Source organism: Hyperolius riggenbachi, chromosome 1 (genome assembly GCF_040937935.1).
Source record: "Hyperolius riggenbachi isolate aHypRig1 chromosome 1, aHypRig1.pri, whole genome shotgun sequence".
NCBI lineage: Eukaryota > Metazoa > Chordata > Amphibia > Anura > Hyperoliidae > Hyperolius > Hyperolius riggenbachi.
This window is the reverse complement of record NC_090646.1, coordinates 338004100-338148278: the sequence shown is the minus strand read 5'-3', so window position 1 is coordinate 338148278 and position 144179 is coordinate 338004100. Positions and strand designations below refer to the sequence as shown.

At 43.7% G+C, this 144179-nt stretch overlaps 3 protein-coding genes across 4 annotated transcripts in view; 2 read left to right on the top strand and 1 right to left on the bottom strand.

Moving 5' to 3' along the window:
- Positions 1-21970, top strand: part of DOT1L (DOT1 like histone lysine methyltransferase) — a 229520-nt gene extending 207550 nt beyond the window's left edge. Inside the window, exons 26-30 of one of the 2 annotated variants that reach the window (XM_068233967.1) lie at positions 5085-5152; positions 5263-5901; positions 12585-13364; positions 17841-20951; positions 21142-21970. In XM_068233967.1, the coding sequence (XP_068090068.1) occupies positions 5085-5152; positions 5263-5901; positions 12585-12592 (715 nt within the window). In that variant the 3' untranslated portion in view covers positions 12593-13364; positions 17841-20951; positions 21142-21970. The remainder of the gene's footprint in view (positions 1-5084; positions 5153-5262; positions 5902-12584; positions 13365-17840; positions 20952-21141) is intronic. The other variant, XM_068233968.1, reaches the window with a different exon arrangement.
- Positions 21971-61806: 39836 nt separating this feature from the next.
- On the bottom strand, positions 61807-94261 carry PLEKHJ1 (pleckstrin homology domain containing J1). The gene is made up of 6 exons (XM_068233966.1): positions 93968-94261; positions 77638-77705; positions 70227-70293; positions 64738-64828; positions 61972-62035; positions 61807-61889 (listed from the first exon to the last, which is right to left on the bottom strand). Exons 1-6 carry the CDS (start codon positions 94059-94061, stop codon positions 61824-61826), a joined length of 450 nt encoding a protein of 149 aa, XP_068090067.1. The 5' UTR covers positions 94062-94261; the 3' UTR covers positions 61807-61823.
- SF3A2 (splicing factor 3a subunit 2) lies at positions 94233-136168 on the top strand. Its single transcript, XM_068233965.1, has 9 exons — positions 94233-94330; positions 103067-103229; positions 110265-110336; positions 111839-111885; positions 118775-118884; positions 128930-128979; positions 129172-129312; positions 129472-129540; positions 135468-136168. Exons 2-9 carry the CDS (start codon positions 103104-103106, stop codon positions 136023-136025), a joined length of 1173 nt encoding a protein of 390 aa, XP_068090066.1. The 5' UTR covers positions 94233-94330; positions 103067-103103; the 3' UTR covers positions 136026-136168.
- Positions 136169-144179: the final 8011 nt, after the last annotated feature.

Genomic DNA, 144179 nt, shown 5'->3' with positions numbered 1-144179 from the left:
GACGTAAAAACACCGCTCAGATCGGTAATCCCATGCCTGAGTGAGGTATATGCAGGAGCTTCTCCAGATCTCTGTGGCATTTTTTTTTCCTTCTAGTTTTTAGGGTCTAGAAGCTTGTGAAAATTTGCACGGCTTTTAGATCCTAAGTCTGGAAATAATCATAACACCAGGGCCCTGATTTTCATATGTTGACAGTTCATTGCCTACTGGCTGCAGCCAGAGAGGGAGAGAATAACGGTTGAGTAGTTTGGCAGTCGTATTTAGCCCATAAACAAATATTTCATCCTCCCCTTTCTTTTTATATATTATTTATATTCACTTAACAACCTGACTGCTATTACAAACTGCCTTGTTTTTAACATTACATGGCACGGTGAAGCAAATTGGGCTGTGGCTTCTGCCGAAGCAGAAACTGCTATTGCACCTAGTGGAAATCAACCCTTAAGCCTATTATCAGAAAAAAACCAGGTAGCAGAACCACATTCCAACAGTTAAACACAGCACTTTCTTTTTCTACAAGGCTGTGTTCCCACTTGTAGCCGGATCACGTGCGGCAAGCGGGAGCTGACAGTGTAGTGTCCACTGTGGTCCAGCTGTAGCCTGGAGCAGATGCGTTACCCCCATAGGCTATATGGGGCAACACATCCATCTACTTGGGATTACCGTGGACTGGACAGAAGTGCGGTCTGCTTACTGCAATGAATTTCACGGATTTGTTGGAGTGACAAGTGTCACTGTCAGTTTTACGATGAACAGCAAACAGACAAAAAAAAGTCAATTTTCAGCTCAAGTAGGAACACAGCCTAAGGTTGTGTACACACTCGGGATCAGGAGCTGATTGCTGGGCCGGGCAGCACACACACGTCAGCCGTAGCTGACGACACAGTGTTCATGTGGTGGTGGGGTTGATTGACGTGCTATTGATTTGGCTTGGTGGAGTTGGGTGGTTCGGTCGGGGGTCGGTGGCTGCTATACACACGCCCGATTATCGTCTTGAGGTGTGATTTTTTTTTTTTTTTTTCAAATTAGTTCATCCTGAATTTTCCCCTCCCTACTGTCTCAGCTAACTGTCCCACCCGTATCAAGCATTGCCTTGACCACAGTCCTACATTACGATTTATACTCTTCATAAGGGGGGGGGGTAATTTACTTTCTTCTGGTCATAGTTTCCTTATCATTCAGACGCTTTCTGTTATTTGCATGTTTACATAAGCCTGATACTGTATCTAAGAAAAAAAAAACTTCCCACAATCCCACTGACACTGCACAGTTCCTGCAGTTAGTCAAAGGCGCCCAGACCAGGTAAAATTAAAATTGGTGGACATATAGGGGACCTAGTTTAGAAAAAAAAGAAATAGTTTACATATGTTTTTAGGGAAACAATTTTTGCCAGTGTTTTATTTGTGGATGTTACAACCACCTTTAAAACAGGCTGAAGGCAAACATCCTAATTGTCATTCATTGTATTTGTACCTGGAAGTAGTGTAATTATCACTTTTGTGGTGAGGTTTGTTTTAAGAGCTGTAGCTGTGTCACGCTTTGTTAATGAACATTTTAGCTACCTGATTTTATTTAGCAGTTATAACTACTGTATATAAACAGAGATAAGCTGACCCCGCCACTCTAACGTTTCCTGAAAAATGGCATGACCCTCTGGTAAGTAGAACCCCAAACATTCCTAAACCCTCTATGCAGTGCTTGTTACAAGCATGCTTGAGGTGCAGAGCATGCTTTGGAAGTATTGTGTAGGTCAGCAGTTCTCAACCTTTGTAGCACTTGTACCCCTTTGTGTGTCATCCCTAGGCAAATGTAACCCCTACCGAAAAAGTGGGTGTGGCAATTAAATGATGTGGGTGGAGCCAAATACTAGCAAAATACAGGTAGTCCCTGGTTAACAAATGAGATCAGGACCATGTCCATTTTTAACCCAAATCCATTCTCTTTTTGTTTTCCCCCCCTCGGTTCTCCCTATGCCTCTTTTGTTCCCCTCTGTGTCACCTCAGTTTGTGCCTCATTTGTCTCTGTGTCACCTCATCTCCCTGCATTATCTCAGTTCTCCCTGTGCCTCTTTTGACCTCCTCTGTGTCACCTCTCTTCCCCCTGTGCCTATGTCCTCCCCCTCTGTTCTCCCTGTGCCTCTTTTGTCCCCCTCTGTTCTCCCTATGCCTCTTTTGTCCCCCTCTGTGTCACCTCAGTTTGTGCCTCATTTGTCTCTGTGTCACCTCATCTCCCTGTATTATCTTGGTTCTCCCTGTGCCTCTTTTGACCTTCTCTGTGTCACCTCTCTTCCCCCTGTGCCTCTTTTGCCCCCCTCTGTTCCCCCTGTGCCTCTTTTGCCCCCCCTCTGTTCTCCCTATGCCTCTTTTGTCCCCCTCTGTGTCACCTCAGTTTGTGCCTCATTTGTCTCTGTGTCACCTCATCGCCCTGTATTATCTCAGTTCTCCCTGTGCCTATTTTGACCTTCCCTGTGTCACCTCTCTTCCCCCTGTGCCTATGTTCTCCCCCTCTGTTACCCCTGTGCCTCTTTTGTCCCCCTCTGTTACCCCTGTGCCTCTTTTGTCCCCCTCTGTTCCCCCTGTGCCTCTTTTGTCCCCCTCTGTTCCCCCTGTGCCTCTTTTGTCCCCCTCTGTTCCCCCTGTGCCTCTTTTGTCCCCCTCTAGGTCCCCCTCTGACACATCTTGACCCCCTGTCCTAGCTAGGTATAGGTGCCCCCCATATAGGTATCCAGGTATAGGTTCCCCAAAATAGGTATCAAGGCATAGGTGCCCCCAGAATAGGTATTCAGCCTTAGGTGCCCACAGTATAGGTTAGCAAGGTACAGGTGCCCCTAGTATAGGTAGCGAGGTATATGTGCCCCAGTATAGGTAGCCAGGTACAGATGCCATAGTGTATGCAGAGAGCTATAGGTGCTCCAGTATAGATAGCCAGGTGCAGGTGGTGCCCCAGAATAGATAAGCCAGGTGCAGGTGGTGCCCCAGATAGATAAGCCAGGTGCAGGTGGTGCCCCAGAATAGATAAGCCAGGTGCAGGTGGTGCCCCAGATAGATAAGCCGGGTGCAGGTGGTGCCCCAGAATAGGTTAGCCGGGTGCAGGTGGTGCCCCAGAATAGGTTAGCCGGGTGCAGGTGGTGCCCCAGAATAGGTTAGCCGGGTGCAGGTGGTGCCCCAGAATAGGTTAGCCGGGTGCAGGTGGTGCCCCAGAATAGGTTAGCCGGGTGCAGGTGGTGCCCCAGAATAGGTTAGCCGGGTGCAGGTGGTGCCCCAGAATAGGTTAGCCGGGTGCAGGTGGTGCCCCAGAATAGGTTAGCCGGGTGCAGGTGGTGCCCCAGAATAGGTTAGCCGGGTGCAGGTGGTGCCCCAGAATAGGTTAGCCAGGTGCAAGTGGTGCGCCCGAATAGATTAGCCAGGTACAGGTGATGCCCCAGGATAGGTTAGCCAAGTGCAGGTGGTGCGCCAGAATAGATAAACCAGGTGCAGGTGGTGCCCCAGATTAGATTAGCCAGGTACAGGTGGTGCGCCCGAATAGATTAGCCAGGTACAGGTGATGCCCCAGAATAGAGTAGCCAGGTACAGGTGATGCCGCAGTGTAGTTAGCGAGCTATAGGTGCTGCAGTATAGATAGCCAGGTATTGCCCCAGTATAATCTTACATAGCCCCGTTCCCGTGCAGTCTCCTCTCACTGGGCTCTCCTCCTGTCGCCGGACTCTCATCCTCTTGCCGCGTCCTCCCGCTATGGTTACTTCCAGGAGCAACTCTGACGTCATGAGAGGCTGCTGGGTAACCATGGCGACAGGAGGAGAGCCCGGCCACAGGATTCCATGTGGGATCGGGGCTAAGTAAGTTGCTGCACCCCTTGCCATGGACACTGCCTGCCCTGCCTGACACTTCTTTCCTGCAGGCGAAATCCGCCGTTTTGTCCCTCTGCTCCTGGGGGACCTCCTGACAGCTGCCGATGTACTCCCAGGGGTCCATGGACCCCTGGTTGAGAAACTGTGGTGTAGGTTATTCCTGCAAACTATTTTTTTTTTTGTTTGTTTGCTATACTTGTGGAGGAGGATGATTTCGGCTGTTTGCTTGCTCCCACCGGCATTTTAACCTGAGTGCTGCTGGCCCTTGACTCAGCATTGTGTAGGTTATAGCTATGTCTCTGAGGACTGACATCTCGACTGAATCTTCTAACTCCTGGAGAGCTCACATGACCTTAGATCTCAAAGCTCGCATGAGTAGTCGGACAATGGGGAAATTTGCTGCCAGCACCTGGAAAGACACCTCTAACTAAAGCTCTTTACACACGACAGCAGTCATCAGAAATGGACAGGTTGGCCAATAATTAAAAAAAAAAAAAAAAAAGTCCTAAAGCCTCATCTACACGCGTAGATGAGGCTCCGATGTTCCTTATCAATCGAGCCGCTGATGCGGCTCGATTGATAAGATTCAACAGGTCTGATCTTGCCACAGCCGATTCCCTGCTAGTTCCCTGCGAGGGGACAATGGCAGGGAATCGAGCGGAAGATAAGCGGTGACGAGCGGGGAATCGAATCCGGTGCGGGCAAGCAGGGACGCGGTAGGTACGCGCGGGAATGCGGAAGAGACGATCCGGCGGCTAATTGAGCCGCCGGATCGGAGCCTCATCTACACGTGTGAATTAAAATGTGCGCTTACATTGTTTGCTCGCCGCTAGCCATCGGGTATTGCTCATTTTCCATCTGCCACATGTGTATACTGAGCTTTTACAGTTGTGCTTCCAATATGACACTCTGCATAAGGTGGAAGAGGAGCCATCATTAGCCAAACATTCCACTTGAACTGTGGAAAAGTCACTTGTTTGTCTACCTGGGTCACAACTGACCCTTGTATGGCTAATTCAGTTGGAATTAGGAACCCACAAGTTGAAAGATTTTAGTCCATTTTCTGGTATAAAAACGTCAGCTCATTTTACAGGTATATATGGTGTCATTTTTGCTTAAACTGTAGGTTGGATCCAACCTAAAAGAGAAAAGTTCCAAGCAAATATTTTTTCTGTTTTGGGCAGTATATTCTTTGTTGTAAGTTACTGACTTTCATATGTTCATTCTCTACAAACAGGACTGAAAGGAAGAACTCTTTATGTTTTGAGAACAAAAATTCTCCACAGCGGAGTGAAGGAGAAAGAGGTGAGTCTGAAATAGATTTTTCTTTCATCCTCCTTTTCCTCTGACTATACTGAAATCCATGTTCCTCCTCCTCCCATTATTGATCCTTGCTTTCCCCTCCACCATTTTAGGTCTACCGTATCCCAGCAGAAAATCTTCTTGCGAAAGTGTAGGCAAATGGAAATCCACCTTTTCCCCGATCTCTGATGCAGCTCCCAGTCGCACACCTGACAGCCCTGCTTCATCCCCTCTCTGCAGTACTCATTACCCATCTGGTGATGGGGCTCGTCGTGTTTCTGGGGGTATGAGCCCAGGGTCAACTAGCAGTCTTGGCGAACACACCAGACCAGAAGTGGGAAAGACGCCTGAGGGCAACTTGTTCCTGAGTAAAAAGTTGACATCTGATGGAAAGAGAGAGGACAGGGGTTCAAGTTCGAAAAATGATCGCTCCAAAGCTCCCCGCAGTCGGGAGAGGGACGGGGAGGGACGAGCAGGGAGCAACTTATTCATGCCACAGGGAATGGGGGCCCTACTGAATGGGAAGGGGCCTGGCTCAACACCCCTCCAGACACATCATTTTTTGAGCAGCTTGACGGCTGGTTCCCAGCTAACACTGCAGGGTGGCCTTACATCAGTGGCCAGCAATTCTGTACTGCAGTCCCTCTTCGGCTCCATGCCTGTACATGTGACTGGGCCAGCTGGCCGTTTAGGTAATTCCCATGGCATTGCCAGTTTCACATCGCCTGGAGTGACTGGTGGAACAGTAGGAGGTGAGTAACACCACATCTCCCAATCTGGCAGCAATATGCTTTCATTTTTTTTGTCTAAAAGCTAGAAAACAAGGCTGTGCATAAAAGTTGCTTGAAATTTCCACTTGATGACATTACTTGGGCCAAAGGCAGAGGTTGGACTACAATTTATTTGGAGCGAGTTGAGCGACATGTTTCCAATTGTATGTTACACCAGTCTGTAGTAGACAGCTTTTGTATAAATAGAATAACAAGCATGAGAGAAAGATGCCACATGCTGCCTTGCACAGGTAGTTTGACTTTGCATGTACAGCTTTCAACTTATATTTTACAGACGCTCTACCCAAATCTAGTGCTTTTTAACCAGTGAGGTCATGAAAGTGTTTTTATTGGTCACAGAATAATCGGTTGTAAAATTGTTCTGCAAAACTTTATTGCACACCCACAAAAAACTGAAGTTCATTATTTTAAGCGACTCTGTGAAAACAAAAATATGGTAGCTGTCATTTCTTATTTGTTAAAGGGAACCTAAACTAGAGGTATATGGAGACTGCCATATTTATTTCCTTTTAAACAATACCAGTTGGCTAGCAATCCTGCTTATCTCCTTGGCCGCAGTAGTGTCTGAATCGCACACCTGAAACAAACATGTGGCTAATCTTGTCAGATCTTTGTCTGAAATATCTTTGTTTAGGTCTGTGGCCAAAAGTATTTTAGGCAGTGGATCAACAGGATTGCCAGGCAACTGGTATTGTTTTAAAGTAAATGACAGCCTTCACATATCTCTCACTTCAGGTACGTGCTGCCGTGCTGTGACCTTGGGGCCCATTCACACTAGGGCAATTAGCAGGGGATTCCCGCTAACTGCTGAAGTGCTACGCTTGTTAAAGCACTAGCGCAATTGTAACCCTATGGCAGTGATCTCACTGCTGCGATTGCCGCAGATCACGGGCGTTTTGCAATTAACGGCAATTACAAAACTCGTTGCCTGCAGCATTTAATCACGATACAGTGCTTATAAAATTGATGAGCGGTATCGCTCTGAATCACGAGTGTACAGTGATTTTACCACGCTAATCGTGGTAAAATCACCCACACAAAACAGTTTTGCGCTTTTAAGTGTGAATGGGCCTTTAGAGTGACTATCTACTTGTGGACCTGTAAGCAATATGCAACTGTTGAAGAGTAAGTGCCTCCTAACCTACAGACTTATTCTTCTACCCACACACACACATCACCTTGTCCACCTGTTAATTTCAGAACCATTATCAAGGAATCCAGTCTTTCAGTTGATATCAGATGAGGCAGAAGCCAACTATGTCCTTAAAGTGGATTCGAGATGAAAAACTAACTATAACAAGTAACTTGTCTATATATCTTATCTAAAGTTTAGATAGTTTACACAGCATATCGAGCTGCAAACAGCTTCAAAAGTTTGATTATTCCTGTGATCCAATGAGGGCAGCCATGTTCTGTTTGTCACAGGCTGAAGGCTGGAGATGCTATCAGCTTGCCTGTGTGTAAATTCAGTCCCCTCGCCTCCTCCCCTCTGCCTCTGAAATCAATGGCTAGTAACCTCCTCCTCATGCCCAGACTGAGCTCCCATAAGCCCTTGCTACATGGGACTGAGTGCCAAGGCTGTCTGAAAAAAGCTATGGGCGAGGCTTGGTTAGTTTATAGGGAATTCGAGTATTAAAACAAAACAAAAGTATTTGGCTTGAGGAATGCCATATAAACTACATGAAAGGAACACAATTATGCAATGAGTAAAAGTTTATCTCGGATCCACTTTAAGAGAGTTACTTGATGTTAAGCTCCGTACACATGCCTGATGAATCTCTGCCAATAACTATAGCCTCTGCTGAGAATCCAGCGTGTGAACAGCAGTGCCTAAACCCAGCGATCTGTCCTGGTGGATCATTTTGGCGCTGCAACGGGCGAGAGCATTGTTCTCACAGTGTACGCCACCTGCTACATAACTCCTTTCCCATGCCACTATGCATACAAACCACCAACAACCCCCCACCCCTCCCAACACCGGCATAGAACAGAACACGTGAGTTACACCTGTTGCCACAGCAAATGCTGTAAGGTCAGTGTTTGCCCATACTTTGTTTACCTTTCAGTGATTGGTTTCCCTATGTTGCCATGATCGTGGCTTACAGCACACAGGGGAACAGGCACTGAATAAATGAATATATACAAAAACGATCCACAAGGGATTTTAAAGGAACAGCATCAGTCTTTAATTCTTCGTGAATATTATATCATTTGATTGTAGTTGTATAGACAGGATATCCAATCCCAACACCAACAATGCCTGACACGTGTTTCACGGCCCAGGGCCGCTTCCTCAGAGGCAAACAAGTACGTTCAGTCTGTTAAAAATACACAATACATACAAACAATTGTCAATACACCTACCCTCCATCAGATGTCTGCGTAAAGTGAAATCAGGGTAAAATCCCCATCTACTCAGTTATCTTACCACAGTGAGTCGGGCAATTCATAAGGAACAAGCAAATGGATCTCAATCTAGAAAAACATATAAAGATGGAGATCACCCTACTGCACAACCACAAAAAACACATTCCATCACTTACTACATGGAATGTGTTTTTTGTGGTTGTGCAGTAGGGTGATCTCCATCTTTATATGTTTTTCTAGATTGAGATCCATTCGCTTGTTCCTTATGAATTGCCCGACTCACTGTGGTAAGATAACTGAGTAGATGGGGATTTTACCCTGATTTCACTTTACGCAGACATCTGATGGAGGGTAGGTGTATTGACAATTGTTTGTATGTATTGTGTATTTTTAACAGACTGAACGTACTTGTTTGCCTCTGAGGAAGCGTCCCTGGGCCGTGAAGCACGTGTTGGGATTGGATATTCTGTCTGTACGACTACAATCAAATGGTATAATACTCATGAAGAATTAAAGACTGATGCTGTTCCTTTAAAACCCCTTGTGGATCGTTTTTTGTATATGTTATGGACAGAACTCGTAGTGTGGGCACTTCGCGTTCTGGCCAGCCACTTCAGGTTCTGGCCGGCCAATGTGCGAAGTGGCCGCAGCGCAGCGGCCAATGTTAGAAATGTTATGTTTACGCCGTCTCGCTGCGGCCAAATTTGACAACCTTGCTTAATTTAATTAAATATAGCCGGCGGCAATGTAATAGATGAAGCCGCCGGCTTTCGCACTGCCTCTCTCCGTACCCCCCCCTCCCGCCTCTCTCCTCTCCCCGCCTCCCATACAATAAGTAGCAGCCGGCGGGGACATGCAGCCGGAGAGTCGTTCGTCGCGGCAGGGGCAGCAGAGCGGAGAGGCTGCAGACATTGCTTCTGCCAGCACCCACTCTGCAGGAACGGCAGGATTCCCCTGTCGCGACGAACGACTCTCGGACGCGTGTCCCCGCCGGCTGCTACTTATTGTATGGGAGGCGGGGAGAGGAGAGAGGCGGGGGGGGGGGGGGGAGGAGAGAGGCAGTGAGAAAGCCGGCGGCTTCATCTATTACATTGCCGCCGGCTATATTTAATTCAATTAAGCAAGTTGTCATAAATTTGGCCGCAGTGAGACGGCATAAACATAACGTTTCTAACATTGGCCGCTGCGCTGCGGCCACTTCGCACATTGGCCGGCCAGAACCTGAAGTGGCTGGCCAGAACGCGAAGTGGCCACACTTCGGGTTCTGGCCGTAACATATATATCAATGTAAAGTGGGGTGGAACTGACTGGACAATATTTTATTCGTTTTAGATGACACTGTATAAATGAAGCCACACAGCTTCATAAAGTGGCTTCCCTTGTGTGCATCCAAGTGTGATCCCCAAGGCATGCAGCCAATCACATAGTCTTCCATCCAGTGGTGACAGTGCGCCTACTCTCCGTGACTCTGTCAACTCCCCTTTTCCCAATCCTACCAATAGTGGCCAATAGGTGGGGATCTGCAAGTAAAAAAAACCTCTTCGGCAATAAACTTCCAAGACGCAGCTCATGCTGCCAGTCAAAGACCTTTACCATAGTGCTGCAAATTGTGATAGGTCATCCTGCAGCGAAACTTCGAAAATATGGCAAAATCTGAAAAAATAGTAAAGATAGAATATTGACATAGGGAATGATGCGATTGGCTAGCAGGAACTATAAATAACCAACCCATACTGGATCTAGGGTACTGTAACTAGCACCGGCAATTTTAGGATCTAAAAATCTATTATCTAAATACAAAATGTTAATTCATAGTCCAAGTACTTTCTATGCATGGGTGCTTCTAACACTGTGTTTTGTCTCCTAATTAATATTTGGCTTTGTTGGAAAAGCTATCTTGATAGTTGTCCTTTTAAGGCTTCTTTCACATTGGTAGCTTGAACAGTGATGCATCCCATGGTTCTGCCAGGTGCTTGCAGGCAGTTGCAAGCATTCTGCATTAGCAGAGGGTTGTTGTCCATCCCATGCTTGCAGATCCAGGTGGGCAGTGGTCACCCACTAGACGTAAGATGCTGAAGATTTCTGCTGCAGAGTAACAGGACCCTCTGTCAGCAGCTGACTCTTCTGTGATAGCAAACACTGCCATTCAGTTGCATTACATAGCAACCAAATTGTGCTAATCTGTGTGAAAGGGGCCTTACTTTTCCTTTGCAATTATCTGAAAATGTGAAGCGGTTTGGCTAACTGAGATACAAATACATTTCTGTAGAGACCAACATAGATGGGAAATGCTATGCAAATAGTTGTGGCTTGCATGCATACACACCTTGTTTAACAGACATTCATCTGCAGATCCGATCCACCAGGAAGTATCTTTGGATCTGCAGATGATTGTCAGATCTGCAGATGAATGTCAGATCTGCAGATGAATGTCTGTTAAACAAGGTGTGTATGAGGATCTGCAGATATCATAGACTATGAATGCATTTTGCAGGAACGGATCTTTTGCAGGAACAGATCGTTTGCAGATACTGATCTTTTGAATGTGTACAGCATCTGTGTGCAACATCTTGCAAAGATTTTTATCTGATGGGGAGTTCAGCTCCATAGAATAGACCGTGTAGGCAGGGGTCCCCAACCCCCGGGCCGCGGCCCACTACCTGGTCGCAGGCTGCTCTGAGCTGGGCCGTGCAGTCTGTCATCACAGTGCAGAGAGACGTGTCACTGAAGTTTGCCGGAAGCTATAGAAAAGAGCCGTCTGCAGCCATTGTTACTGCTGCCACCTAGTGTCTATTATTTGTAATGCAGCATGCTTTCTGTCTGTATGGACACCAGGTGGCAGCAGTGAGAATGACTGGTATGCTCTGGTCTCTTGCCAGCCACAGAGTTCAGTCTGCACAGAGGTGAGCAGCTGATGCTGGAATCTAGTGTGGGCAGAAGAATGGAAGGGTAAAAGTGTGTGTGGGGAGGAGGGAAGGGTGAAGTGAGTGTGGGGAGGAGGGTAAAGGGGCTGTGGAGAGGAGGGAAGGGTAAAAGTGAGGGAAGGCAGATGAGGGTAGGAAATGACTGTTCCAGTAGATAAGGAAATCCAGGCAGTACTCCCATTCACACCAAATGTACCTTGTGCTGGTGGCTTATGCAGCAGCCCCAGTGCAGTGCAAAGACATATTTTCCAAAGTGCTGAGGTTGATGAAGAAAGTGGTTAGGTAGGGCTGGTGTTGCCAGGACTGCTTTATGTAATGACCCTGTCTGTAGAGCATGCCTGTCCCCCGGCAATAACACCACCGCCACCGCATATGCTTGCATACGCCCGGTCCTTGGAAAAATTGCCTCATGCTGAAGCAGTCCTTGGGTTAAAAAAGGTTGGGGACCACTGGTGTAGAGTATGGCTCTCATACTACATGGAAGATGGTAAAATTGGTCTAAGATCTTTAAGGTTCGTATACACGTCCGATAAAGATCGTTCGTTACGAACGATTCGTGACGTTTACACGATATTCAAATTAGACTGAAAAGATCGTTCGTAATGAACGATTGTGTACACACGTGAACGATATAAGTATAAAGTACTGAACGACGAACGATAAAAAAATGCGTGCGCAAACGGAAGTGACGTTATGACAGGCAATAAGAACATGCGTTATCGGACGATCTTTGTACACACTGCAACGATTGAACGATTATCTTTCGAAAAAATCCGCCGGGTTGGATCGGTCCGATTGAACGATAACGATCGTTATCGTTCACAAAAACGATCGTTCACACTTTTTGAACGCACGATTATCGTTCCGATTGTCGTTATCGTTCGTTTTTGAACGATCGTTATCGTACGTGTGTACTCAGCTTTAGTGTGTACACACCATTAGAATTTGACCTATCAAAAGCAATTTGAATTCTGATTGGCCAATTTCCAAGCTGCACCAATTTACATGAAAGCTGCATGCAAGCTGGAGTTATTTGCATCTAATTGATCATCTCTAGAAACCAGTAGGGATAGTCAATGAGATGCAAATAATTTTAAGGTGATGCAGTATTGTTAATTTTCTATGCAAATGTATGCAGCTTGAACATGGGCCATTCATATCCTGCTGAGGTAAAATTGAATTGGTCCATTTCAAACTACATAAAGCTGCATACAAAATTTGCATAATCCTGTATCAACTCAAAATTTGCATCTCATTGACCATCCCTAAAGACCTGTTGAAAAAAAAGTTGAAAAAGAATGTGTGGCTCATGAAATTGGAAATATTACTAATCTATGTTTCTGTTTTCTGCAGGTATTTAATTATCTACCTCATTGAATTCACCTATGCAAATACAGACCTGCTATTTTATCTTCTTCTTTTTTTTTTACTTTTTAACATGTTTTTTTATGTTCTGTCCACCTTCCATCAACAAGGTGCTCAAGTCTGAGGCAGTACCGTCCCTCAGTCTTTCTTTTGTAGCTACCACTGGCTCAAAAATAAAATCGCTTCATCTTTTACCAGTCTGCGCTAAGACACACCTATCCTTATTCCACTGTGAATGAGATCCGGAGAATTACAACTGTACACCTTATTTATATTAGAAATGTGTAAAAAAAAAATTGTATTTCTTTTATGTTTGTATTTTTTTTTTCTGGGTTTTTTTTTTTTTTTTTTTCCTGGAGGACGTAGCTCAAAGGATGAGCAGAAGTGGAATGGCACTTGGATTTGAGTCACATGAGGGATTTGACAGGATTTCTGTCATGCCTCAATGAAAATTCAGATGGTGCTACTACATGTAAAAGATTGTGCCTCAGTCAATTGGTGCTGTTAAGTTGCGGTGCTTTTTGAACAGTACACACTGGAACAGATCCATTGTGTCAATGAAATGTGTGCTTAATTTATTAATGACTTCTGTACCTATGTAACCAAAGTACATTTTGTTCTGTTCCTATTAAGATGGCAGATATGTCTGCTCAGAGAATTGAACTTCTCCTCCTTGTTTATGTTGTGGGTCTCCTGTCCTCCCCCAGATGATGATGACATGGCAGCTAATTTTGTGTGATTGCATAAGCAGGAACAGATCTTTACCAGGTTATTAAGGCACAGTAACTGTTTGGCCTATAGTTTTTTTTGCAGATGTAAAATGTTGATGTAATTTATGAATTTAAACATTACATTTTTCAGAATACTTGATTTTTTTTTAAGCATAATTTAAGCTAAAATGTATACATTTTGCTTATTATTGTAAATGTGTTTATATTACATTTGTGTATAGATGCATATTTATATGTATATAGACTTTAGAATATATTAAAGTATGGATATACAGTTATGCGTCTGAAACCTTTTCAGTAAGCACCACTGTCGGGGGCCAAAAGGTTCTTGTAATTTGCCTAACTGAGAAGTAGCTTAACTACATATGAATGCAAAAAACTTATTTGTTTTAAGCGGAAATGTAGATAAAAAAATAAACAGATTGTTCCACTTACCTGGGGCTTCCCCAAGCCCCCAGCAGCTGTCCTGTCCCGCGCCGAATCTCCTCGAGTCTCCGTTCCCCCGCCGCCGCTCGGTCCCGTACCTCGACTTGTAAGTCAAGGCACAGTGGCCCGGCGGTGAAACCGAAAGTAGCTGGACGCGGGAGAACGGAGGCTCATTGAGGAGCGGGACAGGACGGCTACTGGGGATTTGGGGAAGCCCCAGGTGTGTGAAACCATGTGTTTATTTTATATCTACAGTTCCGCTTTAAGGGTTGATTTCCAGACCTCAGACTCACTGCAGACCTTGAATTTGAAACCTGTATATTTAATAGGCTCTTGATCTTGTGGTAAACTTCCCTACCCACCCTAAAATCTGATAGTTCTCAACTTCTGAAGTAGTTCTTTTAAAGTAGCTCTTCTCTTTATCATTGTTCTTTCCTAAATAATCTTTGTTGAAGGATGCTGTAACACACTTAAATCACACATGAAGTGTGTTGGCACATTGTAAACTAGGTGGCAATACCCATATGCCATGGAATGTTTACACCATCGGTAAGCAAACAGTGCTTCCCTGTTTGATATTTTATAATACTGCTGTGTGCCACTTGCTATTCTGTAAGAATTTTGTATAAACCTGATTTTACAGTGATTGTAACACTGCTACCATTGGCTTTGTGCTGCGTTAAAGAGGAGCTGTCAGCCAAACCTCCTTAGCATTTCCCATTTTATGTGTGGATATTTTGAAGCCAATGCTAATGTAATTTCCTCCCTTACTCTCCTCTGCCTGATTTGCCCGCCCTTCACTATAGAAAGTGCATTGTCACAGCATGAGAAATATTGGCCAATCAGAGAGGAACAGAGGTATGGGAGGGGAAAACAGGAGTAAAAGAGGCTTCAGCTAATCAGGCTGCATTAGTTAAGTTTGAGGGGAAGTAGAGAAGCAAAAAAGGACAACCCAGCATGCCCTGCAACTTTTTTTTTTTTTTTTGTGTGTACCAAATAAGTCAGGTAAACTGAGTGATCATTTTTCAACAGGAAAAGTGATTTTAACTTTTGGATTGCCTGGTTAGCATCCTTATTACGCCCAACAGTTACACTTTAATGTAGTATAAAATTATGTGGATAGCAGTTGTGCATTGCTTGCACCCTCACAACCGCTTAGTTGATAAAAGAACAGCATTTCCAACTCAGGCTTGAATTCACTAAGCATTACAGTATTCATTAATGCAGAAAACATCTGGTTTTACCGAATAGTTTAAAAAAAAAGCTAATTCACTAAAGCTGTTACCACGTTAAAATATATAATTACTGACTAGTGAGGTAAATTACCAAGTTGTGTGGTAAATACTTCAATATATGTCAAGAAATGTAAATTCTTAAAGATTAGCGCATTTAGTAAAACGAGTAAAAATGTTTGGTATTTAACAGCAGCCTGAACCTGTCGGTAACTAGCAATCAGCATGCAGTAAAATTGACAGACTAATGCAAACAGCCAATAGGAAGAGGAGGAGACATTCAGAGGCTTGTCTGTATACCTTTAAATGTGCAGACCTATATACTAATACACAGAAGAGGGCCCTCTAGTCATCTAAAGGGATGCAGAAAGCATTTTACTCTAGTAAACTGTCAGACAGAACTGGCTCATGCAGACCACTTGTAGGAGAAGAATCACAGCTTGGTGCAGAGACCTACTCCACAGCTGGTGAGACTTCTACATTACTGGAAAAGTCTAAAATACTGAATGCTGGACACAGCCTCAGAGGAAGTGCCGCCCCGCACGAAAATGGCTCACCCACTGAATTCTCTCCCCGGTAACAGTATGCACGTTCTGTACTTGTGCTCTTGACTCAATGCACTTGTCACAGCTACAATTTTTTGATGAATAAATTACAGTGATTTTTGCCGCAGTGCCAGGAGTTGCCTCCATCTTTGTTTTTACAAAATACTCTGTGCGGTATTTTACAGACCAAATTTGTTAGTATTTTTTTTTTATTACCAAACAGCCCTCAGTAAATTAAAACTTAACCTGTTGCCAACCGCGTCACGCCGATGGGCATGGCCACGGCGGCAGCCCCAGGACCGCCTAACGCCGGTTGGCGTAAAGTCCTGGGGCTCTGTTTTGCAGGAGATCGCACGCAAGATGCGCGCGCATCTCCTGCTTGGTGGGCGGAGCTAAGCTCTGCCTTCAGTCTCCGAGTGGCAATGGGAGACTGTTAGACGGCGTAATCGCCGTCTAATTACCCGTACAGCGCTGTGATCAGCAGCAGCGCTGTACTGGGGACAGCCGTGTGGCGCGGCTGTCCCCTCCTGAGCCACAGAGGTGATCGGCTGTCATAGGCTGAAGCCTATGACAGCTGATCACAGGGATTGGCCGGCGGAGGGAGAAAGGGGAGTATACAACGGGAAAAAAAACACCATTTTTATTTTTAAAAAAACCCAAATAAACAAACGCAAATAAATAAACAAACACTGGGGGGGGGGGGGGGGGGGGGAATCAGACCCCACCAACAGAGAGCTCTGTTGGTGGGGAGAAAAGGGGGGAAGAATCACTTGTGTGCTGTATCGTGTGGTCCTGCAGCTTGGCCTTAAAGCTGCAGTGGCCAATTTATTGAAAATGTGCCTGGTCTTTAGGGGGGTTTAACACAGCAGTCCTCAAGAGGTTAAAGCAAAGCTTAACCCTGGCACAAGTTTCACTTACCCGAGGCTTCCCCAAGTCCCCTGCAGCCGTCCTGTGCCCTCGCCGCTCCAAGAGTGTCCTCCGGTCCCCGCTGCGCAGTAGTTTCATTTTCGTCCGGCCACACGTACTCTACTTTTTGTACTTTTTTTTTTTTTTTTGCCTTTCCACCGTCAAGCGTGTGCTGCGCAGGTGTACTGCACCAGCACAGGACGTTCTTGATGGCGGCAAGGCCGAGAAGACTACGAGTGGCCGGGGGCTTGACTCCCTAAAATGAAACAAACGCACAGCAGGGACCGGAGGACACTGGAGGAGCGCCGAGGAAACAGGACAGATGCAAGTGGGCTTGGGGAAGTCCTGGGTAAGTGAAACTTTTTTTAGGTGGCAGGGTTAAGATTCTCTTTAAGTGTTTAACCAGCTGAGCGGTCTGGACGAGCTCAGCTCGTCCAACACCGCCAGCGGCTGCCGCTCAGGCCCTGCTGGGCCGATTTTAATGAAATAAAAAGCAGCACACGCAGCCGGCACTTTGCCAGCCGCGTGTGCTGCCTGATCGCCGCCGCTCTGCGGCGATTCGCCGCGAGCAGCGGCGAAAGAGGGTCCCCCCAGCCGCCTGAGCCCAGCGTAGCCGGAACAAAAAGTTCCGGCCAGCGCTAAGGGCTGGATCGGAGGCGGCTGACGTCACGACGTCGGCTGACGTCGATGACGTCACTCCGCTCGTCGCTATGGCGACGATATAAGCAAAACAAGGAAGGCCGCTCATTGCGGCCTTCCTTGTTTATTCTGGGCGCCGGAGGCGATCGGAAGATCGCCTCCGGAGCGCCCTCTAGTGGGCTTTCATGCAGCCAACTTTCAGTTGGCTGCATGAAATAGTTTTTTTTTTATTTAAAAAATACCCTCCCGCAGCCACCCTGGCGATTTAATCAGAACGCCAGGGTGGTTAATTCATATTTTGGCTAAAATAAATCCATGTAGGTACTATTTTTAAAAACTTTTTGTTCCATCCAATGTTTTAATTCCAATTTAATTTTTTATTGGAAACATCAGTTCGTGTATAGGTGCTTTAAGGCTATGCAATATTGAGCCTTACATATCATGTCTTCCACATCTGATTTAAGGTACCATACACTAAAGTGTTTACCCCATTGGGTAAGCATGCTTTACTTGATCAGTTTCTACAGACTAAGTTTCCATGTTTTGGTTTTTATTTGTTTTTCAACACAAGATTTTATTAAGTAAATAAGATTTGCCAGTGGACAATGCGCATATTGGGGCTAATGGTGATCCTACCTGAAGTAGAGCAAATGTTCCCTGGTTTTGATATGTGCCTGGTGCATTTCCTCTTACTGTTCCTGTACCTCTCATGTAGAGTATCTTAATACAATTCAATAAAATTTGTCATGTGCTTTTTTTCCATAGAATTTAAAGCATATGACTGTCTGATATTTTAAAGATATGCAGCGCAGGAACAGTGATGGAGCATGCCAGACACTTTTGACACCACCCAGTAACTTAAAACGCCAAGAAGCTGTGAAAGCCTTTGATGAAGTAAGAATTTAACATACTGCTGCATTGCCTACCCTCCTCCCCACCCCCACTCTCGCAAGTGGAGGTTTCAAGACCCTACTTTCTAACTAGGAAAGATGCAAAGTGCTCTGCATCTGTATGGACAGGTATACATCTGCAGGCAAATATAAAACACATTTTTGTAAAATGCGGTGCTAAAAATGCCTATAATTTACCAAAATAAGGTGTGCTTTCACAAGTTAAGTTGTAGGTTTAGCTAGGCTTGTATGCGTATCCTTTGCCCTGTGCTATTTACAATGTGTTAACATGCTGCAAGTGTGCTTTAAAATACAGCTCCTCTCTATTCCTTGTACTGGAACTGAAATTTTGGAAAGTAGACTTATGATAAAGACCACTTATAAACTAGAGTTTGTCTATAAAAATCAAAATATTATGCCTGTGTTCAGATTTCGTTTAGGACCTTACCTTCCATTCATTTTGAAAGTTGCTGTTCTCTATAACACACCACTGCATCATCTTACACAATTCACTTTGGTATCAACATTAAACATCTAGTCTGTCTACAAGAATGTGAAACTTACACTTATTTTTATGTGAATAAGGCACTTAGATACCTAAAAACAAGTATCAATTTTTCCTTGCTTCTCAATTTGTGACATGATTCGTTATTTTCAAAGGAAAAATAAGAGAAGCACCTTTTATTTGTTTGTGTATGTCTAGTATTTTGAAGAGCAAGCCTTTTTAGCCTTTCCCCTCCCATGCATTTTTAAATATTTTACCTTGTGTATATTTTTATACTGTTTTGTATTTACAGCGGTTTACTTCAGAATTTTATAAATGACATTGAGAGAGGATTTTCACTCAAAAGGCAGAGATCTGTGTCTGTAATGTGACACTCATTTTTCTGCACAATAATTTATAGATGTGGGATCTCTAATCCCCCTACCTCAAGACAAAACCTAAAACTGGGTCTTTTTGTTTTGTTTTTAGAATTGGTGCTTCTCAGAGTGACGGGATAATTTTTATGCTATTAGGGCTAAAAGCTTGAACAGAAATTTCTAGATCCCAGCCCAGTAATGGGCAGCACTATAGACCTGGGATTTTAAAAGGCAACTGTAGAATAACGAGGTACTAGTAAAACTCTTTAATAGTCCTAGCACATTTGGAAAAGGTCTTATTCTGTAGTTGTGATCTTCTGTCTAAACAGATACCAGTGTAGTTGTATGTAACTCATAAGTGATGTGGCATAGAGAACTCAAGCGATGTGCTACCAGCTTTGCTGGCGGTTACCATAACTGCACCCAATCTGTAAGTGTTTGAACCCTAAACCTTACCCAGCCCCACATTGTCTACTAGCATGCACACTGAAAATTTAATGGGAAACCTGAAAATAAATGTTAATCAAGGGGTTTCCTAACATAGAGCATAGGACGCATCCTGCAGCCCTGGAAGCCTATATAAATGCTAGGCAAGAAGTTTGTAACCTGGTGTATATAGTGCAGTTACTGGTATGAGGGGAAAAGACTGGTTGAACAAAACACTGCTATACAACCAGAACCTTAATCCATATTCCATTTCAAAATGAGCTCCAATTTACAGATTGATGCATGAGACTTGCATATATACCTCTCATGTGCTGAGGAGCTCACTGTCCTCAGCCTGTAATATGGATATAGTTCCCCCATATAACTCCAGACACAGGAGTAATCAAACCACCTCAGCCACGACACATGCAAGGTTCATATGTATAGAAGCTAAATAAAGTAGTGTAGCAAATGAGTCAGCATGTTACCATGTCACGTGACTTAGTTTCTATAGTCCTCACCCTTTTGGCACTGACCCACGTGACACAAGTACTAGAACTGCATCCCACCCTCAGTCAGCAAGCACAGTGCATGCTATAGTTATCACCTCACGGCGATATATCGGATGCTCCGCAGTGACAGCTTAAGTGGAGGGCAGCTAGTAATATAAGGCCACCCGTGTTGTCTCAGATGCTCAGTGCAGGGTCCAGTGAGTACTACATATTATTGCGGGCGCATTTATGGTGCCATATGACCGGTTACCCATTAATGGACTTTCAGGGCTGCAGGATGTCTTTTTCTGTGTTGAGAGAGACTACATCGATTTTTAGACATTGAACATATAGTTCTACTATGGTTTAATAAAGCATTGTGTGCAACAGACACGGTTCTCCCCAGGCTCTTTTAGCCAGCTGCTCCTCCCGGCTAGTTTTGGTCAGCACCCCGCTGACATCAGCTCACCATCTCTTATTCTGTAAGCAGAGTTGCTCGCAGAAGCACTGGCCCTGCATTCTCTCATTTCGCCCCAATTGGCTACTATTTCATGCCACCCGGCTGGAAAAATAATTCTGGGGAGAACACTGCAAGAGCCAGTATCCTTTATTGTATGTTTTACTTTTTTGGTTTGGTGCTGGCACACACAAATCTTCATCAAGATTTGTAGCTTTATTTACTTCATACACTTATAACTGTGGAAGTGTTTTTACTTTTGACAGCAAAACCGATATACAGTATATAGAATAGGGCTTGTTCACACTATGTGCTGTGCAGTAGAATGACATGCATATAGTTATTGAAATTGCTTTCTATGTGGAGATTGCATAGAAAAGAATTTGACATTTCCACTGTTCTGCCACACAATGCGTTACTACTTTGCAGGACACATTTGTGCAAAACATAGTGGTTACCTAAGTGGATGTGCATTGTAATGGTATTGCCACAACATATCTCTTGAGTGTGAATAAGCCTCCTTAAGGAAAGAACAGGATGCTGAAAGAATAGTGATAATAGGATTTTGAATGAAACGTACATTTATGAGAGCAAATAGTTTTATAGTAGTGCCACTGGTTGGTATCCTACATAGTTAAGCATTTGTTCTTTGGGTTTTTTTTACACATCAGTTGTTATATTTGACCTAAAATGGTGTTAAAATTGTGCAGACCATTTTGTAGACTTTCACTGCTCCTGTTCAGGGTTTTAGGCCAGAAACCCACTGGGAGCGCTTTGTAAGCGTGAGTGATTTGAAAAAGCTCTTGGTAATGCAATGCTACGGGGGATTTTTATAAAATCACGTCACTCAAGTGGGATCACACCCATAGCATTACATTAGCTAGAGCTTTTCAAATCACAAAACGCTCAGAAAAGCTCTCCTAGTGGGTTTCTAGCCTTAGGGGGGATTCAGAGAAAAAAAAAACAGAAGACAGAGGTGCATAGAAAGTGCATCTTTTTTTTTTTATACTGTATTATCTCATATATTCAAAAATCACAAAGATTGTTCAAAATATAGTTGGTTATGGGTCATATTCTATCTTGTTATATAGCCTTGTGTAGCACGTGGGTTCAGCCCTCATAAGCTAGTAAGATTTTTGCATTCCACAGTTGGCTGTGCTAAGAGTACAGCTACGTTACTGGCCTTAATAACCTGATTAAAATACCATTCGTTAACTGTTCCTCAACTGAGTGCGTGAGTTGAATATAAATCTATATACATATATATAAATATATATATAAATATGGGTGCTCGGCAGTTTGTACAATAAAACTCAACTTGGTCTATTTTTCGTCTTGCCTTAGGAGGATATTAGAATAAAAGAGATGTTTGTACAAACACTTTAAATTCTTTCTTGCTTAGTAATTATTTTGATACTTTCCCTTGAAGAGAACCAGTTGGGACTGTATGTCTGCCATAGACAGGGTTCCCTTCCAGCACTAGAGGCTTTCATTCCCAGCTTTTGACAGCAGTGTTAGTTCTAGTAATAAGCATGTCTTACAGCATCATGCCCAGTAATGTGCACTGGAACTAGCACCTTATTAGGCAGTGACAACCTCCAGCAGTGAATGAAAGCCTCAGTTCTGCTAGGTTCTGTCTGTCTTGACAAGTTCCCTTTAAGACTTGTAAAATGTTCCAATCTTCTATCAACGCTGTTTTACCCTAATTTTGTAGATGGTTGCTTTGGACACTTTGAAATATGGTATTAAAAGTAAAACAAAAAACTTCAATAGATGTCTAATTTTTTTTGTGGGTTTAAACTTATTTGAACTGCAAACTTTATGGTGAACCTAACATGTACAATCCAGCTGTTTACTTAGTTAGACACAGTTGGGGGCCAGTGAAGAATGTTTCTCTCAACAGAGATAAGTTATAGCTTGGTACAGAGTCTAAACTGTCCTGTTGGGCATACACGGTGCAATTGTGCACCGGAATAGAGCCGCTGGCTCGATGCCGGCGCGTCTCTGCTCATCCACGCAGGCGCGTGGATCGATTCCTGCTCGTCCCCGCGGGCATTTTCTTATCTCCGCTTCGTTTCTTCCATTGTCCGCCCGCGGGGATCGAGCGTGGTATCGATCCGGTGCGGTGATCGGACACGTCGGATATTATCAATCGAGCAATCAGCGGCTCGATTGATAAAAAACGAGCCGTGTATGCCCAGCAAACAAAAACAAGTAGTAGTAGTAGTAGTAGTCTTGGCTGCAGTTTGACTTTAAATTGTTGCTCTACTTCCGAGGATAAAATAAAAGCAAATTATTTCAGGGCAGGCATACCCATTGTAATGTTTCTACAACCATGTCCTTTTTTTCTCGTATTCAAATGAGTTTTTCTATAAAATGGTTGTTAAACATTGTGTACACAATCAATCGATTCCGGACTCAACCCTTGCGCGAATAATCTTCAGAATTTATTGTAATAATGCATGCGGTTATACAGCAGACAAAAAAGCACAACGTTTCGGGCTACATGCCCTTTCTCAAGTGCTTAACCATCTGAACAAACTTAGACCTTCATATAAAACACACACATATTGACACACCCCTCCAAAAGCATTAAGGGGCGGGCACAAAAATTTTCCAGAACATTAACCCTTACTCCTGAAAAGACAACCATTTATCATAAGAAGCACTTTAAACTGAAGTCCTCGTTAAGGCCACTGGGGGACTGCGGCCCCAACCTGTCCATCCACCAAGCCTCACGCCGCAACAGCGCACTCCTAAATTCTCTACCTTCTTGGCGCTGAACCACTTCGAGTACCTGCCATCGAAGCTGGCTCACGCCATGATTAAATTCCGCAAAATGGCGTGCGAGGGGATATTCCCGTTTTTTCTCCTCATCCTTATTCTTTTTACACGCTTCGGGGTGGCGAATGTTGCTCTTATGCTCGTTGAGTCTAGTTTTAATGTCCCTTGAGGTCTGGCCAACATAGGACAGACCGCAAGGGCATTTGATTAAGTACACAACACCCGTCGAATCGCAAGTAGCGAAATCTCTAATAGGAACCGGCTTAACCGATCTAGTACTTTGTACGTTGGGCCCCCTTATGATGCCATTGCAATGCTGGCAATTGAGACATGGGAAGGTCCCTTTCCTAGGGGTACCCAAAAACACCTGGCGGGGTAATTTAGATCTCCCAATGTCCGCCCTTACCAATTGGTCTTTAATGGACTTACCCTTGCGGTAGACGAACCTAGGGGCTGCTCGGCAGATCTGGGCAAGCAGAGGATCCGCCTCCACCAGTGGCCAAAACTGGAGGACATTGTCCCGCAGAATCGAGGACTCCCTGCAAAATGTCGTAATAAAATTTACATTAGTGTCATTATCATCCTTCTGTACACCATAAGTTCTCAGTGCTTCCCTATTCATAGCTCCCACCTCTACTGCTAACTCCTCACATCTTCTCTGATCATACCCTCTTATTACAAAATCCTGAGTGAGGAGCTCAGCCTGCCTCCAATATAACGTATCATCAGACGTGATACGCTTTAACCGAATGTACTGGATCTGCTTGCCCAGATCTGCCGAGCACCCCCTAGGTTCGTCTACCGCAAGGGTAAGTCCATTAAAGACCAATTGGTAAGGGCGGACATTGGGAGATCTAAATTACCCCGCCAGGTGTTTTTAGGTACCCCTAGGAAAGGGACCTTTCCATGTCTCAATTGCCAGCATTGCAATGGCATTATAAGGGGGCCCAACGTACAAAGTACTAGATCGGTTATGCCGGTTCCTATTAGAGATTTCGCTACTTGCGATTTGACGGGTGTTGTGTACTTAATCAAATGCCCTTGCGGTCTGTCCTATGTTGGCCAGACCTCAAGGGACATTAAAACTAGACTCAACGAGCATAATAGCAACATTCGCCACCCCGAAGCGTGTAAAAAGAAAAAGGATGAGGATAAAAAACGGGAATATCCCCTCGCACGCCATTTTGCGGAATTTAATCATGGCGTGAGCCAGCTTCGATGGCAGGTACTCGAAGTGGTTCAGCGCCAAGAAGGTAGAGAATTTAGGAGTGCGCTGTTGCGGCGTGAGGCTTGGTGGATGGACAGGTTGGGGACGCAGTCCCCCAGTGGCCTTAACGAGGACTTCAGTTTAAAGTGCTTCTTATGATAAATGGTTGTCTTTTCAGGAGTAAGGGTTAATGTTCTGGAAAAGTTTTGTGCCCGCCCCTTAATGCTTTGGAGGGGTGTGTCAATATGTGTGTGTTTTATATGAAGGTCTAAGTTTGTTCAGATGGTTAAGCACTTGAGAAAGGGCATGTAGCCCGAAACGTTGTGCTTTTTTGTCTGCTGTATAACCGCATGCATTATTACAATAAATTCTGAAGATTATTCGCGCAAGGGTTGAGTCTGGAATCGATTGTGTATGGACTGGATTATGATTGGAGGCTTGATGGACCTCCTACGATGATCTGTGACTCCCCGAGATTAACAGAGTGATTCCTGAGGTCTGTGGACAACCCCCGTTGTGTTTGTTAAACATTGTGCCCATTAAAGTACAATGCACCTTTTTGAGACTCGACTCGCACATATTTCACTGTTTGATAAATTAAATCTGTTTCCATTTATATAATACAACAACAAAAAAGATATATAAAGAAAAGAAGAAACCATGGCATGGGAATAAGATTACACTCACATAGAGCAAATATACAGTATTGTTCAGTTAACTGTACTACAAACTATATGGGGTTTTATAGGGTCCCCACTCCTGGGCATCACCTTAGAAGCTTTTGTAGGTACATTACCAGTACTGGTATTAAGCTATTATCCTTCAAACTGGTTTGTGATATTCCTACAAAAATTGATAAGGCAGCTGGGTATGCCCTAATTAGATGCCATAATGGCACTGTACTCAATCCAAGTAGCCCACTTAGTATAGTACTTTTCAAATTCCCATTTGGAATTATACATTATTGTATCATACTTATGTAAAATATTAATGTGTGTGATAATATCTAGGGAGTAGAGATTTTCCAGCTATTCAGAAGAGGGAATGGGGTCTGTTTGCATTTCCCTGGAGACAGGTTTTATGGAAGAGATTCTGCCATGGATCAAGTTGGAGTTTTGTGTTATTGGACATATATGCAATTCCCATCCAGTAGGGGAAAATTGGTGGACTCTGCCACCAAATATGGTAATGTGTTTAACTTACTACAGCTCCGCACCCTCTCCTGCTGAAATCTGTGTATTCTGGTCAAAATTTGGTAATAGTAGAGGAAGTTTTATGTTATCAACAACTTAATATTGACTTCCTGCAGTTTGTAACTAATGGTTGCTGGCTGAATAAGAGTCATGAGTTTTTCCTCTTGGGAACGTTCAGGTCTACGTTATATCCTCCTCCCAAACTTCCCAGTACTTTAGTGTCCCCGAGTCAAGTTTGGATAGCATTTTGTAAATCTTGGTAAGCAGAGGTTTTTCTGGGAGGTGGCAGAGTGTAACCCTTCAAATTGATTAGTATCCTCTCTATTAGTGTCCTTTCTAATTGACTTGGGATGTTTGTCTACATAATGCATTTGACTCCAAAAACAGAAATCCATGGGGGAATCTACCATATTGTTCCCTCGGTATCTCCAGTGCAGTGTTTTTCAGACCTCTCCAAGAGCCACTACAAGTTCATGTTTTGTGGAAATCCATATAGCTGAGGCACTAATTACCCCCTTGTGCATATGTAAGGGTGCCTGCAAGACATGCTCTGTTGGTGGGTTGTAAGAACAGGTTTGGGAAATCCTGCTTTACTGGTTTGAGCTTAATAGTGTCCTGTTTTAAGGGACCTGTGAGTAGTTATCCATCCTCTGCAACTCCTCCTCTGTTATCTGCACCTGAAGAAAAGTCCAGTGACAGCAAGAGAGATAAATCACCTTCTGTACCCTGGTCCATATATCCAGGGTATCCCTAGTGACTAACTTAGTTGCGCCTCTCATTTCCTTTATCCCTACCCATGGTAACACTAGTTCAGTGGTGTCAAACTTAATCACGTAAGGGGCCAAAATCTAAAACTGGCTTAGCTACGGGCCAAATTGCTTATTAAGATCAACATTTATTGAATGGTCTCCAATAAAGTGGAGTAATTGCAGTAGCCGTGGAAGGGCTAGGATCCTTGAATCTACAACCTGCAGAGTTTATTTTTCTCCTCCAGTCCTGCTTCAGGTCTAGTCTAATCTTTCTGACGGACATATGCTCTATGCTGTATACTCCTGGCTCTCTCTGTGGGGAGAGGGTGCTGGGTAAAGGTGTGTGTTTTGTTTTATCAGCCTTATGTGGGGATTTGGATCTGAGAAGGGGTACCATGCTAATTTCACAGAGGGTTCTGTGGGTTGATGTGCCCCCAGGCTCAAACTGACAATGTTTCTATCAGAAACACTGTCCTCCTGGACAGGAAGGCAGTGTTCAGTTCTTCTGTTGCTTACAGTGCTGCACATATGAAACTCTTGAGGGCCATATAAAATGGTAAGAGGACACATTTGGCCTGCAGGTCTTGAGTTTGACACCTGTGCTCTAGCATTTCGTGATTTAACCACTTGAGGACCCACCCTTTACCCCCCCTTAAGGACCAGCGCTGGTTTGATTGATCTGTGCTGGGTGGGCTCTGCAGCCCCCAGCACAGATCAGGGTGCAGGCAGGGAGATCAGATTGCCCCCCCTTTTTCCCCCCTATGGGGATGATGTGCTGGGGGGGTCTGATCTCTCCTGCCTGCTGTGGGTGGCGGGGGGGGCACCTCAAAGCCCCCCTCCGCGGCGAAATTCCCCCCCTCCCTCTCCTACCTGCTCCCCCCCCTGAGATCCGGGCTGCACAGGACGCTATCCGTCCTGTGCAGCCAGTGACAGGACGTCCCCTGTCACATGGCGGCGATCCTCGGCCGCTGATTGGCCGGGGATCGCCGATCTGCCTTACGGCGTTGCTGCGCAGCAGCGCCGTACAAATGTAAACAAAGCGGATTATTTCCGCTTGTGTTTACATCTAGCCTGCGAGCCGCCATCGGCGGCCCGCAGGCTATTCACGGAGCCCCCCGCCGTGATTTGACAGGAAGCAGCCGCTCGTACGAGCGGCTGCTTCCTGATTAATTAGGCTGCAGCTGGCGACGCAGTACTGCGTCGCTGGTCCTGCAGCTGCCACTTTGCCGACGCACGTTATGAGTGTGCGGTCGGCAAGTGGTTAAAGAGGAACTGTAGTGAAAATATCAATGAATAAAATTGCTTATTGTTTATAATCATTTATACAGTAGATTAAGTCAGTTTGCCCATTGTAAAATCTTTCCTCTCCAATTTATATTCTGAAATGTATTACTGGTGATGACCGCTTTAGTTCTGCCAGGTAATCTGTAAGGAATGTTTGTTACTGAGTTCTATGCACAAAATAAGATATTGCTTGCTTGGAAGTTGGAAAAAGCCATTCTTTTCCACAATGCAACAAGGTTCAAAGACCGCAAACTGTCAGGACTTTGGTCATGACATACTGTGGGAGGGGTTTCAAAATTTCAGCTATACAGATTCCCATGATCTATTCGAGCAAAGGTAAAGATTTTTCATAGGAAAAGGGGTATCCACTACTGATTGGAATAAGTTCAATCCTTGGTTAAAGTTCCTCTTTCAGGAATCCTCCTCCAACTAAATTTTTTATTTTTCACATTAGTATGCAATCCTTCGCAAGTGAACTGCTTAATAGCATATTTTAACTATTTAACTAAAGTGAACCTCCGGACTAAAAATCGACTCAGCAGCACTGAAAAGGCCTGGTGTTTCTTAAACAGTTTCACAGCATCAGAACTTTGTTTCTCTTATACATGCCTCATTTTTAGCTGCACAGAAGAAAACTGCCCGGGCTTTTTTCAGCCCCCATGAATCACAAACATTTGCCTGTACTTTTAAAACAGGGTGGGTAAGAGATTATATTACCCATCTATTCTAATTAACATAACTAATGTAACTTAATGACAGTATGTTTGTTTAGGCTGAAGTTCCCCTTTAAGGACCAGAACAATTTTGACCTTACAGCACTCCCATTAATTCATCAATAACTTTTACTACTTATCACAACAAAGTGATCAATGCCTTTTTTTTTCGCCACCTATTAGGCTTTCTTTGGGTGGTACATTATGCCAAGAAGTTATACTAAATGCATTTTAACAGGCTTAATAAAAAAAGGAAAAAAATAATTTCTCTGTTTTCAGCCAACCTAGTTATAAAATAATACATGCTACAGTAATTAAAACCCACTTATTTGTCCTGGTTATTATTCTGTATCACAATTTATGGTAACAATACTTTACTTAGAAATAAAGGTGTATGTTTTCAGTTTTGCATCCGTTACTAATTACAAGCCCTTATTGGAAAAATAAAACCGTAATATACACTCTACACATACATAATAAAAAAAAAAAAAAAAAAAAAAAAAAAAGTTCAGTCCCTAAGGTAACTATTTATGATTTGTTTGTTTTTGAATTTCACTTTTTTGTTTCATTTTGGAAACTATGATCCACAATGATTCACTGCGCTTTCTCAACCCTGAAACAGTTAAAACACGCACATAGTGCAAAATATTGTCTTTTAAAACCACAATCTGCACCCCGTGCATGCACTCCTGGGGGTAGTGCCTCCACGTATATGGGATACTAATCACTCTCCCAATGTGAATGCACTCACCAGAAGTGCGTCTTGAGTGTTGGCATATCACATAGATGTCAGCCAAGGAGGATCTCCATGTGTAAAACCATCACTCCCAAGTTTGCCACAGTTATACAGAGTCGCACGCCATCACACTGTCTCCTGCTTCCTTCTTGGATTCCTGTGACGTCAGCGTGCACACCTCTGACTCCGCCCTACGTGTGTCGTCACATTACGTGACTCATTCAGGGGAAACTATGGGAAGGGAGGTAAGGGATTAATTAATGGGATATTATATGTAATTTTTTATTGGGAAGTTTGTAGGTGTAATTTTACTGTTTTGGCCACTAGATGTCTCCCACACTTTATTCTGTGTTACTTTTTACTGCATACACGAGTGTATGCTATACTTTCATTTTTGTTAATGAATATGGTATCTCATTGAGCCCAGGCACTTAGATCGGTGAATGGGAACTGTGTTCCTATTCACTGATCTGTGCACTAATGATTGGCGGTGAGAATTGAGAATGGGAGTGCGCACAGCAGCAATTGTGGCAATAGACTAACATCTACGTCCCTAGGACTTCAGATGCAAGGCATAGATATACTGCTTGTGGTGCGGTAACTAGTTAAAATTTGTGAGCCACGGGCCTCCTCTGTTCTTGGGCTAAATACATTCATCCTGTCAATCCTGGATCATTTACCTACCTAGACATATTGATACAAAGATGCTAACTGGAAAAAAAAAGTGGAATCCTGATAGGGAGCATTTACATTACAAACAGAAGTCTCAGGAGTATGATCATTTTCAGAACATACACCCTAACTAGCCTGTTTATATGCGAGTGCCAACATATTCCAAAGCACGGTACAACGTGCAATTGTATAACAATAGAGGGCATAGATGCATGAGCAGTTTAACATACTGTACAATCAGGACAACCAGTTACACAAGTGCCTATAGTTTGAATAACATCACAAATACTGATAGCAGAGCTGGATTTACTATAAGGCACTGTAGGCACGTGCCAACAGGCGCCTGATGAAAAGGCTGCTCAATCCCCTCCCTTAGTGCTATCCTCCCTCCTTCCCTATGCAGAGTCCTAAGCAGAGCGTAAATCAGAGGTTACTCACCCAGCTCTCAACATTCCAGTGATGAGATCTCCATTCGGGGGCACCACTAGCTACTTAATACTGAGGGTATGTCTGGCTACCTAATGCTAAGGGCCTGTAGCTACCTATGATGAAACAGTCACACCAGCACTTCTGGTATTCCTTCCTATGCATTCGTTCAGACCTAGATTAAAGAAAGCAGGCACATACAGTGGATTGCAAAAATATTCGGCCCCGTTGAAGTTTTCCATGTTTTGTAACATTACTGCCACAAACATGAATCCATTTTATTGGAATTCCACGTGAAAGACCAATACAAAGTGGTGTACACGTGAGAAGTGGAATGAAAATCCTACATGATTTCAAACATTTTTTACAAATCAATAACTGCAAAGTGGGGTGTGCGTAATTATTCAGCCCCCCTGAGTCAATACTTTGTAGAACCACCTTTTGCTGCAATTACAGCTGCCAGTCTTTTAGGGTATTATTATTCTTTTTTATTTATATAGCGCCAACATATTCCGCAGCGCTTTACAAAGCACAATAAGACAAGGGGAACATAGATATACTAACAAATTGTAAAACAGAGTTCCAAGCAGCACAAATATTGTGACAAAAACAGTAAACATTAGGAGGAGGACCCTGCCCTTGCGAGCTTACAATCTAGTGGGTAGTGGGGGACACATTAGGTAAGGGAGTGAAAGATGGATGAGGCAGTGACCCTTTGCCTCTGATTACATTGTGTCAAATAAGTAAATAAGGGCTATAGAATGTTATAAGCTTGTCTGAAAAGGTGTGTTTTTAAGAGTGCGTTTGAAGATGTCCAGGTTTGGAGCATGACGTACAGGCTGTGGAAGAGCGTTCCAGATAAGAGATGATGCTCGTGTAAAGTCTTGGATGCGAGCATGAGAGGAGGTGATCGGCTTAGAGGCCAGGAGAATTTTTTGGGAGGAGCGGAGGTTGCGGGAGGGACAATATCTTGAGTTGTGCCCTCCATACATCTCATTACTAATCTCAAGGAGGGCTTTGTATGTTAGAGTCAGGAGTTTGAACTGGATCCTCTGGGTAATAGGTAACCAGTGGAGAGAACGGCATAGTGGGGCTGCATCGGAAGAGCATGTGGAGAGGTGAATGAGGCGGGCCGCTGAATTTAGAAGGGATTGGAGAGGTGCTAGCCTTTTCTGTGGTAGCCCACAGAGCAGGGTGTTGCAGTAGTCTAGGCGGGAGATGATTAAGGCATGTACAAGCATCTTGGTGGCCTCTTGTGTGAGGAAGGGATGGATACGGAATATATTTTTGAGCTGGAAATAGCAGGTGGTGGTTAATGAGGCAATGTGAGGTTTAAAGGAGAGCTCTGGGTCTAGTATAACCCCCAAGCAGCAGGCCTTAGTGGTTGAGGTTATTGGGGTGTTGTCTACCGTTATGGTTGCAATTGGTGGAGGTGTAGATAGCGATGGTGGAAAAATCACAATTTCCGTATTACTCATGTTACGTTTGAGGAAGCGGGAGGACATAAATGCAGAAACGGCACGCAGTCGGGGACTCTAGATAGTAGTGATGCCAGATCAGGAGCTGAGAGATAGATTTGGGTGTCATCCGCATAGAGGTGATACTGGAAGCCAAAAGAGTTAATTAGTTGTCCCAGGCCACGGGTGTAGACTAAGGAAAGAAGTAGCCCAAGAACAGAGCCTTGAGGAACACCAACAGACAGTGGGCGTGGTGAGGAATTTGTGTTAGAGAAGGACACAGTGTAATGGCCCATACTCACGAGGGACTTTTGTCGCCTCAACACGCGGCGCGCGCGTGTTGCGGCGACAGGTCGCCCGTAAGTATGGGCCGCGCGCACCCCGAACTGTCGCCCGTAACGGGCGTGCACCCCGAACTGTCGCTGATGTCGCCAGGCGATTGAAAAGTTCAATCGCCTGGCGACATTCGCCGCCGCAACTCCGCCGCAGCTGTCGCTAGTCCGCGTGAGTACGCGGACTAGCGACAGCAACCTCCATTGAGGTACACAGAGCTTCCGGCGGGGGGAGGAGGAACGTCGGCGACAGCTTCCGTCATGCCGCTGGTCCCTCTTCCGCGTGTGTACGCGGAGGGACCTGGCGAGGAGCTGTCGCCGGCCTGTCGCCCACATGCTCATGTGTGCTGGCGACAGGCAACATTTGCTGCCCGTGAGTATGGGCCATAAGAGCGTCCAGAGAGATAAGAGGAGATCCAGGAATGTGCTTGTCCCTTGATTCCTAAAGATGACAGTGTCTGCAGAAGCAGAGCATGATCAACCGTGTCAAAGGCAGAGGAAAGGTCAAGGAGTATTAGAATGGAGAACTGGCCTTTGGATTTAGCTACCAGTAGGTAATTAGCAACTTTCGTGAGGACAGTTTCAGTGGAATGGTGTTTGCGGAATCCAGATTGAAAGGGGTCAAGTAAGGAATTGGTAGAGAGAAAGGCAGACAATTCTGAATGGATGTGACGTTCCAGCAGTTTAGAACCAAAGGGGAGGAGTGAGACAGGCCGGTAATTGGATAGAGAAGCTGGATCAAGAGAGGGTTTTTTGATAAGTGGTGTTGATAATAGCTTGTTTGAATAAGGAAGGAAAAGTGCCAGTGGAGATAGAAAGATTGAATAGAGTTGTTAGAGCGGGATTAAGGGAGGAGGAAAGCTGGGGGATTAGATGGGAGGGAATGAGGTCCAGGGCACAGGTAGTGAGATGAGCTTTGGAGAGTAGTGAGGAAAGACACTGTTCAGTGAGTGTGGTAAAAGATATTAGAGTGGGAGAGTGGTCTTGTGGATCGGGGGGAAGGCAGTTAGTAGTGGGCGAGGATGCAGGCGGACAAAAGGAATCTATAGGTGATGGTTGAGCTGGTAAAAGTGGTTGCGTGTTGAAGCTATTACGTATTGCATCAATCTTGCTTGTAAAGTATGATGCAAAGTCGTCAGCTGACAGACATGTGGTGGGGGGAGGAGGTGGGGGACGAAGTAGGGAGTTAAAGGTGTTGAACAATTGTTTTGGGTTGTGGGACTGTGAGGAAATGAGCGAGGAGAAAGAAGACTGCTTAGCAAAGGTGAGGGCATCCCTGAGCTCCTGCATAGTTTGTAGTGGTGGAAGTCCTCTATAGCAGTGCTCTTTCTCCAGCACCTTTCTGCCACCCTGGAGCGCCTTTTCAGCTGTTTGATTTGTTCAGTGAGCAAGGGCTGCCTGTTAGTTTGGGGGGGGCGGGTGGTGGTGAGTGGGGCAGCTGAATTCATGGCAGAGGAGACTACACTAAATAAGTAACTGGATGCTGCCTCTGGGTCATTGTAGGATGACAGAGTACTTAGAGGTTGCAAGGCTTCAGTCAGGGTATTCAGATCCAGGTTGCGGTAGTTCCTGAGCATGACCGGATGGTGTAGTGTTGGAGGAGTTGATGGTAGAGAAGAATTGATTGAGAAGGGGCACACCTGATGAGTCACGCCCTTTTCAGTGACGAAACACGTTGGGCGGAGCCTTGGACACGCACACTGTACAATTCAACGGAGAGGACGGATGTTACCAGTGCTACCGCGGGGAAACCTGGAAGGTGTCTATGCCGGTCAGCTGGATATGTGAGATGTGTTTTTGAATTCAATTTTAATTGGTACGCATATTTTTTACGGGGCTTGAGCCATATTAAAGATTTTATGCAATGAGAGGCGGATGTCTGATGTTTCTTTTCAGCTATATAGTTTGCAGTAACTTTGATGTTCCTGATTTAAAGCAGACCTCCGGTGAGCAGGGTATTAAGGGGGGAGCGTGAACCCCTTCTTCTGCATGCGGTGATAGATTCCTCTGCACAGTATGTGTGGTCATACACAAGGTGTACTAGTGTTGGAGGATTACCCGCTATGTGCCTGCTTTCTTTAATCTAGGTCTGTGAACGATTGCACAGGATGGAATACCAGAAGCGCTGCTGTGACTGTTTCAATCTACTTGAAGAGAACGGACTGTTTTTGCTCTTTGGCAGCTAGCTGCACACTGGATGAGTTGTTAGCAGGGGTGGTGAGCGCTGTATCAATTTGGATTTTAGCTACCTATGATGGGCAAGAGAAGTAAGGGAGAAGTGCGGTTCAGCGGAGGTTTATGGAGGGCGAGTTCTAGGGTGCCAGGACATCGATGCCTATAGGCTTCTTTGATGTAAATCTGGGCCTGACTGATAGATCATTTGATAAATTGTACAGAAACCGGAAACAAAAGGGGGAGGTCTCTGCCCTTGCAAGCTTACAATCTAGATCGTAATGGGGTTGAGATACTGGAGGAGTAGACATAGGGGTTAGCAGATGAGGCATGAGCTTTAAGCCCCATCTACATGATACGATTCTTTGTGCAATTTGATTACGACTCTATTTACAATCAGATTAAATCCGACATGTACGATCGGGATTCAATTCGATTTGCCATTGTTTTGCAATGGCAAATCGAATCCCGATCGGACATGTCTGATTTAATTGGATTGTAAATAGAATCTTATTGTGTAGATTGGGCTTAAAATTCTACTTATAGCACATTATAAGGTTGTCTGAAGAGGTGCATCTTGAGGGTACGTTTGGAACTCTTTACCAACACCTGTCATGCTCCAAGCATTAAAATTTTCAAAGGAGAGGTGACACTCGTGAGAAATCCTGTATGCAAGAGTTTAAGATGGTGATCAAGCTGGATAATGAGCCTGGAGGAGCAAAGGTTCTGGAATGGTTATCTGGAGATTAATAAGGAAATGTATGGAGGGGATAGCCTATGTAGAGCTTTGTTTGAACTGGATCCTTAGAGTGATTGGTATCCAATGGAGGGATTGGCAAAAAGGGGCAGCATCAGAGGAGAGGTGAATAAGATGAGCAGAAGTGTTCAGTAGGGACTGAGCCAGTCTTTTTTTTTTTGGTAGGGTATTACAGTAATTCAAATGAAACCTGATTAGAGCATTTACAAGCATTTTAGTAGCCTCTTGAAGGGACGAAATTTGGAGATGTGAAGAGAGTGAGAGAAGGTTGTTAATATTTGGTTGAAATGAGAGCTCAGTGTAGCTCCCTACATCGATCTTTAGGCGTTGAGGTATTCCACTTGCCTCCATGACAGGTCCCCCATGAGATCAACCCGTCCATCCCTGGGACAGGAAGATGAGAACAAGTTTAAATACCACCTCCTACCTGCAGTGTTTTTCCTGTTCCTTGGATAGGACAGATGTGTTTCCTGGTCTGCCAGGAGGCTAGAGGGTAAGTGGCCGGGGCCCTGCTGCTAACCTACGGAGCACCTGAGTTGGGCATCCTAGGCTGCTGGCGTGTACTAGCGTTGTGGCAGGGCCTCAGAATCTGTTACGTCCGGCACCGCTATGTGGCCTGGTTGCAGACGTTTCTCCACCATTAAACATGCAGCGCAGTGTGAAGTGCTAATGTGTGTGCTTCAAGGGGCTGCTGGTGGAAGGAGGAGCCCGGACTTCTGCCGGAGGGAGGATGACCTAGGCCCACGTGGGGATGCTGCGCAGAGCGGCGTCTGTTACAAATAGATAGAGGTGCAGCCTAGCGCTGAAAACTGCATTAGGATCCACTGCTCCCTCTGACTCCATAGAGCATTCCTCCTCTCAGGGCAGGGACCCAGTCCAGTTCTGACCAGGTAAGGTCATTGTTAACTGGCATGGATGTAGCAAGGTAAAATGTCAGTTTCAGGATAAGCTAGATGAAAAGTTTTCTGCTTCAAATAATCCTTCTGCTTTACAATCTACCTCTGCGGTATCCTAGCCTATTCAGGCTATGGTATACCTAGAGTATATCAAGCTCAAGGAGTTTCGTAGTCCTCTTCGGAGGAAGTAGAGCTAGCTGGGGATCCTCTTGTCAGGAAGATGAGACACCCAGAGCCTGTGAGCCTTAAGTGGTAAAAAGCTCTCGTAGTGTGAATCAGCCCTTAGCTGCATAATTCAAGCTGGGAACACACCTATTACATTTCCATGCGTTTTGCTGCATATCAAAAAACACATGCACAATTGCATATGTACATTTTTGAGCTGCACAAAAATCAGTTGTGTACTATTTTCAATGTAATTTTTTAATTTTTTTTTTGCCTGTACACAATGTTTCCAATGTATGCATTTAGATTTGTTTTTTTTTCTCAAATCTTTTGAAAGGGCAAAGTCAAATGCTAAATGCAAACACAGGGAACATTCACATAACAATGAAAGTGGAGACCTCCTTAAAGGGCTTCTGAAGTGACATGATAAAATAAGCTAGTGTGTAAAATACCCAGTCTTACAATGAACTAGGCTGGGCCCTTCGTTTTCTTTTCCTAGCTGTAATGCTACATACACACTTGAGATAAGTCACAGACCAATTTTACCCCACTCCATGTAGTATATGAGCATACTCTACACAGTCTATTCTATTGAGCTGAACTCCCCATCAGATAAAATCTTTGCAAGATGCTGCACACATTCAAAAGATCAGTATCTTCAAAAAGCATTCATAGTCTATGATATCTGCAGATCATCATACACACCTTGTTTAACAGACATTCATCTGCAGATCAGATTATTATTATTATTATTATTTATTGTATTTATAAAGTGCCAACATATTACGCAGCGCTGAACATTAATTCAGGTAATCCACCAGGATGGATCTTCAGATGATTGTCAGATATGCAGCTGAATGTCTTAACCATTTAACTGCAATGTATCTTATTAAAACGTCATGCTTTTGCCTGTTAACCCAGGGCGGCTGCGGGAGGGTTTTTTTTTTTAAATAAAAAAAAAAACTATTCCATGCAGCCAACTGAAAGTTGGCTGCATGAAAGCCCACTAGAGGGCACTCCGGATCCGTAATTCTGATCGCCTCCGGCGACCAGAATAAACAAGGAAGGTCGCAATGAGCAGCCTTCCTTGTTTTGCTTACCTTGTCGCCATGGCGACGAGCGGAGTGACGTCATGGACGTCAGCCGCCTCCAATCCAGCCCTTAGCGCTGGCCGGAACTGTTTGTTACGGCTACGCTGGGCTCGGGCGGCTGGGGGGGACCCTCTTTCGCCGCTGCACGCTGCGGCGGCGATCAGGTAGCACACGTGGCTGGCAAAGTGCCGGCTGCGTGTGTTCCTTTCTATTTGGGGAAAATCGGCCCAGCAGGGCCTGAGCGTCAGCCTCCGGCGGTGATGGACGAGCTGAGCTCGTCCAGACCGCTCAGGAGGTTAATGGCAACATGACGTTTTAATACGTCGCGCGTTCCCGCCGCCTCTCCGCATGTGTGCGCGCCGCTGCCATTACCGTCGGGATCCCGTGCTGAGTGATTGGGGAAGAGGACCGAGCAGTTCCTCTGCCCAATCGCACTGCCTGGAGTGAATGGATGAAAACAGGAACTGTTACAGTTTAATAAAGTGTAAAAAAAAAAAAAAAAAAGTGATCACTTCCTATACGGGAGTGTGTTCACTAGTACCATCTTGTGGCCAAAAAGTGTATTACACATACAAGTACATACACACTATTAATAAAATTACACTTACAACCCCCCCCCCCCCCCCCCAAAAAAAAAAATGTAAATAAAAAACAGCTTAAAATAAATAAATAGTTTCATTAGTGACTCACCTTTTTTTAATCTATATTTTATGGGGGAAAATTAATTTTAATTTATTATATAGGGGCTTGTAATTATGGCCAGAACAAAAAAAAAAAACTGAAAAATAACACCTATATTTCAAAATAATATATTGTCGCCATACATTGTGATAGGGATATAATTTAAACTGTTTAATAATCGGGAGAACTGGGCAAATAAAATGTGTTTGTTTTAACCACACGAGAATGTTTAATTTTAAAACTATAATGGTTGAAAACGGAGAATTATTTTTCATTTTTTTACCATTAAAAACGCATTTAGGATAAAAAAAAAATTCTTAGCAAAATGTACTACCCACAGAAAGCCTAATTGGTGGTGAAAAAAAACGAGGTATAGATCATTTTCTTGTGATAAGTAGTAATAAAGTTATTAGGGAATAAAAAGGAAGAGCACTGACAAGTGAAAATTGCTCTGGTTCGTTAGAGTAAAAACCCTTGGGGGTGAACTGGTTAAACAAGGTATGTATTGAGATCTGCAGATATCATAGACTATGAATGTATTTTGCAGGAACGGATCTTTTGCAGGGACAGATTTTTTTTTTTTTTGCAGATACTGATCTTTTGAATGTATACAGCATCTTGCAAAGATGTTATCTGATGGGGAGTTCAGCTCAATAGAACAGACTGTGTAGCGTATGGCTCTCATACTATATGGAAGGGGGTAAGATTGGTCTGTGATCTTGCCTTTTCCAAAGACTTCTCAAGTGTGTATGTAGCATTAGGGTTAAAAAGTAAAGACTGTACAAGATTGTTTTTGTGCAATTGGACTGCAGTACTTTTTTTGGTAATGAGAATTTTAAACTATAGGTCAAAGAAGCACTGAAAAGACCTCCCATACACTGTAAAGGTATAAATTGATAAGATTATAGATTTGATTGAAATAAAAGTCAAAATTATATAATAGAAAAGGTGGTCCCTGTGGGGATACCCCAGTCACCTGTATGACAAGGAGAGACTAGAGACAAATGGTGCAATATTGTAGGGTATTAGATTGTAGTACAAGGGTATTTATACTCAAAGGTGGGTTGCAGTCCCTGCAACTACCGTATACAGTGTATATCGCTAACGGGGAAATAATCGTCCGCGCTTGGTATTCCAGGTCTAACAGGAACTGGATGGTTGCACTCCTGGTTGGTCCTTCTTGGTTGTAGACCACACCCCGAAGGTGAACATCTCCAATGGAGATGTAATGTATAGTACTGGGGGTGGAGGTACCCAAAGATAGGTAATGTGATGAAACAAAATAAGGGGGAGGGAAGTGTCTTTACCACTCCAGATGGAAGAACCCAAACCACAGGGTTAATGTAGAAAGATTAATTTACTCAGCACGATTAAAATGACAACGCGTTTCAGGGGTCTCAGCCCGCTTCTTTAGGTCAATACAAGTGCCTTTAACCACTTCAGGACTCAGCCTTTACCCCCCCTCTTAAGGACCAGCGCTGATTTCGAACATCTGTGCTGGGTGGGCTCTACAGCCCCCAGCACAGATCAAATAACAGGCAGAGTGACCAGATCGCCCCCCTTTTTTCCCCACTAGGGAGAGGATGTGCTGGGGGGGGTCTGATCGCTCCTGCATGCGTGTGGGTGGTGGGGGGGGGGGCACCTCAAAGCCCCCTCCACGGCAGGATTCCACCCCTCTCCCTCTTCTCCCTCCTTGCCCCGGAGATTGGAGGCTGCACAGGAACGGATCTGTCCTGTGCAGCCTGCCTGTCAGGTGACAGCGATCCTCGGCTGCTGATTGGCCGGGGATTGCTGATCTAGTACAACGCTGCTACTGTTAGCAGCGTTGTAAAAATGTAAACAAAGCGGATATCCGCTTGTGCTTACATTTAGCCTGCGAGCCGCGATCGGCAGCCCGCAGGCTATTCACGGAGCCCCCTGCCGTGAATTGACAGGAAGCAGCCGCTCACGCGAGCGGCTGTTTCCTGATTAGCCTGCAGCTACCACTTTGCCGACGCACGTTATGAGTGCGCGGTCGGCAAGTAGTTAAAATACGGTTGCATGCATGAACGCCAGAAATTCTCAGCCTAGGCCATCTTTATATTGAACAATTTTTATTTTTTTTTAAAAGCCTGGAACAAGAGGGATATGGCGGCTGCAATATATTTGCTTTTAAAAACCTCCCTTGCGGTATGATGATTTCCAGATTTTTCCAAAAGTGGTGCAATTTTTTCCCAAGCTTTCAGACCATAATAATCATACAGATTGATAGATCTGCAGCAGCCTTGCACATTCCACACCTCTGATGGATCCGACTTGGAATTACTGCCCTGATCTGTGGATTTCTCTCCCGAGCCTGACTCGGGGTTACCACTAAAGAGGTTAAACAATACCAGCTGCCTAGCAGTCCTGCTGATAGTTTGGCTACAGCAGTGTTTAAAGCCCCATACACATGCGGTCATTTATGCAGCACAATTATCAAACTTTTGTTGTGAAACAAGTTGAAAACAACCAAAAAAAGTTGCTTACTATTCAGGCAACTGATAAGATGTCAATCCAACAGTTGGATTGACGGTTTATCAGTCTCAACAATAGCAAGCAACTTTTTTTTTAAGTTGTTTGATAATTGTGCTGCATAAAAGACTGCTGATGAGTGTGTGTATTGGGCTTAAATTATACACCAGAAACAAGCATGCACCTAATCTTGTCAATCATTTATGTGCCTGCTTGTTCAAGGTCTATAGCTAAAAGTTTTAGAGGCAGAGGATCAGCAGGACAGCCAGGCAAAATGCATTGTTTAAAAGTAAATGTCAGCCTACATATTCCTCTCACTTCAGGTTCCCTTTAAGGCCCATTCACACATAAAATCGCAAAACTTGTGTGAGTGATTTTACTGCGAGTAGCGTGGTAAAATTCACTGGACACTTCTGTGATTTCAAAGTGATTGCGGTCATCGCTTTACAAGCACTGTACCACGATTGCTCCAGAATCGCCTCAAAACTGCTGCAGGTAATATGTTTACGATTGGTGCTAATCACAAAATGCCCACGATCGGCGCCAATTGTGGCAGTGAGAACGCTGCCATAGGCTAACAAAGCGCTAGTGCTTTAGCGGGAATTTCCCCCCTAATCGCTTAGGTGTGAATGGGCCCTTAAGATCCTCGGAAGTTCAACATGACATCTCAAGGCAGAGAACTATCTAAGGATCAGAATGAGAAAAATAATGCCTAATTTAACACACCTGCCCCTAATACACATTTGAGACCTTGGAACACTGAGTAACATGACCCCAGGGAGGGAAAATGTTTAGTCGGGGAGAATTTTGACATTCTTCACTTAAGGGAAAACTCACTTTTATTGCCAGTGGTTTAGACATTAATGGCTGTGCGAGTTATTTTGATGTAGCAGTAAAGTAGTAGTAAACTCACCACAAAAGCAAAAACCCAGCCATAAGCTGTGCCAACGTCCCAGGTTAACAAAATGACAAATACCAACACCTTTAATGCTTTTATATTATTTTATGCTTGACAATCTAAATTACATTTAACAAAAATTGCACAAATGAAATGTATCTAACAGAAGAGCTAGAGAGCAAATAAGGTTATTTTTCAAATTGGCCTTCAAAACACAATTTTATAAGAAAACAATTTACAATATGATGTACACTGAAAATGTAAAGGACAATTAGTTTTAAAGGGTACTTGAACAGTTAATAAAAATGCAATATTAGGTCTGTCCCCTTATTACCTGTAGCTGAAGATTTCATAGCAGTCTTGAGCTTTCCCATTCCACAAGCCTGTAGCGCACGGACTGAGAACCAGTTGACTGAAAATGTCCACTGCCACAAACTGAGCATAAACTTGAGCTTGTGCAAAGGTTCTTAGCATGCAAAGTTGAGGAGGGAAAATATGGTGCTCTGAAGGTTGGGGAATAGGGGAGCAAGAGACTGCTATGGAATCTAAAGCTATAGGAAAAGGGGAGGCTTAAAAAGCACCTCCGGACAAAACTTCTAAAGAATACATCCGGGCTGAAAAAAAGAAAAAATGAGATCTACTTACCCGTGGGCTTCCTCCAGCCCCTGGCAGCTGATATCACTCGCCACAGCGCTGATGTCCTGCGATGCCCTCCGTTGTAGGTGCTGACCTTGCCAAGGTGGCATCTACTGCGCCTCTTGCAACCACTCTCAGGTGGTTTGGAGTTTTTTGTGCGGTAGTTATGCACCTGCGCAGAACACGTGAACGCAGTCGTAAGCAGCACTCTCACGGGCACAGAAGATGTTGACCTGGCACGGTCGCCATCTGCAATGGAGGGGATCCCAGGACACTGAAGCTGAGGAGAGGGACATATCGGCTGCCAGGGTTTTTTTGCATCACGGATGTATACTTTAAAGCAAACTGTCATTTATAATTTAGGTACTCTTTAATTTTGCATTTTTTAATTAATAGTTCAGGTATCCTTTTAAAAACTATCATATTTTGATTATGTGCTATGGTAAATTTAAAAATTATACATCAACTGCAAAAGATACAAGAAGACGCACAAGCAGGACTGTAAAACTGCACAGGAGAGAAGGAAAATGTAGTGAAATGCATCCTGAATGTATTTAGAGTTTAGCCTAATTCCCCATAATCCATGTCTAATCACAATTTGTAATTAGAGCCTCCCCTGTGTCACATAAATGCCATGGCAGATAAGCCTATTTGAAAGCACAGGCTGTAAATAGGTCTGCTTCCATAAATCGAGGAGTAGAAACTGCAATTTTATTTTAGGATTTGTATCAGCTTCAACAAATGTTTTTTGTTTAAAGATTATGCTGTTGTGTATCTTTTAGAGCAGAGAGGACTTTTGAGTTCCGGTTCACATTAACCACTTGAGGACCCACCCTTTACCCCCCCCCCCTTAAGGACCAGCGCTGTTGTAGCTGATCTTTGCTGGGTGGGCTCTGCAGCCCCCAGCACAGATCAGCGTGCAGGCAGAGCGACCAGATCGCCCCCTTTTTTCCCCACTAGGGGGATGATGTGCTGGGGAGGTCTGATCGCTCCTGCCTGCCGGGTGTTGCGGGGGGGGGGGGGGGGGGGCACCTCAAAGCCCCCCTCCGCGGCGAAATCCTCCCCCTCCCTCTCCTACCTGGCCCCCCCTGGAGATCCGGGCTGCACAGGACGCTATCCGTCCTGTGCAGCCAGTGACGGGACGTCCCGTCACATGGCGGCGATCCCCGGCCGCTGATTGGCCGGGGATCGCCGATCTGCCTTACGGCGCTGCTGCGCAGCAGCGCCGTACAAATGTAAACAAAGCGGATTATTTCCGCTTGTGTTTACATTTAGCCTGCGAGCCGCCATCGGCGGCCCGCAGGCTATTCACGGAGCCCCCTGCCGTGAATTGACAGGAAGCAGCCGCTCACGCGAGCGGCTGTTTCCTGATTAGCCTGCAGCCGGCGACGCAGGTGTGCGTCGCTGGTCCTGCAGCTACCACTTTGCCGACGCACGTTATGAGTGCGCGGTCGGCAAGTAGTTAAAATACGGTTGCATGCATGAACGCCAGAAATTCTCAGCCTAGGCCATCTTTATATTGAACAATTTTTTTTTTTTTTTTTTTTAAAAGCCTGGAACAAGAGGGATATGGCGACGCAATACTGCGTCGCTGGTCCTGCAGCTGCCACTTTGCCGACGCGCGTTATGAGTGCGCGGTTGGCAAGTGGTTAAAGAGAAACCATAATGAGACTCCGAGCAGTGCAGTAACTATGGAAAGATGCATACCATTTTGAAGCTCTCTTTCTCCTCTTTCCAATGATATATAAACCGCCTTTTAGTTTTCGATATTCAGCATTGTATTATGCAGGACGACACTTTACCTAGTGTCGGCAGCTCCATTCAGCGCAATGAAATGCAAGGAACCCAGGGGGATATAATTACAAACATCATGCCGGTAGGTGTGAGGATATAATTAGTTAAAGGCATACCCACAGGCACTGCTCGGAGTCCCTTTAGGCTTCTTGCACACCAAGACGTTGCATTAGGTGGCACGTTAAGGTCGCATAACGTGCACCTAACAACGTATGGTGCTGCAAGAGCCGACGGTAGAGTGAGCCGCGTTAGGCGGCTCGAGTCCTATAATGTCTCCCAGAGTGGCGCTGATTGGCCAGCGGGACCACGTGATGCGGAGCGAGACACTCCGCATCACGTGGTCCCGCCGGCCAATCAGCGCCCGCCAGTGCAGTGAATATTAAGTAGCCATGTGCGTGGCTACTGTAGCTGGCTCTCCCCGCCTCCTCTCCGCCCCCCACTGCGCATGTGCAAACAGTCTAACGCGGCTATAGCCGCTCCAACGCCGTAGCATGCTGCACTTTGCACAGAACGTGCAGCGTTACATGTAACGCAACGTGGGCTGTGTGAACAGCCCACTTGTGTTACATTGCTGTGCGTTGGGGGAGCGTTACAGGCGCACTAACGTGCGCCTGTAACGTCTTGGTGTGTAAGCAGCCTTAAAGTAAAAGTGTAATAAATCATTCAGGAAACCCATTTTTATAGCCTTCAGCCCCAGATCATTCTGTAGTTAGCAGGTACATCATCTGCTCCAAGGGGATAAAAAGTGTAAACAGCAACCTTGTGAGGTAGACTCTTATTAATTCTCTCCCCGGGGGAGGGGGGGGAGTACACTTTATTGCAACAACTCAAAATCATTAAAATAAAAAAAAAACTCACATCGTGGGTCTATGCACACTGGTTCCTTTTGCTTTAAAATGCATCAGTACACTATTGCACAATAACCAGTAAAGTGCCAAGTGCTGAGAAAGTTATAAGACAAATGCAGAGAATGCCCGTTCTCCTTCCTGACCAGGTTTCAGCCTTCTGCTGTCATGTCGCACTTGACACTTTACTGGTTATTGTGCAATAGGCAGCAGAAGGCTGAAACCTGGTCAGGAAAGAGAACGGGTATTCTCTGCACTACAGTCTGCTGACTTTCTCAGCACTTGGCACTTTACTGGTTATTGTGCAATAGTGTATTGATGCGTTTTAAAGCAAAAGTGGACTAGTGTGCATGGACCCATGATGTGAGTTTGTGCTTTATTTTAATGCTTTTGAGTTGTTGCAATAAAGTATACCCCTTGTGTCCACAAGGTGTCTGCAGGCTTCACAGTGTGTGGGAGTCAATAGAGCGCTGAGGATTATAGTTTCTTTGACGCCCCATGTATAGACTTTAAAAGATACAGTATGCAAGCGATCTTTTCCTACCACACACAGCACATCGATTTTCAATTAATTTCAGAAGGAATTAATTGAAAATCGATCAAAGTCCAGCACTACAAGGCTGGATGCATTGCAATGCTTTAGGCCATTGACTTAATGGCGCTCTTGTCTCACCCTTTTATTAGTGGAGATTTTCTGTCCTGTCCAATTGATGGTTCTGACTGATTGTAGCCCAAACATTCTGGAATTCCAGAATTATCGACATGTGCAATAGATGCAGATTAGATCACTCTACATCAAATAGGAAATCCAATGTGTGTATGGCCTGCATAAGTCCCTGTGCTACAGATCATTTTGCTTACTGAAGAGAACGCATTCCTATGTACGGTATATGCTACTACATCTGCACATACAGTGTTTACACACATCAGCCTTTAAAAACAAGCCAAATTTTTCAAGCCAAAGGCAACATTGCTCACCCTAGTGACCCATTTCTTTTGTGCCATTTTGGGTGTACTATTACATTTTCCAAGTTTAATTTATATTTTATTTTATTTTCTATCCAAACAGTGCACAGTCACAATCATTTAGTAAAAATATCCATGAATATGTAACACTACTTGATGCGGAGAATACTTGAGATTTATCAGCAGATTGACTGTCCGATTGTTTTTATCAATTTCCATTAACTTCTATGATAAATCGATCAGAAATCAGATTGGACCTGTTGTAAAGTATCTATCTGCCAAAATATCGCATGGTGTAATCCCAGCATAAGACGTGAGGCCATAAGCAGACCTGAGATAAGACAGCCAGAAGCTATGTTGACTAAAACCAAAAATCAAAATGTCAATTGCAGCGCACCTTCTCAAATTCAAATGAACATGGGCTGCAAGGAGGTAGGTGGATAAGTGCCCCTAATCCCACTTCAAAAGGTTTTAGCATTCCAAATTTAATGATGTGAGAATGGATCTAGTTTGGATCTTTATAAATGGACCGGTATTGACAGAGATCGCAAAATAAAATATGTAGGAGGAGAGTCATTTTTAATAAAGCTGATACATCCAGACAAATTCTGGATTTAAACCAGGCTTGCAGTTAAGCTATCAGAGATGGTCAATAAGATGCAAATAATTATGGGATGCCTGCAAATGTAATGTTTGCATGCAGCTTGCAACTGGGACAGTCAGTATCTACAGGAAGTGCATTTAATTGGCCCAATTCTAAACTGCATAAAATGTGTATGCAAATCAAAATTTACATTAATATTGTAGACCATCTCTAGCAGGGATAAATTCTACTTGTAGAAGTCATGTTTAGCTGAATAGAAAAAACACCAAGGATGTTAATTCCCTTGGATGCTCACTTGAAGTGAATGCTATAAATTACCTACTTTGTAAACCCTGTAATAAAAAATAGGAATGACCTCTCACTCTGGTTGATTTTAAAGACCTACTCTGGCAAAAAAAAGTGACTGGCAATACATATGTGTAGTCTAGGCACTGTATACAGTTAGGTGAACATATAAAGTTTACATCTGGTACGTCAGCGGATAGAACAGACTCACATTTATATCTGTAAGTAGCACTTCCCTATTTCTCCTGAAGCTGAAGCCTTGCTAAAGCATTGTGCCCTCCTCTTCAGCCTGATTAACTCACCTGCCCCTCCCTCCTTCCGGCATGAAAACACAAGCATGCAGCTAATCTTCTCAGATCTCACAATGATGTCAGGAACAATTGATCTGCTGCATGCTTGTTCAGGGTCTATGGCTAAAACCAGGGCTGTGGAGTCGGAGTCGGACAATTTTGGGTGCCTGGAGTCAGGAAAAAATGCTCCGACTCCTAATGAATTTGTAACTGTAATTAAAATAGAAAATATGATAAAATGTTCGATTTCTCAGATAATAGTAATTAAAAATAATGTATATATACAGTAATAGCTGTGCTTAGTCCACAAAAATGAAATAAACCAATCAAAATTAGTTACTTGTGCTGCTTCAATAAAGCAGTCCCCGTATTTTTAAAGTGAACCCGAGGTGAAAATAAACTGATGAGATAAACAATTATATTTATCCTCCTACTCCTAAAAATGACTTTTTAAGACATCCCAGGATTTTATTTTATATTTAAACATTTAGAAAGTCGATTGAATGTATTTTTGTCTCTGCTCAGTTGCACTCTATTAAGTGTCCCTAAATGAAAATACATGAACTATATTGACCCTTTCTCTCTCCATCTGCTCTCAGAAATATGTAGAAAATGTATTTTGTTACAAAAAACTTTTATGGCTGTAATTTGCTTATCAGTGAGGTTTACTATATTCCTGGCAAGCTCCTGACAAGACAGAAGCTGTCATTTCCAGCCTTAAAAATTAACTATTTCAGGCAGCAAAATAAAAAAAGTAAAACTCTGTGGTTATTAATAGGTTTAGTACTGTACATACACATGTTTATCATGTCACATGTCACCTCGGGTACAATTTAAGGTCAGATATACATATCTGACTGTATATATGATGTGTACACAGGAATCTCTTATATATACTAAATAACATCTATGCTGTAAGAATAAAGCCTGATGTGTAGCTATGTCACTAATAGAGATGGTCAATGAGATGGAAATAATTCTGCACTGATGCTGATTTATGCAAATGTATGCACTCCCTTTGCTGATGAAATCAAATAATTTGATATGTTGTTAAAATTTGGTTTGGTGACTACAAATTAAAGGGTACCTGAGACGGATGAAAAGTAAAGTTTTATACATACCTGGGGCTTCCTCCAGCCCCCTTCAGGCTAATCATTCCCTCGCTGTCCTCCACCACCCGGATCTTCTGCTATGAGTCCTGGTAATTCAGCCAGTCAGCGCTGTCCGGCCGCATGCCGCTCCCACAGCCAGGAACATTCTGCACCTGCGCAATAGTGCTGCACAGGTGTAGTATGCTCCTGGCGGCGGAGTGTGTGCATGCGCACTACACCCGACTGGCTCAAGTACCTGGACTCATAGCAGAAGATCCAGGTGGTGGAGGAGGACAACGAGGGACTGATTATCCTGAAGGCGGCTGGAGGAAGCCCCAGGTATGTATAAAACTTTAATTTCATCTGTCTCAGGTTTACTTTGTTACACAGTAGTACTATACTCTACATATGCACTCCCCACAGAGCTGCAGGGAATCCACTGAGAATGCTGTGCACATTGAACACAGAGGTGTTGTCTGTCACCCATAAACCTTGTTCAGATTGTGCATGAAGAATGTGTAATAGAGGAAGAATCTCCTCATTCCCCTGCAGAGTACCTGCACATCATTCTTACATGCACCCACACTTACATTGCCTAGGGCCTGATAGATGTTCTTTGTTCCGGTTTGTACCTTTTACAAGTACTCTTACCAAGGACTAGTTTTAGTCTAAAGGGAATAAATATAGTAGTCTACATATCCTTCTCACTTCAGTTGTCTTGTAAAATTCCTAAGCGTTGGCAGTTAAGAGACGAATTTCATGTTACCTACTTTTAATCAACAAGATTGTAATATGCAAATTAGAGGAGTCGGTGGAATCCTAAACTGAGGAGTCGGTGGATTTTTGGACCGACTCCACAGCCCTGGCTAAAACTATTAGAGACAGGATCAGCAGGATAGCCAGGCAACTGGTATTGCTTAAAAGGAAATAAATATAGCAGCCTCCATATCCCTCTCTTTACAGTTGTCTTTTAAAGCAAATTCTGAAATCCCGTTGCCCATTACCGCTACACAGAGTACAATCCCACCCGAACCCTCAGTGCCCATTGCCACGTGTCACCGATACAATCCTGCTGGAGTTAGACTATAATAGCCGAGCTCGAGTACCCATATCACTGAGCACAAAATAGACAAAACAAGTCACCTAAACTGAGGCAAAAGGTATGCAGACAAGGAATCCACTGCGGGTGCCATATAAACCAGAATACTTGGGACATATTCCTGGATTGCAGCGGTCTCCTCTCCCATACAACAACCTTTACACTGACAGCTGGATTCAGCTTCCGCTATCACCAGAGCCCAAACTATACTCATCTGTTTCTACTGCTGGAGTTCATCTATAAAAACCTAAATCCGGCACCCAAAGCCACTGTGTTCATGTTTTTGTTCCCTGACACCCTGTCAAAATCGGATGCCCAAATTACCTTTAGGCACAGCCATAGCCGATAATTGCATTGTGGGCTATAGCAGTACCCAAATTAACAGGAGCGCTTGTGTGCCCATTTTCATAGTTTCAATGAGGAACTGTGGTTGCTGACACTTGTATAGCTGTGAGCATATTAACTTTAAGAAAAAGGGGGCCATTACACACTGAATGTATTGCGTTACAGTAGCAGAAAAAAAATCTCCCAACAAGTCGCATGAGGAACAACGTGCAGCTGATCAATTTTCAGTGTCTATTTCCCCATTATAAATGCACACGTAACCCTTAAAAAGGTGCAAGCTTCACAAAAGGCATATGCGCACTGAGATTAAAAGTTGCATTATTTCCAGGCAGACTTGCATTGCCATTCGTTATAAGTGCACCTTGACTCATAACCCACAGCAATTGTATGTTGGGTTGCAGTGCACGGTTTTATCTCAACGCAATAGGTGTGGGCTGCAAACAGGGTTGTGGAGTAGGAGTTGAGGAGTCTGAGTTGAAGTCGGAGGTTTCATAAACGGAGTTGGATGATTTTTGTACCTATAGTCCTGGCCAAAAGTTTTGAGACTCAAAAATATTGGAAATTAGAAAAGTTGGTGCTTTTTAAGTTTTAGAATAGCAATTTGCATATACTCCAGAATGTTATGAAGAATGTTCAGATTAATTGCATAGTCCTCCTTTGCAATGAAAATTAACTGAATCCCAAAAACCATTCCACTGCATTTCATTGCTGTCATTAAAGGACCTGCTGAGATCATTTCAGTAATAGTCTTGTTAACTCAGGTGGGAATGTTGACGAGCACAAAGCAGACTTGACATGTTAAAAAGGAGGGTGATGCTTGAAATCATTGACCTTCCATTGTTAACCATGGTGACCAGCAAAGAAACGCATGCAGCCATCATTGCGTCGCATAAAAATGGCTTCACAGGCAAGGATATTGTAGCTACTAAGTTTTCACCTAAATCAACAATTTATAGGATCATCAAGAACTTCTAAGGAAAGAGGTTCAATTCTTGTTAAGAAGGCTTCAGGGTGTCCAAGAAAGTCCAGCAAGCGCCAGGATCTTCTCCTAAAGAGGATTCAGCTGCAGGATTGGAGTACAACCAGTGCAGAGGTTGCTCAGGAATGGCAGCAGGCAGGTGTGAGCACATCTGAATGCACAGTGAGGTGAAGACTTTTGGAAGATGGCCTGGTGTCAAGAAGGGCAAAGAAGCCACTTCTCTCATAAAAAAAAAAAGAGTCAGGGACAGATTGATCTTCTGCAGAAAGTATGGTGAATGGACTGATGAGGACTGGGGCAAAGTCATATTCTCTGATGAAGCCCCTTTCCAATTGTTTGCGGCATCTGGAAAAAAGGCTTGTCAGGGGAAGAAAAGGTGAGCGCTACAATTAGTCCAGTGTCATGCCAACAGTAAAGCATCCCGAGACCATTCATGTGTGGGGTTGCTTCTCATCCAAGGGAGTGGGCTCACTCACAAATTTTGCCAAAAAACACAGCCATGATAAAGAATGGTGCCAAAACACCCTCCAACAGCAACTTCTTCCAACAACAGATTGGTGAAGAACAATGCATTTTCCAGCACGATGGAGCACTGTGTCATAAGGCAAAAGTGATAACTAAGTGGCTGAGGGACCAAAATGTTAAAATTTTGGGTCCATGGCCTAGAAACTCCCCAAATCTTAATTGCTTTGAGAACGTCTGGTCATTTCTCAAGTGGCAGGTGGACAAATAAAAAACTACTAATTCTGAGAAACTCAAAGAAGTGATTATGAAAGAATGGGTTCCTATCAGTCAGGATTTGGCCCATAAGTTGATTGAGAGCATGCCCAGTCGAATTGCAGAGGACCAACACTGGAAATACTGACTCTTTGCATGAAACTCATGTAACTGTTAATAAATCCTTTGAAACGCATGAAGTGCTTATACTTATATTTCAGTACATCACATAAACAACTGAAACAAAGATCTAAAAGCAGTTTAGCAGCAAACTTTGTGAAAACTAATATTTTTGACAGTCTCAAAACTTTTGGCCAGGACTATACTCCATAGCCATGCAAGGGCAGTGGAGACGGAGCAATTTTGGGTACCTAGAGTCGCAGGTTTCATAAACCGAGGAGTCAGATAATTTTTTTGTACCAACTCCACAGCCCTAGCTGCAAACAGAAAACAAGTGGCATTGTGTTAGTTTCTGTTTCAATGCGATTTAACGCTACTTGATGCATTCCATGTGTCCTAAAGGAAACCTGAAAGAGGATCTCTAAGAAAAAAAGTACCCCTAGGGGGATGTCTCTTGATCCGAATGAGGTTTCCCTTATCCTCCTCAGTCCCCCACGCGGATGTCAGCTGCCGAAGATCTGCCGGTGCTCCAGGATCATAACGATCCTGTGTGAGCCAAGTGCAGTAGCGGTTTCTCTTCTGGCTCTGGTGAAAATAGCCAAGCTCGTTGGATCTGCACTGCTGCGCAGGCACAGATACTGTGCCTGTACAGCAGAGCAGATCTGATCGGGCTCTGCTATTTCCCTAGAGCCCGAAGAAAAAGACACTACTGCGCCTGGCTCACACAGGATTGTTATGATCCTGGAACCCCGGCAGATCTTCGGTAGCTGACATATGCGGGACAGAGGAGGATTAGCCCCATTAGGATGCAGAAATGTCCCCCTCCTGAAGTACCCCATAAGGGCCCTTTTCTGTCTTACAGATCCTCTAGAAGTGAGAGGTATATGGAGGCTTCCATATTTATTTCCTTTTAACCTTCCTAGCGGTAAGCCCGAGCTGAGCTCGGGCTATGCCGCGCAGGAAGATATCTCAGCCCCTGGTGGGGCGATTTTCTTCATTTAAAATGCTGTACGCGCAGCTAGCACTTTGCTAGCCGCGCGTACAGCTTGATCGCCGCCGCTCTGCGGCGATCGCCCGCACGCAGCGCCGCAAGAGGGCCCCCCCCCCCCCGCCAGAGCCCTGCGCTGCCCGGACCAATGAGTTCCGGGCAGCGCTATGGGCTGGATCGGAGGCGTCTGACGTCAGGACGTCGGCTGACGTCCATGACGTCATTCCGATCGTCGCCATGGCGACAGGAGAAGCCAAACAGGGGAGCACGTTATATACGCGTTCCCCTGTTTGCCATTGATGCCGGCGACTATCGCACTAGAGGGACACATGCACCCTCTAGTGGTGTTTCATGTAGCTACCACTCTGGTAGCTTTACATGAAACAAAAACAAAAAATGTAAAAAAAAAAAGGATTTTTGCCTTTTTGGCAAAAACAATTAACCGCCAGGAGGGTTAAACAATACCACTTGCCTGGATGTCCTGTATCTAATACCTTTTAGCCATAGACCCTGAACAAACATGCAGATCCTATGTTTCTGACAAAAATATGACTGGATTAGCTGCATGCTTGTTTCCAGATGTGTGATTCAAACACTACTATAGCCAAATAGATCAGTAGAGCTTTCAGGCAACTGGTATTGTTTAAGGCTGCTTACACACTAAGACGTTACAGGCGCACGTTAGTGCGCCTGTAACGCTCCCCCAACGCACAGCAATGTAACACAAGTGGGCTGTTCACACAGCCCACGTTGCGTTACATGTAACGCTGCACGTTCTCCAGGAAGTGCAGCATTCTACGGCGTTACAGCAGCAATAGCCATGTTACACTGTTTGCACATGCACAGTGGGGGGCGGAGAGGAGGCGGGGAGAGCCAGCTACAGTAGCCGCGCACACGGCTACTTAATATTCACTGCACTGGCGGCCGCTGATTGGCCGGCGGGAACACGTGATGCGGAGTGTCTCACTCCGCATCACGTGGTCCCGCTGGCCAATCAGCGCTACTCTGGGAGACATAGGAATCGAGCCGCCTAACGCGGCTCACTCTACCGTCCTCACTTGCAGCACCATACGTTGTGTTAGGTGCACGTTATGCGACCTTAATGTAGCACCTAACGCAACGTCTTGGTGTGCAAGTAGCCTAAAAGGAAATAAATGTTAGCCTCTATACCCCTCTCTCCTCAGTTGTCAATTAACTCCTTAACACACCTTGCTAACAATGGCTTACAGGAGTATCAGGTAAGCTAATAATATACTTTAACAGTACCAGTATGTTAAAATTTATAAAAAAAAACACCAGCACTGCCAGCTGTTTTACTGTATTTTAAAGTTCCAGTTGCTGCTTGTGTTTTTTTTTTTTTTTTTTGAATGCATATGCTGTGGGATATGCATAACTTGCAATGCACAAAGTTTTGAACATTGCATATAAACCATTGCTAAATTATTTTCCTGAGTGAACGTCAGATAACAGCTTGGTTAGAATGAACAGCAGTCTGGACTGTCTGAAAACCTTTCTCATCACCTATGGTAGTCAGGATGAGCTGTCCGCAGTGCTGCATAGTCAGATTAACTCTGTGTCCAGCACTACAGCTCTACAGTTTCATTACCAACTAGGGATGATCAAGGAGATGCAAATAATTTCTCCTCACTCAAATTTATGCAAATTATATGCAGCTTGAAATTGGAGCAGAATAACTCCCTGTAAATTTGTATTGGTCCAAGTTCAAGCTGCATAACCTTTATATGATGTTTGAATGCAAGGAGAAAGGATTTGCATCTTCGCTGTTCAATATGTAATAATGCATTTATGTATTTACCCTTTCCACTGTATTAATCAAAAAGAAATGATGCCTGAAACAGAAATGGCTTTTTGTTTCTGGCAGGGAGATAAGAGGTACATATATTATAAAATTGCAGTGCGGTCCACAAAACAAATCTATCTTGGCATTAAGAAACTAATGGATGCAACTTGCCAAAAATCTAATTGGTACTTTCAATGTACTTGTAACAAAAATTACAAATCTGCAATGCACATAAATGTGTCCACTATTCAGTAATGCAAATCTACTATCCTATACATATACAAAAAATAAAAACAAGTAAGACTGAGCTACGGCTTTAACCACTTGAGGACCGTGGGCTTTACCCCCAGACCCTTTTTTCCCCATTCAGACCACTGCAGCTTTCACGGTTTATTGCTCGCTCATACAACCTACTATCTAAATGAATTTTGGCTCCTTTTCTTGTCACTAATAAAGCTTTCTTTTGGTGCTATTTGATTGCTGCTGCGATTTTTACTTTTTATTATATTCATCAAAAAAGACATGAATTTTGTCAAAGATTTTTTTTAACTTCCTGTACTGACATTTTTCAAATAAAGTAAAATTTCTGTATACATGCAGCATGAAAAATGTGGACAAACATGTTTTTGATTAAAAAAAAAACCCATTCAGCCTATATTCATTGGTTTGGGTAAAAGTTATAGCGTTTACAAACTATGGTGCAAAAAGTGAATTTTCCCATTTTCAAGCATCTATGACTATTCTGACCCCCTGTCATGTTTCATGAGGGGCTAGAATTCCAGGATAGTATAAATACCCCCCAAATGACCCCATTTTGGAAAGAAGACATCCCAAAGTATTCACTGAGAGGCATGGTGAGTTCATAGAAGATTTTATTTTTTGTCACAAGTTAGCGGAAAATGACACTTTGTGACAAAAAAAAAAAGTTTCCATTTCTTCTAACTTGCGACAAAAAAAAAAAAAAATGAAATCTGCCACGGACTCACCATGCCCCTCTCTGAATACCTTGAAGTGTCTACTTCCCGAAATGGGGTCATTTGTGGGGTGTGTTTACTGTCCTGACATTTTGGGGGGGTGCTAAATTGTAAGCAACCCTGTAAAGCCTAAAGGTGCTCATTGGACTTTGGGCCCCTTAGCGCAGTTAGGCTGCAAAAAAGTGCCACACATGTGGTATTGCCGTACTCAGAAGTAGTATAATGTGTTTTGGGGTGTATTTTTTACACATACAGATGCTGGGTGGGAGAAATCTCTGTAAATGACAATTTTTTGATTTTTTTTTTTTTACACACAATTGTCCATTTACAGAGATCTTTCTCCCACTTAGCATGGGTATGTGTAAAAATACACCCCAAAACACATTAACCTCCTTGGCGGTAACCCCGTGTGTGACACGGGGTAAGCCGCCGGAGGGTGCCGCTCAGGCCCTGCTGGGCCGATTTACTTAATTTTTTTTTGCTGGACGCAGCTAGCACTTTGCTAGCTGCGCCAGCACCCCGATCGCCGCCGCCGCGCGCCCGATCGCCGCTATCCGGTGCGGCGCGCGCCCCCCCCCCCCCCCAGACCCCGAGCGCTGCCTGGCCAATCAGTGCCAGGCAGCGCCGAGGGGTGGATCGGGTCTCCCAATGACGTCCCGACGTCGCTGACGTCGGTGACGTCATCCCGCCCCGTCGCCATGGCGACGGGGGAAGCCCTCCAGGAAATCCCGTTCTTTGAACGGGATTTCCTGATCGGTGATCGCCGAAGGCGATCGAAGCGGGCGGGGGGATGCCGCTGAGCAGCGGCTATCATGTAGCTATCATCTACATGATAAAAAAAAAAAAAAATTTTTTTAAAAACTGTTGCGCTTCCCCCTGGCGGTATTTTTCATACTGCCAAGGGGGTTAAACTACTTCTCCCGAGTACGGCGATACCACTTGTGGCACTTTTTTGCACCCCAAACTGCGCTAAGGGGCCCAAAGTCCAATGAGTACCTTTAGTATTTCACAGGTCATTTTGCGGCATTTGATTTCCAGACTACTCCTCACGGTTTAGGGCCCCTAAAATGCCCTAAATGACCCCATTTTAGAAAGAAGACACCCCAAGGTATTCTGTTAGGACTATGGCGAGTTCATAGAAGATTTTATTTTTATGTCACAAGTTAGCGGAAAGTGACACTTTGGTGAGTTCATAGATTTTATTTTGTCACAAGTTAGCGGAAATTGATTTGTATTTTTTTTTTCCCACAAAGTGTCACTTTCCGCTAACTTGTGACAAAAAATAAAATCTATGAACTCACCATAGTCCTAACAGAATACCTTGGGGTGTCTTCTTTCTAAAATGGGGTCATTTGTGGGGTTCCTATACTGCCCTGGCAGTTTAGGGGCCCTAAACCGTGAGGGAGTAGTCTGGAAATCAAATGCCGCAAAATGACCTGTGAAATCCTAAAGGTACTCATTGGACTTTGGGCCCCTTAGCACAGTTAGGGTGCAAAAAAGTGCCACACATGTGGTAACGCCGTACTCGGGAGAAGTAGTATGTGTTTTGTGGTGTATTTTTACACATACCCATGCTGGGTGGGAGAAATACCTCTGTAAATGACAATATTTAGATTTTTTTTTTTTTTTTTTTTTCACACACAATTGTCCATTTACAGAGTTATTTCTCCCACCCGGTATGTGTAAAAATACACCCCAAAACACATTATACTACTTCTCCCGAGTACGGCGATACCACATGTGTGGCACTTTTTTGCACCCTAACTGCGCTAAGGGGCCCAGAGTCCAATGAGTACCTTTAGGCTTTACAGGGGTGCTTAAAATTTAGCAGCCCGCCCACTTACCAGGACAGTTAAACCCCACAAATGACCCCATTTTGGAAAGAATACACAAGGTATTCCATGAGAGAAATGGTGAGGTCATTGAAAAATGTTGAAAAAAGTGAAAATGACACTTTGTAAAAAAAAAAAAATTCTGCTAACTTGTGACAAAAACTAAAATCTTCTATGAACTCACCGTGCACCTCACATAATACTTTAGGGTGTCCTCTTTCCAAAATGGGGTCATTTGTGGAGTCTGTCCTGGCATTTTAGGGTCTCTGTAATCATTACATGTATGGCCAGTATTAGGAGTTTCTGCTATACTCCTTATATTGGGTATACGGGTAATGCACTCTAGGCTGAAAGGAAAAATGAACGGCAAACATACCTTGCTCCACATCAAAGGCAGAGCTTCCTCCACATCAATGGCTGTGATAACCTCAGGAGAGAGACACCCCGTGCCACCCTGCACTCAGGGTGAGCCACCAACTTATGTGACTGGGCTTTAGAACTTTAGTATACAGCATTATGCCTGCCAATAGAGATGACTGTGTGGCATTAAAGTATCATCATAGGCCCAAAGTAAATCACATATAAACCGGGGGTGTCCACACTCAAGGGAAATTCAAACATGTCGTCTTATATCGCCAACCCAGGACAGATCAGCAATATCAAGCATGGAAACCGATCCTTCTTCCGACTTTTATGCTTACCTATTTGTTTGGTTTTCAAGCTTACCTCTCCTCCCCCTGGGACAATGTGCGAAAGACCACTGAGTGTGTGCCTACTCCTGTGTCTGGAGTTCCCTAGGTTCTAATAGTGTACCTGCTCGTGGTACCTCTCAAAGCACTCCCCTAGGCATAGGCCAGGCTGGTCAGGACATTTGGGACAATAAAAAACTGGTGTCAGTCCTTCTTCTAGCACTGCTGCAGACACGACAACGTTTTCTTCGGATGCGTTGACCTGGGGCACTCCGAAGCTGATAGGCGTAATGCCTTCCATGCAGTCGGCTAGTTGCATCTGGGGGGGCGTGGCACCTCCTGGATACAGGAGGTCCAGAATGATCTGTTCCTGAAATTGAAGGAAAGATCAAGTTCTCCCAGCCTTACTGTAGAGAACAAAGCTGTTGTAAACTGCCAACTGAATCAGATAAAAAGACACTTTCTTATACCAGCGTTTTGTTTTCCAGGAAATTAAATAGGGCGCTAACCTCTGGTCATTGAAGTCCACCCCTCCCATGTTGGATGACAAGGGGCTTTTCAATTACCTCAGTTGCCCGTTGAATTTGGACTGTCGTGTGTGTGAATGGTGGACAGAAAGTAAACGTCCCTCTTGTCCCTCCATTTCACCGCGAGCAGGTTGTCAGTACGCAAGGCGGCCCTCTGCCCCCATTCAAGTCTGGTGGTAACGAGCCGTTGGGGGAAGCCCTGGCGACTAGGCCGCGCAGTGCCACAGCATCGGATTCCTTCTAACTTTAAGTGCTGATAGAGGGCCACACTTGTGTAACAGTTGTCCACATAAAGATGGTACCCCTTCTGGAACAAGGGTGACACCAAGTCCCACACAACCTTTCCACTGCTCCCCAGCTAGTCAGGGCATCCGACCGGCTCCAATTTTGAGTTTTTTCCCTCATCGACCCTAAAACGACATGTATAGCCTGTGGCCCTTTCACAGAGCTTATACAGTTTCACCCCATACCAGGCGCGCTTGCTTGGGATGTACGGTTTGATGCCAAGGCGCCCGGTAAAGCGTAAGAGGGACTCGTCTACGCAGATGTTCTGTTCAGGGGTATAAGCATCTGCAAATGTTGATGACAGGTGGTCTATGAGGGGCCGAATTTTGTGGAGCCGGTCATAAGCAGGGTGGCCTTTTTCATGACAGGTTTTGTCATTGTTGAAGTGCAGGAAGCACAGAATGGACTCAAAACGTGTCCTGGACATGGCAGCAGGGTACAAGGGAACATGATGTACTGGGTTCGTAGACCAATACGACCGCAATACATTCTGTTTCATTAGTCCCAAGTGAAGGATAAGGGCCAAAAAGATTTTAATGTCGGAAACTTGGACTGGTTTCCACCAGAAAGGCTGGGCATAACTGCTCTCTGGGTGCTCGGTGATGAATTGTGTGGCGTTACGGTTGGTCTCAACCACAATTAAGTCCAAGAGAACCTGGGTGATGAACAGCTACAAAAAGTCTAGGGCCGTTCCTAGATGAGCTGTCGCCACCTGGATTCCAGACTGGGCGGTGAAAGGGGGCACTACGGGTGCGGCGGAATCAGGGGATTGCCAATCTGGATGTGTCAGCACCTCTGGGAGTCTATGGGTACTACGGGCCCGTCTTCTTGGTGGCTGCGATGGGGGTACTACTGCACGTGCCACCGTACCAGTTTCAACTTCCATGCTGGCGCTCACCACTTCACCAGGGTCTACGGAAGTACTGGTACTAAGTCCAGGAGATGCTGCGCTGCTGGTGCCTGCCTCACCAAGAAAACTCATCAGCGCTAGCACCACCCTGCTGCCCTTGAGGCGGATCCTGCGCCACCTGCGGTCTAACGACATGGGGTCTGGTACGCCTGGCTCTAGCCAGGACCAAAACCTCGTCATCACTTTCGGTCAGAGAACCACTGCTTTCCACAGGTTCAAATTTGGCCCCGGATGATTCGTCGGCTGAGTCTTCCCAAACGCTCTCATCCGACTGGTCCATGTACCTGTATACCTCCTCATCGGAAATCCTCCTTCTTGCCATTGTGGACTGCTAAATTTATGGGGTTTTCCTCCGAGACTACCCAGAAAAAAAGAGCACCTACCTAGCAAAAGGGAGTATTTGAGAGGTATTGGGGGTGGTGGCGAGTAGGGTCTCAGAGGCAATCAAACAATCACAGGACAATCAAAGCCGATCACGGGACAATCAAATCTGATGCACTCGGAAGGTGGTGGTGGTGGTGGTGGGGGGGGGGGGGGGGTTGGTGCGAAGTGGGGTCTCAGAGGCAATCAAACAATCACAGGACAATCGAAGCCGATCACGGGACAATTAAATCTGATGCACTCGGAAGGTGGTGGGGGTGGTGGTGGGGGGGGGGGGGGGGGAGTGGGGTCTCAGAGGCAATCAAACAATCACGGGACAATCAAATACAATTACAGCACAATCGAATCCAATTACAGCACAAGCAAATCTGATGCACTCGGAAGGTGGTGGTTGGAGGTGGTGGCGGGGGAGGGTGGGGTTAAGGGTGGCGGCAGTGGGGTCTCAGAGGCAATCAAACAATCAAATAAAATTACAGCACAATCGAATCCAATCACCGCACAATCAAATCTGATGCACTCGGAAGGTGGTGGGGGTGGGGGTTGGTGGGAAGGTAGGTCTCAGAGGCAATCAAACAATCACAGGACAATCGAAGCAGATCACGGGACAATCAAATACAATTGCAGCACAATCGAATACAATCGCAGCACAATCGAATACAAATCACAGCGCAGTCAAATACAATGCACTCGGACGGTGATTGGGGGGGGGTCTGAGGGCGATTTGAGGGGGTGGGGGGTTGATCAGGAGCCCGCACGGGGCAGACTGAGTCCTGATCTGATGAGAGGCAGACACAGGGGGTTACTGATCGAAGATCAGTTAGTGATTGCTGGGGAGGACAGATGTAAACAATGCGCAGGGGATGTAATCAGGAGGGGGGTCTGAGGGCAATCGAGGGTCTGGGCAGGTGATCGGTTGCCCCCGCGGGGCAGTTAGGGTCTGCTCTGATGGGTGGGGGTGCTGAGGGGTGATGGACAGGTGATCAGAGGGGGATCGGGGGTAAGGTAGCTGTATACAGTATACAGGGGAGTAGTCTGGGATGGGGTCTGGGGGTGATCTAAAAGGTAGGGGCGGGAGGGGAAATCAGGGGTGATTAGGAGGCAGTTAGGGACCTAATCTAAGGGATAGCGTCGATAGTTAGTGGCGGGTGGGGGTTTTAGAGGGGTGCAAGGGTGCTGGCAGGGGTCTGCTGGGGTGATCAGGGGGGTCTGAAGGCTGGTGTGGGAGATCAGGGGGGCTAGGTGCAAAAAAAAAAAAAAATAAATAAATAAAAAGTGTGTTGTGTATACTCACTATGGCTTCCTCCTCGCTGGTGGTCTCTGGAACAATGAGACCATGAGGCGAGGAGGAAGCATGTATAAGGCACTTTGTTTACCTAACAAAGTGCCTTATACGCATTGATAGGCGGATATTTAGATTCCTCCGCTCGCCGGCGCTGCTAATTGGCCGGCGAGCTGGAGGCTAAATGTCTGGCTATCGATCCCCGGTGGAGGATAGTGTCACGGATGACGCGATCGCTCCGCCCATGCAAGGACCGCCGCCATTCATACATGCGGCAGTCCTTGCGGGATCCACTTTTTCGGCCGCCCCTGTGCAGAGGGCGGTCGGGAAGTGGTTAAAGATACAAGGGTCAAGCAGAAACTAAGAGCCGTAATATTTAACCATTATATTAACCTTAACCGATTAACTGATAATTGTTGTTACTTTCCGAATGACCCTCATATTAAAAACTCACAAGCGCCCTGAGAATTCCATAAATACCATATTGTAATATGTCCAAACTTGTCATATGAAAAACTTAAAGTGGTATGGTATTTTACAAATTAGTTCACTGAAAAAAAAAAAAAAAATCTAATGAGAACATACCCTGCTTAGGGGAAAAAAAAAAAAAAAAAAAAAAAAAAAAAAAAAACTACAGTGGAAAACACATATGCGATTCTGCCTAGTGTGTTCCCACCCTATGTGCTATGGAACATATGCGATTCTGCCTAGTGTGTTCCTACCCACACACAAAGACAGTAGAAAATGCATGTGCACACAAATGAATGTGCTTTCCTTGGCTGAAAATGTCGTATCTTCCTTTGCTTACGTGAAAAGACACAAATACAGGTTCTTATGAGGCAAGTTAGTAACAAAAGTGCCAACACAAATACCCTCTGCTTAAGACTACAGTTAGGGGGTGACCAAATAAACTCTTTAGGGTTGCAACAGAATCATATACACTTAAATGTGCGTACACACGTCTGATTTTTCCAAACAACCGGTCGTTTGGACGTCAAATCGGGCGGGTGTACAATCTGTCGTCCAGCTGATAACGCTGGTTTTGACGGATTCGCTTGGCGGATAGGTCAAATCCAGTCATATCAGCTGAACGATAGTTTGTACACACGCCCGATTTGACAGATAAATGACCGGCAAGATCAGAAGTGAAGGAGAAATATGCTAAGAGCAGTAAGCTATGGTTACTGCTGAAGTTGATCATTCCTAATCTCCTTGTAGCAATGCAGGCACCACAGTATGTAGATTACTTCATTTCATGCCTCACCTTTCATAGATTAATTTAACTAAATGCTTGGTATGAGCTACCCTCAGACCTGCACAGAGAAATGTCAGGATACCGTGAAGCAGTTTCTTGGAATCTAGGAGATGGTCAGTTCCCTGGTGAGCAGTGTTCAGAGAAGACTGGCTCAGTCTGATCATGCCCACAACACATCCATTTAAAAAGAACCTTATTCACACAGGAGTGAAGAAAGTACATGTATTATTTGGCTGGAGGCTCTAGCTGGAACCGAGATTCAGCAGATATCCCATATTGCTCCAATGGATCCTTTTAGAGGAAACAAAAAAAGACAGTAAATGGCATGAAAATCCTACTTAGAGTTTTGACTGATCCTTATCACCCGACTCACCTTCCCAGTCATCTTTAGTATTTCGTTCCGATAAAAGAGAAGACTTCTTCTCATGAACTCATAGCTGAAAAACATTGAACCCCGTCAGCAATACTGTATTAATGAAATACACATTATGCAAGACTGCAGGAAAACCACCTTTGTATGGTACTTTCAGTTGGCTGTTCCTTCACACCTACATAGATGATTAGCGCCTTGCTAATTTTTGCTAATCAGCATTTTCTTATTGTTTATTCTTCATTGGTAATGTCTTCAAACTGCAGTAGATACAAAACCAGACCTTCACTTCACAAAAACGCTGCAGCCCATACATACATGGGATCGTCGGAGTGCATTCCTTCTATAGAATTCAGATTGCAGTACCATTGATCGTAGGTCCACAGATGTTTGTATACAGTGTTCCTCTGAGGAGGTGGCTTTTGGCCGTGAAACACGTGTCAGGCAGGCTTTTTTATGTGAAGTGAAGGTCTGGTTTTGTATCTACCGCAGTTTGAAGACATTACCAATGAAGAATAAATAATAAGAAAATACTGATTCCAAGAAAGCCCAGTTTCTCGTTTGTTTGTACTTGTGGTGCTGGACTGTTTGGGGGTGGAATCATACTATTTGTATTCTGTCGATATTAATTTTTGCTAATACTTGAAAATCTAAAAAGCTTTTTCGTTAAATAAATTAAAAAAAAAAAAAAAAAAAAAAACAGTGTTAGGGCTCAAACCCACTAGAAACCTTTTCAAAGCGCTAGTGATTTGGGAAAAAAAAAAAAAAAAAAAAATCTTGCTACTGCAATTCTATAGGGGGATTTTTATAAAATCGCATCGCTGAAGTGGGATCACACCCATATCATTACATTAGCAAGCGTTTCAAATTACAAAGCGCTCAGAAAAGCGCTCCTAGTGGGTTCCAGGCTTCATTCAGGCTGCGGTCGGAGGGTGGTAAGGAAACTCATATTGAGGGTTGGTACACATGTGGATGTACTTGCATATACATTCAGCACAATATAATAGGTCTTTGATTTGCACCCCATTAGCCTATGTGGAGGTGTACCATTCATCAGCACAGCAAAACCACAATGGATAAGTGTGATTTGGTCCATGTGAAAACAGATTCATTCAACAGGTCTATTGTGATTAAAGGACACATCCAAGCTTACCCGGGGCTTCCTCCAGCCCCAGCTTCACTTTCTGCCACTGGCTCTCAGACCCGACGGCGCCTTGCCAGGCAGTCCTATACTGTGCCTGCGCGAATGCCACTGTCAATCAAATCCACGTTGTCCGGAGCGTACTGCGTCTGAACAGTACACTCAGACTACGTGAATTTGATTGACAGAAGCACTCGTGTAGGCGCAGTAGAGGACGACCTTGCGCCGGGAGACAACGGCTGAGAGTGGAGCTGGCAAGTAAACAGTGAGGGCAATCTGGACACACAAAAAGGATTGGGAGAGATGAACAATGATGTTATTAGAATGGGGCAAAGTGTGAATACATGGTGTAGGTAGTGGAGCATTAAAGAAAAGAAGCGCACATAGTGTTAGCAGGACAGTTACAGATGGTATTAGTATAGATTTATATAGTGGCAACATATTCTGTAGTGCTTTACAATGGCAGCAGCACATATAAATTATACATATAATTACATAATACAAGCAAGGGTTCTACAGATAATAGTAATACAAAATGCCAGATAGAAGATATACAGCAGAAAGGCAAGCAACAGTGACATATTTAGGGTCCTTTCAAACCATGCATGTTGCGCTGAGATAAGATTGCAACACAACAGTGGCAAAAAGTTGACAAGCATGTTAGAAGTGCAATGTGACTATACAGTGGTGATGCTAGGTTCACAGCGGTCAGTTGTATAACTCATGTGTTATAATGACAGTGAACTGCAATGGAGACTGGACATAGACTTTAATATAAAGCCTGCATGCCGCCAGTTAGAATAACACAATCAGTTACAGCGCAGCATTGTGAACAGCCCCATAGAATTGTATGGGCAGTAAGTTGACTTGCAGAATTATTCGGCAACTCAGCTGAGCACTGTGAACTACTCCTGAGGCATACAGTACATTGAAAGTGTGCTTCGATGCCACTGAAAACGCGCACATTGTTCGGTAAATGCAACGCATGTGTGCGCGTTATTCTGATAGAACTAGCTATGACTGCCGCATGGTGTGTGAAATCGGTAATGATGCGGTGCAATTGTCCTACAGCGGGCTCACATGCTACAGAACAATTGCACCACACCATGTGTAAAATTAGCCTCAGACTGATACGAGGGTCATCCAGAAAATAACAGCCATTTGCTTTTATCTGCCATGCAAGGTATTGTTTCAGTGTAATTTAACTTTCATCTGTGAGGTTAAAGTCTGTTCTCCCTACATTGCTTCTCATATAACTGCAGAATGTCAGTAATTGTTTGTTCAGCAGAATTAACATAAAACCCCTCCTCCCCACGTCATAGGTGAGGAGTGTAATGCTACAACAAAAGCAAGAAGTTTTGAATCAGGACGACTCAAAACTTCTTGAATTTACTGATGGCTAACAGCACAATACACTATTGCAACAAAGGGATTGAAAACCTTGTAAAAGAGGTATGACAAATGCTTAAATAAAAAAGGAGCTAGCTGATTATGTGGAGAAATAATCAGAAGATACAGTGTGTTCCTTAACTGATTAAATGAAAACGGCTGTTAATTTCCAGATGTCCCTAGTAACTTTACTGAACACTGTGCCACAGTCTGTAATTCCACAAGTGCATCTCACTCACCTTGCATTGGTTAAGGTCTTTATCCATTCCTCACATTCCTCTTGGCTGCTACATTCAAAGAGATACTTTTTTTCTGTCTCATCAAAGAAGTCTGTAGGAACGGAGTTAAGAAAATGCTTTTTTTTTTTTTTTTTTTTTTTAATAAAAAAAATAAATAAATAAAATGGGGCTTCTACCAGCCCCATGCAGCCATCCTGTGCCCTCGTAGTCACTCACTGCTGGTCCATTCCCCCGCCGCCAGCTATTTTAGTTTTTGCCGACCTTGGGGGTCGGCGGGCCGCATTGCGACCATTTTTTCGCATTCCCACTGGTGCAGGAACATTAACACATACATTTTTTCGCGTTAACGGTGCAACGTGGAAAAACTTTCGTGCTAGCATTCTAACATGAAAAATGTTTCGCATTGCACCGCTAACGTGAAAAAAATGTATGTGTTAATGTTCCTGCACCAGTGGGAATGCGAAAAAATGGTTGCAATGTGGCAAAAACGAAACTCGCTGGCGACGGGGGGACTGGAGCAGCAGTGAATGACTACGAGGGCACAGGATGGCTGATTGGGGCTGGTAGAAGGTAAGTGAAACTTTTTTTTTTTGCCTGACAACTTCTTTAAAACAGCAGACAAAAAATGGTCAGTTTTCTGGATCCGAGACCAGTGAAGAAATGGATATGTTGACAGATTACATTATGTCAATTAGTAACAATGATCAGCTTAATGTAAACCATCTTCCGATCCAGCAAGGGACGGTTTTTTAACTCAAGTGTTAACTGGGCCTTTGTCACAGTAGAACCTGCATTTTACAGGACTATTTGCAGTACTAAAACTCTGTTCCTTCCCACAGTACCATCTCCTATTAGTGTGCCTTCCTGTCAGCGCTGCTGGTGCCCAAAGCTTCTGACAGACTCACTGCAGACAGAGCAGCCTATCAGGAACCTCCATGTGCTGCTGTATAGAGGTCTGCTCTAACAAAACTTTACAAGCACAGAAACTGTTCTTTAATGGTACTATTACATATTCCAAGTGCCACTATTAAAAGATTCAAAAGTGCAAAGGTATTCAAAGGTATGTTAGTATATGTGAGCAACCATATTTTCCAATTACACCTTCATTCTGCTTTATAAATATGCTTTAATCTACATACTGTACACACACTAGATTTTCATTAGCCGAGATCCTCATTTATTAAGATATAATGCAAGCACACAAAATCATTAGTGATCCGTATGCTATTCCAATTGATCCATTGCACTGTGGCACCTCCTGCTCACCATTTTCTCTCCACGGAATAGGCTGCTTGCCAGATAGCCCAGCAATGTGACTGTACAGCAATTGTTACTGAATTGTCATAGAAATGGTCCCCAACAGTAAAGGTAGCCATACACTGGTCGATTTGCCATCAGATTCGACCAACAGACAGATCCCTATCTGATCAGAGAGGGATCGTATGGCTACCTTTACTGCAAACAGATTGTGAACAGATTTCAGCCTGAAACCATTCACAATCTGTGGTGGTGGTGCTGCCGCCGCTCCCCCCACCCGCATACATTACCTGCTCCGCCGGCGTGACTCCAGTCCCCAGGTCACCGCTGCTCCGTCTTCGCTCTGGTCTCCGGCCCCGGCATGCTTTACTTCTTCCTGCCCGGCAGGAAGTTTAAACAGTAGAGTGCCCTCTACTGTTTAAACTTCCTGCCGGGCCGGAGGAACTGAAGCATGCCGGAGACCAGCGCGGACACGGAGCAGCGGTGACCGGGCGTAGACGTGTCGGCGGAGCAGGTAATGTATGCGGGCTCTATTGCGTCGGTCGTCGGGTACTCGAACGCCGCTAGTGACGCGCTCCCTACCCGCGGGTGATCGACGCTAATTTTCCGCACGGAGCGATCGGACGAAAAGGATCGAAATTCGGCGATCCCAGTGATCGAATCTGCTGTCGAAACGGCGGCGAATCAGGCCAGTGTATGGCCACCTTAAGAGGCTTTACTATACTTTTTATCTTACTACATGTCTACTATGCATAGAGCAACAATAAAGATATTATTCGGCCTGCACTCTCTGGTGTGAAACACTTTCTCATAGCACATTTACACTAGCAGTACGGAGAAGAAACTATTTTTCATTTGAGAAAACAAAGTAGTTATAATGTGTTCAGTTGCATTAAGTGGGTATTTCTCTCATTCTCTGTCGAGTCTTTTAGGATAATCATCAACTCCACTCTTCACATTAAGAGTAACATCAGCAGGGGAGCGGCAGAGATGCATCCTCTCCTAATCGGCGCCGGGAGACTTGGGTGCAGGATACAGCTGGTATATGGCTGATCCTGCTGCTGCACAAGTCCCGGCCGTATTAAATACTATTCCCCCTCCAGGCCACCATGGATGGTGGGGAATGAAATAATTCGCCTTCCAGCAATTGCTGGAGGCCGAATTATAGTGTTTTATAAGTAACTTCAGCTCCATCTTCTGACGGCGCAGAAGTTACTCACTGCTGCGCCCAAGTCTCCTGTGCTGGAATGAAAGTGTTCGGCAGAGGTAGCGATAACCCTTTAAGGTTCATACACACACTAGATGGTTCTCGCCAATTAGATCAGTTGAGTTTGCCTCTACCGAGAACCTAGCATATATCTATATATGTACAGTTTGCCAAAACACTCAATGTGCTGGCAATCGATCCGGCATTGCTTTTTTTCTTGCCCTGCTTGCTCTGTCATCCACCGTGCCATCGGCACTCCCCCCCGCATTGTAACAAAACCCGTCTTACAGTCTCAGTCCCAAACTGTCACCCAGGTGACACTCCTTGTATGCGAGTATGAGGCTTTCCGGTCTGCAGTAGCTCTCAGCACAGTTAGTAAGTACAGCACGTAGAGAGATGACCAGCACGTCAGCACAGAAAATGAGAAATGCTCTCAGCACCGTGCACTATCAAAATGATGGTATTTAACCACTTCATGACAACACGATAGATCTATCGATAGAGATAGAGAGAGAGAGATATATAGATAGATCGATCTATCTATCTGAGGCACCTTATTTGTGGCTACAAGCACTATTAGGCACTGCTATTTGGCCTGAGGAAGTGGGTATGCACCCACGAAACACGTTGCCGGTGCAATAAAAATCTATTAATACGTGGATTGGTCTTCACTGAGTTAAGCCACGTCACTTTTTTTCCTTTTGTTTGTTTTTAACGCACTTTACCCTTTATCCCATACGTCCAGTATAGTTGTGGAGAGTGCACCAACAGTTTGTTACTAAATGTGGCACATGTGGTATCAATTCAACCGTGATGAGTTGGAGAATACATTTTGGAGTGTCTTAAAGCTTGGATCCACATCACATGTAAAATAGGTAGGAACAAACTCCATCAAAAAAACATAAACAGTCAATTTCAAAATTATGATCACACTTGGGAAAGTTGTAGGAAAACTACAAGAGACATATGTGGTAACATTTTAACCGTCATAGGTAGTAGAATAGATTTGAGAGAGTCTATTCTATGGAGCTGCCCATCAGATAAAAATCTTTGCAGGATGCTCTACACAAAGATGCTGTACACATTCAAAAGATCATTATCTGCAAATGATCTGTTCCTGCAAAAGATCCATTCCTGCAAAATGCATTCATAGTCTGATATCTGCAGATGCTCATACACACCTTGTTTAACAGACATTCATCTGCAGATCATCTGCAGATCAGATCCACCAGAATGGATTTTCAGATCTGCAGATGATTGTCAGATATGCAGATGAAGTCTGTTAAACAAGGTGTGTATGATGATCTGCAGATCTCAGAATATGAATGCATTTTGCAGGAACAGATCTTTTGCAGATAATGATCTTTTGAATGTGTACAGCATCTTTGTGTAGAGCATCCTGCAAAGATTTTTATCTGATGGGGAGTTCAGCTCCATAGAATAGACTGTGTAGGGCCTGGTGCACACCAGAGGAGTTTTTCTGAGCGTTTTAAGTTTTTAAATCTTCTGCTAATGTTATCCTATGTGTCTATGCACACTGGAGCAATGAGGTTTTGTAAAAAAAAAAAAACTCCACAGCATTACATTGGGAAGAGCTTTTGAAACCTCTAGCGTTTGGGGAGCTTTTCTGGTGCGTCTCAGCCCTAGGTGTGGCTCTCATACTACATGGAAGGGGGTAAAATTGGTCGGAGATCTTTCATTTATCTTTCAAGTGTGTACACACCATAACTCTGGTTTGTTTCAAAGTGGACCACTCCCTTCTCCACATAACCACTACTTAAGGTGCATACACACATCAGACTATAGTCTTTTGAAAATGAAAGATCACAGACCAATTTTACCCCCTTCCATGTAGTATGAGAGCCATACCTTCACAGTCTTTTCTTTGGAGCTGAACTGGACACCAGAAAAAAATCTTTGCAAGATGCTGCACACACAGATGCTGTACAGACACAAAAGATCAGTATCTGCAAAAGATCTGTTCCTGCCAAAAATCCATTCCTGCAAATTGCAATGATAGTCTATGAGATCTGCAGATCATCATACACACATGATTTGACTGACATTCATCTGCAGATCAGATCTACCAGGATGGATTTTCAGATCTGCAGATGAATGTTAGTAAAATCATGTGTGTATGATGATCTGCAGATCTCATAGACTATCATTGCAATTTGCAGGAATGGATTTTTGGTAGGAACAGATCTTTTGTGTCTGTACAGCATCTTTGTGTGCAGCATCTTGCAAAGATTTCTATCTGATGGGGAGTTCAGCTCCATAGAAAAGACTGTGAAGGTATGGCTCTCATACTACATGGAAGGTGGTAAGATTGGTCTGTGATCTTTCATTTTCCAAAGACTATGGTCTGATGTGTGTATGCACCCATAGATAGATTGTAAACTACCTGGTTAGTAGAAGAGAGAAATAAATACTGGGGATGATACAATACTGGCATCTGCAGAAGGCATTCCCACAAAGCCTGAAAGCTGCCTTACCCAACCCACTCCTACTGGTCATGGGATCAAAACAGGATTTTTAGCTGCACAAGCTGAACTGTTAGATGGTATATCTAGATTTGTACCTCAAGATAGGCTTTAGGGCCCATTCACACTAGAGCGTTTTGCCAGCGATTTTGGCAAAACACTCAAGCGCTAGCGCTTTTTAAAGCGCTAATACAATAATACCCTATGGGCCTATTCTCATTTGGGAGATTTGCGTTAATCACCGTCGGTTAACGCAAATCACCAAGCGCAAACGTGTAGCCTGAACCATTTTCAGGCGTTTTCCCGGTGATCGCGTTTAGTGCTATAGAAGCGCTAATTGCGATCGCGGAAAAATCGTTGCAGTGTTCAGTGATTTTTCTGCGTTAATCGCAGAAAAATCACTCCCGCAAAACGCCGGTGGTTGCACTTTTACGTGTGAATGGGGCCTCAAACTACCTCCAAAATTTCAGTTTAGTTATCCAGGACAAACTAAGGATACAAACAGTTCACATTTTTAATGGCTACTTATCTGCAATACTCACGTATGGAAAACACTTTCTCTTCCTCTTTTATGACTCTGCAGTGCTCTAACAGTAGTGCTCCGATGGGCTAGGAAACAGAAGCACAAGTCATTAAGGAAAGCTGGAACATGTCAGCTGCATGCCACAAACAAAGGTGCATTCATTTTTGAAGGAAAGCAAGGTTACACGGTGTTATGCATTGTATGTTAATGTTTTTATTGCCTTTGACATGTCCTAAATCTCATATGTAAAAGTAAAGTATTCACCCACTTTGTAGCTTTCATGATTTATTGTCATAGAGCACTGAATCCTAGAGGAATTAGAGGGTAACATAACTAATTGCCATTAACATGGCCCACTTGCATCAACACTTGTGCAGCCAGTTATTTCGCAAAGGGCATGTAGGCGATTGAAAGTTCTATCAGACTACTGGTAGTTTCCAGCATAAGAACATCACTACTACTGTGAAGTGCTATCATGTTGTGTGGATGCTACAATACTGTAGGCTCTGAGGCTCCATACACACTATTAACAGTACGTTGCAATGCTATTATTCTTCACTCGCTCCTAAATGGTCCAGAAAAGTTGCATCGTACCTTAACGGTGCAATGTGATGTGGGCGCATAGGCACTTAGTACACTTAAGCATATAGTACAGCCTTTCTCAACCTTTCTACCCTGGAGGAACCCTGCAAATAACTTTTTGATCTCAAGGAACCCCTGCAAACAATGTTTTGATCTCGAGGAACCCCTGTAATTATTTTGGAGGAAGCATGGTCTTTAAAAGTATGTGTGGCTGTTTATTTCACTACCCCTATTACACTGCCACTCATACTGTCTCCTGACCCCCCCCAATTTAGTGCTTCATCTTACAGTACCACCTATTATAATGTGCTCTATATACTTCTCCCACGATGGGGTAAAATGCCAAGGAACCCCTGCAGAGTACTCAAGGAACCCTGGGGTTCCAGGGAACCCTGGTTGAGAAAGCCTGATATAGTACCATGAAAGTATGCCTCACAGCTAACGTAAATGCCCACATTACCATGTAACACAAAAGTGTATCCACTGCTTTATCTCAATGGAAGCCATCGCACCATATAGCACTCGGTGTGCTAGCCCCATAGGACTACTTGCATTTGCAGTGTTTATTTTGTCTGTTGCGATGCAAAGTGTGAAAGTATTGCCATCTGGAGTCGGGAAGGAATTTTTTACCTTTTGGGGCCAACTGGACCATGCCTTGTGGGCTCGTTTCCACTGTTGCGACGAGATTTCGCCGGCATCCCGACGCTTGTAAAAACGCATGCGGATGCGTTTCCGCATGCGTTTTTACCCGCGATTTCGCATGCGATTTCGCATGAATTAACCATGACACTGCCAGGGCAAAATAACATTGAAAAAGGTGCGAAATCGCACGCGAATCGCGGGTAAAAAACGCATGCGTTTTTCCTATTAAATACATTAGCGGCGATTCGCACTGATTCCCGACGCAGGCGAATTGTGGGTCCCGTCGTGCAGATTTGGCCCGCCGCCAAATCGCACCCGCACGCCGCACATATGGAAACAGCCCTGGCCACTTCAATGTACCAAGCGAATCCGCATGTCGCCGCCGCATGCGGATTCGCTATGGTGGAAACGAGCCCTTAGGGTTTTTCGCCTTCCTCTGGATCAACAGGGATATATGAGGGAGCAGGATGGTGTTCTTCTCGATGGACATATGTCTTTTTTCAACCCAAATAACTATGTAACTAAAACCAATGAACAAAACATTGGCCTCAATTCACTAAGCTTATCTCCTGTCTTAACGTTTCTGAGCTGTTTCTAGTGTTATCACCATGGTGATAAAACATGTAAATACACTCCTGGTGATGTCGTTCCCGCTGACATCACCAGGAGTGTATTGAGCAGCCCAGTACAGTCTGTGCCTGCGCAGTATGCTCCTGGTGACATCAGCGGGAGCTAGGACACGTCAACGCAGGCACAGTGGTTTTCAGACTTTAAAGTCTGAAATTCCAGAAGTGAACCGGAGGTGTGACCGGAGTGGCTGCGTGGGCACAGGACGTCTGCGGGGGACCATTAGAAGCCCCGGATAAGTTCAACTCATTTTCCCCGGACCAAACTACAGTATTTCTTTAACCACATAAGGACCACAGCCTTTTCACCCCTTAAAAGTGGATCCGAGATGAACTTTTACTCATTGCATAATGGTGTTCCTTTCCTATTGTTTGTAGGGCATTCCTTAAAAAGGGAAGGTTCAGAGAGTGGGCTTCCTCCAGCCCGTGGCAGGCAGGAGGTGCCCTCGCCGCCGCTCCGGAGGCTCCCGGTTGTCTCCGGTGGCCGACCCGACCAGGCCCGGCTGCCAGGTCGGGCTCTTCTGCGCTCCAATCTGCGCCTCACCGGGGCGGGCTGACGTCATCGGACGTCCTCCGGGCTGTACTGCGCAGGCGCAGTAGTTCTGCGCCTGCGCAGTACAGCCCGGAGGACGTCAGATGACGTCAGCGCGCCTGCGTGGAACACAGAAGAGCCAGTCGGAGCGCAGAAGAGCCCGACCTGGCACCTGGCCTGGCCGGGTCGGCCACCGGAGACCACCGGGAGCCTGCGGAGCAGCGGCGAGGGCACCTCCTGCCTGCCACGGGCTGGAGGAAGCCCCAGGTAAGTGGATATGGATTTTTATTTTTTTTTACCCACTCCCTGAACCTTCCCTTTAAGCCAAATACTTTTTTGCTTTTGTCTTAATACTCTAATTCCCTATAAAACTAAAGAAGACACGCCCACAGGTTTTCAGAGAGCCAAGGCACTTGCAGACAGTAGCAAGGGCTCATGGGAGCTGTCATTGTACCACAGGAATAATCAATCATATTCTATTAAAGCTGTTTGCAGCTAGATTTGCTGTGTAAACTATCTAAAGATAAGATATATGGACAAGTTACTTGTTATAGTTAGTTTTTTATCTCGGATCCGCTTTAAGGACCAGAGCCTTTTTTTCCCATTCAGACCACTGCAGCTTTCACGGTTTATTACTCGGTCATACAACCTACCACCTAAATGAATTTTACCTCCTTTTCTTGTCACTAATACAGCTTTCTTTTGGTGCCATTTGATTGCTGCTGTGGTTTTTAGTTTTTATTATATTCATCAAAAGATATGAATTTTGCCAAAAAATGATTTTTTTAACTGTCTGTGCTGACATTTTTCAAATAAAGTAAAATTTCTATATACATTTTTGTCCAAATTTATTGTGCTACATGTCTGATTAAAAAAAAATCCAATAAGTGTATATTTATTGGTTTGGGTAAAAGTTATAGCGTTTACAAACTATGGTGCAAAAAGTAAATTTTCCCATTTTGAAGCATCTCTGACTTTTCTGAGTACCTGTCATGTTTCATGAAGTGCTAAAATTCCAGGATAGTATAAATACACCCCCCCCCCCCCCCCCCCCCCCAAATGAACACATTTTGGAAAGAGGACATCCCAAAGTATTCACTGAGAGGCATGGTGAGTTCACAGAAGATTTTTTTTTTTGTCACAAGTTAGTGGAAAATGACACTGACAAAAAAAAATAAAAAGTTTCCATTTCTGCTAACTTGTGACAAAAAAAATGAAATCTGCCACGGACTTACCATGCCCCTCTCTGAATACCTTGAAGCGTCTACTTTCCTAAATGGGGTCATTTGTGGGGTGTGTTTACTGTCCTGGCATTTTGGGTGGTGCCTAATTGTAAGCACCCCTGTAAAGCCTAAAGGTGCTCATTGGACTTTGGGCCCCTTAGCGCAGTTAGGCTGCAAAAAAGTGCCACACATGTGGTATTGCCGTACTCAGGAGAAAAATAGTATAATGTGTTTTGGGGTGTATTTTTACACATACCCATGCTGGGTGGGAAAAATGTCTCTGTAAATGGACAATTGTGTGTAAATAAAAAAAAAATCTAATTTACAGAGTTATTTCTCCCACCCAGCATGGGTGGGTATGCTTACTGAGTGCAGAGTTCAGCCACCTGTGGAAAAGGGCCCTTAAATTGACTTTTACAGTTTTGGTTGATAAACTGTTTGAAATTGTCCTGGCACTTAACAACTTCCAGATTTGAACCTCAATAAACTGTAAAAGATGACAGCTCTCAAATGCTGCACCTTTACAAACGGCTCAGGATTCATTTCTATCCCAACGCATTTCCTTTAGGCCTCTTTTCCACGGACAGTTGACAGGCAGCGAAATGCCTCACAAACGCTCACACCTGCCTGCTGCCTGGTAACTGCTTGCTGAGAACAGAGTTCAACTGTCCGTGGAAAATAGGCCTTTGTGTCTGGTACTCAACATGCAATTTCCTGTCAAATTGACGGGTCCAATCAGGTGTCCTATTGATTTTTAGATAAGTGTTCGAAAAAAAAACAATAGGAAACCTGATTGAACCTATTGGAAATCATCAATTTGACCTGTCGATCTGATGGGAAATTGCATGGTGTGTACCAGGCATAAGACTGTACTATAACTTTGTTCTTCAATAGGATAATGCCTGTAGGCTACACACCTGCCATTCACCCATGTGTAGAACATATGGTAGTAAGTATATAATTTTCCAATTAGTAACCTGCCATAGCATACACATGAAGTCGAGACCCATAAGATGCTAATTTTCCCCCCAAAGTCTAATGTAATCTGCATACACCTTAGAAACTAGCCAAACAAATGCAACTTTGGAATGGCTCATAAGTTTCATTCAGTTTGCAATAAACTCAGAAAAATAACATTTTTTGGTGATCTCCAAGTCCTAAAATCACCAACCAGTGATAAAACGGGAAACTTGTTATGGAACTTTTACATTCAAAGTTCAGAATAAATGTGCCCTCTGCTTTTTCTATTTGCATGCCTGTCTGACTGACTGCCTGATTGAGTTGGAGGTGGCACTGTGCCATTTTGTACTTATTGGGGACTTTTGTGTACCTCACCTTCTATTTGGATACTATCATCAGCTGTTGTTTATTAATTAGCTGCTGACTGATTAAAGGGGAACTTCAGCCTAAACAAACATACTGTCATCAAGTTACATTAGTTATGTTAATTAGAATAGATAGGTAATATAATCTCTTACCCACCCTGTTTTAAAAGAACAAGCAAATGTTTGTGATTCATGGGGGCAGCCATCTTTTTTGGTTGAAAGGAGGTGACAGGGAGCAGGAGACACAGTTCCAACTGGCCTGTGTCCTGATTACCCCTCCCAGCTGCACACGCTAGGCTTCAAATGTCAAATTCAAAATGTTAAAAAAAAATAAAAAAAAAATAAAAAAATAATTTGCACCAAAACAGCAGAACGAGAACAACAACATCAGAAATCCCATCATGCTTTGCACAGCATCAGGGGAAAAATGCCCGGGTAGTTTTCTTCTGTGCAACTAAAAATGAGGCTTGTATAAGAGAAACAAAAGTTTTGATGCTGTGAAACTGTTAAAGAAACACCAAGCCTTTTCAGTGCTGCTGAGTAAAATTTTAGTCCGGAGGTTCACTTTAAGGCCTCTTTTCTACGGACTGTTGATAGGCAGCAAAATGCCTCCCAAACTCTAACAGCAGTTGTGAGAGAATGGGCTCTATTCTCAATGATTTTCCGCATGCGGTAAATTCCCGACTGAAAAAAAACCATCTTGACATTCACAAATGTTTACGCATGAAATTTACCGCATGCATAAAATTTTACGCATTACCCACATGCGTAAAAAAATGCAGTAAAAGTCCGCAAAAGCCGGTAGTTTCCGCCAAAAAAAAAAAAATCAAAAATTCACAAAAAAAAGAGGCGCCTTATTTCTGACTTAACTACCGAATTTTCTTCACCTACTAGTACTTGGTGATATATTTCACTTCCCATTGACTTAAATGGAGTCTGGAACCTTGAGTGCTGCTTTTGCTGGACTTTAATTTTTTTTTTTTTTTTTTTTTTTTTTTGGACAAGTTTCTTCATGCAACTTTTTTTCCGCATGTTTACTATGTAATTACGCATGTTTCCCAAATTTTTTTACGCATTGTTCCCGCATGCGGGAAACATGAGGAACATTTTTAGTGAATGTGGAAAAAATGCAGAATTTATCACATGCGGTATCATAGCGGTAAAAAAATCTCTTACCGCATGTGTGATTGAGAATAGAGCCCTTTGAGAGGCATTTCACTGCCTGTCAACAGTTCGTGGAAAAGAGGCCTTATGTGTAAATAACCTCTTATTTCCCCGCCGCACACCTGAGGCTATTAAGCCTCATTTAAAATCACAAATACTCGTGAGCCCATCATTGGCAGTGAGCAGTTATCAGGTAGCAGTGAGCAGTTGTGAGAGTTTGAAAGGCATTTCACTGCCTATCAACAGTCCATAGAAAAAAAACCTTTGATGCACTCAGCAGGTCCCCACATAGCTGTAAGCAAGACTGCGGCTTAACAGAAAATAGCGCTGCAAATTTTCTTGGGCTACACAGAACAAGACAACTGTTCAGACAAGCATCCTATCATTTCCAGTAGCCACTGAGTTATCACTCATTGTAAAGAGCCATATGCAGCATCAGTTTTGGAATATAATGTATGCAAACAGAGCAGCTGATTGAGTAGAGCTATGCAATAGCATTAGGGCTGGTTCACACTGACAATTGCTATTTGTTAATTTTTGTACAGAGGATTTTGCAGCGATTTCTCAGCACATTGAGCAATTTTATATTCAGTGAAAAGGTGATTTTGGCGCCTTTTGCGGTTCGTGATTGAGCCTGTGATTGATGAACAGTAGTTTTTATTTGAAACTGTATTTTCTTTGGTGCTGAAAGCTCTCACAAAACGCTGCACACTATTTTTCGAAAGCGATTACATACTTTGCATGGGAGCGCAATTGCTCCCAAAATGCTGCTTGCACCAGGTTTGCGATTTACTAAGTCACATCAATGTGAACATTTCCATTGAATTGACATTGCTGTAGCACTTTTGCTGATCGCCAGTGATCAGAATCGCTTGCAAAATCATGTAGAAAGCACCCAGTGTGAACCAGCCCCCACACTTCATGCATGTTGTGGCTTCAGGCTACATTCACAGTGGGATGTTATGGTGCAACGTTATGGAGGTATTGCAACGCGGAACGACGCACTGCAATTAAACTACATTCACAGTGCGATGTTAGCGTTGCGGTGTAACATGTTCCCCTATGGTAACGTACTACTGCAGTGAGTGACTGCTAAACGCACAGGTACAGGGAAGCATTATTTTCACTGTCTGTATGCGTCATTGTACCTCACTGTATGCGATGCAATGCAGCTGTAACTTGTGGTATGACTTTTTTGTTCCATTGCATTGTGTTATGTTAAAACAGGAAAACATTGCAACGTCCCACTGTAAACATAGCATGAATGTTTTTAGTTCAGTTTTAATTTCAGTGGTTGCTGTACAGAAGAAACAAGATGGATGTAGTAGTCTCCTACCTCCTCTTCATCCGCTCGGTAGTAAAACAGAAAGTTCACAACCAACTTCACCATGCGTTTCTTCAGGACTGAACAAAAGAAGAAGAGGATAACCATAAGCAGTGAGAATCGGCACTTATCTCATCACAGAAAAGTTCTGGATAACTGACAGGCAGGAGGACATGGTGGGAGTGATTTACTTAGAGTATCTTGGCATACACAAGGAGAGCAGAAAGACACATGTTACTTACCGGTAACGTCTTTTCCGGGAGTCGGAAGGACAGCACCCATATGAGATAAATTCCCTCCAGATACTATTGGACAGGAGAAGGTTAAAAATTAGCATACCCTGCAGCAGCATACATATATATATATATATATATATCCCCAACTCGAACTCACATTCAGTAACAATAAAGATGAACACAAATTAATGCTCAAAAACTCAAATTTTATTTTAATATATATGTACATATACCAATCAGGGTGGGTAGTCCGGGTGCTGTCCTTCCGACTCCCGGAAAAGACGTTACCGGTAAGTAACATGTGTCTTTCCCAGGGTCGTCTCCAGGACAGCACCCATATGAGACTACCAAGATTACACATATGTAACACATATATCCTAGGGTGGGACAGCTGCCTGCAAGACTCTTCTTCCGAAGATTAAATCTCTACTGGAGTCAAAGTTCAGTTTATAATGTTTTACGAATGTATTATTATTTGACCATGTTGCGGCCCTACAGATCTGTTCTATAGAAACTCCTGCTTTCTCTGCCCAGGAGGTAGACACAGCACGTGTAGAATGTGCCTTGATTAACTGTGGTACTTCCTTTCCCTGAAGCTGATAGGCCATAGTAATTGTCTGCTTTATCCATCTGGCGATGGATGCCTTGGACGCTTGCTTTCCCCTATTAATACCAGAAAATAATACCAGCATTGCTTGTGTCTTTCTCCATGATTTCGTTGTTTCCAGGTACTGAATTACACATCTCCTGACATCAAGACAATGAAAAGGTTTCTCCTTCTCATTAGAAGGGTCCTGACAGAAAGAAGGGAGGAAAATTTCCTGCGACCTATGAAAACCTGTACAAACCTTAGGTAAGAAAGCAGAATCTAATTTCAGTGTGATCTTATCTTCTGATATAATACAGTATGGTTCTGCTATAGAAAAAGCTTGGATCTCTCCCACTCTCCTAGCTGTTGCAATTGCAAGTAAAAAAGCAGTTTTTAGGGTTAACAACTTTTCAGCAATCTCCTGTATAGGCTCAAAAGGTGGGTTCATGAGAGCCTGAAGTACTAAGTTCAGGTCCCAAGGAGGCACATGTGATTTAAATACGGGCTTTATTCTAGACATGGCTCTAAAAAATCTAACAAAAAATTCATTTTCTGCCAATCTCCTTTGTAGAAAGACACTTAAGGCCGCTGTCTGCACCTTTAATGTACTGATACTGAGTCCTTTTTCCAGTCCTGCCTGTAAAAACTCTAATGGAGTATATTCCTGTTTTGAATCCATCTTGTTTTCATCGCACCAATGAAGATAGGTTCTCCATGCTTTCAAGTAGATCTTTCTAGTGACCATCTTCCTACTTTGTAGTAGAGTATTGGATAAATTCCCGGAAAATCCTTTCCTCCTTAAAAGCTTTAATTCATCCTCCAGGCTGACAGATGCAACATCTCCAGTTGCGGATGCATTATTGGACCCTGATGTAACAAATCCTGACGTAGGGATAACATTACTGGTTCCTGTACTGATAACTTCCCTAACAGTGAAAACCAAGCTCTTTTTGGCCAGAAAGGTATTATTAGTATGCCTGATGCTTTCTCCCTGTAAATCTTGTTGAGGGTTTTTGGAATCAACCTGAACAGCGGAAAAGCATAAATCAGATGATCCCTCCAGCTCAGGGCAAATGCATCCACTGCGATCGGATTGTCGGTGGGACAGAGGGAACAAAATTTGTGACATTTTGTATTCTTCCTGGTCGCAAATAAGTCTATTGTCGGAGTCCCCCATTTGCGTGTCAGACTCTGGAAGACCTCCTCGTTTAGTATCCAATCGTCTTGACTCAGTTGTGACCGGCTGAGGTAATCTGCAACAACATTTAAGGTTCCCTTTAGGTGTACTGCCGTCAATGACGCTAGATTCATCTCTGCCCACTGAAGGATCCTGCTCACTCTGTTGCATAAGGCTCTGCTCCTGGTTCCTCCCTGATGATTTATGTGGGCTACCACTGTACTGTTGTCTGATCTGATTACTACATGTAGACCCTGAATGTATACTTGGAATTGTAACAGTGCCATCCTCACTGCTTCCATCTCTCTGATGTTGGAATGAGCCTGGGCAAGATCTTTCTTCCAAGCTCCCTGAATTGGAATGTTGTCCATATGTGCTCCCCAGCCCCAGGAGCTGGCGTCTGTGGTTATCATCCTTTGGTATGGCAAGTCCCATAGTCGGCCCTCCCTTAGGTGAGATGGCTCCAACCACCAATGAAGTGACCTCTTGACATAGTGCGGTATTAGTACCCTCTTGTCTAATGCATTCTGTTTCCTGTTCCAAGATTGTAAAATCCATAGTTGAAGTTGTCTTGAATGCATCTGGCCCCATAGGACCGCCGGGAATGAGGATGTCATAAGACCGAGCAGAGACATGGCTTTTCTTAGAGTGATGGTAGTTGAATCCTGAAAAGAAACAACATTCATTAATAAAAGTTCTCTCTTTTGTGCAGGGAGATAAACTCTTTGATTAACAGTATCTATCTGAAAACCCAGGAAAATCATAATCTGAGATGGAGTAAGGGATGATTTTTTCCAATTGATTAACCACCCCACAGATTCAAGAACCATCACTGAGGTCTGAATCTGGGTGGATACTGACATAGCCGAGTCTCCCCATAAAAACAAATCGTCTAGATATGCTATGATTTGAATCTCCTTAAAGGGAAGGTCCAAGCAAAAAAAAAAAAAAAAATGAGTTTTACTTACCTGGAGCTTCTACCAGCCCCATGTAGCCATCCTGTGCCCTCGTAGTCACTCACTGCTGCTCCAGTCCCCCGCTGGCAGCTTTCTGACCTCGGAGGTCAGGGCCACATTGCATAGATTTTTACGCATTCCAGCTAGTGCAGGAACAAAAATGTACGTGTTGCACCACTAACGTGTAAAAATGTATGCGTTAATGTTCCTGCACTAGCGGTAATGTGTAAAAATGTACGCAATTCGGCCCTGACCTCTGAGGTCAGAAAGCTGCCAGCGGGGGACTGGAGCAGCAGTGAGTGACTACGAGGGCACAGGATGGCTTCATGGGGCTGGTAGAAGCCCCAGGTAAGTGAAGCTCATTTTTTTTTTTTTTGCTTGGACCTTCCCTTTAAGTCTTAAAAAGGCAAGAATTTCAGTCATTACTTTCGTAAACAGCCAAGGGGCTGAAGAGAGGCCAAATGGAAGGGCTGTAAATTGATAGTGTCTTACCTCGCCTGCTTGATGTATTGCAAACCTCATGAATGCTTGCGACTCCGGATGTATTGGAATATGAAGATAAGCGTCTTGTAGATCTAGAGACGCCATGTAAGCTCCGTCTTGAAGTAAGCCTAGTACAGACCGAATGTTGTCCATTTTGAATTTTCTGTAACGAATGAATTTGTTCAAAGTCTTTAGATTGAGAATAAGTCTGAAGTTCCCTTGCGGCTTTTTGACCAGGAACACTGGGGAGTAAAAGCCCTGTCCTCTGACATCCTGGAACTTCTCTTATTACCTGCTTTTCCCAAAGATCTGACACTGCACTTTGTAAGGCTAAACTCTGTTCTGTTATGATGGGGGGGAGGGGTTACCAGAAATCTTGTGCTTGGTCTCTCCACAAATTCCAGTCTATAACACTCTAGAATAATTGTTCTTATCCAAATATTGTTGGTCAACGTATACCAGTTCTCTATGAAGTGAGCCAGTCTGCCCCCTACTGGAATCCTGGCGTCATTGTTTTTTAGGCACATTGGCTGGGGAGAAGGTAAATGAGGATTTTCCTTTCTGATCCTTTTGTGCTCTCCAGTTTCTTCTAAGCCCTGGCCTAGTCTCTGACACCTGCTTTCTTGAACCTCGAAAGGAATGTCTAAACCTGAAAGTTTTCTTTTTATTTGGAAAGTTCTTCTTAAAGTCTGCTGATCTCTCTAATGTTTCATCTAATGTTGTGCCAAATAACAAATTACCTTCACATGGAAACCCACACAGTTTTATCTTGGAGGAAACATCACCTTCCCAGGGTCTCACCCATATTCCTCTTCTTGCTGAATTGGATAAAGCAGAAGCTCGTGCAGTTAGTCTCACAGTCTCATCTGCTGCATCTGTAAGATAATCTACTACATGGAACAGATTAGGAAAAGATTTGAGTATAACATCTCTAGGCGAACCCTCTGCGATATGCATCTCTAATTGTTGTAACCATATTTTTAAACGACCTTGAAAAGGCCGTACTAGCCACTGCGGGTTTGAAAATCAGAGTAGTTGTTTCCCAATTTCTCCTTAATAGATTATCAACCTTTTTATCTAGGGGATCCTTCAGTACCCCAAAGTCCTCAAATTGTAAGTCCGATTTGCGAGACACCTTAGATAGTGCAGGATCCCATCTGGGAACTGGTCCCCAATTTTTTTGGTCCTCGGGTTTAAAGGGGTATTTCCTATTCATAGACTTAGGCCAAAAAGCTCTCTTTTCTGGGTTTTGCCATTCCTTATCAATTAATTCTTTTAAGGTAGAATGAACCGGGATAAAACTTTTTTGATTATCTATCAGACTTTTATACATCCTGTCTAACGTGAAAAGATCCTTTTCCTCTTCCTTAATATCCATAGTAGCAAACATTGCACTTAACAATTGATCCATATTATCCATAGAAAAAGCAAATCTCTGTCCCTTCTTGATTCCTGTGGTTTAATAGTGTCTTCTTCAGCACTAATTTCCTCCAGTGATGAAATTTCACCCTCTGAATGCTCTGAGTCTGAATTCCACTTCCTCTTTTGCCCCTGCTGAGATTCACCAACAGACATTAATGTTTTGGGAGAGGAAGGAATCACATTAGGTAATGATTCAGGTACTGCTGAAGAGGTAGACGGGGCAGACTCCTTATAGGATTGGAAGGTAGCCTTTATCTCTGACTTCATCCATCCCATAAGATCTTTAAACATATTCGGGGTTTCCTCTTTAACCACTTTCTGAGTACAGGAATTGCATAAACTCTTTCCTGATGCAGTTGAAATCTTTGCTGCACACAAAGCACATTTCTTTTCTTTACGCTTTTGCTCAGCTTTTGGCAATTGCGCTGAAGAATGGCTTGATTCAGCTCTTGTTTCCTTTACTTTAACCGGCTTGTCAGCTTTATCCAGTCTGGGCTACAAGCAAGAAAAAGAAAGGACTAAATTACTATCTATAATATCAGAGACCAGAAGCAATAAAGCCCACACTGTGGGATTACATACCAAACCAGCACTGGAGCTCTGCTCAGCAGATCCCTGCGGAGATACGTCTGATCCTTCCATAGTAATTGAGTATAATGGGAAGAACAGACTGAGTTGCTTTAAATGTCTGCCTGGTTCCACCCATAAGGGCTTCCCCCCGCAATCACAACCATGCACATAAGTTCCCTCCTGACCCTTTAGCCTGGACTTACTTTGCCGCCAGCAATGAAAGGGTTAATTTCTGGACGGCGCTCAGCATCCTGCCGCTTACCGCTGCATGCCGCCCCCACGCCAGTCCAGCTTCCGCTCTGCTTCCTAGAGGGGCGTGCCCAGACTTCCTCCCGGTCACCTGACCCGGATGAGCCAATCCGACCTCCGCAACGCCGACCACTGCGCGCGCACTGCACGCACAGAATCTCGCCCCATAAGTCTCAGCATCTTCCTGAGGTCTGTAATTCCGGAGCCGGCGTCCTCTCCCCACATCAATCCCGACTGGCTGGTGTATACACAGGGGGAACAGCCGCTCAGAGCCTGCCATCTGACATGGACTCTCCTGATCGATCCTCCTCCTTCCGTGGACAGGAATTAAACTGAATGTGAGTTTGAGTTGGGGATATATATATATGTATGCTGCTGCAGGGTATGCTAATTTTTAACCTTCTCCTGTCCAATAGTATCTGGAGGGAATTTATCTCATATGGGTGCTGTCCTGGAGACGACCCTGGGAAAATACAGTTAGGCCATGTTCACAGTGATGCATTGCGGTGTAAGGCAGCTTACCAAACTGCAATGCACCGCCTATGCAACGTTCAAAGTGCGTCGGGAATGTTGGCCTAACAGCCGCCACAAAGTCAACAGCACAGTACCATCAGACTTCCACGGCAATGTGGCAGTATAAGTAATGTGAGTCAATGGGTGATGCAGGAAATGTAAACATGTTCGCGCCGGTGGTGTGGCACACATGCACGCAACAACGGGGAATCCCAGTGATATACTTCCTGTCCAGCAGGGGAGTACATCACTGAGGGGCGTGCAGGGGCGAGGCTATGCATATGACCCTGTTGGCATACTCTGCCGCAGGGTTATGTGATGGACATTTTGTGTATTACGGTGCAATGCGATGGGGCATCGCACCAAAAAATGCACTGGCCAGGTGTAATGTTGGGAATACATGATGAGATTTCTCAGCAGATTTACTGTCTGATTTTACGATCATTTTTCTGATCGATTTCCATTCACTTCTATGAGAAATTGATCAGAAAAATGATAAAAAAAAAAAAAAAAATCCGTTCGGACCTGTCGGAAATTATCGAACCATCTATCTGCCAAAAAAATCTCATGGTTTATTCCCAGCATTAAACCGGCCTTATGGTCTGCCCAGCTGAGCATATTTTGATAAAATTTTGCCAACTACAATGTTTTCTGCCGTAGGCCAAGTTCACAAAGATGATTTTGTGGCATATTAATGTTAAATTTTTACGCTTAAAATCCTCTTAGCCTGTGATGCTAAAATTCAATTCAGACTAGCTGCAAGTAACATTTTAATAATTAAAGTAAGGGCTGAATCACACATGCCGATCTCCAGCCCTTGCCGATCTCCAGCAATTAGCAAAGCTATAGTGTAGTGTCACCCTATTAGGGAATACTTACAGCTGCATCAATTTTTACAAAATCAAAATCTTTCTGCACATACCATTGTTCAGAGCAATTCTGCTTAAAGTAATGTACAAAAATGCAAAATTCTTAAAAAAAAAAAAAGTCGATCTGAAAATCATTGTTTGGCAATTTGAACTAAGCCGAAATTCAGCTTGTACCATTATGTGATGCCAAACCACCATAAATTGTGAAAATATATAATACATATTTATTTGCTTTGGCACATTTTTCAATTTTCTTGTAAGTCTTCTATTTCCTGTGATGTTATTTCCAGATAAGACAGCATGCAGCCTTTATGACACAGAAAACAAGAGGTGGAGAGACCTCTTTCAGATGGGCAACTGACAGGAGGTGAATTCACTGCCTGCCAGTTGCTCTCATGCACCAGCAGAGCACTTGTTAGCACTTGTCTTGGTGCTAGACAAGCGGCCCCCCTCCAGAGTCACATCTGAGTGTGGCCACAGCTGTACTCAGACACAGCATGTTGCGGTCCACTGCTGCTGGGCAACACCACCGTGTGTCTTTGCTTGACATGCGTGGTGTTACAACCATTGCAATTCAGCAGCACTTAAATTACACTGGCCCGCAACAAGTACGCAGTTTAGTCGTCCATCTGAAAAGGGCCTAAATGTTGTCAAGCTGAGGCCTATCCGCACTCTTATCTTGCTGTTAGAGCCTGCCAGGAACATTTTTGGGAGAATCTGAATAGTTACAAGTAGTTATAGAGAACACAGGCAAATTAAATGAAACAACATGTCCTGACATACAGATGTTTGCCTAGGATTTTCACTCACAGACCAGGTCATGTTCTACAGTCCTGGCCAAAAATGTTGAGACTGTCAAAAATATTGGAAATTAGAAAAGTTGGTGCTTTTTAAGTTTTTATAATAGCAATTTGCATATACTCCAGAATGTTATGAAGAGTGTTCAGATGAATTGCATAGCCCTTCTTTGCCATGAAAATTAACGGAATCCCAAAAAAAACCTTTCCACTGCATTTCATTGCTGTCATTAAAGCGGAATATAACCCTGCATTTCAACTTTGCTCTAAAACATTATTTACAGTATATTATATGCAACCAGCATTTTTTTTTTAACTAGACCAGCATTGGAAGGGTTACACAGGGCTTTAAAGTCCCTGGAGATTTTTGCAGAGGCATCTGAACTTGAGTTAGATACTTTTTGTTTACACAAATGTATCTAAGTGTTTATTGTGACTCATCTCTCTAATGGAGAAGGAGTTGGAGGACAGCCAAAGAGTGTGTAACATTTCTAAATATATACATATAACTAAATAGAATGTAACTATCTGAACGTCTGCTCGGAACTTAAAACCTCTGTGTTTAACCCTTCCAATGCTGGTCTAGTAAAAAAAAAATGCTTTTTGCATATAATATGCTGTAAATAATGTTTTAGAGCAAAGTTGAAATGCAGGGTTATATTCCGCTTTAAAGGACCTGCTGAGATTATTTCAGTAATCTTGTTAACTCAGGTGAGAATGTTGACAAGCACAAGGCTGGAGATCATTATGTCAGGCTGATTGGGTTAGAATGGCAGACTCAACATGTTGAAAGGAGGATGATGCTTGAAATCATTGATCTTCCATGGTTAACCATGGTGACCAGCAAAGAAACGCATACAGCCATCATTGCATTGCATAAAAATGGCTTCACAGGCAAGGATATTGTGGCTACTAAGATTGTACCTAAATCAACAATTTATAAGATCATCAAGAACTTCAAGGAAAGAGGTTCAATTCTTGTTAAGAAGGCTTCAGAGCGTCCAAGAAAGTCCAGCAAGCGCCAGGATCGTCTCCTAAAGAGGATTCAGCTGCGGGATCGGAGTGCAACCAGTGCAGAGGTTGCTCAGGCATGGCAGCAGGCAGGTGTGAGAGCATCTGCACGCACAGGGAGGCGAAGACTTTTGGAAGATGGCCTGGTGTCAAGAAGGGCAACAAAGATGCCACTTTTGTCCCAAAAAACATCAGGGACAGATTGATCTTTTGCAGAAAGTATGGCGAATGGACTACTGAGGACTGGGGCAAAGTCATATTCTCAGATGAAGCCCCTTTCAGATTGTTTGGGGCATCTGGAAAAAGGCTTGTCATGAGAAGAAAAGGTGAGCGCTACCATTAGTCCAGTGTCATGCCAACAGTAAAGCATCCAGAGACCAAATATGTGTGGGGATGCTTCTCATCCAAGGGAGGGGGCTCACTCACAATTTTGCCAAAAAACACAGCCATGAATAAAGAATGGTACCAAAACACCCTCCAACAGCAACTTCTTCCAACAATCCAACAACAGTTTGATGAAGGACAATGCATTTTCCAGCTCGATGGAGCACCATGTCATAAGGCAAAAGTGATAACTAAGTGGCTCCGGGACAAAAATGTTGACATTTTTGGTCCATTGCCTGGAAACTCCCCAGATCTTAATCTTTTTGAGAACTTGTGGTCATTCCTCAAGAGGCGGGTGGACAAACAAAAACCAACTAATTCTGAGAAACTCAAAGAAGTGATTATGAAAGAATGGGTTGCTATCAGTCAGGATTCGGCCCAGAAGTTGATTGAGAGCATGCCCAGTCGAATTGCAGAGGTAATGAAAAAGAAGGGCCAACACTGCAAATACTGACTCTTTGCATAAATCAAGTAATTGTCAATAAAAGCCTTTAAAACGTATGAAGTGCTTATAATTATATTTCAGTATATCACAAACAAGGATTTGCTGTTATTTAGGCCCTTTTCAGATGGAATACTAAACTGCGTACTGAAACAAAAGATCTAAAAGCAGTTTAGCAGCAAACTGTGAAAACTAATATTTTTGACAGTCTCAAAACTTTTGGCCAGGACTGTATAAAATATTCCTATTCACACTAAACAAATGTGGGTAATTTCTATGAAAAGTAATCTTGGTGGAGATCTTTAACTGTTTGATGTTGGGGATTCGATTTTGCTTTTGCTGCTGGAGAAGCAATCTTGATAATTGTGTAATACTAATCTAGATTCCTTCCAAAAGCAGATGCTTATGCTACATAAACACTAGAGATAAGTCTTTGGAAAAGGCAAGATCACAGACCAATTTTACCCCATTCCATGTAGTATGAAAGCCATATTCTACACAGTCTATTCCATTGAGATGAACTCCCCATCAGACAGAATCTTTGCAAGATACTGTGCACAAAGATGCTGTACACAATCAAAAGATCAGTATCTGCAACAACAAAATCTGTTCCTGCAAAAGATCCATTCCTGCAAAATGCATTCATAGTCTATCAGCAGATCTCAATACACAACTTGTTTAACAGACATTCATCTGCAGATCTGCAGATGATTGTCAGATCTGCAGATGAATGTCTGTTAAGCAAGGTGTGTATTGAGATCTGAAGATATCATAGACTATGAATGCATTTTGCAAGAACAGATCTTTTGCAGATACTGATCTTTCCATGTGTACAGCATCTTTGTGTGCAGCATCTTGCAAAGATTTTTATCTGATGGAGAGTTCAGCTCAATAGAATAGACTGTGTAGAATATGGCTCTCATACTACATGAAAGGGGGCAAAATTGGTCTGTGATCTTGCCTTCTCCAACGACTTATCTCAAGTGTGTATGTAGCATTAGGCTTGTTTTCCGCAGCAAATCGCATCGCAAAGGTTTTTGTGTATTTTTTTTTAAGATTTGTTAGAAAAATTTGACTTGCATTACATCTGAATTGCACATGAAAAAAAGCATCACTGCTGCATATATGAACACAAAATGCACGAAAACAAGAAAAACATGGGTCACATGCAGTGCCACTGAAACATTAGATGTTCATGGAAAGCAAAATTGCAATCCAGTGTGGCGCATGCAAATTCTAATAAGTGTGAACTAAAGTGTCTATATGCAAAAGTGAAGAATAGTGGAGATTTCTTGCAAGTTTAGGGCTACATTTCTGCCAATGGAGTTGGAGATTGTATTAGAATACTAAAAAAATAACAGCAAATCCTTATTATACAGTACTGTCCACCAAATGTACTCTACAGCAGTTAACAAGAACAACCCTAAACATACAGCCAATGTTATTAAAGTAGACCTGAACTCTTGCACAGGACAAAAGGAAAACGTTGAGAAATGCACACTGAACATATTTAGAGAGTTTAGACTGCTTAATTCCCCCCTCATTTGTGTGTAATCACAAGTTGTAATTTGATCCTCCCGTGTCACATGGCCTATGGCAGATAAGCTCATTAGAAAGCATAGGATGTTAACAATATGTCTGCTTCTATGAATCAGGAAGTAGAAACAGTGCAGATCTATTTTAATATTTGTATCAGCTGCAACAAATACATGTTTTGTGTTTAAAGGAAACCTAAACTGAAAGGGATAAGGAATTTTCCTTTTAAACCATACCAGTTGCCTGGCAGTCCTGCTGATATCTTTCACTGCAGTAGTGGTTTAATCACCTGAAACAAGCATGCAGCTAATCCAGTCTGACTTCAGTTAGAGCACCTGATCTGCATGCTTGTTGAGGTGCTGTGGCTAAAAGTATTAGACACACAGGATAAGCAGGAGAGTCAGGCAACTGGTATTACTTTAAAGGGGAACTGAAGTAAGAGGTATACGGAGGCTGCCATATTTATTTCCTTTTAATCAATACCAGTTGCCTGGCAGCCCTGCTGGTCTATTTCTCTGCAGTAGTATGTGAATAACACCAGACACAAGCATGCAGCTAATCTTGTCAGATCTGACTTTAAAGTCTGAAACACCTGATCTGCTGCATGCTTGTTCAGGGGCTATGCTTATGGTATTAGAGGCAGAGGATCAGCAGGGCTGCCAGGCAACTGGTATTGCTTAAAAGGAAATAAACATGGCAGCCTCCATATAACTCTCTCTTCAGTTCCCCTTTAAAAGTAAAAATCCATATCCTTCTCAGTTTAGGTTCCCTTTAAAGGTTAATATGCTGTTGTGTATCTTTTAGAGCAGAGAGGAGTTCTGAGTTCAGGTCCACTTTAAGTACCATATTTGGCATAAGAAAAACAAGGAGCCCTGGAAGTGATGGTATGGCCCTCACAGAACCCTAATCTCAACATGGAGTGCATCTGAGATTAAATTATTTGAAACAATTAATATCCTGTATGCTAGGTACACACTATGCAATTTCTCATCAGATCGACCCGATAATTTTGAACATGTTCAATCTGCTTCTGATCGATAACAGGGTCCATTTTGTGGATAGTAGTGACCTGAAAAGCAATCCTGTTATCAATTGGGAGTGGATCGGAACAGTCAAATTATCAGTTCGGCAGGAAATTGCATGGTGTATACCTACCTAGCATAAAGCCTTGTACACATGCTAGATGAAACTTGGTAGTAGTAGTCGATGCCACCCGACCAGTCAGTCAGCCCAGAGGGCCGATTTGGCTAATAGCCCCCTCCCCCCACGCGTCACTCATGTGCCTCTCCACTGTACGTATGTACGAGGCGTTGAAGGACACCTGCAGAGAGAGGTATGGAGGTGGTCATATTTATTTCCTTTTAAACAATACCAATTGCCAGGCAGTCCTGCTGATCTTTGGCTGCAGAAGTATCTGAATCACACACCTGAAACAAGCATGCAGCTAATCCAGTCAGACTTCAGTGAAACATCTGATCAGCGTGCTTGTTCAAGGTCTATGGCTAAAAGTATTGAAGGCAGATAATCTGGAGCAGTCATTTTCAGCGCAGGAAGATTTGGGCGCAGCCGGCGCCACCATAGACTATAATAAGAATTACTTCTATATCGGCTCTCAGCGAGTAACGTCGGCGCCGTCAGAAGACAGAGCTGAAGTTGCTTTTAAAACACAATAATTCGGCCTCTAGCAATAGCTGGAAGCCGAATTATATCATTCCCCACCATCCATGGCAGCCTGGAGAGAGTATAGTAATTTAAGGGAACCTTAACTGAGAGGGATATGGATGTTTCCTTTTAAAGTGTAACTGTCGGGCATAAAATCAAAAATCAATTATTTATTTTTATCTAGTAAACAAGTAATGAGGATGCTAACCAGGCAATGCAAAAGTTAAAATCACTGTTACTTTTCTGGTTTATAAATTATCATTCCCCATTTTACCTGACTTTTGTTAAGTTGCTGCAAAACAGAAGTTGCAGAGCATGCTGGGTTGTCTTTTGCTTCTTGATTTCCCCTCAGACTTAACTAATGTACAGAAGCAAAAAAGGACAACCCAGCATGCCCTGCAACTTCCTTTTTGTGTACCAATAAGAGTCAGGTAAACTGGGGAATGATCATTTATCAACAAGAAAAGTAATAGAGATTTTAACTTTTGGATTGCCTGATAAGCATCCTTATTACTTGTTTACCAGATAAAAATAAAGAATTGATTTTTTATTTTATCCCCGACAGTTACTTTAAACAATACCAGTTGCTTGGCACTTCTGATGATATCTTTTGCTGCAGTAGTGGCTGAATCGCACACCTGAAACAAGCATGTAGCTAATCCAGTCTGACTTCAGTCAGAGCACCTGATCTGCATGCCTGTTCAGGAGCTGTGGCTAAAAGTATTAGGGCTCGTTTCCACTATCGCGAATCCGCATGCAGATTCGCACATGTAATGCAAGTGGATGGGCCTGTTTCCACTGTAGCGTTGTTGAGGTGCGTTTTTTCCCAGCAGTGAAAACGCACAAAAGAGACGCAGAATTCGCCTGCGAGTGGAATGCATGCGAATCGCATGCAAATTGCATGCAATGTATTTAATAGGGAAATCGCATGCGGTTTCCCCATGCATTTTTTGCTGCGATTTCGCATAGGTACCAATGTAAATTCACACAGGCAGTGACATGGTTAAAATCGCATATACCCTCACCTATGCGAATTTGCGGCAAAAAACGCATGGGGAATCGCATCCGCATGCGATTTCATCAGCGGTGGAATCCAGACGATTCCGCACCGCAATAGTGGAAACGAGCCCTTAGAGACACAGGATCAGCAGGGGAGTTAGGCAACTGGTATTATTTTTAAAGGAAAAATCCATATACTTCTCAGTTTAGGTTCCCTTTAACACGGCCGGGACTTGTGCAGCAGCAGGATCAGTCATATACCGGCTGTATCCTGCGCCCAAGTCTTCCTGCGTCGATTTCAAATGTATGCAGATAATCAGTAGGACTGCCAGGCAATGTGCATTGTTTAAAAGGAAATTAATGTCAGCCTCCATATCCCTCTCACTTCAGGTGTGTTTAATCTGTGGATACCCATACTTCTCCAAGATATTTGGAACCATCTACCCTCAGAGTTCCAGTGTTCAAATGTAATTAGAACTGGTGTTGTTCTGAAAGTGAATGCTTTATGGCAAGGTTTCTGGAGCTAGTATGGTTAATCAGAGCTCCCCAACCCTGTCCTCAAGGCCCCACCAACAGTACATGTTTGGTAGGAAACCACAAACATTCACAGGTGAGGTAATTAGTGTCTCAGCAGAGCTGTTTACCTACCTGTGTGGATTTCCACAAAACATGCACCGTTGGTGGGCCTTGAGGACAGGGTTGGGGAACACTGGTTTAGGTGACCCAGCAAGAGTCCATAGGGAAATTCTACTAACGGGATTGGGTGGACTGCAACCTCTCAAAATTCTAGATTTTAGTAATAATACACCCACACTATTTGGCCAATTAGAATGCTTCAAGTTGTAAACATTACTGTGATTAGACAAACTGTTCCCTATGGACTTTCTTGAATGGTCACCTAAACAATACTAGCTCCGGGCTTCTTTCTATCTGCCAATTATAGGATTTAGGGACAAGAATTTTAGAATTTCCCACCACGGTTTTCTACTGGTCCATTCATCTGACTACTCAGAATACTACACACTGTGTAGTACACAGGAAGGAATGGGTAGATTTGACCAATATGTAACAACACTATTTCACATAAGGATACTTGCCATAAAGCATTCCCTTTCAGAACAACGCCAGTTCTAATTACATTTGAACACTGGAACTCCGAGGGTAGATGGTTCCAAATATCTTGGAGAAGTTTCAACTGATGCAAACATGCTGCTTGAAAATGAATCAGGCCCAGTGCACACCAAAACCGCTAGCAGATCGTCAAAACGCTAGCGGGTTTGGGAGCAGAGAGCCAATTTTTGCCGGGTGCACACCGAGCGGTTTTTGTATGTGATCCGCCGGCCGCATCAGCATCCGCGTGGCTAATGTATCTCTATGGGCTGGTGCACACCGGCGGTTTGAGGTTTTAAGAAAACCGCAAACGTGCAGCAAGAGGCACGTTTGCGGCTTGCTAAAAACCTCAAACCGCCAGTGTGCACCAGCCCATAGAGATACATTAGCCACGCGGATTTTCAAGCGGATGCGGCCGGCGGATCCGCCCAGTGTTCACTGGGCCTCACTCAGACTTCAAACTTGTTAGGTCATATATGTTCTCCAACATTACTAAATCTTCCTCACAAAGACAATCTTGCTTGCTGTGATTATTTATATAGCACGGGCATCTGCTATATAGTCTTGTCACTGACTGTCCCTCAGAGGAGCTCACAATCTAATCCATATGTCCGCCCTAGTCTAGGGCCAATTTAGGGAATGCCAAATAATTTATCTGTAGGTTTTTTGGAAGTGAGAAGAAACTGAAGTGTCCGGAGAAAACCCACACAGGCATATTCCTGCCTATCAATATTTACAGTACTGAATTGCACGTTATCCTTACAGCTTGCCTTTAAATGGGAAGACGAAATAAGCGTGAGGTGCTCTTAAGGGGCCCATACACTCAGCCGATTTTCTGGCCGACCGATCGATCCTGATCGATCGATCGAAAATCGGTTGGCCAATCGACCGATCGATGGCCGATTTCAATCGATTTCGATGGATTTCCATCGAACTGGCAGGGTGGAAAATTTAGGTCGATCTGATGAGATTGCTTATCAGTTTGCATTGGCCTTAATGGAAATCTGATGGCAAAAAAATGCCATCAGATCGAATTTCAATAGATTTCAAACTGAAATCTATTGGAATTCTATCCTGGTAAAAAAATTTCTAAAAACGCATCAGATAGATCATCAGATGCATTTCTTATCTATCTGCTGCCAATCTGACGAGTGTATGGGCACCTTTACTGTGATGATTTTACAGTATTTAGAAGACCATGGTTGTTTACTTACTATCTACTGGGATAGCACCGATAAGGCGAGTTACACTTTAAGTAACAACATGGATGACAGTGAACTGCTACTGTGTTCTACAATCGTGCTTTCTCCGAGTTTCTACTTTGGTCATGAACTTACCACTTCCTTTTTTCGGCCCCCTCATGTGCAGCTCTGCCGCCTTGTCGGCCCTCTGCCTGGAGAGGGAGAGCAGCTCCTTGTCATTGAAGCGCATGGTGACTGCTAGCAGCCAGCATGGCCCGGGGCTGCTACAAAGACAGGGAGATACGAGACACACCGAGATCCCTTCTGTTCTCCCGACAGCAGCACCACCTTCTCTTTATTTACTTTTACTTTACACTCATTGCACTGTTCAACAGGAAGTACATGTTCTGTTCCACTTCCTAGGAGTAAAGTTTGATTGATAAACGTCACTTCCGGCCAGAGGAGATCCGGAAACGTGTGTGTGTGTGTGCGGTCGGTGTTGGAGGAGGCCGTAGGGAGGTGAGTAGAAAGGGAAGACGTAATTTTATGCTGTTGCTTGCTTTGGATGTAGCTAACCTTACGCCCGCTGTTTAGTTCGGAGCCACATGCACCTCTGGACCGCTGTGCGGCTCTTTTGTAGCCACCTATATGTACACAGCGGGATGAAAGGTGACCGCAAAAAGCGTACTGGTGTATTGTGAGATATTTAGGGCTACCTATATAGGATATAATTAGCGACTGAAACAATTAATAGTGATTTTTCTTTTTATAGTTTATGAATGGTCACTCTACATACACAGTTATAGGCTCTGTCTGGAGATGGGAGGATGAGCAGGAACCACCTCAAAGCTCAGGCAACAATAACATGACAATAGCATCAGTTAGTAGGGATTCAGTAGTGCTGAGAAACACCCTGTACTTAGGCCCCGTTTACACTTAATCAGTTGGTATGCGTTAGTGCGCGTTGGTACGCAGTTTTCCATAGCAGTGCATTGGGAAGAAGATTTCAGTTAAAACGCGTTAAGTGTAAAAGGTGCCATAGTAAAACATTGACATTACTTTGAAAATAAGTTTTCTTTCAGGCTAGGTTCACAGTGGGACTTTACAGGCGCACGTTAGAGCAGCCTGTAACGCAGCCCCACCACACAGTAATGAAAAATCAATGGGCTATTCACAGTGCCCACGTTGCGTTACATTGTAACGCTCCATGTCAACAGAAAGTACTGCATGCAGTGCGTTATAGGCGGCTAAGCCGCATTAGACTGTTTGCACATGCTCAGTCATGTTGGGGAGGAGGGGAGAGCGGCCGGGCACATGGCTAATTAATATTCACTGCACGGTGTGACGTGCAGTGTTTACTTCCTGGAGCGGTGATTGGCCGGGCGGGACCACGTGATGCCGCATGCGTTCAAGAGTACGCATCACGGACGCCACAGTGAGCTGCACAACGCGGCTCACTCTGACGTCCATATCAGAGAGCACCAGGCGTTGCGTTAGTGGCACGTTATGTGCCCTATAACGTCCCTTAAATGCAACGCCCCACTGTGAACCTAGCCTCAGTTATAACTGAAAGCAACTGATTAAGTGTAAAGGGTCCCTTAGGGCCTGTGTCGTACCATTTTATGCAACCTGTTGGAATTTGCACCCTATAGGAGTAGGTTAGCATTAGGCACAGACTGGGTGGACGGTAGTTTCAGGCACAGGTTAGTGTTAGGCAGCACAGTTGGAAGGCTCATGTGATGCGGAGGAACGATAGAGGCTGCAAGTTCTGACGAAGTTGCAAATGTTTTTACTAGAGGTATCGTTTTTTGCAACTTGTCAGAATTGTATGTCTTCCCCCTCCTCCCCAAGTATAGGTAATCTGGTGTCTTCCCTTATTCAATATAGGTAACTTAATTCAACCCCACAGTCTAGGTAGCATGTTTTCTCTCCCAGTATAGATAGCCTTTTCCTTTCTCTCCTTCCTTTCAGTATAAGTAGCCTGCTGTCCCCACCTTGGTTCATACACACCTACCAACTATCTACCAAACTTGTCTGTTAAGCCCCATACAACTTTTGTTGTGAAACAAGTTGAAACAACTAAAAAAAAGTATTTTGCTATTGTTCAAACAGCTGATAAGAAGTCAATCCAACTGTTGGATAGACTTCTTATCAGCTTTTTGAACAATAGCAAAATACTTTTTTAGTTGTTTCGACTTGTTTCTCAACAAAAGCTGTTTGACAATTGTGCTGCATAAAAGCCCGCTGTTGAACGTGTGAATGGGGCTTAACAGACTAGTTTGGCAGATAGTTGGAAGGTGTGTATGAACCTTAAGGTAGCCATACACTGGTCGATTTGCCATCAGATTCGACCAACAGATAGATCCCTCTCTGATCGAATCTGATCAGAGAGGGATCATATGGCTGCCTTTACTGCAAATAGATTGCATATCGATTTCAGCCAACCGTTCACAATCTGTGGAGGTGGTGGTGCTGCTAACGCCCCCCCCCCCCCCCCCCGGCATGCTTCACTTCTTCCCGTCTGGGGGAAGTTTAAACAGTAGAGCGCCCTCTACTGTTTAAACTTCCTGCCGGGACAGGACGAAGTGAAGCATGCCGGACCTGGAGACCAGAGCGGAGAAGACAGCGGAGACCTGGGGAGTCGCGCCGGCGGAGCAGGTAATGTATTGCAGCTGTATTGCGTCAGTCGTCGGGCACTCGAACGCCGCTAGTGACACGCTCCCTACCCGCGAGCAATCGGTAATTTCCCGCACGGAGCGATCGACGGGATCGATCTATTTCGGGACGAAATAGATCGAAATTTAGCGTGTAGCGTGAACGATGTGACAGCAGATTCAATCCCAGTGATCGAATCTGCTGTCAATCGGCCTAGTATATGGCCAGCTTTAGTGTTGAACCTCCTCAGTATAAGCAACGCGATTATCATAATCTCCTACTGTGATTTTTTTTGATATGGAAAATCTAGTGTATCTACAAGGCTGTAAAACTGGTGACACACTTGTCTTTCAGTTTTCTGCACATGTTTTTTCTGCATGGGTTTTCTGCACACCATGGGCTTGATTCACTAGGACAAATAGCATGCCTTATCAGAGATAGCATGCCTTATCAGAGTAGCATAGCAAACTTATGCCTGCTAATTGGCAGTGACAAGAGCTCCACTCGTCCTGCCCTGAGCCCCTGCGGGTTCGTAGTGCTCGCTGTGCTACTCTGATAAGGCGTGTTAACTTTGACAAGGCATGCTATTTGTCTTAGTGAATCAAGTCCCATGTGTGTTTGTATGCAGAAAAACCGCACAATGTAATTGATAGAGAAAACTGACAAAATGTGCAGAATTATCCTGCAGGATGTCAGTTTTTCTTCTGCATGCGAAAGATGCATGAAGTGTAAACTATTGATTAACATGAGTTCTCAGTTTTTATGTGCAGAAAATGAACACAAAAACAGTCAAGTATGTCCCCTGTTTAACCACTTCACCACTGAGGGGTTTCCCCCTTGACCACCAGAGCAATTTTCACCTTTCAGCGCTCTTCCCTTTCATACTGATCACAACAAAATTATCTATATTTTGTTTTTTCGCCACCAATTAGGCTTTCTTTGTGTGGTACGATCTGCTTAGAATTATTTTATTCTAAATGCACTTTAATGGTAATAATACGAAAAAATGTAAAAAATAAATCATTATTTCTCACTTTTCGGCAATTTAGTTTTTAATTATAGTTTTTAACTACTTTAAGACCGCCTCATGCCAATGGGCATGACCGCGACGGCAGCCCCAGGACCGCCTAACGCCAATTGGCGTCAAGTCCTGGGGCTGCAGTTTCCCAGGGAATGGCCGTGCGAATGTGCGATCATTCCCTGCCGTTCCGTGATTAGCCTGCTAGCCTAGCCTGTTAGCCGCCGATCGCGGCTAGCAGGCTGCTTGTAAAGGAAAGGGGAAAGAAATTCCCTTTGTTTACATGCGTACATCGCTGCGGTCTCCAGCAGCACTGTATGAGATCGGCGATCCCCGGCCTCTGATTGGCCGGGGATCGCCGTCCTCTTATAGGCTGATGCCTATGAGAGGCGGAGAGCAGGACGGATCACCGTCCTGCTCAGTTCTTCAGGCAGAGGGAAGGAGAGAGAGGGGGACGGCGGCAATGAGAGCCTCTATGAGGCTAAAGAAAAAAAAGTGACAGCGGCGGCATACTCCTTAGCTGGGCTGTGCAGGAGGCTGAAAAGCCTGCACAGCCCATTACAAAAAATAAAAGTGCCTGGTCTTTAGGGGGGTTTAACACTGCGGTCATCAAGTGGTTAAATAATACATGCTACCATAAATTAAAACCCATATATTTTATTTGCCCATTTGTCCCGGTTATTACACCGTTTAAATTATGTCCCTATCACAATGTACCGTATATACTCGGATACAAGTCGACCTCGTGTATAAGTCGACACCAATATTTGACCCTCTTAAGCTGGAATTATTTAATTACTCAAGTATAAGTCTATCTAGCAAAGTTAATGGCTGCACAGTAGACTTGAAGCCTTGCACAGGACATAATGAAAACATAGAGAAATGCACCCTGTATGTATTAAGAGAGTTTAGCCTGTCTAATTCCCCCTCTGTGTCTAATAACAAGTTGTAATTTGATCTCTCCCCTGTGTCACCTGAGAAGGCAGATAAGCTCATTTGAAAGCGCAGGATGTTAACAATATGCCTGCTTTCATGAAAGCAGGAAGTAGACACACTACAGCTGATACAAATCTTTTAATGGTTATTATGCTATTGCATATCTTTTAGAGCAGAGAGAAAGGTCTGAGATCAGGTCCGCTTTAAACAGTACACCCTTCCCAGAGCCCCAGCAGCCAGCGTCTCTCTATCCCTCCCCACAGTGCTAAATCACTGGTGTTCCAACATTTTAGTATACCAAACATAAAAGCATACAAATACCGGCAACACACTGAAAATCCCCCCTCCCTCCCAGCACAACTCTGTAATGTTATAAACTGGGAAGGTGCCTCTTTCTGTCCCCTTCCCCGCCTTGCTTACGTTATTTTGTACTTCCATTCTCTCTCTCTCCCCTCTGTGCGATCTAATGCACAATGAGCACTGCAGCAGAAGTGACACAGTTCCCATTGCCAGCGCTGAATTCATGCTGTAAATTCTTCCCTTCCTCCCCCACATCGCCGTGCAAAGATGGGCTGCCTCTCTCTCCCCTCTCTGTGTAATTAATGTTCGGTGCCGTCTTCACGTGTCATGTGACATCGAGAGTCGCGCTGTACTATTGGACAGAGAGCGGCATGAAGGGAGGATACCGTGCTGGCATTGGCAATGAAACTAAAGTGTCGGCTTCTGCTGCGACGGCACCGAACATGAATTACACAGAGGGGGAGAGAGAGGCAGCCCATCTTTGCACGGAGATGCGGGGGAGGAAGGGAAGGGGAACATTTACAGCATGATAGCTACAACAGAGGGGGAGCGAGAGAGAGACGCCCTCCCCCCACCCTGCTGTAAGTGGGATATTTAGGACTGACTCAAATATAAGGCGACCCCCCCCACTTTTATACTTTGAGTCAGTCCTAAATTTCTCGACTTACAGCCAAGTATATACGGTATGTGCCATACATTGTGGTAGGGAAATAATTGAAACGTTTTATTTTATTTAGAAAAAAAGGTGATTTTTTTTTTCAGTTTTGCATCCATCATTATTTACAAGCCCATAATTTAAAAAAAAAAAAAATAACAGTAATATACCCTCTTGACATACATATTAAAAAAAGTTCAGTCCCTATAGGGTAACTATTTATGTATACTTTTTTAAATGTAACCTTTTTAATGAAAACTTTTGTTTGGGTAACTATGGGAGCAGTAATTTAAAATTAACTCCTTATGTGTAAGTGGTTTTATTAAAAAAAAAAAAAAATGTATGGAGGTGTAATTTTACTATGTCCTCAGTGATTTCTTTTCTAAGCGTCCTGTAAGCGTACTATGTACTCTTCCAGGAAGTAAAGCATAGCCCTGTAACTTCTTTTTTCACAATGACGCGGCTTCTCATTGAAGCCGGCGATCATTGCAACAAGGATTTAGATCAATGAATGGGAGCTGTGTTCCCATTTATTGATCTCCGGGCTAACAGGCAGCGGTAAGTACGCACACGGAGCGAGGTCGTGGCAGGGATGGCTATATCTACACCCCGGGTGTAGTCTGCCGGGGCGTAGCTATACTATCACGGGGTGCACAAGTAGTTAACGGGAACCTAAACTGAGAAGGATATGGATTTATTTTTTTAATACCAGTTGCCTGACTCTCCTGCGGATCCTGTGTCTCTAGTAATTTTAGCCACAGCCCTTCAACAAGCATGCAGATCAGGTGCTCTGACTGAAGTCAGACTGGATTAGCTGCATGCTTGTTCCAGGTGTGTGATTCATCCACTATTGCAGCCAAAGAGATCAGCAGGACTGACAAGCAACTGGTATTGTTTAAAAGGAAACATGCATATCTTTGTCAGTTTTGGTTCCCTTTAAAGCATAGAACAACCTAAATTATCCATCTAGTAATAGGTCTATTAAAGTAGAATGACCAGGTGAGACAGTGACATTAGAGTGGCAAGGTGCTGTGGGAACTTCTTTTGTAGTAACATTAGGCCTTTACTGTGCGAATTGCTTTGATATATCAGTACACACAGACAACTACATAAAACAAACAGAACTGATTGTTTCACCTGAGGAAAATGTAGCTTTAGGCTTGTCAGGTAATAAATGAAACAGCCAGCTAATCAATCACTTTTTTCTCCGAAAATTATTATTATTGTATTGGCAGCAAATCCAGATATTTTTACTTCCTCTTGCTAGTGACACCTCAGAAAATAAAAGAAAATGTTTTTAAAGGACAACTGAAGTGAGGGTATGTGGAGGATGCCATATTTTTTTTTTCAACAATAGCAGTTGCCTGGCAGCCCTGCTGATCTATTTGGCTGCAGTAGTGTCTGAATCACACTAGAAACAAGTATGCAGCTAATCTTGTCAGATCTGACAATAATGTCAGAAACATCTGATCTGATGAATGCTTGTTCAAGTTATATGGCTAAAAGTATTAGAGGCGGAGGATCAGCAGGACAGCCAGGAAACTGGTATTGTGTAAAAGGAAAGAAATATAGCAGCCTCCATGTCCCTCTGATTACAGTCGTCTTTTAACAAGGGAACAAATATTTGGCGTTAGTCTAGTTTTGAGGACTCTACAGGAACCCTCATAGGTAAATTCCACTAATGTGAATGAGTGGGCAGCACTCTCGTGAACTGCTAGCTTTCAGATAGGTTGTAGTATAATCTACACCAGCATAATTCAGCCACTCAAAACGCTTTTTGCTGTGGAGGGTGCTGTGATTGCAGAACTTTTTCCTATGAGATTTCCTGCTGGCGCCAAATACTAATAAAAAAAAAAAAAAGAAGAAAAGATGTTTGCCGTCCACTAAAAAATACTGCTTTTCTCTATGCCCCAAGTGCAGAATAATAATAATCTTCTTGTGGTGAGATATATTGATGATGCAAACAAACCTGCTTGTTGAACTGCAATACTTAAAATGCACTGGATAAAACTCATGATGCACAACCAATCCATATCATTTTGACACCTTGGTGGCTGACAGCGTGATGCCAAGATGAAAAGCTGGATGTAAGACATGAATGGCCTATGGTTAAATTTGCTTGCATCTCTTATAATTGATGTGTCCTGTTGGCTGATTCCTTTTTACCTATCAAAGACTCTCCACACAATCTAGGTTATACTGAGGCTCCCCCTGCCCCCCTCCCCTTTCTACCAAAATTCCCATTTTCCTATCGTTTAATATGCATGGTTTACTCAACACCATGGTCGTTTGCACGTATTTTTCACAGCGGTTCCACTGTATTTAATAGGGTAATGTGCACAGTCTGGGAAAAAAGCAACATGTCGCTTGTCTTTCCCCCACAAGCGAAAACACCAGCCCATTGGCTGTGATATCTAATGTGATTTCACAAACAGGAAAAATGTTGACAGTCAATTGTAGTAGAAACAGGGCCATGCTCCATAATGTATAATTGACACCAGTAATAATTTTCTAGGAAATACACAAGTCAGGCTGTTAAATCTTATATCACTGATTCCTGGGTTTTTCAGATTATCATAGTGCGTTGTTGTGAGAACTAAGTCTGACTCGACTGGACAGCTGGTGTATAATGAAGATTTTCATAAGATGTATGGAGGACATATTGTCTTGGTGCTCTTGGGTGGATTATCCAGAAACTCTTAAGCCCCATACACATGCTAGTTTTAACATGGCCGAGGGGGCCTATGACAACCATCTCTTCCTGGAATTTAGCATGTGTACAGCAGCCCTCGAGGGCATTGTTCTCTCCACTCGCCCGGCTCCTGCGTGACTTCACACCTGAGACCTTGCAACACTAACGAATAATATCCCTGGGAGGGAAAATGTCTAACTGGGAAGAATTTTGACATTCTTCACATGGTGTATATGCATGCTGCCAGTGAATTTGATATTTATGGCTGTGTGTTTAGTTATTTTGATGGCACAGCAAATTTCCTTTGTACTCACTGTTGTGAGATGCTGTATTTGTTCAACCAAACTTTTTATTGAATATTGTGACCTCGCAGATCCTCCCAATCCCACAGTCAAATCATGAGCTCTTTATAATCTCTATCACTAAACTTATAGATAGGAGGTAGACCTTTCCAACAAACAATATAGTACTCTGTCTGATCCTAATGCTAGGTACACACCATGCAGTTTCCTATCAGATCAATTGGGTGGAACCAATCAATTCCAACATGTTCGATCTGCTCCCAATTGATAACAGGATCGATTTTGTGTCGTAGTGACCTTAAAATTGATCCAGTTATTGATCAGTATCAGATATGCCAGTTTGACCAGTTGATCTGACAGGAAATTGCATGGTGTGTGTGTGTACGTTTACATTATACTTACCTTAAGAGTTATAACTGGAAGAAAGGATTATTTTTGATAGTAAATATCCAAATGTTTGTCCTGTGGAGCGCACAGGTTTGCTTTGAGGATAAGACACATGGTATTTCTTCTTTTCTTTCTTTCTTTTTTTTTTTTTTTTGCGCTCATATGGTGAGTTCCGTTTTTTTTGTTTTTTTTGTTTGTTTTTATAATTCACCACAGGTGCCCTTTAATATGCAATATTTAACAAAGGTGTATGTTCATTTTCAGTCATGTAAATGTGAAAAAAAAATTAACTTATTTTCTTTCTCTTCAGATTTCTGCCCTTGCTTGGCCATCTTCACACTTTAATCATGGATTTTCAACACAGAGCCGGTGGCAAGACCGGCAGTGGTGGAGTTGCCTCTGCCTCTGAAAGCAACAGGGATAGACGAGAACGCCTCAGACAGCTGGCCTTGGAGACAATTGATATTAACAAGGTAATATTCAGAAATTACAAATATGGGTTACGCACAGATCTAGAAAGGAAGAAAAAAAAGCCCATCAATTACAGGAACCCAACAGTAAGCAAAGTCGCGGTAGTGACATTTTCAAAATGATTTACCACCCTTAAGTTGCCCATACATGCATCGATTTTTCCATTTGATTCCTGGTAGGATCGGGCACTCTGATTTAATCTGCTTGGAATATATTGCCCAAAATGTTCGATCGACCAAATTGCTGATGATGATCAGAGAGTGATCAATTGGATAGGTGCAATGGCTCCTAATCCAGCAGTGTATGGCTACCTTTAGAATGGCACAGAAAAATAAAGTTCTCAGACATAATTGAGGTTGTACCTTCCCCCATAACTCCTACCTAGATTCTAATTGCATACATAATTGCATTATTGCCTTTTATTTTGGATAAGCGACACAAATTTTCACGTAATCATTATCTTTTTACTTTATTCCTAAGCCTGTGCTCGTATTGCAGCCACTCACAATTCACAAATAGTTATGGCAGACATTTTAGTTTCAAGGTCTCACACATGCTCAGTTTAGGCTCCTGAGGTCTGGCTTCTGGCACATAGCCCGCCCCATAGCACAAGAGGGTGCTTTTATGTTTTCAAATTCAAGTGCTAGGGAAGGAGTGCCATGTGTAGGAAGTCAGACCTCGGGATACCCGAGAGGTAATTTTAATCTTTATTTAATAACAGGAGGATGGCCTATACAGTCAAGTGATTTTGCAACGCTGCTATCTATAGCATTGAAGAGCAATAGCTCTAAAAAGCCTGCAGGACCTGCAATTGCGATTTGGCCAAATGTATCCTGTAGGTTCCCTTCAATTTACTTTTGGGATCGCCTGTGATTGTCAGTGAAGCTGAAATTACTCAAGTCAGCACCTAGCCTTAGTGTTAATAGACTGCTCTTTCTGTCTGGTGAACATTTTAAAAGACATATCAGTGTTCTCCCCAGAATTTTTTTTCCAGCCGGGTGGCATGAAAAAGTAGCCGGGTGGCATGAAAAAGTAGCCGGGTGGGTTGAGAGGAAAATGCAGGGCAACTCTGCTTACAGCATAGGAGGTGAGCCGATGACAGCCGGGTGGTCACCAAATCTAGCCGGGTGGAGCACCCGGCTAAAAGAGCCTGGGGAGAACACTGCATATGTTATGTCCCCTCGATAGGTGGAGTAAAATAAGAAATAGTAGACTTGACTCATGTCAGTCCTAAAAGACATTTAAAGGGCACATTAAGTGAGTGGTCTGTAGAGGCTGCTATATTTATTTTCTTTTAAACAATACCGGTTGCCTGGCATCCTGCTGATCCTTGTAGCTTCAGTAGTGTCTGAATTGCACACACTTGAAACGAGCATGTGGCTAATCTAGTCTGACTTCAGTCAGAAACCGCAGGGTCTATGGCTAAAAGTATTAGAGGCAGAGGATCAGCAGAACATCCAGGCAATTTGCATTGTTTAAAAGGAAATCTATATCAGCCTCCATAGCCCTCTCGCTTCAGATGGGTTTTAAAGGATATCTATCTTTACTTACCTGGGGCTTCTTCCAGCCCCTAGAGGTCACGTGTCCCTCGCTGCAGCTCCGGTCTTCTCCCGGGTCCCGCTGGCCGGCCTCTAAAATATCATGGACTCCTGATGGGTCGAGGGATCTGCAGTGAGGGGCACACATGACCTTTAGGGGCTGGAAGAAGCCCCAGGTTAGTAATGATAGATTTTATTACTCTCCTTGGATATGCTTTAATGAAGTAGAGAATTTGATCAGTCCCTGGGTCCTCCTTGCCTACCGACTTCCCCTTTGCTTTTAGTTCACTCAGTTCCATGATCCATTTAATACAAATTAAAACAGTTACTGAATTCCATCAGATTCTCTGTAATTAATCCAAATCAGCCAGATTGAGATATATATAGATATAGATATAGATATAGATATAGATATAGATATAGATATAGATATAGATATAGATATATAGATATATAGATATATAGATATATAGATATATAGATATATAGATATATATATATATATATATATATATATATATATATATATATATATATATATACACATATATACATATATATATATATATTCCTCCCTATCTATCCTGGGCTGTCATTGTTAATTCCTCAGTTCTATCGTTTCATTATTAACATTAAACAATTCAAGAAATAGTGGCCCAGCACAGCCTTGTTAACAAGGGAACTTAAAGCGAGTTCAAAATCTGCTACTTACTACCTAGAGAGGGAAGCCCTGAGATCCTAATGAGGCTTCCCTCGTTTGTAGCAAGCCCTTAGTTGCTGAGCGCGCCCCCCCCCCCCCCCCCCCCCTTCACATCGGGAACGCGCAGCTCCTCTTCCTGGTTTAAGTGCGCACAATGGCCACGCAAGCCCGCCTGCGCAGTAGCATGGAGCCCCGCGGCTTAATGCTACTGCGCATCCACAGGTGTACTCAGTCGGCAATTGCATGCACTTGAACCAAGAACAGGAGCGCTCGGCAACGGGGGACCATAGAATAGCAAGGGAAGAAAGAAAAACATATATAAGTAGATAAACACTTGCTCTACTTACATATGTATTGCACTGTCCACGTTTTTGATTTTAGTGACTTTTTTCTACGGTAAAAAAAAAAAAAGAGAGAGAGAATCCTCCTTAGCATTTACCATTTTAACTGTCTATTTTGAAGCTAATCCTGGTGTCATTTCCTCCCTTACTCTTCTCTGACTGATTGTGTATGCATTGCCCGCCATCCACTGTAGACTGCATTGTCTCAGCATGAGAAATATTGCCCAATCAGAGAGGAACAGAGGTGTGCAAGGGGAAAACGGGAGGGAAAGAGGCTTCAGCCAATCAGGCTGCATTACTTAAGTCTGAGGGGAAAGTAGAGAAGCAAAAATGGACAACCCAGCATGCCCTGCAACTTCCTTTTGTGTGTACCAAATTTTGTGTGTACCAAATTTTGTGTGTACCAAATAAGAGTCAGGTAAACTGGGGAATAATCATTTATCAACAAGAAAAGTAATAGTGATTTTTATCTTTTGGATTGCCTGGTTAGCATCCTTATTACTTGTTTACCAGATAAAAATAAAGAATTGATTTTTGATTTTATGCCCGACAGTTGCAATTTAAGGTAAGTATCTGATTTTGTATGTCTCGAGTACACTTTAAGTAGTTGTGTACATCTACTTTCATCCAATCTAACTGGAAAAACTGTTGGGGCAACTGCATCCTCTGAAGGCCCAGGAGACTCTGGGTCTGTGATACAATGCGGTGCTTTGGTTTTCCAGTGTCTCCCTTTATCCTATTTACCCATAAGCTCTATGTGCTGGGTTGTCAGTACAGAAGTTTAGGTTCAGAAGCTGAGTTTTGCTGCTGCTATCTCACCATAGGCAAACCAAGACCCCCATTCAATACAGACTTAGGGCCCGTTTCCACTATAGCGTTACGAAATCGCCGGCGAATCACCGCAGGCAAATCGCATGCGGGTGCGATTCCGCATGCTTTTTTTGCCGCGATTTCGCATGCGATTTCGCATAGGTAAGGCTGTATGCGATTTTAACCATGTCACTGCCTGTGTGAATTAACATGGGCACCTATGCGAAATCGCATGCGAAATCGCGGCAAAAACCGCATGGGGAAAACGCATGCGATTTCCCTATTAAATACATTGCGTGCGATTCGCCTGCATTCCACACGCAGGCGAATTCTGAGGCCCCTACCCTGCAGATTTTTTATGCACAGAAAAACGTGCGGGGAAACGCACAAGTGGAAACAGTCCCATCCACTTGTACTGACTGTGCGAATCCGCATGCGTTACCCGCATGCGGATTCGCGATAGTGGAAACGGGCCCTCAAACTTCTGCTGCTTGCCTGGTTCCAAACTAAGGTAATAGATACGCTCCTTCCTGTGAATTAAAGACCCACCTTCTAATGTAGGCATGTTTTTGTTATGCAGGGATGCTTGGTAATTTAGTTTGGAATGCATTTTTCTTCCTACTTTAGGTAAAAACTATGCCTTTTTTAATTTTAGGTTTAATTGGCTCTTAAACTGCACACTTCCTCTGGCGCTTTACAGTACAAAAATAATTGTCAATTGTCAGAGATTTTAAAGGGAAGGTCCGAGGTAATTAAGAAAACAAAAATCTACTTACCCGTGGCTTCTTCCAGCCCCTGATCTGTCCCTCGCCGCAGCTCCGCTCCCAGCCGGTGGCCCAGGGTCCCCTCTAGTGCAGATGATGACCTCGCCTGGTCTTGAGTGTACTGCGCAGTAGTTATGTGCCTGCACAGAACACTTCAGATGACATCAGCGCGAGCGGCTCTCGCGCAGGCAGTAGATGCCTGTCAGCATCTGCACCAAAGGGACCCCTGGGCCGCTGGCTGGGAGCGGAGCTACGGCGAGGGACAGATGGGCTGCCAGGGGCTGGAAGAAGCCACGGGTAAGTAGATTTTTGTTTTTTTAATCACCTTGCATCTTTCCTTTAAATGACATTCTCAAGGTGCATGTTATGTCGGCGCCGCTCAGTTCGGCACGGGAAGAGCCGAATGACTGCTTTCCCCACTGCCGCTAAACTCTGATGCGGTTTTAAATACTATTCCCCCTCTGAGTTGTTGCAACTCGGAGGGAGATGTAAGTCGGGGTCTGGCAGCCGCCAGAGCCCCGAATTGCCGCTATGCGGGGTGCGCATCATAGCATTGCTGCTACGACTGCACCCAGTTTGGCGCTTGGCTCTCTGAGCCGCGCACCGAAATGAACTGATCCGCATTTTCATGGGTTATTTTTTTCTGCTGAAATTTTATTTGGAATGCTTTATAGAAAGACATTTCATTTTTTTAGAAGGACGTTTAACCTGCTGGGCGGTCTGGACGAGCTCAGCTCGTCCAGTACCGCCGGAGGCTGCCGCTCAGGCCCTGCTGGGCCGATTTGGCTGAAATAAAAAGCAGCACACGCAGCCGGCACTTTGCCAGCCGCGTGTGCTGCCTGATCGCCGCCGCTCTGCGGCGATTCGCCGCGAGCAGCGGCGAAAGAGGGCCCCCCTAGCCGCCTGAGCCCTGCGCAGCCGGAACAAAAAGTTCCGGCCAGCGCTAAGGGCTGGATCGGAGGCGGCTGACGTCACGACGTCGGCTGACGTCGATGACGTCACTCCGCTCGTCGCTATGGCGACGATATAAGCAAAACAAGGAAGGCCGCTCATTGCGGCCTTCCTTGTTTATTCTGGGCGCCGGAGGCGATCGGAAGATCGCCTCCGGAGCGCCCTCTAGTGGGCTTTCATGCAGCCAACTTTCAGTTGGCTGCATGAAATAGTTTTTTTTTTATTAAAAAAAAACCCTCCCGCAGCCTGCCTGGCGATCTTAATAGAACGCCAGGCAGGTTAAAGGGAACCAGAGATGAATGTTTCACACAATATAAACATATCAATCGATAGCTTGTAAAGAATAAATGCTCTACCTGATAATTTCGCCGCTCTGGTGTGCCTTTTTGAGTGTTTTTTTCATCTATTATTGCTCCAGGAAAAATCCAATATGGCCAGCGGCTCATATCCCTTCTGCTTCCGGGTTATGAGTTGTTCTGGATGTGCTGTCTAGGCTCTATGAAACTATAGACAAGCAGGGCTGCTGCTGCAGCCTTTCATCTGTGTGCTTTCAACTTTATTATTCTGGTATGCTGTGTGGCTGCCCGTAAGAAGTGTCTCTCATAGGATTGACAATCAAACAACAATGAATGCTGCGCTGTCCGCAAAATTAAACCTCCTTAACGTTAATATATTTGAATGATCACAATCAAATCCTAGACGGTGCGCTGCAGTATCTCCTGTTGATAGAATAGTTCTTATGGTGCCTTGCACTCCGCCGCGCTCTCATCCACAATCAACCTAAATAAAACACCTCACATAGCGTAATACTGTTTAGGCATCAGGTTACAACGTTCTATATTCCCCGTGCACGTGATACAGGTGTTTGCACACAGTGCCCACCACCTTGATATTCACAAAAGGCTCACCAGATGCTATCCACCAACTTACAGGTGGTAATCTCGCTTTTCCATATGTATATCACTCAGGAACATCAGTGATCACATCCACTTTCCATTAAAATTGGCCTTTAATAAAACATAGAAAAAAACTCATCGCGCAATACAACTGTGCAAATTAGCAACACACTGCGCCTCTCGCGCACTCCTGCCACTTACAAGATCCCAGTAGGATGGTTAGCATGTCATATCGGCAAGTCCCTCAGGCTCTAGCGTTGTGTGCTCTGCAATACCGTTCGCGGCGTCCCGCTCTGTCGGCTGCTAGGTCTTTCCGGACTTCCGTGTATCGTCACGTGACCTGCGTCAGGCGTACTGGCTCCGCCCTACGCGTTTCGTCACCAAGGACTCATCAGGGGCTAGCCACTCATAGGATTGAAACCGCACAAATGACTGCACAGTGCACACAGATCACACAACAGCCACACTTGTCTGTTGTTTTATAGCTTATTTCTCAGCAGAGCAGCCCCTCCCATGTCCTCAGAGCTCTAAGTATGCAAAGCAGGAAATCTTAGCCAGGAGGGGGCGGTCTTGGGTTTGAAAAGACTTCACAGAAGACTGACTCAGCTATAATGATTCCAGGTCAAACCTAGACTGAATGCTCAGTCGGGGATTCTTATCAGAACTGATAACAGGTAGATTGAGCAGAGAAGGATGAAAGTAAAAGCAGGGTAGGTGTTTACTGACATGTTCCCACTGATAGATGCCGTAAAATACATGAGGGTGCTTCGTCTCTGGTTCTCTTAAAGTGTTCAGCATTTCCTTTTCTGAAGTTGATTAGAGTCATGAATCAGTAGATAAGAGGAAACTTTAGCAAGGTTCTGAAATATATCACCAGAAGGTAAAAATGATCTAATATGACTTTCAGATGCTTTCAGACTTTCTCATGAAAATATATGTAGTAGGTGTCTTTCCCTGTCGATGAATCTTAGAAACTGCAGTTTTGTAGAATTATGTCAAATATGTGTAAAATGATTGTGGCTGATTTTGTTTTTCAGGACCCCTATTTTATGAAGAATCACCTGGGCTCCTATGAATGCAAGCTGTGTCTTACTCTTCATAACAATGAGGTGAGCTAAACCCCACTTTGCATTTATTCCTCACACTGAATCTAGTCAGACATATTAGTCTTGCTTATTTTTCACCACAAATTCATGATCTGTATGTGAACAGACTTGTATTAGACCTGCCACTCCTCTTGTGTGTCTTTTCCTAGCTAAAGCCCTTCAGGCTTGTAGGGGTGTTTTTGGTTTATTCATAATGTATGATAATTAGCAAAGAATGTTCCACATGAACAATTTTAATTACCTAGCTTGCTATGTTTGCAACTCCTGCCCTATTCAATTCTTCTCCTCGTGAGATAGTTAGGGCATCAGACATTCTTTCACTGTGCGCACAGAGCTGATATGCACTGTCTAGTTCATCTCGCCTTATTATCAGTGTGTTTATAAAAAAGGTAAATAAAAGAGCAGTGAAAACGGTTTCTTTTTGCAGGCATAGCAGGATCTTGAGAGGTGTACATGACTTTTTTGGGGTCAAATGCTTATATTAAACACAGAGCCAAAATGGACGCCAGAGATGTACTTGCAGTACTGGCTACAAAGAGTTAATCTCAGCTATGGGAGATGGTGTGTGGGTTAAATGATATGTGCTATGGAAGAAACTACCTCACTGTTGGCAGTAAAGAGCCACTGAATATATCCTGCCAGTAGTCACACGGGTACTTTAAATACTTGCCATGTATAAAACTTTGCGCGTTGTTTAGAGCAGGGCTGTGGAGTCTGAGTCGGTGGTTTCAATAAACTGAAGCGTCGGATGATTTTTGTACCAAATCCATAGCTTTGGTAAAAAAATTAGACGTCGGAGCAATTTTGGGTACCTGGAGTCGGTGGTTTCATAAACTGAGCAGTTGGAGTCAGATGATTTTTGTACCAACTCCACAGCCTTGGTTAAGAGTAAATCTACTCCTTAATTCTCTGAAGTAAAGAAAAGTCTGCACTACATTTGGGCATGCTTATTTATAAATGTGCCTCTAATAGCAGCAGCCAGTGCTCTTATATTTGTAGATGAGTTATCAGTACATCACATCAACTGTAAAAAAAAAAAAAATAACCTCAGTTTCAGCTTTCTGAGGTAAAGGCCCTTTCCCTTCTCTCCATTACCTACTTAGCTAATAATTACGGGTCCTTCCTGTGAGGTATAGCATAGTGTGCTAAAAATCATTTATGTAGCTTACTGCTTTATAAAATGTAAGCCATTTTTCTATCCTAGGTTCCAGTAACAACTGTTTACCTCTTTTTGGTATTCTAAATAAATTGCAGTCCAGGAGAACTGTATTCTACAGACATGCCATTAATTTTGGTGTAGCTGTAAAATCAGAACTTCAATTAGCAGTCATGTTATCAAATGTACAGTAGCTGCTGATGGCTGTGCATCTGCTACAGATGATCTCTACAAAATTACCCATTTAATGTGTTATTGAATAAACATTGATATTGTGTGTTCTACTGAAATCTTGCAATAATTGAACTAATATTTGCTTGATTATCGTGTTCTTCCTCTTTGTTCTTAGGGTAGTTATCTGGCCCACACACAAGGAAAGAAACATCAGACCAATTTGTAAGTAGACCGAAACGGATCTCAAAAGGTCAAGCTGCACAAAAGAGATATTTCGGTGACGTGTGATGTCTGGTCGCTTCTTGTTTTACTCAAAGGATGAGATGTTTCTATTTTTAGTCCTGGCTATATGCCACTCATCTCTGTTGTCCAAAACTTCTATTGCATTCTTTATAATGTATATGAGATAACAATGCAGCTGGGAGAGGAGGAACCTCATCATAACTGGTGCAGGTGCAGGCCTGGGAACACCAGTGCAGAGATATTGCCCCTGGAACCACTAGAGCTAACAATCTGACAATAGACCATTCTGTGGTACTAATTAAAGGAAATGCTAAAATCAGCAAGTAGAGCTCAACAATGCTCTCATGTTAAAAGAACACTGCACTGTAAATTCACAATAGTATTTTATATATGTTCTACTTTTTATTGATTTACATTGATTGGAATTCAATTTATACATAAAAGTATTTTGTTATAATGACAAAAAATGATAGTCAAAGGTTAATCCTAAACAAAGGCCAGTGAAAATGCGGGGGCTGTACAAGCTTTCCAGCTGTGATGTCCCTTCCAGCCTAAAGTGAGGCACATACTACAGGATGTGTTCCAGACTCTAATGGTGTCCATACATGGTACAATTTTTTCCTTTTTTTTTTTTCTAATAGATAATTTAGATCGATTATTCTATTAGAGTATTAAGATTTTTCCAACGTTAGAACTGTATAATCATTCGTTCTTCTTGATCGAAAAAAGATTATTTTCGATTCATTCGTTTTGGTCAAATAAACAGGAAGATCAAACGTTTTTATTGTACCATGTATGGGCACCATAAGTGTGATCAATTTTCTCAATCAATCTTATCTTTGTAGCACCTTGTTCCGCTATCAGATTTGAGCAGAAATCTTAATTAATATCTATCGCACCTCTGCTAGCTTTGTACTGGTCATTTCAGTACAAAGCTATGGAACTGTCACACAAGTCCCGCTTCTGTCCATGGCATTCCCCTTTCACTCAATGTGACAAATAATGGACATGTCTAATAAATATATACGATTGATAAAATGGCCAGACATCTGTCAACATGTCCTTAAAGGACGAATGTAGGGGGCAAAAAAAGTTGAATTTACCCGGGGCTTCTAATAGTCCCCCACAGATGTCATGTGCCCGTGCAGCCACTCTCCAATGCTCCGGCCCCGCCTCCGGTTCACTTCTGGAATTTACGACTTTAAAGTCTGAAAACCGCTGCGCCTGCGCGGCTGTGTCCTCGCTTTTGCTGACGTCACTAGGAGTGTACTGTGCAGACCGTACTGGGCCTGCACAATGCAATCTTGGTGACGTCAGCGGGAATGAGGGTGTGGCCGCGCAGGCACAGTGGACTTTAAAGTCGGAAATTCCAGAAGTGAACCGGAGGCGGGGCCGGAGCATCGGTGAGTGGCTGCTTGGGCACAGGACGTCTGCAGAGGAACATTAGAAGCCTCGGGTAAGTTCAATTTCCCCCCCCCCCCCCCCCTACAGTCGTCCCTTTAATATTTAATAGATTTTAATGACGTTTCATGCTTCTATCACATCTTAATTCTATTATGTTTTAAAAAATATACATTGCCAAGCATTGGGAGGTAAAGGGACGCTTTTCCCCACAATCCTTCAGGGCAAAGGTGAGACGTAGCTCCTCCCAGGAACAGGAACAGACAGCACTTCCCCTATAAAAAAATCACATGGTTAGTCCACCCTCAGTGCTGTTTGTTCCTGCGTCCAGGCAGGTCGGCATCTCCCCTTTGGGTGAAGCCTGTGTGCTGGGCTGCAGGTGGATCTCTCTGGGTGGCTGAGACTGTGGTACTGAGGCAGTCTGGCCATGCGCCCCAGGCTGGAGCTTTCCTGGGGTTTGCCTACCTTTCTCTCCCGCTTCCAGGGAGAGCAAGAGTGGAAGGTGTGGGTTCCCCTTGGCGGCCTTGCGGCGGAGTGAGCAGGACGGAGGTAAGCCGGCGGCCATGTGCAGCGTGGAGCGCATTGCGGCCATTAGGACGCTTGGCCGCGTCCGGATGCGTACTTTCCGGCGGGTATGCCGAAAGTAACAATTTGTAGTGCCGGCTCATTACTCTCTCTGCAGCTTCCGGGCCGCCACTCATCCATTCGCGGCAGGCCAGGTATGTTTCAAGGGGAAGCTGCGCGGGCCTGTAGCACTGTTGCTCAGAGAGAGTTTGTCTTGCGCTGGATGTGTCAGCTGGAAGCATGTCAGACGCTGAGAGGATTGAGAGCAACCAGGCCGCCCAAAAGGTGAGATAATGGTTTCTCTTTCTGGGCTGATTGTGCTATATGTGTGAGCAGAGTTACATGCCTTGTTGTGTTGTTGTTTATGCCAATACTAAGGCTTCTGCTAAATCTGCTGCTGCTGCAGATAAGCATAGGCATCCTCCTAATGATAAAACATGCCCTTTGTGCAATTTTTATGTTGCTCTATGCAAAAACTCTGTCAGTTGTGCATACAGAGGGTTGTAGGGGAGGAGCCGAGTCACTCTGTTCAGGATACATTGAATCCTTTAGAGAGGTGATTAATGCTTCATTGGAATCAATTAAGTCCTCATTATTGAATGCTAATCCATCCACTTCTCAGGTTGCTGTATCTGGAGTATCTGTGACTGAAGTTGATAGTTTCAGACACTAGAGAAATAGAATCTGAATCTGTTTCAAAGTTTAAATTCTGTATTGAGGATGTGGTAGCTGTTTTGTTTATTCATAATCAATTATACAAAGCTGAAGGATCCACTTAATTAAAAGGTGGATGTTTATTTGAAAAGGTCTTGGGAGGCTAGTGCGGCTATGTTTAGGCCGGCTTTTACCTCTACATGTGTGGCCACAACTTTGGAGCTGTGGATTAATCAGCTCAAAGCTAACATACTGGCTGGTGCACCTGTTTTGCAATTGTTTAATTCTATTGCTATTTTCATTTAAACTGCTGCATATTTATCAGATGCTTCTGCTGAAGCAATTAGGTTTACTGCCAGGTCCATTGCTCTGTTTCTATTAGAGCCTTGTGGCTTAAAATATGGGATGGTAATATCTCATCCAAAAACAGGCTGTGTGGTGTCCCTTTTTCAGGTGAAATGTTGTTTGGTCCAGAACTGGATTCAGCTTTGGAAAAAACATTGAATAAAAATAAAGTTTTGCTTAAGAAACAGAAGACTGTGGTAACAATATTTTTCGTAAGCCAAGGAGTGATCAAAAGGATGCCTCTAAGGATCAAAGTAAAGGCAGGAGATGGACTTTTGACAAGTCCAGGAAAGGGGGCTTTAAGTCTAAAGCTCTAGAGTCCCAGTCAGAATCCCAATGACTCGTGTCAGGCGGTGGGGGGAAGGCTAAGATACTTTCTCTTAGGTGGGCAAAAGTGTCAAAAAATCCATTTATTCGCCAGACAATGTTTGGTTTCCAAATAGTTTGCCCTTCCTCCACCATCAAGATTTGTGATCTCAAAGGCCCTAAGAGATCCCACTCTGGTTCCAGAGATTTTGAGCATATTGCAGAACATGCTAAGACAGAATTATTATTATTATTATTGATTTATAAAGCGCCAACATATTCCGTGGAGCTGTACAAGGTAATGGAATTCATCCTGTGCCTGATTCTGCACCTAACAAACCTGAGTCGGTTTATGAAAAATTTTCGGATGGAATCAGTAAGGGAGTTATTGTTTCCAGAGGTCTTTATGGCATCTCTGGATCTAAGAGATGCATATTGGCATATGCCGATTCACCAAAAATCACAAAAATTCTTAAGTTTTGCAGTGAGAATAAATGGGATGGTAGAACACTACCAGTTTGTTTGCCTCCTGTTTGGGATCACTTCTGCCCCAAGAATGTTCACAAAAATTCTGGGAGAAGCATTAATTCCGTTAAGGGAACAATCGATTTTAATCATTCCGTATTTAGACGACTTGCTTATTCTAGGAAGTTCAGCAGAACAGCTGAAGATCCATTTGAATCTGGTATCGGAACATCTCCGATCCCTAGGTTGGATCATCAACCTGGAGAAGTCCTCTCTAATTTCAAGTCAGAGAACTCAGTTTCTTGGCATGCTAGTGGATTCAGTAAAACAGATGATTTTCCTTCCTCCCAAGAAGATTCTGAAGATAAGTTTGGCAGTGAAATCATTACAAAGGGAAGACAAAGTTTCCCTAAGAACGATTTTGTCGGTGTTTGGGTTAATGTCATCCACGATGGTGGCAGTTCCCTGGGCATTAGCGCATATCAGGAAGATACAGAGGTTCCTCCTAGAAAATTGGGACGGTCGTCCACAAACATTAGATTTCAAAGTCAAAATCCCTCAAACTGTGTGTCTCTGCAACGGTGGTTGGAGGAATCCTACCTTATGAAGGGCAGGCCTTGGAAGGGGCCTGTAGACAACGTAATAACTACGGATGCAAGCGCCCGGGGCTGAGGAGCTCATATAGCTCACAGAGCCTTTCAGGGGAAATGGACAAAATCAGTCTCAAAGGTTATCCAATTGAAAGTAATTAACAGTAGTAAGGCTGGCTTTATTTCAGGTGCAATCGATACTGTTGCAGTCCAATGTTCTGATCCAGTCGAACAACGTTACGGCAGTAGCGTTTATCAACAAACAGAGGCACGCGATTCCTGTTGTTGCAGGAGGAAGCGGAGGACATCTTGTCTTGGGCAGAAAAGAATGTGTCATCCTTGAGAGCTGTTCATCTCAAGGGAACACTCAATATACATGCAGACAAACTGAACAGAAGCAGGATTCTGTCATCAGAATGGTCTCTAAACAAGGAGGTGTTTTCGCAGACATCATAAAACGATGGGGAACACCGTCAATCGATCTGTTTGCAACAGAAGACAATACCCAGATTCAGACTTTTTTCTCTCTCAATCCAAGAGATCAAAGCAGGGGGGTGAATGCATTCATTCAAGAGTAGAACTTTCCACTTCTGTATGCATTTCCTCCTCTCAATTTGATTCCCGCGGTCATCAGCAAATGGAGAGGTTGTCAAAATTGGATGATTTTGATAGCACCTTGGTGACCGAGAAGGAGCTGGTTTTCAGCTCTCAGGTTAGCATCAGAAGACCCTTGGAGACTTCCTTGCAGGCCGGATCTACTGCTACAAGGGAACCTGTGGCATCCGCATCCAGGAAGATTGAATCTGTTAGTCTGGATCTTAAATTAGCCTTACTCAAAAAGTTGGGAGTATCTGAGAAGGCAGCCTCTACATTTGTTACTAGCTGTAAGGAAGTTACTAGGAGGATCTATCTGAAATACTGGAAGACTTTCCATCTTTGGTTATCTGGCTCTAAGTTTGATAGCTTGTCAGTCCCAGCAGTCCTGGTTTCTCCAGGACGGTTGGGATAAAAATATTTGTGAGTACGCTTAAGGTGCAGATTGCTACCTTATCTGCTTTTTCAGGTATCCCCTTGTCTTCCTCTCCAATACTGAGATTTCGGAAGGCTCTATCTAGGAAACTGCCAGTTTACAAGCCATACGTTTCTCCTTGGGATTTATCGTTAGTATTAGAGGGGCTGTCCAAAGGTCCTTTTGAGCCGCTAGGGGACAGTTCTTTTAAATTTCTTACATTAAAGATGGTATTTTTAGTAGCCATCACTACAGCCAGAAGGGTTAGTGAGCTACAGGCCTTGTCTATGAAAAGTCCTTATTTTCAGGATAGGTTAGTATTACAGACGGATCCAAAGTTTTGTCCAAAAGTTATGTCTAGGTTTCACAGGTCGCAGGATATTATTTTGCCTACCCTCTGTGAATCCAAGTTGTGGAAAAGAGAGGATTTTTTCACTCATTAGATGTTAGAAGATGTGTTCTGGAATACTTGAACAGAGCTGCAGATGTCTGGAAGACCGATTCCTTATCTGTTTTATTTCAGGGAAAACTGTAGGTCAGATAGCTTCTAAATCTACTATAGCTAATTGGATTAGGTTAGCTATTATAGAAGCTTTCAGAGTTATGGGAAGTGAGGCTCCGGCTTCATTTAAAGCTCACTTTTCTAGAGCTATGGCAGCTTCTTGGGCTAATAATGCAGGGGCTTCGCCTGAGCAAATATGTAAAGCAGCAACGTGGTCAAGCTTTTCTACGTTCATCTGTCATTACCGAATTGATGCAATGTCTGCACACGACCAGGCGGTTGGTAGAAACGTTCTCCAAGCATTGGTCCCACCCTGAGGTTGTATTACTTGTTAATCGTCTCACCTTTGCCCTGAAGGATTGTGGGGAAAAAGCAGAGTTAGTACCTGCTAACGATGTTTTCAACAATCCTTCAGGGCAACGATCCCACCCGGGTGTTAATTGTCTGTGTCTGATAGTTGCACGGTTATGGGTAGTGGAATGTTCACCTGTGGGGTACTTGGCTAAACGCACTGAGGGTGGACTAACCATGTGATTTTTTTATAGGGGAAGTGCTGTCTGTTCCTGTTCCTGGGAGGAGCTACGTCTCACCTTTGCCCTGAAGGATTGTTGAAAACATCGTTAGCAGGTACTAACTCTGCTTTTCTTTATTTAACTGTGATCTTCTCCACTGTCATTGGCTGGGCTGGGTTTGGAGTTTGCCTCCCTCTGTTGCAATTTCGAATCAACTCTCCCTTCGCTTCTTTCATGCGCTTCACAATAATGTTACAGCGGTGCTGTGAGTGAAACTTCCATTTATCTTTGTCTAAACATTTTAAAGGTTTTGGTAACTGGTGCCTCTATTCTGACCTTTTTTTTTTTTTTTTTTTTTAAAGTGAAATACAAAATTTATTTTATACCTCAGAGCACTTTTAATGCATTTTCATAAAAAAAAAAAAAGCTTAACCGCATCCATGAAAATGTAAAATGTTGCTTCTGTGTAGAGTGGGTTTCTGCTATCATATATGTTGTCTCTCAAACGCCTTGTTTTTAGGGCTCGCCGAGCAGCAAAGGAAGCTAAAGAAGCTCCTGCACAGCCAGCACCTGAGAAAGTAAAAGTTGAGGTGAAAAAGTTTGTCAAGATTGGACGTCCTGGATATAAAGGTAAAAGAAAAAAAAACACGGACGTTGTTTTACTGTTTGCTGTGAACCAGTGCTTCTGCATAGACCTGCAACAAATGAATAAGTTGTCTTTTACTTACCTGTGGCTTCTTCCAGCCCTAAGTAGTCTGTTAGGTCCTCACCATTATGCCGCTGACAGACATGGTAAAGTCTGTGTAACTTAAGACAGAGAAGAGGGCGGGCACCAATGTATATATACCATAAAAGTTTATTTCAGGCAGATGGATTAGCCAGAGGAGGCCCCCGATGGGAAGCGCTCCCCCCTACCTTACAGCTGTTTCACAACGTAAGTTGTTTCCTCAGAGGCATCACGGAGGGTGCAGGGAGGCCGGTGACTGCGCCATTGTATTGCTCAATGTTGTATAGAGCCGATGCGTCTGACGTCACCAACCGCCCCTCCCATCATGCACAGCATCCCCTCCCATCATGCACAGCGTCCCCTCCACCCAATCAGATGGTTACTCTCTTGCCCGCATGATACTTTAGCAAACCACTCGTGGCAGACACTAAGGTGGGCGGGACATGGGACGGCCAATCCCCGCTCTCCATTCACGAGCAAAACACTGGGAGGCCGGCCCATGTGTATATCCCAAATCTCCCACCACGGCCAAGTGGATACAAAACCTATGCGGGCATAGACCTAGGGAAAAATAAAATGCATAAGAGGGGGCGCAGTGCATAAACCGCCAAACTGCAGGAGGCCAGAGTGAAAGTGGAATGGTTACTACCAGTATCCGCATATTCCTATCACTGCACATAATGTCAGAAAGTGCGGAAGAAGTGTGCATAAAAATTCCTTAAAGGGACCAAATACCAATACGTCACCAAAGGTATGTGGGGGAAGGGGGAAGGAGGGAACCAACTAGTCTAACTAGCAGTATACATCAACAGATACTTGAACAATGCGGTCCAGAAATATAATACACAAAAAATGCATAGCCATATGTATAAAGCTACCCACACCTACCAGTGGGCAGACCGACCTCAGTAGGGCTCCAGGAACCCTTTAGAAGGAGAAGGAGGGGAGGTAGGTGAAGGAGGAGGCGGAGAAAAGAGACAGGTTACCTGGAAGGGGATACCACAGATACAGAACTAGGAACTGATAATGTAATAAGGGAAGAACTACAGATTGTGAATATAAGCGGTTCAGAGATACCAGATGAGTGTTTGCAGACCCTGAAAAAAGGTTTGAGCTTTGCAATCGTTCAGCAATTTGAGTATTTCAGATTCGAGGTTGATCTATATATGGCCATAAGACGCTTAAGTATTGACAAATTCTTTGCTATGAAACAGTCAACAGGAGAGAGATGGGAACATGATTGAGAGTCCAGTATTGGGAACTTGGGGTTTATACCCCCTGAACTGTCAAGTACTCAAGATTTGCAATGTCTACAAGTCCTGGAGGATCTTGTAAGAGTATTGAGTATATGAGGAAGTACAGCAAAGATTTTAAACCTTGTAAATCTGTTAGACCATTTCCAGTTACTGCAGGGTCTTCCTTGGATATTTTCCAACAAACTGTGTTGAGGGAAATGAAAGCCCTGATTTACCCAGAAGAGAGATCTAATCTTACATCTATTGAAATGAGGGCTCTGTCCTGGCTTGGGTCACGGGAGGACTTGATCGTAAAAAAAAGCGGACAAGGGTGGGAACATTGTTATTATGAGTGTAAAATATTATAAAAAGGAGGCATATCGCCAATTAAGTGACACTAATTGTTACGTTAAATTGAATTCAAGTCCAACCCTGACCTACCAGCGACAGTTGAGATCCCTTTTAAGAGTAGGGGTAGAGCAGCATGTTATCTCTAAATCTATGGGTGAAGGTGCTACTTCCTTTGTTTCCTATTTCTCCAGTATGGTACTTCCTTCCCAAGATACACAAATCCCTGGTGGAGCTTCCGGGCAGGCCGATTGTGTCGGGACGGGGGTCTCTGACGGAGCCTCTGTCCCGATACCTGGACCACACCCTTAGGCCCCTGTTGTCCGGCGTACCATCGCTGCTGAGGGATACTATGGATCTGTTGGAGATAATCGATGATTGGCCACATGACAAAAGTTGGTCGGTGGCCAGTATCGATGTGGTAAGTTTATACAGCCGTATCCCTCAGGTGATGGGGGTCCGGACGATGAGGGACCTTATGCAGCGGGCGGATTGGCGTGAAGATTTGGTTGCATTTGTATGTGGAGGTCTGCAATTCGTTCTTGAACATAACGCTTTCCAGTTTGAGGGTACTTGGTATCGACAGATATCTGGGACAGCAATGGGGACGTGTGTGGCCCCCACGGTCGCTAATTTGTACCTATCTGAATGGGAGAGGCGTTATGTCCTGAGCGAGACCAATCCATTCCGCTCCTCGATTAGGGTGTGGTCCAGGTATATAGAAGACGTCCTGGTCATGTGGTCATCCACCAGGGATGAATTTGATGCTTTTCTGTTGTATTTACAAACAATATGCAATTCACAAGTGAATGGGGAGGGAAGGAGGTACCATTTCTGGATGTGGTGTTGGGATTAACACCTCAGGGCTACTTTACGAAAGGATTTTGTAAAGAAACTGCAACAAATGAAGTACTCCATTGGAATAGCTATGATCCTCACCACACTAGGAAATCAATACCGTTTAGTCAATTTATGAGATTGAGGCAAAATAACAAGAGAGGAAGATTTTTTAGATCAGGCAAATGAATTGAAGGATCGTTTTATCCAGAGAGGCTATCCTGTTAAAATTGTAGATGACGCATTACAAAAGGCTCGGATGAAATCAAGGAATTGGAAGCAGAGAAATATCAGAGGAAAGACTCCCCAAGCAGACCATTTTTTACTTTTGATTTTTCACCAATGGCAGGGAAGGTCAAGGAAACTATTAATAAAAACTGGACTATGTTGAAAGATGACCTGTTCTTCAAAGATAAGGTGTGTGTTCCACCAGTGGTCTCCTTCAGGAGATGTACATGATTGGGGACATAGTTACAGCAAGTGAGTTTAAAAAGAAAAAAACAGACAACATGGTTATCAGGATATGTACCAAGTGGGATTTTCCATGTGGACACTGCTCTACTTGTTCCTTTACTGAGAGACGTAAGAATATTGTATTAGGTGGAAAATTCTTTAAAATCAAGGACTTTATTACCTGTAGTACAGGGTTTGTTGTGTATGCACTCTATTGCACATGTGGTAGATTTTATGTGGGCATGCCGACCAGGCTGATGAGGGAGAGGTTCCAGGAGCATAAGAGATCGATTGATTCTGGACATGGTTGTCCAAGGGTGATTGAGCATTTTAATGATGCTCATGGAGGCGACATCTCGGCAATGAAGATTGTGGGTCTGTGTTGTGTGAAAACTCCCCACAGAGGTGGGAATAGAGAAAAAATATTGTTGCAGAGGGAAGCAAAAAATGTATTACTGAGGCAAATGCATTGGGGAGTTTAGGTCTTAAGGAAAAGAATGAGTTGAGTTGCTTCCTGGAGCCCTACTGAGGTCGGTCTGGTCGGTATGCCCACTTCTAGGTGTGGGTAACTTTATACATATGGCTATGCATTTTTTGTGTATTATATTTCTGGACCGCATTGTTCAAGTATCTGTTGATGTATACTGCTAGTTAGACTAGTTGGTTCCCTCCCTCCACCTTCCCCCACATACCTTTGGTGACGTATTGGTATTTGGTCCCTTTAAGGAATTTTTATGCACTCTTCTTCCGCACTTTCTGACATTATGTGCAGTGATAGGAATATGCTGATACTGGTAGTAACTATTCCACTTTCACTCTGGCCTCCTGCAGTTTGGCGGTTTATGCACTGCGTCCCCTCTTATGCATTTTATTTTTCCCTAGGTCTATGCCCGCATAGGATTTGTATCCACTTGGCCGTGGTGGGAGATTTGGGATATACACATGGGCCGGCCTCCCAGTGTTTTGCTCGTGAATGGAGAGTGGGGATTGGCCGTCCCATGTCCCGCCCACCTTAGTGTCTGCCGCGGGTGGTTTGCTAAAGTATCGTGCGGGCAAGATAGTAACCATCTGATTGGGTGGAGGGGACACTGTGCATGATGGGAGGGGCGGTCGGTGACGTCAGACGCAGCGGCTCTATACAAAATTGAGCAATACAATGGCGCAGTCACCGGCCTCCCTGCACCCTCCGTGATGCCTCTGAGGAAACAACTTACGTTGTGAAACAGCTGTAAGGTAGGGGGGAGCGCTTCCCATCGGGGGCCTCCTCTGGCTAATCCATCTGCCTGAAATAAACTTTTTATGATATATATACATTGGTGCTCGTCCTCTTCTCTGTCTTAACCACTTCAGCCTACAGCTTTGAAAATCTTATGCATCCGAGCAATGTTCACCTCCCATTCATTCGCTAATAACTTTATCGCTACTTATCAAAATTAATTGATCTATATCTCGTTTTTTCCGCCACTAATTAGGCTTTCTTTAGGTAGTACATTTTGCTAAGAGCCACTTTACTGTAAATACATTTTAACAGGAAGATTAAGATAGAAATGGAAAAAAATCATTATTTCTCAGTTTTTGGCCATTATAGTTTAAAATTAATACATGCTACAGTAATTAAAACCCATGCATTTTATGTGCCCATTTGTCCCGCTTATTACACCATTTAAATTACGTCCCTATCACAATTTATGGTGCCGATATTTTATTTAGAAATAAAGGTGCATTTTTTCAATTTGCGTCCATCACTATTTACAAGCTTATAATTTTAAAAAATTTAATAAGATACTCTCTTGACCTGTATATTTAAAAAGTTCAGACCCTTAGGTAACTATTTATGTAGTTTTTTTTTTTAATTGTAATTTTTTTTATTTTTTTTTTTTAATACAAAAATGTATTTGGGTAATTTTAGTTTGGGAGGTAAATAGCTAATTTTAGATGTAATATACTGTATTTTTTTATTCAATACAGGTATGTGGGTGCAGTTTACTATTTGGCCACAAGATGGCCACATTCAAAAAATTCCTGGATGCTAACGATGTCGCATCTAGGAACTATAATGAAGAGAAGAAGTTTCCTGGGGGCAGAAATACCACGCTCTCTGATGAGAAAGCGTCGGTATTTCTGCCGGGGACTTAGATCGGTGAATGGGAATTATATTCCCATTCACTGATCGGGGGGGGCAGCGGGAGTCGCGCGCACCACACGGCTGCAGCACCACTGCCTGTCTGGACGGATATATGCGTCCAGATATGGCGAAGTGGTTAAGATACGTGGATGTTGTGCTTTGGCAGTGGCACGATGTTTGAGACCATATAGTAAAAGTCAATCCCGGTCCTTCTGAATGCTGATGTGCTGGCTAAAACTCTTTCTATGTGAAGTGATGGTAAAGTCCGTGACTGGCTCAGTCCCGTACTAGTGTGCATGTGTGGCCCTGGCAATGTATCTCCTCGATCACACTCCATAGGCAGGAGTGTTCTGCGCATGCACAGTTACAAGTCTTACCTAGCACACTGAGCTCTTGTGCGTTCTGCTCTTAGCTCTAGGGGCGCAACCAGAAGGTGTGTGGCTAGGCTGCGGACTTTAACAGTGCTGACAATGGAAGAACGTAGGGGACCAGGAGGACACAGAGGAATCCAAAACTTTGTGGGGCTGGAAGAAGCCCCGGGTAAGTAAAAGCCAAACTTTTTATGTCTCAGGAAACCTCTTTTTTTTTTTTTTTTTTTGTTTCTTTTCTTTTTTTTACAAAAAATATTATTTATGCACTTGACTGTATAATTAGATTTGTTTTATCCAAAAATAGCCTCTTATACCAAATATCAGTTAAATTTCAGGTCATAACTTAAATGTTTAGCTCTCAATCCATCCTTCTTACACCTAATCTGGCAATGTCCCCCAGTCGCTGACTTTTGGAAACAAGTTACTGATTTTTTTGCATGATTTGATGGGATCCCCTGTTTCTCTAGACATCAAATCCTGCCTATTAAATCTCTTAGATGAAGATACTCCCAAATTCGATAAAGTGTTACTAACCGAAACCTTATTTGTGGCTAATCAATGTGTTACCTTTAGATGGCTGTCTCCCATTCCTCCTTCTATAGAAACCTGGAAAACCAAGGTCAAACAAGCTCTTCCTTATAAAAAAAAAAATTATATACGCTCATCGAAACTGCCCGGGCAAATTTTATAAAGTCTGAGATCGCTGGATAGACAGATGTATCTCCTAATCTGTATGGATATGTCACTTTACCCATTTGTTCTCTCCTTGATTTCCCTCTTACCCTTTCCAATATGATGTTAGGCTATACTTGAGGTTATTACATGCTATATGCTAATACTTGAATACTTATTGTACACTGTGGAAATCGTTTGAATACTTATTATTGTACTGTTTTGCAAATCCCAATAAACACTTTTGATTGACGGGAAAAAAATTTTTTTAGGTCATAACTACAGTAAAATATTAATATATTGCCGATAGAGAAAATAATAATTGGTCTAATACTTGGGCAGTACACATGAGTGGTTGTCTAATGTAATTCCATGCATTCTTCAGCAGAACCTCTTTTTAAAATATTACATTGGAGTCCAATAAGTTTATAGATACAAAAATTCTGAAAGAGCACTTCAGCATCATTACTTACCTACGGGGTGCTGCTCCTCTTGTACCCTGTCCCATACAACATGCACCATCTTCTTCATATGACCAGAAGCTTCTACTGGCTTTAGTAATTCCAGTAGTGTTACGCACACCACAGTGCGTGCCGTGAGATGTAGTCTCATTCACAGACTACGTCTCCCAGCATGCATCGCGGCACATGCGAGCTCATAACACTGCTGGGTATTACAAAAGATTGTAGAAGCTGCCGGTTGTGTGGAGTAGAAGACACGTCATACGGGCTGGCGGCCAGAGGAGCAACACCCTGGAGCTTCCACCTGCGCACACACACCTATGCACATACCATTACGAACCTCTCTTTATTGGGTGGTCCTTTAAAAAAAAAATCTAGTGTATAAGTAATTTTAAACACCTGGAACTCCACACCTTGTTTAAATGCCTGTTTAGACCCTAATCAAAGCAGTAAAGCATAAATAGCACAGTACCTTTTAACTTGGCTGCGGAGTCGCTCAGTCTGAGTGAGCAATTTTGGGTGCCTGGAGTCGGGAAAAAATGCTCCAACTCCTAATGAATTTAAAATGTAATTTAAAATAGAAAATATGATAAAATGTTCTATTTCTCAGATAATAGTCATCATAAATAATTTATATATACAGTAACAGCTGTGCTTAGTCCACAAAAATGATATAAACCAATCAAAATTAGTTACTTGTGCTGCTTCAATAAAGCAGTCCCCCTATTTTTAAAGTCAGATATACATATCTGATTGTGACTGTACAGTATGTATGATGTGTACACAGGAATCTCTTATATATACACTAAATAACATCTATGCTGTAAGAATAAAGCCTGAGCCGTGTCACTAAAAGAGATGGTCAATCAGATGGAAATCATTCTGCTTTGATGCTGATTTATGCAAATGTATGCACTCTCTTTGCTCATTAAATCAAATAATTTAATATGTTGTTAAAATTTTGGTTTAAAGGGTACCTGAGACGGATAAAAAATAAAAGTTTTATACATACCTGGGGCATCCTCTAGCCCCCTTCAGGCCAATTAGTCTCTCGCTGTCCTCCTCCGCCACCTGAATCTTCTGCTATGAGTCCCGGTAATTCAGCCAGTCAGCGCAGTTCGGCCTTGTGCTGCTCCTACAGCCAGGAGCATTCTACATCTGTGCAATAGTGCTGGGCAGGTGTAGTACGCTCCCGGTGGCGGAGTGTGTGCATTACGCCAGACTGGCTCAAGTACCTAGACTCATAGCAGAAGATCCAGGTGGCGGAGGAGGACAGCAAGGGACTGACTAGCCTGAAGGGGGCTGGAGGAAGCCCCAGGTATGTATAAAACCAACTGTCTCAGGTTTACTTTGTTACACAGTAGTACTATACACATACCTCAGAAGAAGCTTGGCGTTAGCCACGTGAAACGGTCGTTAGGCCGTGTACCTATGGCTCCCACATCTGCTGCCTCCCACTTTCACTCAGGTATAGCCTTTGGACACTTTTTGTGGTGACATGTTTTTTCTGATATATCACTCAGCTGTCACTCATGCGATGCAACTTTTTGTATTTTGCCACTGTGTCACCATGCTATTCTTAAACTATAGTGCCAGACCTCTTCCACTCTTGAGTTTTTGCATGGACTTTGTACTTGTCTTGAGCACATAGTTTTACTGGGTGTATACCATTGCCAGCACTCCACAGCATAACCCGTGTGCCTGCCAGCTTTCCTATACAAATTGTACTATACTCTACATATGCACTCCCCACAGAGCTGCAGGGAATCCACTGAGAATGTTGTGCACATTGAGCACAGAGGTGTTGTCTATCACCCATAAACCTGGTTCAGATTGTGCATGAAGAATGTGTAATAGAGGAACACTCTCCTTATTCCCCTGCAGAGTACCTGCACATCACTCTTACATGTACCCACAGTTACATTGCCTAGGGCCTGGTCCATGTTCTTTGTTTCGGTCTGTACCTTTTTCAAGTACTCTTACCAAGGACTAGTTTTAGTCTATGACTTAAGGGAATAAATATGGCTATCTCCATATCCTTCTCACTTCAGTTGTCATTTAAAATTCCGAAGCGTTGACAGTTAAGAGACGAATTTCATGTTGCATACTTTCAATCAACAAGATTGTAATATGCAAATTAGAGGAGTCGAGGAGTCTGAGTCGGTGGAATCCTAAACTGAGGAGTCTGAGTTGGTGGATTTGTGTACCGACTCCCCAGCCCTGCCTTTAAAACAGTTCCCAAACTCATCTGTGACCATCCGCTCAAAAAAGTAGCAATACTTGTTTAGTTACATGCAGAATGCAGCACTAGGTCCTTTCTTTGAATCTGGGCCAGGACTCTATTTGCATGGCGTTTGTATGTTCTCCCCATGTTTGTGTGGTTTTCCTTTGGGCACACCGTTTCCTCCCACATTCCAAAGACATAAAGTTGTTAATTGGCTTCCCTCAAAATTGACCTTAGACTATGATAGGGATTAGATTGTGAGCCCCTCTGAGGGACAGCTAGTTACAAGGCTTTAAACCGCTTGGGAAGATGTCAAGACTATATAAATATGAAGCAACTCCTACCAGTGTATCAGCATGTACTATGCAGCCTGCAGCTCCAGCGTTTCTGCACTACTGTCCGCTGGCTGTTTCTGTGTAGCTGGCTGGTTTGCAGTCACACCAGCACTCCTGAAGTCTCTGCAGTTTTGTCCTTTCTGTTGTGGCAAACACATTTAAAGGAAAAACACCTCCCAGTTTGTTCTCCTACACAATGTATGTGGCACTTGTAAAAAAAAAAATGGACATTCGATGGCAAGTTTTGGATGTTGTGGTGTAATTTACCATATATGGTCTATAGATCAAAGGTTAGCTGCAGTGTGCCAGCTGTGACTGGACAGATAGCACCAGAAGAACAATAAAATGGCCGTGTGGCGATGGTAAGGGAACTAACTGGTAAGGCCTCCTCCACACTGGAGCATTTTGTTAGCGATTTCAGCTGTGGGTTAAATAGCTATCGCTTAAAAAAGCGATGTGGCAATGCAAATCAATGCTAGTGTTCACACTGTAGCAATCACCAGTGGTTAACGATTTACTGAAATCTCAAACTTGGTGCGTGTAGCATCTTTGGAGCAATTGCATTTCAATGTTAAAGAATCACAAAACGCAATCACTCCAAAATCACTTTCTTGTACAGTGAAAAATCACAGCAAAATCGCCTTGCACAACGCTAGTTTTTTGTTTTTTTTTCTAGCATTTTGTGATTCCCTGTGTGAATGGGACCTATTTCAGAGGATAGCTTTTTGCATTTGTGGTGCCCAAACAGCAACACCTGCATCTGCGGGCAGTGATAAGACATCCTAGATAATATTTTTTTTACATACTTCTAAAAACTGTCTTTTATCATGGAGGATTTCTGGAGAGGAATTAATTGAAATACTAATTGTAATATTTCCTTCTTGTAGTGACAAAACAGAGGGATTCTGAGGTGGGACAGCAGTCATTGCTTTTTCAGGTGAGATTGCATTTTAGCCCTTTCTGTGTTTGGAATAATTTACTTTTATATAAACTGTTTTTTTGAATGAGTTACTTTGTGTTTTGACATCCATATGTAATATTGTAGCATGTTGCAATGACTTAATTTTGTGTAGATTATAATTTCACACATGTTGTGCTCTACCTTCTTTTGTATTATTATTTGGATTAGATTGACTACCCGGAGATAGCAGAAAGCATCATGCCCAGGCACCGCTTCATGTCGGCATATGAACAGAGAATAGAGCCACCAGACAGACGTTGGCAGTATCTGTTAATGGCAGCAGAGCCCTATGAAACAATTGCATTTAAGGTGAGCAATAGCCCAACTAAAGCAAGAGCCATATTAATACAGGTACACATAAACTGTACATGATTCTGCAAATATATGCTATATTTCTATCTTTCCTTCTGCTTTATAAATTATGGCCAGTGAGCTATACCAATACTTGTCTTTTTACCTCTTATACAGGTTCCAAGCAGGGAAATTGATAAAGTGGAAGGAAAATTCTGGACACACTGGAATAGAGAAACTAAGCAGGTAACTTTTATAGCATCTTTCCCATGAATGCCTAGGGGTGTTCTAAAGGTAGCTGTAGAAATCAGATTAGCATTAGCTCAGGTAAAGTATTTCCAGGTCCGCCCATATCTTAGAGTTAGCCATCTGCCAGATATGAGAATGTCTTAAGCTGGCCATACACTTATCGATTTCTCCCATCAATTCCTGGCAGAATCTAATTACTGTAGTCTATTCTGCTAGAAGTCAATGCCCCAAGATGCCAGCCCAATCGATAATTCGATTATGGTAAAAATCGGTCATTCGCACCAGACAGAGGATATCGATCAGCGGGGGTCTTGAGCGGCAGCAGATCGACAGCCAAGCCCACAGCGTTGTACTATAACAAACAGTGCAACGCTGTTATTCGATAGATTTTTTTTTTTTTTTTCGTTCCCCTGAATTTTATTAAAAATCTATGCCCAGTGTGGAAGGATTTGATCCCTCTCTGATCACAATTGATCTGAAAGGGAACGCTCTTTTGGCCACGTCTGGTGCCCATTTATAAGTGTATGGACTGCTTTAGTGAATTCTGATCCAGCCAAAAAAAAATCCTGGAACTCAACCTAATTTTCCTGGTTAAAATCTCTTTATTCTAATATCAGAATAAATCTGCACCATTTTTGTTGACATCTGACTTTTGTCAAGTGCTTAACAACCAGTGGCACCTCATATACATATACAGTGGTGTGAAAAACTATTTGTCCCCTTCCTGATTTCTTATTCTTTTGCATGTTTGTCACACTTAAATGTTTCTGCTAATCAAAAAACGTTAACTATTAGTCAAAGATAACATAATTGAACACACAATGCAGTTTTAAATGATGGTTTTCATTATTTAGTGAGAAAAAAAACTCCAAATCTACTTGGCCCTGTGTGAAAAAGTGATTGCGCCCCCCCCCCTGTTAAAAAATAACTGTGGTTTATCACACCTGAGTTCAATTTCTGTAGTCACCCCCAGGCCTGATTACTGCCACACCTGTTTCAATCAAGAAATCACTTAAAGAGGAACTGTAACGACAAAACGGCCCCTGGGGGGTACTCACCTCGGGTGGGGGAAGCCTCAGGATCCTAATGAGGCTTCCCACGCCGTCCTGCGTCCCTCGGGGGTCTCGCTGTAGCCCTCCGTACAGCGGTGACGCAATATTTACCTTCCTGGCTCCTGCGCAGGCGCTCTGATGGCTGTCGGCGCCGAAGTAGGCGGAAATACCCGATCGCCGTCGGGTCTGCTCTACTGCGCAGGCGCAAGTTTCCGGCGCCTGCGCAGTAGAGCGGACCCGACGGAGATCGGGTATTTCCGTGTCTTTCCGTGCCGAAAGTCGCCACAGCGCCCCCGCTGGAGCCAGCAAAGGTAAATATTGAACTGACAGTCGGCACAGTCGCCGGCTGTTCGGAGGGCTGCGGCGAGACCCCCGTGGGACAGAGGACGGCGTGGGAAGCCTCATTAGGATCCCGAGGCTTCCCCCACCCGAGGTGAGTACCCCCCAGGGGATGTTTTTCATGTTACAGACTTCTCTTTAAATAGGAGCTATCTGACACAGAGAAGTAGACCAAAAGCACCTCAAACGCTAGACATCATGCCAAGATCCAAAGAAATTCAGGAACAAATAAGAACAAAAGTACTGTAATTGAGATCTATCAGTCTGGTAAAAGCTATAAAGCCATTTCTAAAGCTTTAGGACTCCAGCGAACCACAATGAGAGCCATTATCCACAAATGGCAAAAACCTGGAACAGTGATGAACCTTCCCAGGAGTGACTGGCCGACCAAAATTACCCCAAGAGTGCAGAGAAAACTCATCCGAGAGGCCACAAAAGACCCCAGGACAACATCTAAAGAACTGCAGGCCTCACTTGCATCAATTAAGGTCAGTGTTCACGACTCCACCATAAGAAAGAGACTGGGCAAAACCGGCCTGCATGGCAGATATCCAAGGCGCAAACCACATTTAAGCAAAAAGAACATTAAGGCTTGTCTCAATTTTGCTAAAAAAAATCTCAATGATTCAATGATTGCCAAGACTTTTGGGAAAATACCTTGTTGACTGACGAGACAAAAGTTGAACTTTTTGGAAGGTGCGTGTCCCGTTACATCTGGCGTAGAAGTAACACAGCATTTCAGCAAAAGAACATCATACCAACAGTAAAATATGGTGGTGGTAGTGTGATGGTCTGGGGTTGTTTTGCTGCTTCAGGACCTGGAAGGCTTGCTGTGATAGATGGAACCAAGAATTCTACTGTCTACCAAAACATCCTGAAGGAGAATGTCCGGCCATCTGTTCATCAACTCAAGCTAAAGCAATCTTGGGTGCTGCAGTAGGACAATGACCCAAAACACACCAGCAAATCCACCTTTGAATGGCTGAAGAAAAACAAAATGAAGACTTTGGAGTGGCCTAGTCAAAGTTCTGACCTGAATCCTATTGAGATGTTGTGGCATGACCTTAAGAAGGCTGTTCATGCTAGAAAACCCTCAAATAAAGCTGAATTACAACAATTCTGCAAAGATGAGTGGGCCAAAATTCCTCCAGAGCGCTGTAAAAGACTTGTTGCAAGTTATCGCAAACGCTTGATTGCAGTTATTGCTGCTAAGGGTGGCCCAACCAGTTATTAGGTTCAGGGGGCAATTTCTTTTTCACACAGGGCCATGTAGGTTTTGAGGTTTTTTTTCTCACTAAATAATAAAAACCATCATTTAAAACTGCATTTTGTGTTCAATTATGTTATCTTTTACTAATAGTTAATGGTTTTTGATGAGCAGAAACATTTAAGTGTGACAAACATGCAAAAGAATAAGAAATCAGGAAGGGGGCAAATAGTTTTTCACACCACTGTATATCTTAACCGATACACACACCAAAAATGGCAGCAGGCTTAAACTTAAAGTAATATTAGACGTAATCTTAAAGGTCCACTACAACAAAAAAGTAAGCAGTTAAAATCTGACAGAACCGATAGGTTTTGGACTAGTCCATCTCCTCATGAGGGAGTCTCGGGGTTTTCCTTGTTTTCAAAAGCATTCCCTGAATGGCAGTTGCTCTGTCCAACTGCCAGAATAGTGTGCAGACAATGTAGTAAGACTAGCTGGTATCTTACTATTTTGGCAGTTAGACTTAGCAACTGCTGTTTGAGAAATGCTTTTCTAAACAAAGAAAACTCTGAGAATCATCCATTAGGACATCAGTTCTGTCAGATATTTAACTGCTTGCTTTTTTCACAATAGTGGTTCTTTAAAGGACGCTGACCCTATAAATACTACATAAGCTGGAACTCTTCATCAAGTCATATGGTGTGCACATATGGTGTGCATGTGTTCATTAACCTCCCTGGCAGTATGGAGAAGCCTACCTTGTCCAGAGGAAAATCGCTGAAAATCGTATGGATAATTCAGGTTCATCCAGCAGTTCTAAGGCATGGTTACATTTTTTGCATAAAAGTGTGTAAGTATGCGAATTTCCGAATGCGCTGGAAAGCTGAATGCAGAAATTCATGCACAAACATGAATTTTAATGCGAGAAAACTCATGCGGAAAAATTGCACTTTTCTGTCAAACGGTAAAAGGAAAATTTATATTTATTTTTTTACATGGATTTTGTTTGAAACTTTTATTATACTCAAAATGTATACTAGATCCTTGCTTGACACATTTTGGTAAGTTACAGGCAAAAAATTCATAAAGATTAATTGAACCACTTTCTGCACAGAAATCCAGCAGAAATTGAATGCCAGGGAGGTTATATCAATCCACCTATTTTCGTGTTGTTCCCATGGATGCATCTTTCTCAACATGCACCAAAATAAATCTCCAACCTTATGCCGATGTTAAATAAAAAAAATGGGCAAATCAAGTAGTACCACTGGATTTGTATGCTTCTTTAATCTTACTCTGACAAAGCGGGTAGTCTGACCCACATTTTTCTAAGTAAAATGGACATTTCAAAAAAAGAAAATACTGCTCGTAATTTATGAAACATAACTCTCTCGTCACTTTTATGAGATTGAATATGATGTCCCTTGAATCACCCCAGAGTGGCTCTGGCACCCTAAACCGGGAAGGTTCCATTGCATCCTGGAGTTGGAGTGGGTTGACTACTGCGGTTTCCAGTCCTTTAGGTCATGTTTGACCTGCATATCTCTCAAATTTTAGGATTAATTCAAATGGTTGAGTATGAGGTTACGTCAGCACAGCTAGTGACTCCTTACATTGAAACTGTAATGGAAATATAGGCTGATAGTACTAACTTTCTTTTAGAATGTGATATTCCATCTGGTTGTAAAACGCATAATACAGCTTCACCACTTAGTGAATTAGTGACCCAGAACAAGTCTGCAAATCAGGAGGACATTGACCTTACTGGCTGCAAGTTTGTTGTGAGACTGTTTTTCACTGTGTAGTAAAGCCATGCTTCGCATGGGTATATGTATAAAGTGGTGGTGCTCCTGCAGGGCTGGTACTCCATACACTTTACCTGCCATGAATGAGCTGGTGCTAACTTTCAATGCCATTTGACTAGAAACAGGGGGTGAAGCTTACCAAGCAGCGGCAGTTCTTAATTGATGCTCAGCTCCCAGCTTGTCATGACTCCTTTCTGATCATTCTTATGTGTCAGGATGTTGCTTTCGATTCTTGCAGCCTAGGGCTGCTCTATGGATGGTGTATGGAGCTGCCAATGTGTGAAGTTTTGTAAGAAAGAACAATTCATACATGTGCATGCAATTCCAGTAGCCTATTGTGGTGAAAGACTAGTTCAGAAGCAAATTTGAAAAAATACTAATAGCTTCCATACCAAATCATTTTTTTTAATATATAGTTTTTTAATAGTGTTAATTTTATTTTACAAAATAACCAATAATTCTTTTGTTAGTACCAGGTAATGTTTCACCTTAGGCCATCTCCACATAGGGTACAATACGCCCAGCACTTGTTATTCACACTCACACTTGCCCCTTGTAGTAATGAGATCGTATAAAAAAACAAACACGTGTGTACTAAATGAACCTTAAAAGTAGCTCCTAAGTGACTTTTCAGCTTTCTCCCACTTTGTAGAACAAGGTCCTTTACCCCAAAATTTTAACAAAGCCTCCATTGTGGGGTGTGCATGCTTCTTCTGCCTATTACGGTAGTTACCAAATTGGAGTTCCAAGGTCTGGCTGAGACAAAGATAGCAACTTCAAAACACTGCTGTGTACCTAAATAGAGTTTGAGAGGCTATTTGGTACTCAGGATTTCCTTCTGAACATATGAGCTTACTATGAGTTACAGTTAAGACTAAACATTTTTTTTACTTTTGTGTACCGTTAGGAAGGCTTATATCCACTGACTGGTTTTTTTGTTCTTGGTGATACACTGCCAGGGGGTGAAGAGAAGTCTTCCCACACATGGGCACAAAGAAAAACATGTTATTGGAATAAATCTTGCACTATATAATATGCTCAACCATCCTTGTAAGGCAATGTTCAAAGTGAGCGCTGCTTTCCCTGTGACAGCAGAAATGCAATGGATCAGATAGCGGCACCCCACGTTGCGCTCGATTTGTGTCGGGTACAGTGACGCATGCAGTCAATTAAAAGTATGCTTCACTTTGTTAATGTGTTTGTTTACTATACCGCACCACACCACAACCAGTAATACCACAATGCAACCACTGCCCAGGTCCTGTCCATCACCGATTGTAATTCAGCATATCCTCACCCAGTCATTATATATTACTCGGTGCGGCATATTATTCAGCATTAAATTAGCATGAAATGTCCAAATTTGTATGTTACTGAGTTAGTGTGCTGTATCGTGTAATTTTTATACCAAAAGTTTAAACATTTTTCACAAATAAACCTACAGTCCTGCCGTTCTCAGTGGATTTTGAGGATTGTAGAAATTTCAGCACTGTTTAATAACTTTTTTTTTTTTTTCAGTTCTTTTTACAGTTCCATTTTAAGATGGAGAAACCTCCGCCTACAGCAACAATACCACCTGCACCTCCTGGTGTAAAAAGGCCTCCACCTCCACCACTGATAAATGGGATGCCTCCTCGACCACCTATGCCAGAAAACATGCCACCACCTCCACCAGGTGGAATGCCAATGCCTCCTATTCCTCCTGGTGCACCAGCACCACCTGGTCCACCTCCTCAACTACCTCCTGCCCCTGGTGTGCCACCTCCTGGTGTGCCTCCACCTGTTCCACCTCCATCCTTACCGCCCCCAGGTGTTCCTCCTCCGGGTGTACCACCACCACCTCCTAATACTTCAGTACCACCTCCTGGAGTTCCTCCTCCTGGTCTACCACCACCAGGTATTCCTCCACCAGGGGTCCCCCCTCCTCCTGGTCCTGGTGTTCCTCCTCCTCCAGCTCCAGGAGTGCCACCTCCAACACCTGGAGTTCTACCACCAGGACCTCTGCCTCCAATGATGAGACCTCCTTTACCAAGTGAAGGACCCAAAAATATTCCACCACCACCTCCAAACAACTGATTCCACCTTTGCTTATTTGGTATTTTTTTTTAACATGTTGTTATTTGTTTTAATCATAAATAAGTTGAAAATAAATAATTAGAAAAAAATGTTTCCAGATTGTGTTGATCACTAAAATAAACAATAGAACGGGTGGTTAAGAATTTCACATTTTCCACTTTCTTTTGTAGTAAAGCTTCTTTTGTATGACGTTAAAGGACAGTTGTAAGGTCTTAACAAAAAAAAGAGTTCAATTTACCTGGGGCTTCTACCGTCCCCCTGCAGACGTCTTGTGCCCGCGCCGGGACTAAATGATCCTCCGGTCCCCCGTCAAGCTCACTTCTGTTTTCTGTGACTTTAATGACGCGGGCCACTGCGCCTGCACGCATCCTCGCTCCCACTCACGTTGATGGGAGCGTCCTGCACAAGAGCAGTACTTCACCTGTGCAGGACGCTCCCATCAACGGGAGCAAGGATGCACGGGCACAGGCTGTCCTGCTGATTTTCTGCATCTAATACTTTTAGCCACAGACCCTGAACAAGCATGCAGCAGATCAGGTGTTTCTGACATTGTCAGATCTGACAAGACTAGCTGCATGCTCGTTTCTGGTGTTATTTCAGACACTGCTGCAGCAAATAGGTCAGCAGGACAGCCAGGCAACTGGTATTTTTTATAAATATATATATGGCAGCCTCTATATTCTTTTCACTTCAGTTGTCCTTTAAGTCTTCAAGCTAAAAAAACATAAAAGTACCCCTTCCACTATGACCCTCATGCCTGCAAGTGTCTAACCATAGGACCAGACCCTTCACATATTTGGGATTTACCTACAAATGGGCACATGCAAACATTGACACTATATACTAGCACTTTATTTTATCTGGCTGAGCAAACACTTCTGGTAACAGGGAATGCTGAAGAGCTTTTTTGGGGGGGTTGATTTTAGATAACACAGACCTGGTTACTGCTTACACTTTAAAGCACACCTAATTTGTTAAGTATGGAGGCTAACATTTATTTCCTTTTCAACAATGCAAATTGCCTGTCTGCCCTGCTGACCCTCTGCTTCCAATACATTAAGCCATAGTTCCTGAACAAGCTTGTATATCAGGGGTCTGTCTAGTTTAGTCGCATTCTTGTTTAGGTGGGTGATTCATACTCTGCTGCAGCCAAAGACATGCCTCACAATAGTCCTGCTTTGGGTGGGACTGTCCCAAATGTGTGTGTGTGTGTGGGGTGTTGAGTGATGTGAAACATGTCTGAGTCCAATTTGTGTATCTCTGGGTCTGACAGGCATATATATGAAATCTGTGCAGGATGCAGCCGGTATGGCTTATCCTGCTGCTGCACAAGTTCACAGCGTTTCTCTTTCTAGATTCACGTGGATAGTAGGGAGTGATGTAATTCGGCTTCCAGCTATAGCTGGAGGCCGAATTCTAGTGTTTTAAAATAGTGTGCTCCGCTATAGCCGTAATTCCCATTATGGCCTATGGTGGCACCAGCTGCGCCCAAATCTTCCTGCGCTGAAAAGAACTGCTCCGTCTGACAGTGTCTGTGCTGGGAAGATTTGCCTGCCTGGCTGTGTGGAGCACCACTGGCTACCTTATACTGGAGGGGGGGCATCTAGCCCTACTTACCTACACATGCATTAAAGTGTAACCTAGGCAACGTGACACGATGAGATAAAAATGTATGTACAGTACAAAACATATTAACAAGGTTGTTTTATTTTCTTGCCTGAAAGAGTAAAAAATTTTTGGCATGGAATTGACCTCTTCTGTCTTGTCTGGAATATAGTAAACATCACTGATAAACTGCAGCCATAAAAGTTTTTTCCTATCTATATACAACTTCTGAGAGCAGATGTAGTAAAAAAAAAAGTCAGTGGTTCATGTACAGTGGGATGCGAAAGTTTGGGCAACCTTGTTAATTTTCATGATTTTCCTGTATAAATCATTTTTTACGCTAAAAATTGTCAGTTAAATATATCATATAGGACAGTGTTTCTCAGCATTTTATTGGTATGTACCCCTTGTAAAAACCCTGTACGCACCAAGTACCACCTAGCATAGTAAACATTATCACAAGTACCCCTTAATAAATATATATTTAATCGTAGTACATAATTGATTCTAAACAATTTCCAAGCATTTACTGTTGCTTTTAATTAGATAAAATCCTTATTTGGTGTTTATATAGGATTTATCATTTTCTAAAACTCTAAATTTGTTGTTCTTGGTTAAGTATACCAAGCCTGACTACCCCCTGGAAGCATCCGAAGTACCCCCTGGGGGTACGCATACTGCATATTGAGAACCTAGTATATAGGAGACTAACAGTGATATTTGAGAAGTGAAATTAAGTTTATTGCATTTACATCAATTGTGCAATAATTGTTTAAAATTAGGCAGGTGCATACATTTGGGCACCAGAAAAAAAAGGAAATCAATATTTAGTCATTTTATTGATTCCAAAACCTTTACAACTAATTATTGGAACTCAAATTGGCTTGGTAAGCTCAGTGACCCCTGACCTACATACACAGGTGAATCCAATTAACAGAGAGTATTTAAGGGGGTCAATTGTAAGTTTCCCTCCTCTTTTAATTTTCTCTAAAGAGTTGCAACATATGGGGGTCTCAAAACTCTCAAATGTCCTGAAGACAAAGATTGTTCACCATCATGGTTGGTTTAGGGGAATGATACAGAAAGCGGTCTCAGATATTTCAGCTGCCTGTTTCCACAGTTAGGAACATATTGAGGAAATGGAAGGCCACAGGTTCAGTTCAAGTTAAGGCTTGAAGTGGCAGACCAAGAAAAATCTTGGATAAACAAACGACAAATGGTGAGAACAGTCAGTCAACCCACAGACCAGCACCAAAGACCTACAACATCATCTTGCTGCAGATGGAGTCACTATGCATCTTTCAACCATTCTGCACACTTTACACAAGGAGATGCTGTATGCGAGAGTGATGTAGAGCAGGGGTCCCCAACCACCGGGCCGCGGTCCACTGCCGGTCAGTTGGCAGTTTGACACCGGGCCGCGGCAGGTCTGGCCTCTCGCCCCTCCCCACGGCCGCCGCTCCTGTTACCTTATCATGAGCGGGCGGCTGCTTGTCCTATTAGATTCCCCCGTAGCCGCTCTCCTCTGGCATCTCCTATTACAGCAGCGCGCTCGGCGGCTGCTGTGATGAGCAGGAAGCGGTACAGCGGTTCCCATGGTAACGGCGATGCATATCGCCACTACAGGAAGCCGCTGTACCGCTTCCTACTCATCACAGCAGCCGTCGAGCGCGCTGCTGTAATAGGAGATGCCACTATGGATAGAGGCTACGGGGGAATCTAATAGGACAAACGGCCGTCCGTTCATGATAAGATAACAGGAGCAGCAGCCGCAGGGGGAGGGAAGGGGCACTACCTACCCATACTAGGACGCTATACTGGGGCACTACCTACCTATACTGGGCACTATACTAGCTATACTGGGCACTACCTACCTAAACTGGGAACTATACTGGGCACTATACTAGCTATATTGGGCACTATACTGGGGCACTACCTACCTATACTGGGCATTATACTAGCTATACTGGGGCACTACCTACCTATACTGGGCACTACCTATACTGGGCACTATACTAGCTATACTGGGCACTACCTACCTATACTGGGCACTTTACTGGCTATACTGGGACACTATACTAGCTATACCGGGGTAACTAAACTCCCTATACTGGGACAACTATGCTAGCTATGCCGCCGCACCCCAGCCCCCCCCCCCCAATAACCCGCTGCGCACGACACTGTCCACTAGGTCGCGCAAACACCCCCGCCCGAACCGACGCCCCACCGCCCCGATACCCCCCTTCCCCAAACCCCCCTAAACTAAACACCCCCCCCCCCCCCCCCTCCGGAGAAAAAGTTGGTCAGAAAGTGGTCCCCGGCCCGGAAAAGGTTGGGGACCCCTGATGTAGAGGAAGCCTTTTCTCCACCCACAGCACAAACAGAGCTGCTTGAGGTATGCTAAAGCACATTTGGACAAGCGAGCTCCATTTTGGAATAAGGTGCTCTCCTGCATGGAACGCCTCTTACCCATTGGTCTGCCAACAAGCTGCTTGTCCCCAGATTCGAGGGGGGCTAGTGTGGCATAGAGGGGGGACTGAGAATGTTGTGGAGGTCATGTAGAGGCATGTCTTTCAGATGGGAACATGCATATGTGTCCCTTTTTTAAACATTAGGAACCACCTCGGGTATACTTTAAGTACCGCTGTGCAGGAGGACCTCAAACGATATTTTGCCTACTTTTGGTGCACTCGGACCAGGTGGGGTTTGTTAAAGAGAATCTGTACTGTGAAAATCTTACATACATAAATGTACCAGCCTGTTTGTTGTTTTCTAGCCACCTCTGACATTTTTGCCACTCCCCGCTGCTTTCTTGGTGATAAAATCACTGTTTTATTCATTGTTTTTGTAAACAATGAAGATGGCTGCCAAACCTGATATACATAATCAGAGCAGGTGCCTGTTTGCAGTGGTTCCTCTCAAGCCTGACTTGACTGCTGGAATGTTAATCCCAGTGTTGCCTTAGCTGCTTGTCTGGGCTTTGAACTGATCTTTCTGCACTCACAACTATTCACAAGGTCACAGCTCCGTGAGCCACAGACGGGCTGGCTGTGAGCAGAGACCTTGCCTGTGACTCCTACACACAGCACACTCACAGAGCCTGGAGTGGGCACGGACTGCAGAGGCAGCACATTCCTCCCTGGGTCGACAAAAATTGACAAAGAAAAGAAGCTTACATATATTACAGTGCAACTAGAAAAGGCTGCAGTAATCCAGACCACATTAGAACAGGTATAGGAACTTATAGGATAGAAGAAATAGATAAATCTATTGGAGATCATGGCATGCGGTCGTGGGGCCTTCTCTCCTCTTTGAATTGATGCGGAGAAGGCCTTCGACCACCTCTCGTGGCCCTTTTTGTTTAGGACGCTTCAGGTTACGTGTTTTAGGGGCCTGTTTCTTAATGCCATCAAGTCTTATTCCAATCTCTCCACTCCATTGAAACTACCTTTTTCTTAACTGCACTTCTTCAATAAAGCAAACGGGACAAGCTAAGGATGTCCCCTGCCCCCATTGCTCTTCGCTCTCAGTATTGACCCTCTTGCTCAAGCTATTAGATCAAATCCAGATATGCAAGGAATTGAAGTGTGGGAAGTAGAATTTAAACTCTCTCTTTTTTCAGATGATGTCTTCTTGTCATTGTCTCATCCTCACAGGTCTCTTCCAAACCTTATGTGGGTGCGAACACAAGGAATCCACAGCAGGAGATGTGGGCGCAGCTGGCGCCACCATAGACCGTGATAGGAATTACAGCTATAGTGGCGCACAGTGAGTTACTTTTAAAACACTGTAATTCAGTTCCAGCAATAGCTGGCAGACGAATTACATCATTCCCCACCATCCACATCGACCTGGAGATGGAATAGTAATTAATGCCACCAGGACTTGTGCAGCAGCAGGATAAGCCATATATTGGCTGTATCCTGTGCCCAAGTCTCCCAGCGGCTATTTCCTTTGTACGCCTGCAGATGCTGTGCCAGTTTAAAGCTATCTTTGGGTTTAAGATAAACAAGGATAAGAAGGGCATTCCATATTAATGTCCCACAGGCGGTTCTTGCCCAGCTCCAACAGAATTTCCCCTGTAAATGAAGATCTACCTCCTTAAAATACTTAGCAGTTCAAATAAGCCATTTATATAGTAAACTGCATGAGCTGAACTTTTTGCCTTTGTTTAAAAGGATCAGGTCTGATTTAAGCAGTTGGAATACTTACCCTATATTGTGGATTGGAAGGATACATTAGTTGAAAAAGAAAACCCTCCCTAAACGTCTTTATCTTTCCCAGATTTTCCCCCGTTCTGGTCACCATGACGCAGATCAAAGCTTTACAAGCACATTTTACAAGGTTTATATGGGAGAATAAATAATTCTAGGGTCCCACGACAAGTAAGGATAGAAGACAGGGAGCCGGGGGTGGGGGGGGGGGGGGGGGTCGTTTGTGCTTGGAGTTCTACTCCAAGCACAAAGGGCCTACTACTTAGCTTCCCACTTTCAAAAAGTGATAGAGTGGGCCAAGCGATCCCCTCGCACAAGATGGGTAGAATTGGAGAAGTGTTTTTTTTTTTAAACCATACTCATTCCTGGCTTATGTTTGGAGGCCCCTGAGAGCCTCAGGTCTGCCTAGGGTGTCTCTGGCCCCTATAGCTTTCTTTAGCTGTAACACTAGCTACATTAACTGGCACTAGCTATAGCTTTCATCAGACTTTGGAGGGATTATGCTTGCAAACTGTCCTGGCAGTTTGACCTTCTTTGCTCACCACAATATTCAGCAACTATGGGAGGGTCTTGGTATAGACCTGTTCCCTGTGTCGGCCCTGGGTTACTGCTTCTCTCTTTTTTTTTCAATCAATATTTTATTTTGATTTTCTAGTTATATCAAAATAGATGCCAATTCGATACAATCAGCTGCATAATATCAATCTAGCAATGTTTCCAACAAAGGCATACTCAATGTGCATAATACACAACCAAGACCAATGCTCTGAAAAAATCCCTTCCCCAACAAGCTCCCTTCCGTCCCTTTATCCCAACCCCCCCCCAGGTTCAGATTTCCAGATTTCATACAGTGCCACTAAGTTGCTCATAAGCATACCGGGAGGAATATTTGGAGGGCTCCATAGAGCTCTTTATCTCTCCTGGGGATAATATCAGTATAATATAGGATTTCCATTTCTTGCACAATCTCTTGGTACCCTTTTCCACATTTCCAGTCTGTCCAGATATAGCATATATGCCAGCTCGTCATCCTGTACGGCTTGCAAAGTTGGGAATGTAGTATATCCAAAGATTATAGACAGCTTTTTTTGGCTGTTGCTAGAACCAGATGGCCTATATCAGAAAGCTTCCCCTCAGAGGAGCCAGTCTCAGTCCCAGCCAAAGGGTTCTGAGTTGAATGGAACAAATACAACAATGGTTCTTTCTGTATTTGCCTTTTACAGATTTTGCTTGGAAAAGTGAAGACCTCATCCCAGAATCCAATTAAATGGGGGCAGGCCCATATACAATGCATCAAATCAGCATCAACCAGTTTACACTTAGGGCATTGATTAATGTAATGTGGGGGAGGGTGAGAATATTTAATGTCAAATGCGTACTTGGTGCGAAATATAAACAAAAGGTGTGAGCCCCTCCACCGTCCCCTTGGTAGTCATTTCCTGAAATTATAGTGGCCTTCTATGATTCTCTCCCCAATTCCCACATTTGGAAAGACTTTTTCCCAGCTTTTAAAATTTGCATGTGCTTTTGGTTTCAGCTGTACTTAGCTGATCAGCTTCTGAAGTTCTGAGAGAGAGAGAGAGAGTCTATCTTTCCCTGGTTGCAAGGATTTATCAAATGACATTAGAAGAGCTTGTTGCACTATATTTAGCAGATGTTTACTTACATAAGACTTCACTTGTGCATACATTAAAAAATGTTGTTTCGGTATCCCGTATTCCTTCTGGAATTCCCTAAAGCACAGCCATTTATGTTCATGGAGATCCAGAATACTGCTGAGTTTGTTAACCCCTCTTTCCTCCCATTTCAGATATACCTCATGCATCATCCCAGGGACAAACCCTGGAAGACCCCATAGGGGCATATATTTTGACACTCGCCACGGAAGGCCAAATAACTTTCTCAGTTCCTTCCATGCCATCACTGTATCTCTTATTAGCTACTTTGTTGTATTCTCAATAACTGCACAGCCCATGGAGCATGCAATAGACCTCTCACGGCCGCTGGCTCGATGGCGGCGCATCCCCACTCGTCCGCGCGGATAGATTCCCGCTCGTCCCTGCCGACGCTCCTTATCAGCCGCTCGATTCCCCGCTATTGTCCGCCGGCGGGGATCGAGCGGAGAATCTATCCGGCAGGTCATCGGACCTGTCAGATATTATCAATCGAGCCCATCAGCGGCTCGATTGATAAGGAAAGAAAGTGCCGTGTATGCCCAGCATTAGGGACCAAGGTTCCATCAAGGCCCCTTCCAATAGAACATTGGAAAAGTGGTTGGTGTCTGATACCCAATCTCTGACGTGTCAGGCAAGACATGCTAAATTATACTTTCTGA

What these genes read in the sequence shown, in the direction of transcription:
- SF3A2 (XM_068233965.1), top strand. Translation starts at nt 103,104, where the DNA reads ATGGATTTTCAACACAGAGCCGGTGGCAAGACCGGCAGTGGTGGAGTT. An exon ending in AGACAATTGATATTAACAAG is followed by an intron (nt 103,230 to 110,264) that starts GTAATATTCAGA and finishes TTTGTTTTTCAG; the next exon opens with GACCCCTATTTTATGAAGAA. An exon ending in ATGAAACAATTGCATTTAAG is followed by an intron (nt 129,313 to 129,471) that starts GTGAGCAATAGC and finishes CCTCTTATACAG; the next exon opens with GTTCCAAGCAGGGAAATTGA.
- PLEKHJ1 (XM_068233966.1), bottom strand. Translation starts at nt 94,061, where the DNA reads ATGCGCTTCAATGACAAGGAGCTGCTCTCCCTCTCCAGGCAGAGGGCC. An exon ending in ACCGAGCGGATGAAGAGGAG is followed by an intron (nt 70,294 to 77,637) that starts GTAGGAGACTAC and finishes TCTGTTTCCTAG; the next exon opens with CCCATCGGAGCACTACTGTT. An exon ending in AGAGAAAGTGTTTTCCATAC is followed by an intron (nt 64,829 to 70,226) that starts GTGAGTATTGCA and finishes CCGTTCCTACAG; the next exon opens with ACTTCTTTGATGAGACAGAA.